This window comes from Oryctolagus cuniculus, chromosome 2, assembly GCF_964237555.1.
Source record: "Oryctolagus cuniculus chromosome 2, mOryCun1.1, whole genome shotgun sequence".
Lineage (NCBI taxonomy): Eukaryota > Metazoa > Chordata > Mammalia > Lagomorpha > Leporidae > Oryctolagus > Oryctolagus cuniculus.
Window position 1 is genome coordinate 70,288,019 of NC_091433.1, and position 144,179 is coordinate 70,432,197.

At 38.9% G+C, this 144,179-nt stretch overlaps 1 long non-coding RNA gene across 2 annotated transcripts; it reads right to left on the reverse strand.

The window, feature by feature from the left end:
* Positions 1-4,425: 4,425 nt before the first annotated feature.
* On the reverse strand, positions 4,426-82,445 carry LOC127487606 (uncharacterized). Of its 2 annotated transcripts, XR_011386869.1 has the most exons (6): positions 82,269-82,445; positions 70,938-70,988; positions 70,406-70,533; positions 42,079-42,181; positions 22,319-22,487; positions 4,426-5,195 (listed from the first exon to the last, which is right to left on the reverse strand). It is a non-coding gene; the product is annotated as an uncharacterized lncRNA (long non-coding RNA). The 2 variants fall into 2 exon arrangements; XR_011386868.1 differs by lacking the exon at positions 4,426-5,195 and having other exon boundaries at positions 21,788-22,487.
* Between the last annotated feature and the right edge of the window lie 61,734 nt (positions 82,446-144,179).

Here is a 144,179-nt window from a genome sequence, read left to right on the forward strand (position 1 = left end):
AATGAGGGAAACCTCAGCTTGGTAATAGTCTGGGCTATGTCCATAGGAGAAGTAGGCAGACCTTCAGTAATCATCTAGCTAAGTCAACCACAAAAGTGAAACAAATCAGATAACTTAAACTCAAAATGAATTGCTCTGGAGTAATTTGCCTGCAAGCTAGTGCCTTAACAGAACAGATATACCTATTATGCAATGCAGATTTCTTCACTCAATTGCAGGGTATTTCTGTGAGCATCCAGTGCAACCTTTATGCTGAAGCTGACATTGAACACTTCCAGGACTTGATCACTCACTAATTTACTTCCATTTTTGAGTGTGATTTGCCCAGAGAAGACACAATACTAAGTGGAAAGCCTTATTTAAAGCTAAACTTTAATTTTATATATCTGAGCTGGTCCATTTTCTCTGACAGTGCACTTGCACACTTCAGTATTGTACTGTGCTGAAAACTGCCTTGGGATGTGTTTGCGTCAAAGGTGCTATAGAAGTTTATTTGTATTGTACTCAAAGTAAATGCATTCTCTCCAGATTGCAAGCACAATCAATAAGATGAATGAGTTTCTTGAACTCATTTAGTGCCATGTCTATAATAGTCCCATTACCAGGTCCCCATGTAACTTGGCAACTTTTTATCGGGGGTGGCCTCAGGACTGACTAGCAAGGAGAAAATACTACTGCTTGCCGTGGTACTTTGTGTGGTACCTGATGTTCCTGGCAGGCTGTGATTGAAATGGGTCTCACTGCACAGTCCTCTGAAACACCTTTTTCTAAGATCTTTGTCCTTTTGAAAAGTGCTTCTGCCTTATTGCTGAAAGACTTTTGTATAAGAAAACGGCAAAGCCTGACTTGAAAATCTAGTTCGATTCCACGCTTTAGGATTGCCTCTGTATTTCCAAACCAGTTAACATTTCATTTCCTACCTGGATATTTCGATGGAAAATAGTTTTGGCTGCTTTCCTGTTCTATGTGTGTACTGCCCAAGGGATAGTGTGTTGATGTAGGCTAGGGGGACAAATACTGAAAGAGTAAACCGTAAGCTGAGGTTCCATGTTTGAGTTGCCAAAAGAATGGATTCATTCAATTTGGTTCACTACAATGATTTCCTCATAATTGAAGACACTTTGTGTATAAAAAGTCAAGCCCAAAGCTTTCTGACCTAAAGAAAAACTAATGGATTTTAATATGATCCAGGAAGGAGAGCTGTACATACTGGTCAAATGTTGGGGCCAGTTTTATGCTCCAGTGGGTTAGGCTGCAGCTTGCAATGCCATCTGCTCATGTATTGGAAGCACCAGTTCAAGCCCTGGCTGCTCTAATCAAGCCCCTGCTAATGTCTCTGAGAAAGCAATGGAGGATGGCCCAAGTACTTAAGTCCCTGTTACCCATATGAGAGATCTGGATGGTGTTCCTGGTTCCTGGCTTTGATCTTGGCCCAATTCTAGCTATTATGCTTTTTGTTAAGTGGTGGAGTAAACTCTACTGGGTTGTGCTCCTTGGTCCACACATCCACTCACTAGCTGAGATAGCCTTAGTCTGCTAAGTTATATATAAATCACTTAAAACTACATGCACATTTTTGGATCTGTGTACAAGTGTGGATTTTCCTGGGAATTAAGTGCTTGGTTTTCATCAAATTCCTAGAGTTCAATTGGCCTTACACAGCCAACTATTTTCTAATTTTCTAAGAAAATAAAAAAAGAGATAGAAACGCATTCCTTTTTTTTTTTTTTTTTTGCAACCTTGATGGGATTGTATTGGAATCCCCTGGCGCGTTTCTAACTCCACCATTTGGGGCAAGTCTGATTGAGCATGTCCCAAATTGTACATCTCCTCCCTCTCATATTCCCACTCTTATATTTAACAGGGATCACTTTTCAGTTAAAATTTAAACACCTAAGAATAATTGTGTGTTAATTACAGAGTTCAACCAATAGTATTAGAACAAAAAAAATACTAAAAGGGATAAAGTATTACATTGTATTTCAACAGTCAACAAAATGGAAGTCTCTCCTCTCTTTAGAGAAAAGTACATCTTTCTTTGATGGCCACTTCTTTCCACTGGGGTCTCACAGAGATCCTTCACATAGAACATTTTTTGCCACAATGTATTGGCTTTCCATGCCTGAAATGTTCTCATGGGATTTTTAGCCAGATCAGGATGACTTAAGGACTGATTCTAAGGTCAGAGTGTTACTTAAAGCAATTGTCATTCTATGAGTCTGCTATGTGGGCTGCTTAAAATGTTGGAACATTCTTTCCTTTTTAATACTATCTCCTGTTGTAATATTTCTTTTTAACCTAATTTGCATTTTTGGACTACTATTGGATTTATTTATTTTTTAAATGTTTATTTATTTATTTGAAAGTCAGAGTTACACAGAGAGAGGAGAGGCAGAGAGAGAAAGAGAGAGAGGTCTTCCAGCCAATGGTTCACTTCCCATTTGGCGCAATGGCCAGGGCTGCATCGATTCGAAGCCAGGAGCCAAGAGCTTCTTCTGGGTCTCCCATGTGAGTGCAGGGGCCCAAGGACTTGGGCCATCTTCTATTGCTTTCCCAGGCCATAGAAAAGAGCTGGATCTGAAGTGGAGCAGCTGGATTTTGAACTGGTGCCCATATGGGATGCCAGTGCTTCAGGCCAGGGTGTTAACCCACTGTGCTACAGCGCCCGCCCCTACTAGTGGACTTAAATACCTTGTAAAATACTGACCATATGCAATTACTTTCCTAGGACTTTCCTATTCATATTCTTTTCCCATTTTCCTACTGATTTCCTTGTCATCTTCTTATTGCTTTTATAAGTCTTTATATGTTTTAGCTTATTAACCATTTAGTTTTTGTCTGCAGATAAAAATGTCAAAATTATTTTCCAAATATCTGATTTTATATTTTATTTTCATTATTTGTAAGGAAGGGAGACAAATGAGGATGTGAGATATATATATATATATATATATATATATAGAGAGAGAGAGAGAGAGAGAGAGAAACATAGAAATCTCTCATTCACTATTTACTCCCCAAATACCCACAACAGCCAGGGCTTAGTCAGGCTGAAGCTGAGGTGGGGAATCCAATCCTGGTCTTCCATGTGGAATAAATACTTGAGCCATACTGAAGAGCTGCTTCCCCGGGTGCACAACAGCAGGAATCTGGAATTGAAGGTGGAGCCTGTACTCAAACTCACACCTTCTGTTTTGAGACATGAGAAATTTTACTGGCATCTTAACTGCTCTGCTAAATACCTGTCCCATTTTGACTTTTTATAGTAACTTTGACTACAATGTAATTTTAGAAAACAATTAAATGCATATAGCTTTTACTGAGATTTCTCAGTTCAGAATTCTACCCCAAACTGTAGAGTTTTTATAGCAAAGGTTTAACAGAAACTTTACCAGTCTTCACAGCAAAGAACTGGAGAGCCAAGTTTGGGTGAGGCTGCTTTCTAATATCTATCTTAAAACCTTAATCTGTTTTTCAAATGTGTTACTTTATTAAGGAGTAAAATGATTAGCAAAAGATATTACCCCAAGTTTACTTCATTGGTCAAAAATTTATTATTAGGGCTGGCTCTGTGGTGTAGTGGGTAAAGCTGCCTCCTGTAGTGCCGGCATCCCATATGGGTGCTGGTTCTAGTCCAGGCTGCTCCTCTTCCAATCCAGCTCCTTGCTATGGCCTGGGAAAGCAATAGAAGATGGCTCAAGTCCTTGAGGCCCTGCTCCTGTGTGGGAGACCCAGGAGAAGCACCTGGTTCCTGGCTTCCAATTGGTGCAGCTCCAGCCATTGCTGTCATGTGGGGAGTGAACCAGCAGATGGAAGACTTCTCTCTCTCTCTCTCTGTTTCTGCCTCTCTGTAACTCTGCCTTTCAAATAAATAAGTCTTTAAAAATTTATTATGAAAAGTTTATTCCCTTCTGAAAACATGGAAGGTTCACCCCAGTTCTGGTGAGTCTCTCAAGGGTATCTAGGATGTCTGTGGTATCTCCTTTAGGAACTTATGCTGCACCAGCACATTGAAAATCATCTGGGCACCATTAATATTGTCTTCCCTACTCTTTCCCTGTGGTTTTTGCCTTGCATGGATCTCAGTGTTTGCTTCTGCCAGGTTTCTGGGGATACAATTTAGAAAGTATGTGAGTATCTTTACTCGGGTATTTTCAAAGGAATGTATGTTTGTTGTGGTAGGGAAAGAAACAATTCTAGATTATTGAATACAGACTTTCACAGATTATCATGGACCCAATATATTGATCAATATTCTATTCATTCAACAGTTTTAAAACTACATTATTTATAAACAAGCTACTTTATTGTTTTCATAGTTCTTTGGGTCCATCTACAAAGTATCTGTATCTTTTGATAATAGTTGAGATTACTTTTTGCTCCCAATAAATAGAAATGTATGAAATCCATTGTGAAAATTTGTTAAAAATAATTGTTGGCAAGACTCTTCTCTAAATGTTGAACAAGAACAGAAACAATAAAAACAGTAAATCTAATTACTGTACCATCTTTCTTTCTATAAGTACAGATATTGACAGTCTCATTTTTCCCCTTATTTTTTGAGCTTAAAAATAAAGATATGAGCAAGAAGAAGTTAATGCAATGAAAACATCTTAGGAATGTAGCCACAGGAGGAATACATGGAAGTGCTTGCCACCTGCAGAATGCTAGGGAGATTGATCATGCAAGACTCACCTAACAAGGTCTCGGAAGGGTGTTAAGACATCTAAGGTCCTGTCCCTCCCAATGTTTCAGAGTAGTACAGAGATCTAAACAGAGACTGATTTGTTTCAGAGCCTAATAAAAATGGAGTTTAGGACGAGGGCTCAAGCTTGTTCCTGGAAATGCAGCTATGGTATTCAATACCCACATTACAATAATTCCAAGATCAAAGGCAGCTTGATTTTTGGACATTCCCTACCCTTGTGAAATATGCTAAGAGACATACAGTGTGAACCTGTGCATTCACAGATCAGTCTTTCTGGTGTCATCACCATAGCTAGAGTCAGAGGTCTTTCTTTTCTTTCCAAGATACCCACAGATGTCACCTACTATCCTCAGTGCTGGCTGAAGGAGTAACGTCCTTGCCACTGTCCCATTCCATAAGACTCATGCCAAAGTTTCTCCAAGGCCTCCACTTCTCCATGCTGCCAAAGCTGCTCTTCTTTGAACACAGGACTCTACCCATTTCTTTCCTGTGGAGGTGGACACAAAGACTCTGTTGAGTACTATGCTGACCCAGGGTGTTGAGTGTGGGTCCAGCAGCACTGGTGATCAGATTCCAAGTTATGCCCTCAGCTTTGGCGTAATCCCTGGCTTTGGATTTTTTTTACTGACATCAGCTGGAAGAAATAAGCTCCTCATGTGAACAATTAATAGTGTTTAGAGCACAGTGGTCTCAATTCATCCTTGACACTCATTCTCCCTACTGATAAAAACAGCCACAACACAAGCATAGATATAATATTGCCTGCTTATTTAGATGGTTTTCCCCATTCTTGTACACAGCAGTTTTTCTCCTTGGAGTCACAGATATTGGCTGCTTTTCATTTGTATAACTAAATAACTCATTCAAATAGATTCCCAGAACAAAGGAATGCTGTGTCTCAATATTTTTTTTAACCTGTAGTAAACAGAGCATTGCTCTCAGTTTTGAATTCTTTTTCCTTCTAATTCTCTATTCAAGCATCAAAGAAGCTCAAAATGCCTCAGCTTTTTCCTTTCTCCCCCTCAGAATCTCTCTACAGAGAAAAAATTCTCTGGTTTGATTTGAGATTATCCCTGTGAATATGGCCAAGGACAGTTAGCATCCATCTTTGTTTAAATAAAAAATTTTCTGGCTTTACAGAAGCATAATTTATAAAAATCACACATATTAAACGTACACAATGTGATGTTTGGATACATATACATTGTAACATAATTGCTGCAATCAAACTAAGATTCATCACCTCATAGTTACTTTTTAATGTGTGATAAGAATACTTAAGATATAACCTCTTAGCACGTTTCTAGTATAGAATACACTATTACCTCTAGGTAACATGGTGGACATTCTGTTTCCAGAACTTACTCACCAGATGACTTCAAATTTGTGTCCTTTATTAATTTATGTATTTGAAAAGGGAGAGGGAGAGAGAAAGAGAGAGAGAGAGAGAGAGATATGAAAAAGAATACTTCCATCCACTGGTTCATTCCCTGAGTGTCTACAACAGCTGGGGCTGGAACAGGCAAAAGCCAAGTCTCTACCTGAGACATCGCCTGTCTCCCAGGATGTGCATTAACAAGCAGAACCCGCAGCAGAGCTGGTGCTCAATTCCGGGCACTCCATTATAAGATGTGAGTATCCAAAGCAGTGGCTTAACTATTACGTCAGATGACTGCTCCAGATTCTATCATTTACTTAACATTTTTGCATCCCCCCCCCATAGACTCCTGGAAATCACCCTCTGGTCTGATGCAGTATTTATCTGTGTCCGACTTATTTCACATAGCATAATGTTCCCAGGTTCAGTCCTTCTTTAAATGAGTTAATATGAAAATGCTTCAAAAAATTCAAGGAAAAATGGAATTAAGAATATTTATTTTAAAGCAAAAATTTTGAAATTGATGCATTTTTTTCATAGACACGTTTTCCATGAAATGTTTGAATACCCACTATACGTGGAAAGTGCTTAGAACAGAGCATAGTACCAAACAGTGATCAGTTAATTTTAGCCCTTACTATTCTCTTTGCTCATGTAGCTCTCTTTTGGAAATCCCTGGAACATCTTACCACATCCTTGCTATTCTACTCTCTTACATGCATTATGTAAAGGAATAAGATCCAGATATAAGGCCAAGTTACGGAGACTCAAAAATTGGGCTAATTTTAGTGTTCAAAACTTACTATAGTTTTTGTCATGTTCCAGAAACTACTAGAAAGAGATATTCTATCATGAGGTAGCACACACAGTTAGGAAGTTGGCTTGCAGTTTAGATACCAGGATGGGGCTGTCTTTCCAGATCACATGTCTACAGTGCCAAGACATTGCTCTGGGCTATGGGTCAGAACTGAAGCTCTGGACAGCCAACAGGACCCTGAATGCTATGTCACAATTCCACAATACAGATAAAGGGCAGAGGCCCAGTCCTTTGCATCAGATCATCCCTGGAGCAAAACAAAATGTAGCAGAATTCCAAGTCATGCAATCTGGTTCAAATGCCATCTCTGCATCTTACTCGATGTGAACCTTATACAAGGCAGCTTGTTGTAGTTCATCTACGAAGAAAGGATGTTTATAGTAACTTCCTCAGAGGCTTGAGGTAAGCTTACATATGTGTTATGCATAAAACATGGTAGAATAGTGTATCACATATTGGAAATATGAACACTTGTTCATATGTTAACTATTATGGGGTCCAGAGATAGGACCTGGGGCTTGTGAAAGAGTTGTCCAGATCTGTGCTTTAATTATGTGCTTCGTAGCACAGATCATTAATCTACCAAATATTTCACTTATTTGGCACATTTATTTTCTGAATGTAAGCTCTACAAGGACATAATTTTTGATCGATTTTGTTCGGTTTTGGTGCTATTATCATCAGCATGTCTAATTAGTTCTGGTAAATAGTAACTGCTTTGCTCTGGCCTCAGAATCAGCCCTGAAAGCATGTGGATCTGGCTCTAGAGCCCATGAGAGTATTTTAGGCATGGAAAGCCAAGAACTCTGGCAAAAAAAAAATGACCTAAATGAAAGATCTTTGCGAGTGAGATCCCAGTGGAAAGAACGGGTCATCAAAGAAGGAGGTACCTTTCTCTGAAGGGAGGAGAGAACTTCCACTTTGACTATGACCTTGTCTAAACATGATAAGAGTCGGTGAACTCAAAAGGCTTCCATAGCTGTGGCAACTCATGACTGGAGCCTAGGGAGATTACTGATGCCATAAACAAGAGTGTCAATTTAAGAAAACAACAGGAGTCACTGTGCACTTACTCCTCATGTAGGATCTCTGTCCTTAATGTGCTGTACATTGAGATTTAATGCTATAACTAGTACTCAAACAGTATTTTTCACTTGGTGTTTCTATGTGGGTGCAAACTGTTGAAATCTTTACTTAATATATACTAAACTGGTCTTATGTATATAAGAGAAATGAAAATGAATCTCGATATTAATGGAAGGGGAGAAGGAGCGAGAAAGGGGAGGGTTGCGGGTGGGAGGGAAGTTATGGAGGGGGAAGCCATTGTAGTCCATAAGCTGTACTTTGGAAATTTATATTCATTAAATAAAAGTTAAAAAAATAGTAAGTGCTTTGGTTGAATGAATGGTTAAATGAATTAATTAGTGGATGAATTGTGACAGCACTTCTACTTATCCTATAGAGGCACAGCTGTACACCTAACTGGAAGGATCAGAGGTGGGGAGGGAAAGAGAAATGCACTCTCTTGGTAGGAGAGCCTAATGCATCTATTACAGAGATGAAATTTTGCCTTGGGTACAATATTTCCATTCAGCTGTCCTCATCCAGAGTTAGGCTAGTCATAGTCATAACCGAAGATTTTGAGTATCAACTACTTAATCACTAGTGTAATGTGTGTGGAGTATTGAACCTGAAATGTTGAATCTTCAAGTCTAAGCTTGAGAAGCAATGGTGGCTATCACAGGAAACTGCATTCTGAATGGAACAAGCTGTTGAAGAGTCTCCATTATTGCTTCATCTGTTGATGCCAACAGCATCTTCTCCAGAAAATGTGCAATTTCTGCTTTAGTCTACGTCTTATTAGGGCATGGAGGATATCTACTCCATTGTAGAAAATCTACTCCAGCACCTTCTGTAATTGCTATCATATAGGAGGTGGCCACAGTTATTTGATTGACTAAGATGTAAATTATAATGAATAATCCGATTTTGGTGTTACCTTGAAATGAGACAAATGCTTTCACATAGCAGAGTATTAGTGGTAAAAGCACTGGCTTAGAAAGAAGACTTTGGTTTCAGTTGAGCAAATTGTGAGAAGTTGACTAAATTCCTTAATCTCTTCAAAATTTTTATAAATATGTATGAGGTTTAAATAAACCATAAAACTACAGTTCTCAATTTAAGGATGGAAAGCATCACTTATTTTCATTGTTTACATGATTTCCAAGGTAAGTGACCTGAAGTATCCAAAATTACTATTTTTGTTATATAAATGGTAGTTTAAAAAATCCATTAAATACTTTACCCATTTATCTTAAAGTTGTGATTATAATTTGTGTTTTACTTATGGACTGTAAGAGTTATGTAAATTTTACAAGCTGCAAAATGCTGTCTAAATGTAGTCTATTATATTGCATTTAAACTTTATTTATTTCTCCAATTATAAATTAAATTGCAAAAGTTTTGGCTTAATCCCTTTCAAAGTTTTTATTTGTTCTGTTTTTGAAACTGTGACGTTGCTGCATTTAGGTTTTTACAAAATTATTTTTGTCTTTTTTGTACGTATCTTTTTGTAACCCATGACACTTAGGCTGTTATTTATTTATTTTTTTAAAGATTTTATTATTTATTTGAGAGGTAGACTTACAGACTGTGAGAGGGAGAGACAGAGAGAAAAGTCTTCCATCCACTGGTTCACTCCCCAAATGGCCACAATGGCTGGAGCTGGGCCAATCTGGAGCCAGGAGCCAGGACTTTTTCTGGGTCTCCCACTTGGGTGCAAGGGCCCAAGTGCTTGAGCCACCTCCACTGCTTTCCTGGTCCATAGCAGAGAGCTGGGCTGTTATTGTTAAATACATTTTATAGGATACACCTATTCCAAATAAATAACTCAATAGGATGCTCATTTCTGCCCATTTCTTGACCGTTTTGCTTATCTATGTAACAAATGCCTATTCAAAAAACTTAACAACACTGTTTAAAATCTCAGATGACACGATACAAAATTAGTTTGAACTACAGATTTTGAATATTTAATGAAACATTAATGAATAAATCCAACCAACCAAATAAAAAACATCCAATTTATTACTTAGGCAGGTCTGAAACAAACAAACAAGAACCCCCCCTCACTTCAAATTTCTAGTCTTTTCATTTGCACCATTATGGTTAAAAACTTGTCAGTGATTCCATTAGGAACCCCATAGAAAGCTTCTTTCTATTTAGCCAAAAAAAAAAAATTCTGATTTAAGAGTTTTTCTTATGTTACTCTAATAGACCACAAAATTATGTTCCTGAATACATATGACCTAAGGCAATATTGTTAGCATTCCTGTTTTTTTTTTTTTCCTTCAATGGTATGGTAGACAAGTGGCTAGAGGGATTTTTAATAATTTCTGGGGGCCTACTTAATTAGTGGTACTTTTTGCTACAATATTGCTGAACATATGTTAAGTACCATTTTAAAGATTTTAATAACCTGATAAGAATTACTTTTTTGTGTAAATCTTATTCATATAAACTCAAATTGTTATTATTTAAATGCTTACTTTTATTTATTTAAAAGGCAGAGTGACTGAGAGAGAAAGAGACAGATGGTCCAACTGTTGATCCACTCCCATGGTTGCAATTGCTAGGGCTTGGCTAGGCCACGTTGAAGCTAGGAGCCCAAGACTCCATCCAGAAATCCCACATGGGTAGCAGAGACCCCAGTACTTGAGCCATCTCCTGCCACTTCCTAGAGTGTATATTAGCAGGACACTGGAATTGGGAGTAAAGCCAGGGTTTGATCCCAAACACTCTAATATGGAATGTGGGCAACCTAAGTGGCAAGTTAACTGGCTGTGCCAAAGGTCTGCCCTAAAACTCAAATTGTTAATAATATAATGAATTCTACAATAAGGAGAACATTTCTGATTCCAATTCTTGCATAACTATGTGCATATTTCAGTAATGGTAAAGCTAACTCCTGTAGCAAAAAAAATCCTCACACAATAGCAATTTATTTGTTGCTTATGAAATATTCTTGGATGGGAAGAAGTCAGTGGGAAGGCTTTCCTGAATAGAATTGTTTAGAAATCTAGTTTGGAAGACTGTCCTCTCCAACCCATGGCTTCAGAGATGATCACAACTGCCTACATCTCTTATATCTGGAGAGGAAAAAAAAAAACATGGGGAATATGCATGAGAGTTTTGTGGATCAAGCCTGGAAGTAGAACATGTTATCTGGGTTCAGATTTCATTGACTAGAGACTATAACACCAAGGGATTCTGGGAAGTATAGCCAAATTTCCTGCATAGGAAGAAAATGAAAACATAAGTTTTGCAAAACAGTCATAATATGTGCGATTGACTCACATCCTTATAGACAAAATAGTAGGGCTTAATTTAACTCTTAATGTAAACTAAAAGTTTAGCTTATTAAACTATTTTCTGTAGATCATTATTTACCTTGGGTAAATGGATGTCTACTCCAAATTTAGATTAGATTAGATTGGATTAGAGAAAAAGCCTGTTTAAATATCCTATGTATTGGTTTGAAAATATGTTAAAAATTAAGCTTTTCTCTAGAAATGTTGATTTTAAAAGTTAAACTTACCCTGTTTTAAGCATGTCTGTGAAAAACAAGCACCTCAGAATGTGTTTTACCAGGTCTTTCAATGATAATTACTCTCTCATTAACCTCAGTTGCAGGACTCAATGTACACTAGCACATTGTCGCTTTTCATAGTGAACCTGTTATAGATCAAAGTCTTTGTTTTGTGCTGTAGCTTCTTAAATTAAGCAGGATCATGAAGGTCACATGGAATGACATGAGAATCCCTAGTTAATAAAATATGAGACCACTAAGTTAACTATCCCTTTTTGAAAATGCCACCGTTGATTATGACTTTTTCAAGTAGATCTTTTCACGAGTCATGTCTCCAATGACCTTGATAAAGCAAATCCTCATTTTTATCATATGCCATTAGGACCACAATTTGACCTTGGAAATCCTAAAAGCTGCTTCATTTGCTTCCAAGACCTGAGTGTCACCATGACCCATTAGCCTTTTCTGTAACATTAATGAGTAATTATGTGTATCAGGAATATGGAACACCCGGATAAACAGGGGTTTAAGGCCTAGCGAGAGAAAGCTTCTATGAGACCATCACCTTCTCTTACTGCAGTGATAACATAAATTCACAGCAAAGAAAAAACTATGGGCAAGTGTGTTGCCTAATGTTATCAGCCTAACACATGGCTGAAATGTGAATAGAGGTATTGGTGGTGATGACATCTAACTTGCTTGGCAACATTGTTTAAGTCCTATGTCTGTGAATATCCCAAATACCCTGTTATAATTTTGTGTCTTCCAACCCAGCCAAGTATCTACTGACTCTTTGAGAAAAAATGTATATTCATCATAGGAAAGACTTTTTAAAATCCTAAAAGAAATAGGACTTTCTTTTTTTTTAATTTTAAATATTTGAACTTTTATTTAATGAATATAAATTTCCAAAGTACAGCTTATGGATTACAATGGCTTCCCCCCCATAACGTCCCTCCCACCCACAACCCTCCCCTTTCCCACTCCATCTCCCCTTCCATTCACATCAAGATTCATTTTCGTTTCTCTTTATATACAGAAGATCAGTTTAGCATACATTAAGTAAAGATTTCAACAGTTTGCTCCCACACAGAAACATAAAGGGAAAAATACTGTTTGAGTACTAGTTATAGCATTAAATCTCAATGTACAGCACACTAAGGACAAAGATCCTACATGAGGAGTAAGTGCACAGTGACTCCTATTGTTGACTTAACAAATTGACACTCTTGTTTACGGCATCAGTAATCACCCTAGGCTCTTGTCATGAGCTGCCAAGGCTATGGAAGGCCCCTGAGTTCACCGACTCTTACCTTGTTTAGACAAGGTCATAGTCAAAGTGGAAGTTCTCTCCTCCCTTCAGAGAAAGGTACCTCCTTCTTTGATGACCCGTTCTTTCCACTGGGATCTCACTCGCGGAGATCTTTCATTTAGGTTTTTTTTTTTTTCTCAGAGTGTCTTTTTTTTTTTTTTTTTTTAAAGATTTTATTTATTTTATTTGAGAAGTAGAGTTATAACCAGTGCGAGGGAAAGACAGAGAATAAGGTCTTCCTTCTGTTGGTTTACTCCCAAAATGGCCGCAACGGCTGGAGCTGTGCCAATCTGAAGCCAGGAGCCAGGAGCCTCTTCCAAGTCTCCCACATGGATGCAGGGGCCCATGCATTTGGACCTTCTTCTATTGCTTTCCCAGACCATAGCAGAGAGCTGGATTGGAAGTGAAGCAGCCGGGACTAGAACCGGCACCCATATGGGATGCCAGTGCCACAGACGGAGGATTAACCTACTGCACCACAGTGCAGGCCTCAGAAATAGGACTTTCATCCTTTTGAAAGCTCTGAGAGGCTACTTGTGTCTCCTCCAGGCACGTGTATGAGGAGGTACAGGGAGGAGCTCTGCATAGTGTTGATTCCTACTCATCTGATCTCCAGGAACAGCCATGGAGTACAAAAGTGGCCCAATGGCAGAAATATTTGGAACCACAACTAAATTGTTATAGGTGTAGCCTTATTCTTATCTATGTTATCCTTAACACCTATGAATAACAAGATACTAGATGAAGACTTAAGAGAACCCCACACCCTTCTCTCTGTACTGGTCATGCTTCAATCTAATTCTCCAAGTCACCACCTCATATTCCTTGATTTCTTTGTCACTGGATCTCATCAAAACTTATCTTTCCTATGTTCCATAACTTGGTTCCCACGAGAGAACTAATGGTCTAACACTAACAGTCTAACATATTTGCACAATAAATGTTGCCATAGAAGACATGCAGTTTTAGTATCCCAAAGTGACTACACTAGCATAGATCTAGAGAGAATGGATCACTGGTGGTGCAAATAACTGTTAGGAGGAGATAATTTTATGGCTGTGGGATGGGCAGACATCTAACCTGGGTCCCCTTATTATTCTCACCGCTTAACAGTTATGCCTGTGAAATCCCATTGCTTTGAGAATGGACTGTGGCTAGTAACCTGATTCTAACCAAAAGAATATGGCAAAACACATCTAGAATGCTACAGATGTGGTTAGGATATAAACAGCTGTGATTTCCAACTTACCATTGACTTGTTCTGCTGCATTCTTAGTTTGCACATTTTGATAAAGAAAGCTACCATGTGGGGGTGGCTCATGTGGTAAGTAACTGAGAGCAGTCTCTGGACACAGCCCCCAGAGACTGACTGCTGCCAACAAGTCTCTGGGTGAGCTTGGAGGAGAATCATTCTCTATTGAATCTTCATATGAAACCATAGTCCCTAGGCCAGTATCTTGATTGCAGCCTTGTGAGACAGCAGGAAACGGAGGACACATCTGAGACACATCCAGTTTCTGACACACAGAAACGATGAGATAATCAATAGACATTGTTTTATGTGACAGTTTTGACACAGTTTGTTATCTAGCAAATGATAGCTAACACATGCCTTGCACTGTTATCTAGGTGGCTGCCCTACTCTTCTCACTAGAAGTGATCTCATAAAGGCAGGAACTGGATCTTTTTTATTTTCATAGAACTGCTGCTTAACAATAATATTTGTTAGCTGAATGAACAAATATTAATGTATGAGAAACCTCGTTTCCAGTCCTTTGCACTGAAACTCTGAACAAAAATGCACACTTAGAGCCTACTTTTTCTGGGAGGGACAGTGGACTAGAAGGCGCAGAAAGGTTGATAAATCTTATGTTGGTAAAGCTAAAGAGATATGACCATGGGGATTTAAGTGTCTACACCAATCCTATCAATAGTCACTGCCTGATTCCCATAGAAAGTGTTTGCATCTTCATATCACTAGTGAATTTTTGCACACATGAGTATTCTTTGTCTTTTAGTGTATGTGGATTTAACATTCTTTTACAGATCACTACGGCTTAGAAGTGCAGTGTGTAGTTACATATGTACATATATATAAATGGTTTATCTACTTAAATATGTTAACTGTTAATAATTATTCTATAGATGTATTATATGTTGTATCTTAGCAAAAGACAAATCATAATATACTCATTCACAATAAACTTGTAAGTGTAAAATAGGGGTTTATGCTCATAATACTTCATGTTTGTTATTAAGCAGTTAAATTCTAAAGCCAAGCTTGCTGATTTTGATGGAGTTCCAAAATTGGCAAGAATGAATAATAATGACAAAAATCAATTGCCAGGCTGTAGGGCTTTCCAAACAATGGGAGCTCTTGATATTTTGATAAGAGGGTATGCAAGAATGAAGCAAATTCAAACTGATATGTTTGCTCTCAGCATGAAGAATATGAATTAGAAAAATCTGGAGGTGGAGAAATGGCACTTGCTGCCTCTGTCTGAGATTAATGTTTATTTGGCAATAAACCACTTCATTGCAAACCATATGTCTGGAGGAATTTAGAGATTCTTTGATTTTCCATGCAAGGTTTTGATATATGCGCATTGTAAGATTCTGAGGGCTTCTATCATTCAGTAGCATGTCCCAGTTGTTTTGAAATATTTTATAAACAAAGAAAGCAAAATTATATGAATGCATACAAAGAGGTAGTACATAAGAGTAAAGCATCAAATAATTATCCATCAAGAAATTAAAATATTTCCTAAATTAGTTACAAGCTAGAATAGTCTATTATTTTATGTAGATTATTTTAAGTATAATCAATTCACCTAAAGCAAGTATTTGTTTTGAACACAATGGTTTATAAAGACTTTTATCCATGTGTCATAGTCAGGGTAATATTTGTGTAACTATAATTTATTACCTGTATTGATTATTAGCATATTACATGAATATAACATAGTAGGCTTATATCGCTCTTTTTATTATAGATTTAATTTTGATATAGCAAGCTTTGAAAAGAGAAAGGGTTGACAATTATTTTTCTCACTGAAATTAAACATTTTACATTTCTAGTACTTAATATGATGGAAGTTGCACAAAGGTCCCAGATCTTCATTATGCACTGGCAAAGGATATGTAGAGCAGAATAATACATTCTTTGAAAGGATAATTATTTAAATAGAATTAGAGTGGATTTTATTTCTAAACGGAGGATAGTATTAGTTCCTAACTCACGTGGTTACAGTACTAGGTTATAGTTCATCTTAAATAAAAGGATGTCTTTATAAAATTCACTGAACAGTACCAGACATGTTGTAAGGGCTTGCTGCTTTTCAGAGTTCTATTCTAAGGTAGAAAATGCTCATTTTACTCCAGCTTCAGCTAGATATACAAAATCACACTTTTATGACTCTTCTGATCTTCTTCACAGACTCCTGTATAAAGTGTCCTGGGGCTTCTGTAGCAAAGTAACACCAACAGGGTGATCTTAAATATCAGATATCTACTCTCACAGCTCTGGAAATTAGAAGTCCTGGATTAGGGCGTCAGCAGGGCAGTTCTCCCCGAGGTTCTGGGTAGAGTCCGTCCTTATCTCTTCCTTGCTTCTGGCGGTGGCTGTCAATCCTTGGCATTCCTTGGTTGCATTTGTATCACCTAATCTCAGCCTGTGCCATCATGTGATGCTATCCTTGTGTGCTTCTCTACTCTCATAAGGACACCAGTCAAATTGCATTAAGCATGTACCACAGTCTACAATGATCTCATTTTAACTAATCACATCTGCAGATTCCTACTTCCAAAGGAAAAAATACCTCACTGTTTGAGCTATCGGAATGCAAAATTTTATTATATTTTTTGGGGAAACAATTTAATTCATAACAGCCCCATTTGCTGAAAAAAGTTAAAAGTATATATGAAAAATATAGAGTATTGGTCATAATTTAGTAAATGGAGGTCTTGCAATGGGGAAAATCATTCCTGTAGGAAAAAATTGTAGTCCTCAGATATCTTCTTTCTCTTATTCTTTCAAATGAAGTGTTGACTATATGATCACATATGCTCATGAGGGAGGGTGTTCTGTGGGGTGTCTTGGAATCCTCATTCATCTTTGCTGCCTGGAACATACCTTGGACTCAAGTTAGTAAGACAAATGGCTCTCAGGCAATTTGGGGTGTTTTGTGATATATATATATATATATATATATATATACACACACACACACGCATCTATATGTATAGTTGTGCTAATATATATATAATATAATATTCCAATTTCAAATATTTTAAAGTGAACACTTCAGGAGTGGACACTGTGATGCAGTGAGATAAGCTGTTGCTTGGGACCCTGACCTGCATCCCTTATCGACTCGGCTGCCTGGTTCAGTGTCCCCCTGACAATGTACATCCTGGGAGGCAGCAGGTGATGGCTCAAGTACTCAAATCCCTGTCATCCTCATGGTAGACTTGGATGCCATTCTGGCTTGCTGGCCCAGGCTGGCCCAGCCTGGCCCAGCCCTAAAAGTTGTGGACATTTAGAGGGGAACCAAGAGATGGAAGATTTCTGTCTGTCTCTGTTTCTCTGTCACTCTGCCTTTCAAACAAAAATACATGCATAAACATTTTAAAAATTTGGGCACTTCAAGACATTAAGAACACTTGCAGTGTTGTGCAATCTTCACCTTTAAGTGGTTCAGAACTTTTTCACTACTTCAGATGAAAAGCCTACACCCACTAAACCTCACTTCTGTTTCTATTTGTCCCAGTCCCCGGAAGTTACCAATTTGTTTCCTGTCCCAAAGGATTATTCTGAAAATCTCATTTAAACAGAATCATAGAGTATATTACCTTTGGGTTTGTCTTTTTGCATTTAACAGCATTCTTTAAGTTATCCATATATTGGTACTTTACTCCTTTTTATGGCTAGATAATATTCCACTGTGTGGCAATATTCTATTTTATTCATTCATTCATCTGTTGATTTGAGTTGTTTCCATCTTCTGGCTATTATGAATAACTCTATAAATATTCATGCAGAAGTGTCAGTATACACATATGTTTTCATTTCACTTGAGTATCTCTATCAAAGGAATTGATAGATCTAATGGTAATTTTCTGTTTAACTCATTGAAGAATTGCAAAGCTGTTTTCTACAAATTCACTCTCACAGTTTCCACAAAGCAGACATACCATCTAATATTCACATCAGTGATATATGAGGACTCCATTTAATCCACATACTCTCCAATATTTATTTTCCTATAATTATTTTTACTATTTGAGATGGTAGAGAGACAAGGACAGGCAGGGAGGAAGAGAGAGAGAGAGAGAGAGAGAGAGAGAGAGAGAGATCATTCATATATTGATTTACTCCCAACATGCCTGCAACAGGCTGGACTGAAGCCAGGAGCTGAAAACTCAATCCAGTTCTCCCTGTGGGTGGCAGGAACCCAATCTTTGAGCCACCATTGACTGCTTCCTGGTGTCTGCATTAACACGAAGTTGGAATTCATATCTGAGTTAGGTGACTCTGGTCATTACTCTGCACTCTAAAATCCAAACAAACTGCCATCTCTTCCAGTGTAGATTCCTGTGACTCCTCCAATCATCAGTGCTTGTAGTCCATTTCCATCATTACATCTGCTAGTCATGCACTTACAGCTTTTGAAGCCATCTCTGTCCTTTTGAAGACAGTACTGAGCTAAAAGACCAGAGTTCTACTCTTATCTGCAGAATCCTTCTAGTTCCCTCCTGGGGAAGTGTCTGTATCTTCTCACTTATCTGGATGCTTCTTTATTATTTTTTTAAAGATTTATTTATTTATTTGAAAGACAGAGTTACAGAGAGGCAGAGGCAGAGAGAGAAAGAAAAGTCCTCCACCCATTGGTTCACTCCCTGAATGGTAGCAACAGCTGGAGCTGCGCCGATCTGAAGCCAGGAGCCTCTTCCTAGTCTCCTACAGGGGCAAAGGGGACCAAGGACTTGCACTATCTTCTACTGTTTTCCAAGGCCATAGCGGAGAGCTGGATTGGAAGTGGAGTAGCCAGGACTTGAACTGGTGCCCATATAGGATACTGGCACTGCAGGTGGCAGCTTTACCTGCTATGCTACAGCACAAGCCCCCTATCTGGATGTTTCTAAAGCTTTGTTTTATGTTGGAACATTATCATTTCCTTCTACATTGTTCTTCCTACTCTATCACTTGAGATGCAGAATGGAATATGTGAAGAGTTTTTTTTTTTTTTAAATGTTTATAAAATGGAATGGTTTATTGACAGAAATAAATCTGCAAAGAGAAGGAATTCTAGGACATATTTATGACTGTTAGAGTCTTTTGGGAAACTGCACATATATGGTGTTGAAGTTTTAATTTTTTGAAAGTTTTCTGTTAAACATAATTTAGAAATTATGACCTTTTAAATTCTAACAAATTATCTATGCTATATAAACAATAAATATGTAAGGTTTAGTAATTGACAAACTCACTTGTCAATATTCTTTTATGTTGTATGTATATGTTCATTTGTCCCCACTAAAACCCAATGTTATGGGCCAGGATTTGTGGTGTAGCAGGTAAAGCTGTCACCTGTGACATCAGCTTCCCATATGGATGCCCATTCAAGTCTCCACTGCTCCACTTCTAATCCAGCTTCCTGCTAACGCACATGGGAAAACAGCAGAAGATGGTTCAAGTACTTGGGGCCTTGCAACCCATGTGGGAAACCTGGATGAAGCTCATGGCTCCTGGCTTCAGCCTGGCCAAATCTTGGCTGTTGTGGCCATTTCAGGATGGAAGTTCTCTCACTCTGTTTCTCCCCCTCTCTCTGTAACTTTGCCTTTCAAATAAGTAAATAAATTTAAAAAATGTTGCCTTTATTGAAGAAAGAGTCATTGAACTCTGAAGAAATTCTAAATGACTGATCCAATATATAACATGAACTGTGGTGGATAAAAAGCATATATGTATTACAGAAAGGGCCTTATAATAAATAAATAAAGTTAATTATTCATCAGGATTGATAAGTAACATTGAGCTCTTCCTCTGACACTTTCTTATTAGGACTTATCCTTAATAAGGAATAACCCCTTATTCAGCCATATTTTATGATTTTCTTATTTGAATCCTAAGAATACTTGTATAATTAGATATATAATTGTTAAGATTTCTAAGTTCTTATGAGTACCAGAACTTCCTGTCACAAATTATTGTATTTGGAGTTACTAAATTAATGACATAAAAGCTATCAGGTTTTCATTTATTTATGATACTTATTACCCCATGATTTTCATTCTGGGTTCAAGGCATAAGCACTATGATACCTTAACATATATATATGTGTGTGTGTGTGTGTGTGTGTGTGTGTATGTATGTATATATATGTATATATATGTGTGTGTATGTATGTATATATGTATATGTATATATATGTGTATGTATATATATGTATATATGTATATGTATACATATATATGTATATATATATGTATATAAAATGAATGGTAGGGGAATATTCTCATGGAAAAAAAGGGAAGAGTGAGTAGCCTCTGCAAATGACTGTTGCCTTAATTTGGTGATTCTTCTGTACAGAGATTTTCTTTTTTTGTAACTGCTTGACATTTTGTACAACTATTTAACATCTGTCCATAAGGACTGAAAACCCTTGGTTTATCATTAAAGATCAAATATATACATGACCTACATTTCTACTTTGGGAAAGCTGGAAAGCATCCCAGGATTATTACTGGAAAGCTATGCTTAATAGATAAGAAATGCAGGCAGCAAGTAGGCTGCAACAGTGTCTAGTCCAAGAGAGTAATGATTATCATCAATATTAACTTCAGTAGCTATAGCTCCAAATTTTTCTACTTAATTGGGAAATCTAATCCATTTGGTTGTTACCTCCTCATTAAATCTACATCTAAGGGTGATCTTAAACTGGAAGCATCACTGAAGAACATTGCAATTTAAAATATTATTTTATTTATTTAATTTTTTGAGAAAAAGAGAGAGATAATCTATCTACCAGTCTACTAATCAGATTTCCACAACAGCCTGCTCAGCCAGGAGCTTGGAACTCAATCCAATTCTTCCACATGGGTGTCAGGGACCCAACTCTTGACTCAACACCTGCTTCGTACCAGGGTGTCCATTAGCAGGAAGTGGAATTAGGAACAGAGCAAAGACTTGAATCCTAGAACTCTCATATGGGATGAGGGCATCCCCAGCAATATCTTACTGCTGCACCATCTGGAGAGAACACTGCGTTTTTGATGGAAAGGAAGTTTTGTTTCTTTCTATCGATTTCTAAGCACATACTTTGTGGTTAGCCCATGTTTGTGGATTAAGTGAATGACCAAATAATATGTAACTTCAAAGTGAAGAGGTGAGTTTAAATAATTACATAGATATCTCAATAAAACATCATATGAATGCCTCAATTATTACCCAGAAATTATCCCGTTTCCAAATCACTTACCTCTGTTACATCTTCACTTGATATTCTTCTATCTGTGAAGACAGGAAGAAGTATTTTTTTCCCCTAATTCAACCTCAGGATGTAACTTCTTTGTTTACATTCACCTTGTCTCACAACCATGTACTATTAAATTCTGGTGAGCTGCTATATGAGTTCTAACCTAAGTGAAATACAGTGTGGAAACTACTGTACCTCTCTCATTTCTATGACTACAAGCTTCCAATTATTCATATTTTTCTCAGAAAATATTCATTGTATTCATATATAGCTATTTTAAAAGACTGGCAAGACTCTCTTGAGATTTTCAATCAATATTTTTTAGTTATGAAGTTTCCAAGAATGAAATCCTTCACTTAACACAAAATATTTTCAGGATATTACACCAAGTTTCGTGAACATAAATTTCATTGTTGAATCCTAAAGGAACAAAGAGACCTCAGACAGCATCTAACTCAAATTCCTTATGTTTCAGAGAAAGAAATTAAACCACAGTATAATATAAAGAGTACTTCCTTAGGTCACATTGCCAGCTAAAACGCTAACACATTTAAAATGAAAATCCAGGATAATACTTTTTGTATTATCTGTTTTAAGTCAATTTTTCTGGCTTATTTTTGCTTTTTCTATACCAGCATTTTATAACAAGAACACAAACAATAAACCATTAAATCAAAAATAAATAGAAACAAAATTAACAAATAAAAGAGGAAATCAGAAATCAGAAAAAGAAGACAAAATGCAAACTACTGAAGCTTGCATCAGCCACCGTTTGGGTCTAATGTTTAAATTTACTACAATTTCAAAATCTCAGACCTCATTCACTAGCTTGTGATAAAAAGATAGATGTATATTTGCTTTCAATACCCAACTTCAATAGTAAGAGGCCCCATCCATATAATTTTTGGTAATGACCTCTTCTCAGTATGATCCTTGTTTATTTCCATGAAGTCTCCGAAGTACTGCTTCTTGTTTGCCTGGAAAAAGCTTCCCCAAGTTTTCTGTTGTTTTCACTGTCCCCCTGGACTACTGGCTTACCTTCCAGTGAAATCTGTGCCATAGCTGCTTCAGGGCACGTAGTCCTCTGCTGGGCGTCACTTCTGTTCTGCCCCTTTGCTCTCTGCTGGTCCATCTGGAGGGTGGAACATGCCTTTCCACAATTATCCACAGCAAGAAGGAGACTAGATTAAAGTCTTAGATAAAAATTCTGGGGTTTTTGGACACGAAAAGAACACACAAAGAATAGAACATTACTAGAAAGGCTCAGAGCAATCCCAGAATGTCTTCTTGGCCAGTTCTTGGCTTAATCCTGTCCTGCCTTATTTACAGTGATCAGAGCAGTACCTATTCACCACTGAAGTGTTGCAAGGATTTTCATGCCTTAGATTCTTTTTTTTAATTTAATAAATGTGAATTTACAAAGTGCAACTTTTGCATTGTTGTGGCTTCCCCCCCAACCTCCCTCCCTCCCGCAGCCCGCCCCTCTCACACTCCCTCTCCCATCTCGCCCTTCATCGAGTTTCATTTTCAATCACCTTCATATAAAGAAGATCAACTTAGTCTATACTAAGCAAGGATTTCAACAGGCTGCACTTACACAACCGCACAAGGTATAGGGCATTGTTCGACTAGTAGTGTTGTTCTTAAGTTTCATAGTAAAACACATTAAGGACAGAGATCCTATGTGGGGAGCCTGTACTCAGTGACTCCCGTTGTTGATTTAACAATTGGCACTCTTATTCATGACGTCAGCAATCACCTGAGACTCTTGCCAAGAGCTGTCTAGGCTATGGAAGCCCCTTGAGTTCACCAACTCTGAACTTGTTTAGTCAAGGCTGTATCACAGTGGAGGTTCCTTTCTCCCTTCAGAGAAAGGCGCCTCCCTCCTTGATGGCCTGTTCCTTCTGCTGGGGTCTTGTTCACCAGGATCTTTCATTTAGGTTGTTTTTGCCACTGTGTCATGGCTTTCCATGCCTGTGAGACTCCCATGGGCCTTTTAGTCAGATCTGAATGCCCCAAGGGTTGATTCTGAGGCAGGAGTGCTGTTTTGGGCATTTGCCATTCTATGAGTCTGCTGTGTGTCCTGCTTCCCCCGCAGGGTCATTCTCTCCCTTTTAATTCTATCCTTCATTATTTGCTTACACTGGTCTTATTTGTGAAATCTCTTCAACACTTACCCTATCTTTTTGATCGGTTATGTACTTATACTTATCACTTTACCAAGTGCGCTGGCATTGGTACCTGCCTCCTTGGTAAGACTGAGTTGAAATCCCCTGGCACATTTCTAGTTCCACCGTTGGAGGTAAGTCGAGTGAGCATGTGCCGTCCTATATATCTCCTCCCTCTCTTACTCCCACTCCTATGTTTAACAGAGATCACTTTTCTGTTAATTTTAAACGCCTAAGAATGATAGTGCATTGATTACAGAGTTCAACCAGTGGTATTAAGTAGAACAAACAGAGCAACAACAGCAACAGCAACAACAACAAAAATACTAAAAGGAATAAAATAGTAAGTTGTTCCTCAACAGTCTAGACAAGGGCTGATCATGTCATTGTCTCTCATAGTGTCCATGTCACTTCAATGGGTATCATTTTAGATGCTCGTTTAGTTGCCATCGATCAGGGAGAACATATGATATTTGTCCCTTTTGGACTGGCTTATTTCACTCAGCATGATATTTTCCAGATTCCTCCATTTTGTTGTAAATGCCCAGATTTCATTGTTTTTTTACTGCTGTATAGTATTCTATAGAGTACATGTCCCATAATTTCTTTATCCAGTCATCCGTTGATGGACATTTAGGTTGATTCCATGTCTTAGCTATTGTGAATTGAGCTGCAACAAATATTGAGGTGCAAATGGCTCTTTTTTTCTCCCCTTTAATTCCATTTGGGTATATTCCAAGGAGTGGGATGGCTGGGTCCTGTGGTAGTGCTATACTCAGGTTTCTGAGGATTCTCCAAACTGTCTTCCATAGTGGCTTTACCAGTTTGCACTCCCACCAACAGTGGATTAGTGTCCCTTTTTCCCCACATCCTCGCCAGCATCTGTTGTTGGTTGATTTCTGTATGTAAGCCAATCTAACCGGAGTGAGGTAAAACCTCACTGTGGTTTTGATCTGCATTTCCCTGATGGCTAGGGATTCTGAGCATTTTTTCATGTGTCTGTTGGCCATTTGGATTTCCTCTTTTGAAAAATGTCTGTTAAGGTCCTTGGCCCATCTTTTTATTGGGTTGTTTGTTTTGATTCTGTGGTGTTTCTTGATCATTTTATAGATTCTAGTTGTTAATCCTTTTTCTGTTGTGTAGTTTGTGAATAACGTCTCCCATTCTGTCGGTTGCCTCTTCACTTTCCTGATTGTTTCCTTTACTGTAAAGAAACTTTTCAGTTTGAGGTAATCCCATTTGTTTATTTTATCTTTGATTACCTGTGCCTCTGGGGTCTCCTCCAGGAATTCTTCGCCTGTTCCAATATTGTTTCCCTCTCCTAGGATTAACTTTCTTTTTAAAATATTCATTTCAAAGATGGAAAGAGAGCGAGCAAGTCAGCAAAGAGAGATCTTCCAACTGCTGATTCACTCTTCAGAATGCCTACAACAGCCAAGACTGGGCCAGGTCGAAGCCAGGAGCCTTGAATTCAATCTGGCTTCCCATTTGGCTGGTAGGGATCCAATAACTTGAGCTATCACCTGCTCCCTTCCAGGAAGCTGGAACTGGAAGTGGATCCAAGACATGAACCCAGGCAGCAGGAATCCCAAGTGGCATCTGTACTGCTGCATTACATCCCCCCTTTGACATATGCTTAGTATTGAGGATGAGTTGCATCCTGGCCCTTAAGATGCCATCTTTCCTAATGGCATCAACAAGATCATTGTGTAATATAGTTTACCTTAAAATGGAAGATAGAAATAAAAATAAGCTTATTTTGCCAAAAAAACATGAAATCTATAATGGTGGATAGGGCAGTACCAAGCTTAATGTAATATTGTTTTAGCATGCCTATGTTACGGATTCAAAAAATTTACAATTTAATCACTCTCAGAGTACCATTCTAAGATTCCTTGCAGCCAAAGCAAAATTATAGTTAAATAATTTATGTTAGCAGAGGAAAAGAAATATATTAGTTCTTTCACAGAAATGATTATAACTATGTCATTAGGTACATGTGTACTATTCTTGGATTTAAGGATATGAGAGCAAAAACTCCGTACAAAACCAACTACAAAGAAAAGTAAGAGTAGTAATTGGTATCAGAAGTTTTATTAAGTGAAATCTACTGCCAATGAAGGAAAGAGTACTTTCTGTCTGGAAGTTTCAGATGTTTTCTTAATTTCCTGGATTACTATTGTTGTAAGTGCACATACTGACAGGTGAGACACAGAAACCTTTAGTTACAGTTCCTGGGTCAAATTTAGCCTATATAAGGAAGGCTGAATGGTCATGTATTGAGGATTCCTAGTTTTAGAAACTGGATTAAAAGTGCTCTAAGATATTATCTGACACTGACACTGTAAAATTTGGAGAATTAATGAATCTATTCAATAAAAATAATAGATAAGGGAGCTTTCACTTGAGACTGGACTATTTACCTAAAACATGTGGACCAAAGTATCTGACTAGGATGACATGACATTCAACAGTAGCCATGTTTTCCTTTTCATGTTAATAGTCCTGCACAAAAACTTCTCCAAACAGTTGCTTTTTTGGCAACTACAAGTTCACTAAGCTATCAGTGGGCTAATACTACTTGGTATTTGTAATCAAACACTGTTTTTGACTGGATTTTATTTGTTTAGTTTTTTAAAAATTATGATCATAGCAAACTATATATGTGGATTGATTTGCTTTACTGTTGACAGTCATAAATAAAATAGAAGTGACAAGTGAGAAAGTTCTGGATTTATAATAACAGGATCAGTTTTTTCTTGTGATCTTTTCCTATTGCTCACAGAAATAGAAACAGAGAATTATGCTTTAATTGAGAGCTTGCATTTTTAAATAAACCTATATTCTTGCCAAACATTTGTTTTATATTGCATCAGTCCATAAGCTTAATCAACTAGAAAAATAGAATTTTTATATTAAATTGTGTACCTAATATTTTTAGGATTTATTTTATACCTAAAATTTTTTTAACTTTTATTTAGTGAATATAAATTTCCAAAGTACAGCTTATGGATTACAATGGCTTCCCCCTCCATAACTTCCCTCCCACCCACAACCCTCCCCTTTCCCGCTCCCTCTCCCCTTCCATTCACATCAACATTCATTTTCTTTTCTTTTCTTTTTTTTTTTTTTTGACAGGCAGAGTGGACAGTGAGAGAGAGAGACAGAGAGAAAGGTCTTCCTTTGCCGTTGGTTCACCCTCCAGTGGCCACCGTGGCCAGCACGCTGCGGCCAGCGCACTGTGCTGATCCGATGGCAGGAGCCAGGTACTTCTCCTGGTCTCCCATGGGGTGTAGGGACCAAGCACTTGGGCCATCCTCCACTGCACTCCCTGGCCACAGCAGAGAGCTGGCCTGGAAGAGGGGCAACCGGGACAGAATCCGGCGCCCAGACCAGGACTAGAACCTGGTGTGCTGCCGCCGCAAGGCGGAGGATTAGCCTAGTGAGCCGCAGCGCCGGCCAAGATTCATTTCAATTCTCTTTATATACAGAAGATCAGTTTAGCATATATTAAGTAAAGATTTCAACAGTTTGCTCCCACATAGAAACACAAAGTGAAAAATACTGTTTCAGTACTAGTTATAGCATTAAATCACAATGTACAGCACATTAAGGACAGAGATCCTACATTAGGTTTAAGTGCACAGTGACTCCTGTTGTTGACTTAACAATTTGACACTCTTGTTTATGGCATCAGTAATCACCCAAGGCTCTTGTCATGAGTTACCAAGGTTATGGAAGCCTTTTGAGTTCACCAACTCTGATCATATTTAGACAAGGTCATATTCAAAGTGGAGGTTCTCTCCTCCCTTCAGAGAAAGGTACCTCCTTCTTTGATGACCCATTCTTTCCACTGGGATCTCACTTGTGGAGATCTTTCATTTAGGTCATTTTTTTTTTTTTTGGCCAGAGTGTCTTGGCTTTCCATGCCAGAAATACTCTCATGGGCTTTTCAGCCGGATCCACATGCCTTAAGGGCTGATTCTGAGGCCAGAGTGCTGTTTAGGACATCTGCCATTCTATGAGTCTGCTGTGTATCTCGCTTCCCATGTAGGATCGTTCTCTCCCTTTTTTATTCTATCAGTTAGTATTTGCAGACACTAGTCTTGTTTATATGATCCCTTTGGCTCTTAGTCCTATCCTTATGATCAATTGTGAACAGAAATTGATCACTTGGACTAGTGAGATGGCATTGGTACATGTCACCTTGATGAGATTTAATTGGAATCCCCTGATATACCTAAATTCATTAATTTCCCTCTTATGAAATCAAGACTCTGTTTATATGGGGAAACTTCGAGCAAGTTTCTAGGTGATTCAAGTTCCTGAAGAGCTTTTTCAATTGAATTATCATTTATATTTGAAAATTAATTGAATACTTACCAAAACTTTCCTTTGTGTATATATCATTCATTATTTTCTTTTATGTTATCCCAAGAATTTGATGCCATCATTAAACATATTTTTACCTTTATTTTTATTTTATCTGAAAGGGAGAGAGAGAGAGAGAGAGAGAGAGAGAGAGAGAGAGAATCTTCCATCTTCTATATGCTTATCTACTCCCCAAATGCCTGAAACAGCTAGGAGTGGGCCATGCTGAAGTCAGGAATTGAACCTCAATCCAGGCCTTCCATTTAGGTGGCAGGGACCTAAGTACCTGATTCATCATTTGCTGCTTCCCTGGGCACTCCTTAGCAGGAAGATGGTTTCAAAGCAGAGAAGTTGAAACTTGAATCAGACACTCTGACGTGGGATACAGGCATCCCAAGCAGCAATTTAATGGTTGCACCACATACCTTTCCCAACACACATATTTTTTTTTTTTTTTTTTTTTTTTTTGTGACAGGCAGAGTGGACAGTGAGATAGAGAGACAGAGAGAAAGGTCTTCCTTTGCCGTTGGTTCACCCTCCAATGGCCGCCGCGGCTGGCGCGCTGCGGCCGGCGCACCGCGCTGATCCGATGGCAGGAGCCAGGAGCCAGGTGCTTTTCCTGGTCTCCCATGGGGTGCAGGGCCCAAGCACCTGGGCCATCCTCCACTGCACTCCCTGGCCACAGCAGAGGGCTGGCCTGGAAGAGGGGCAACCGGGACAGAATCCGGCGCCCCGACCGGGACTAGAACCCGGTGTGCCGGCGCCGCAAGGCGGAGGATTAGCCTAGTGAGCCGCGGCGCCGGCACACATATTTTTTTTAATTTTAAACATTTGGGGTTGATGTAATACAGTGGGGTAAGCCACTGCTTTAATGTCAGTATTCCATATCAGAGTGCCAGTTCTACTCCTGGCTGCCTTGTTGTCAATCTTGCCTCCTGCTAATGTGCCTGGAAAGGCAGTAGAAATTGGTCAAAGTCCTTGAGTTCCTGCTCCCCGTGTGGAAGATGCAGATGGGGCTCTGGGTTCTTGGCTTCATTGTGGCCCAATCTGGGCTGTTGTGGAACCACTTGGGGAGGGAACCAGCAGACGGAATCCCAACACACATATTTTTTTTAATTTTAAACATTTGGGGTTGATGTAATACAGTGGGGTAAGCCACTGCTTTAATGTCAGTATTCCATATCAGAGTGCCAGTTCTACTCCTGGCTGCCTTGTTGTCAATCTTGCCTCCTGCTAATGTGCCTGGAAAGGCAGTAGAAATTGGTCAAAGTCCTTGAGTTCCTGCTCCCCGTGTGGAAGATGCAGATGGGGTTCTGGGTTCTTGGCTTCACTGTGGCCCAATCTGGGCTGTTGTGGAACCACTTGGTGGGGGGGAACCAGCAGATGGAAGATCTCTTCCTCTCTCTGACTCTCCCTTTCTCTCAATCATTTTGTCTTTCACAGAAATAAAATAAACCTTTAAAAATTTATTTTTAATTTATTGCCACGTTTGCAATAGCTGTGACTGGGGCAAGCCAGAGCCAGGATCCAGGAACTCAATGCAGGTCTCCCATGTGGGTGACAGAAACTCAGCTGCTGGAGCCATCACCTGCTGCCTCCCAGGGTACACACAATGGAAGCCTGTGATAAACAGAGATCAGACTCGAACCCTAGCACTCTGCTACAGTAGCTGATATCCTACGGAATGTTGTCTAAACCACTGTTCCGAAGTTCACCTCCATTAAACATAAGTCTAATGAATCTTCCACTGAATTGTAAAACAAGCCACAAAAAGATGCGAATCACATGGTTTATGGTTTGCTAAATGATTGCGAACGATCACACAGATAACCAACAACCAAATAAAGAAATAGAATGTTAGTAGCTTTTTCAAAATCCCTCCCAGCTCCTCTTGCTGTTACCTTGTCCTCCCCAGTGGCAACCACCATTCTGTCTTCTAATACTAGAGATGGATTTTGGCTGTTTCAAATCATTCTGTCAATGGGATATTATACCTGCTTTCTTTCTAGTACAGCTGATTTTGTATAGTATTTTGTTTCTGAGGTTCATCCATTGCAGTTGTTCATTTTACTACTGACTAGTATTCTATTGTGTGAGTATACAATATTCTATTGATTGATAGTAATCTTGATGGTAGGGTTTCTTTTTTAAAAGATTTATTTATTTATTTGAAAGTCCAAGTTAGAGCGAGAGAAGGTGAGACAGACAGTGATCTTCCATCTCGTGGTTCACTTCCTGGGTGATCACAACAAAGCCAAGTTGCCAAGAGCTTCTTCTGGGTCTCCCACGTGGGTGGCAGGGGCCTAACACATGGGCCATTTTCTGCTGCTTTTGCCAGGTGCAGTAGCAGGGAGCTGGATAGCAGGCAGTGGAGCTGCTGGGACACAAACTGGCACACATGTTCCAGGGATATTGTCATCACAGGCAGCGGCTTCACCAGCTACAGCACAACACCAGTCCCTAAGACAGGGCTCCTTTTGGCTCACATTAGTTAGGACAGAGCTTAGTTGGACATTTCTCTAGGACTGGAATTGATGACAAGCAGGAAATACATATTTTAGTTGGGCAAAAGACAACAATTTTTCTTACATAAACAATTAGCTCTTCTGCAGCAGCTTATGAGATGTAATTTTACCATGTCCTGCATAAACTTAGTTTTATTTTAAAAATGTTTTTGCCTTTTAGGTAATATTTCACTGTTATAGATATATATGTAGACATTTCAGGCAGGTATAAGTAAGTTGAGAATATTTCTACAAGTTTCTTGGCAGTTTGCCTAAGAGCGTCCCAGTATAAATCAGTAGTCTTGAAAATGTTCCTCACTGGCAATTTGGATATTTTCTTTTGTGACTAGCCAGCTCATGCTTCTTATGCAATTTTATAAAAGGTTGTCTGTGCTCTTCTTATTAGTTTGTTGAGATGACTGATATATTCTGAAAATGAGTGCTTTGCTGATAGACTCTATATACATCAGTTCTCTTATTTTGTAACTTGCTCTTCACTTTCCCAGTGGTGTCTTTTGACAAACAAAAGTTCTCAATTCTTTTTTTTTTTGACAGGCAGAGTGGACAGTGAGAGAGAGAGACAGAGAGAAAGGTCTTCCTTTTGCTGTTGGTTCATCCTCCAATGGCCGCCGCCAGCGCGCTGTGGCCGGCGCACTGCGCTGATCTGATGGCAGGAGCCAGGTACTTATCCTGGTCTCCCATGGGGTGCAGGGCCCAAGGACTTGGGCCATCCTCCACTGCACTCCTTGGCCACAGCAGAGAGCTGGCCTGGAAGAGGGGCAACCGGGACAGAATCCGGTGCCCCGACCGGGACTAGAACCCTGTGTGCCGGCGCCGCAAGGCAGAAGATTAGCCTAGTGAGCCACGGCACCGGCTCTAGAAGTTCTCAATTCTAATAAAATTCTAATTTTTATGAATAGTGAATGATTTTTATGTTCCATTTTTGTCTATTCCATTGACGCCAAGATGTTCTCCTGTTTACTTCTCCTTTTATATGGAGGTCCTAGATCTTTTTGTTTATGGCTAAAGAAGTTACTATTAACATTTTTTTCACATGGATTTCCAATTTATGTCTACTTATTAAACATTGCATTTCTCCCCTAGTCTGTGACAGCATCTTTGCCATACATCAAGTTCTTAGATCTATGCAGTGAATTTGGATTCTCTATTCTGTTCTAGGGGTCCATTTGCTGCTGCTTTACCAATAATCCAGTGACTGAAGTACTTCAGCTTTAATTCAGTTCTGATTGTCAGTTGTCTAAACCTTCCAACTTTGTTATGAAAGATTTTCTTAGCTATTCTTGTCCCATTGCATTTTCAAATACATTTTAGAGTTAGCTTGCTAATGTCCACAAAGAAGGCTGAGATTTTTTATCAGAATTGCCATGAAATTTGTAAATCCACTTGGGAGCACTGACATTTTGCAATATTAAATCACCTAACCTAGGAAAATACATATCATTGCATTTATTTAAGTATGCTTTAATATCGTTCCCTCAATAATGTTTTGCAGTTTTCAGAGAAAAGATTTTTCATACCTTTCCTTCGATTCCTTTCTAGGCATTTGATATTTCTGATGCTACTGTCAATGAAATAAAAAGCTGTTTTCTGATTATCTGCTGCTGATATTTAGCAATCACTCACTTGATTTTGTGTATTGATATATCCAGCAACTTCTCTAAGTTCATTGTTATTTATAGCATATTGTTCTGTGGATTGTTTTGATTTTCTACATATCTAATCTGTCACAGTGGGAGTCAATACCAGGACCCTGAAGGACAAGAAAAGACAGGGCCCAAAGGGTATACAGTAAGCATTTTGCACATTTCAAGAAGGCCGTATTCTCTCACTCCTCAGGAAACCCACAAGATACGGTGCATGAGGTGGAACAGAGTCTCGTGGATCTACTAAAATGAGAGGGTTAATTACCATGAAGGGCATAAGGAAATATTCAGACTAACTTCTGTTATAACACACAGTTTTATACTTTCTTGGTTTGACTCATTATAAAAAAATTTTGGTAGAATTTTTGAAAATAAACACCTTCTTCTACTGTTTATATCTATTTTAAGTAAATGAAATTTGACAGGTTGTTTTATTGCTGAAGCCCAGTAACTATCAGACTAGCTAATAAGTTTCATGATCATCCCTGTAGGAAAATCCAGAGTTCATGAATAAGAAATTGTCATTTTTACAATGAGACAGAATTTTGAAACATTAAATCATAATTTTCCAGTCTTTAATCATTCATCGATTGCTTAATTAATAAATAACCCTTTAAATGGTTTGTCCTTCATTAGTTAGAATCACTTATGCAAATGAAAAATGTTAATGTCAAATTAGAGCTAGTGATAAGTAGTTATGAATAATTTTCTAGATTATAACAGCTCTTTTATAATATTTTGAATCATTCTTATTGCAGCAAGTAAACTATAATTTTCAGACTATTTGCATATTATTTTATTTAACACATAGATCGGTTTAAAATCTAATGTTTTTGTTCTTACTGTCCTTCTAAAAAAAGATGGGTCTATGTATTTATTTTAAAGGCAGAAAAACAGAGAGGGAGAGACAGAGAGAGAAATTCCATGTGGGGATTTGCCCCTCATGTTGCTACAATAGCCAGGGCTAGGCCAGGCTGAAGCCAGGAGCCAGGAGCCAGGAACCCCATCCTAGTCTCCCATATGTATGTTAGGGGACCAAATACTTGGCCAACTGCCTTCCCAGGAGAATTATCAGGAAGTTGGATTGAAAGTAGAGTAGCTAGGATTGGAATCAACACTTTGATGTTGAATGACAGCAGTTCAAGTGGCAGCTTAACCCTCTGCCACAATGCCAGTCCTTCTCTTACTGTTCTTTTATGGGAATTACTGAGTGATGTCTGATACATTTGTCTTGCTTATCATTCCATTGATTTCATCACTTGAACATATCCAACATAAACAAAATTTTTTAAAAAAACTATTTGTTACAGGAGAAGAAAATGTACTTAATATTGTCTTCCCATTTGGAACCTGTTTTCTAGGAAGGACAAGTAAGGTTGATACTAGCTATTGACTAGAACTTATAATCTTACTCAGATGATATTTAAAGGCAGTAAATGTCAAGGTGCCAATGAAAGCAATGGACTTAATAACCACACACTAGGGATGACATTAACTTTGATAATATTACAGATGAATACAGGCTGCACTGAAACTTTGTGACTTTGTTTTTTTAAATTAGAAATGGAAGAACTGCTATCATCCATAAGATGAGCATATAATATCCACTGACCCTGTATTAATTCTATTTGGTTGTTATAGCATTTAAACTACATGATGAAATGAAGTTGCTAGATATGTTACATTTTCAGAAAAAGACAAAATGGAACATGAATTCAGTTAGATATCAGTATTTATTCCTACAGTTAAAATTCTTCCACAACTATTTTAGCTTTCAAAAAAAAGTAGTGGTAAGATTTCATTTAATTACTAAATTCTTCTTTAAGAAAAATTAACTTTGCGGGTCCGGCAAGATGGCGGAATAGGAAGGGAGCACACTGATAGTCTGGGGAGAGATAGTTTAATAAAAGTGGAGATACTGCAGGTTCAAGGAAGAGTAGGGGAGGAAACAGCAGAAGAAACTCTTCCGGAACGCGTGACTCACAGCGGACCTGCGTGGAGAGCGTGGGAGCCCACAGTTCGGGACATCAGCGGCAGACTCAACACACCAGCGCTGGAACGCGAGGTGAGCCGAACCTCAATAGCCCGAGACACCGGCAGGCAAGCGGAGAGAGGAGACTAGAGGGAACGACCCCCGGCGGGGGAAGTTCACAAGGCTAACTGGAAGAGAGAGAGAGAGAGAGAAAAGGGTGACTAGTACGGACACGGGTTTCTCTCTCTCCGCTCACCTCTCAAGGGCGAGCAAGACAAAGAGCAGGCGCCATCTTGGACATACGTCATAAGCAGAGCGACCTCAGGTCTGCACCGGCCCTGAGCCTAGCAGAAAAACCTGACTCTGGGCGGGGCGAATTAACAGGAGATTAGGAGCTAGTAAATTTGTGGTGCTACTGAACTGAGACTGTGAAAAAAGAGACGGTGGGGGAGAGAACTCACGGAATTCACGTGAGCACTCTCCAGAGACGCTACAATTCCGTAACTTTGGCAACCCAGTGGGAGGCTGAAGGAGAATTTGAGCCCACTCTGAGGGCCGAACAGATTCCCTGTGGGGATCTTGGGAAAAAGCTTCCGATCTCTGGCTCCTGTGGGTATATCATTTGCCTGCTAACTACCTCCAACTTCGTTCAGCTGTGCGGAATTACTTCTCTTTTGAATCAAAAAAAAAAAAAGAGAGAGAGAGAGAGAGATTTACCACGCCTAACCTGGGAGTGTCACCTTTGGCACACCAAACAGAGCTCTCAGGCCACACCCATCTCAAGCCCTAAGGCTCCATCAAAAACAGATAGTCCACTTAATCTAGAGTCATAGTATAACAAGAAAAAGCACCACAGTGAAGAAACCAAATATCTCCAATATGCCAAATAACAAACGCAAAAACCGAGGTAATAAAAACAAGGAAGTCACTATGACGGCCTCAAATGAAAAAGACACCCCAATTCAAGATTATGAAGATGATGACATAGAAGAAATGCAAGAAGCAGATCTCAAAAAATTGATAAGAACATTAAGAAGTTCTCAAAAACAAATTCTTGAACTACAGAAATCCTTAATGGACAAGATAGAAAATCTCTCTCGTGAAAATGAAATATTAAGGAGGAATCAAAATGAAACGAAACAACTAGTACAACAGGAAACTGGGATAGTGACTGAAGTGAAGAATTCAATAGATCAAATGAAAAACACAATAGAGAGCCTTACAAACAGAATGGGTGAAGCAGAAGAGAGAATATCGGACTTAGAAGACAGAGAACAGGAAAGGATACAGTCAGACCAAAGAAAAGAAGAGGAAATTAGAAATCTGAAACATATTGTCGGGAATCTTCAGGATACTATTAAAAAACCCAACATTCGGGTTCTAGGAGTTCCTGAAGGCATGGAGAGGGAGAAAGGATTAGAAGGCCTCTTTAGTGAGATATTAGCAGAAAATTTCCCAGGTTTGGAGAAGGACAGAGAAATCCTAGTACAGGAAGCCCACAGAACCCCTAATAAACACGACCAAAAGAGATCCTCACCACGACACGTTGTAATTAAACTCTCCACAGTGAAACATAAAGAAAAGATCCTAAAATGTGCAAGAGAGAAACGTCAGATTACTCTCAGAGGATCTCCAATCAGACTCACAGCTGACTTCTCATCAGAAACTCTAAAAGCTAGGAGGGAATGGCGAGATATAGCCCAGGTACTAAGAGAGAACAACTGCCAGCCCAGAATATTATATCCTGCAAAGCTATCATTTGTGAATGAAGGTGAAATAAAGACTTTTCATTGCAAACAGAAATTGAAAGAATTTGTTGCCACTCGTCCAGCCCTGCAAAAGATGCTTAAAGATGTGTTACACACAGAAACACAGAAACACGGTCATCAATATGAAAGAAGGTAAAGGAAGGAAACCAAGGAAGGAAACCTCACAGCAAAAGATCACAGGGAATTCAAAGCATATATTAGAACTTATCTTTGGCAAATGGCAGGGCAAAGTTACCACTTATCATTAGTCACTTTGAACGTGAATGGCCTGAACTGTCCAGTTAAAAGACACCAATTGGCTGATTGGGTTAAGGAACAAAACCCATCTATTTGCTGCTTACAAGAAACACATCTTTCCAACAAAGATCCATACAGACTGAAAGTGAAAGGCTGGAAAAAGATATACCATGCCAACAGAAATGAAAAAAGAGCGGGCGTAGCCATCTTAATATCGGACAACATAAACTTTACCACAAAAACTGTTAAGAGAGACAAAGAGGGACACTATATCATGATTAAGGGATCAATTCAACAGGAAGATATAACAATTATCAATGTATATGCACCTAACTACAGGGCACCAGTTTATCTAAAAGATTTATTAACGGACTTAAAGGGAGACTTAGACCCCAATACAGTAGTACTGGGGGACTTCAATACTCCACTCTCAGAAATAGACAGATCATCCGGTCAGAAGATCAACAAGGATACAGTAGATTTAAACGACACTATAGCCCAAATGGATCTAACAGATATATACAGAACTTTCAATCCTACAGCTAAAGATTTTACATTCTTCTCAGCAGTACATGGAAGCTTCTCTAGGATTGACCACATACTAGGCCATAAAGCAAGCCTCAGCAAATTCAAAAGAATTAGAATCATACCATGCAGCTTCTCAGACCATAAAGGAATGAAGTTGGAAATTACCAACTCAGGAATCCCTAGAGCATACGCAAACACATGGAGATTGAACAACATGCTCCTGAATGAACAATGGGTCATAGAAGAAATCAAAAGAGAAATCAAAAACTTTCTGGAAGTAAATGAGGATAACAGCACAACATACCAAAACTTATGGGACACAGCAAAAGCAGTGTTAAGAGGAAAGTTTATATCAATAGGTGCCTACATCAAGAAATTGGAAAGACACCAAATAGATGAGCTTTCAATTCACCTCAAGGATCTAGAAAACCTACAGCAAACCAGACCCAAATCTAGTAGGAGAAGAGAAATAATTAAAATCAGAGAAGAAATCAACAGGATTGAATCAAGAAAAACATTACAAAAAATCAGCCAAACGAAGAGCTGGTTTTTTGAAAAAATAAACAAAATTGACACCCCATTGGCCCAACTAACTAAAAAAAGAAGAGAAAAGACCCAAATCAATAAAATCAGAGATGAAAAAGGAAATGTAACAACAGACACCACAGAAATAAAAAGAATCATCAGAAATTACTACAGGGACTTGTATGCCAGCAAACAGGGAAACCTATCAGAAATGGATAGATTCCTGGACACATGCAACCTACCTAAATTGAACCAGGAAGACATCGAAGACCTAAACAGACCCATAACTGAGACAGAAATTGAAACAGTAATAAAGGCCCTCCCAACAAAGAAAAGCCCAGGACCAGATGGATTCACTGCTGAATTCTACCAGACGTTTAAAGAAGAACTAACTCCAATTCTTCTCAAACTATTCAGAACAATCGAAGAAGAGGGAGTCCTCCCAAATTCTTTCTATGAAGCCAGCATCACCTTAATTCCTAAGCCGGAAAAAGATGCAGCACTGAAAGAGAATTACAGACCAATATCCCTGATGAACATAGATGCAAAAATCCTCAATAAAATTCTCGCCAATAGAATGCAACAACACATCAGAAAGATCATCCACCCAGACCAAGTGGGATTTATCCCTGGTATGCAGGGATGGTTTAATGTGCGCAAGACAATCAATGTGATACACCACATTAACAGACTGCAGAAGAAAAACCATATGATTCTCTCAATAGATGCCGAGAAAGCATTTGATAAAATACAACACCCGTTCATGATGAAAACTCTAAGCAAACTGGGTTTGGAAGGAACATTCCTCAATACAATCAAAGCAATCTATGAAAAACCCACAGCCAACATCCTATTGAATGGGGAAAAGTTGGAAGCATTTCCACTGAGATCTGGAACCAGACAGGGATGCCCACTCTCACCACTGCTATTCAATATAGTTCTGGAGGTTCTAGCCAGAGCTATTAGGCAAGAAAAAGAAATTAAAGGGATACAAATTGGGAAGGAAGAACTCAAACTATCCCTCTTTGCAGATGACATGATTCTGTATTTAGGGGACCCAAAGAACTCTACTAAGAGACTATTGGAACTCATAGAAGAGTTTGGCAAAGTAGCAGGGTATAAAATCAATGCACAAAAATCAACAGCCTTTGTATACACAGACAATGCCATGGCTGAGGAAGAACTTCTAAGATCAATCCCATTCACAATAGCTACAAAAACAATCAAATACCTTGGAATAAACTTAACCAAGGATGTTAAAGATCTCTACGATGAAAATTACAAAACCTTAAAGAAAGAAATAGAAGAGGATACCAAGAAATGGAAAAATCTTCCATGCTCATGGATTGGAAGAATCAATATCATCAAAATGTCCATTCTCCCAAAAGCAATTTACAGATTCAATGCAATACCAATCAAGATACCGAAGACCTTCTTCTCAGATCTGGAAAAAATGGTGCTGAAATTTATATGGAGGCACAAGAGACCTCGAATAGCTAAAGCAATCTTGTACAACAAAAACAAAGCCGGAGGCATCACAATACCAGATTTCAGGACATACTACAGGGCAGTTGTAATTAAAACAGCATGGTACTGGTACAGAAACAGATGGATAGACCAATGGAACAGAATTGAAACACCAGAAATCAACCCAAACATCTACAGCCAACTTATATTTGATCAAGGATCTAAAACTAATTCCTGGAGCAAGGACAGTCTATTCAATAAATGGTGCTGGGAAAATTGGATTTCCACGTGCAGAATCATGAAGCAAGACCCCTACCTTACACCTTACACAAAAATCCACTCAACATGGATTAAAGACCTAAATCTACGACCTGACACCATCAAGTTACTAGAGAACATTGGAGAAACCCTTCAAGATATTGGCACAGGCAAAGAATTTCTGGAAAAGACCCGGGAGGCACAGGCAGTCAAAGCCAAAATCAACTATTGGGATTGCATCAAATTGAGAAGTTTCTGTACTGCAAAAGAAACAGTCAGGAGAGTGAAAAGACAACCGACAGAATGGGAAAAAATATTTGCAAACTATGCAACAGACAAAGGGTTAATAACCAGAATCTACAAAGAGATCAAGAAACTCCACAAAAACAAAACCAACAACCCACTTAAGAGATGGGCCAAGGACCTCAATAGACATTTTTCAAAAGAGGAAATCCAAATGGCCAACAGGCACATGAAAAAATGTTCAAGGTCATTGGCAATCAGGGAAATGCAAATCAAAAGCACAATGAGGTTTCACCTCACCCCGGTTAGAATGGCTCACATGCAGAAATCTACCAACAACAGATGCTGGCGAGGATGTGGGGAAAAAGGGACACTAACCCACTGTTGGTGGGAATGCAAACTGGTCAAGCCACTATGGAAGTCAGTCTGGAGATTCCTCAGAAACCTGAAGATAACCCTACCGTTGGACCCAGCCATCCCACTCCTTGGAATTTACCCAAAGGAATTTAAATTGGCAAACAAAAAAGAGGTCTGCACCCTAATGTTTATTGCAGCTCAATTCACAATAGCTAAGACCTGGAACCAACCTAAATGCCCATCAACGATAGACTGGATAAAGAAATTATGGGATATGTACTCTTTAGAATACTATACCGCAGTAAGAAACAACGAAATCCAGTCATTTGCAACAAAATGGAGGAATCTGGAACACATCATGCTGAGTGAAATAAGCCAGTCCCAAAGGGACAAATACCATATGTTCTCCCTGATCGGTGACGACTGACTGAACACCAAGAGGGAAACCTGTTGGAGTGAGGTGGACACTATGGGAAATGGTGGCTTGATCAGCATAGCCCTGACTGTTAATGAACAACTAAATACATTATCCCTCTTAGTAGTTTTTTTATCTGTTCTACTTAATATGACTGGTTTAGATCTGTAATTGATGCACAGTTATTCTTAAGTGTTGAAAATTAACTGAAATGTGATCCCTGTTGAACATGGTGGTGGGAATGGGAGAGGGAAGAGATGTATAATTTGGGACATGCTCAGGCTGACTTGCCCCAAGTGGTGGAGTTGGAAGCATACCAGGGGATTCCAATTCAATCCCATCGAGGTGGCATGTACCAATGCCATCTCACTGTTCCAGGTGATCAGTTTCAGTTCACAGTTGGTCATGGTGAAGGGACTGGGAGTCAAAGGGAGCACATAGACAAGTCTAGTACCTGCTAACGCTAACTGATGGAGTAAATAAAGGGGAGAGTGATCCAACATGGGAAGTGAGATACCCAGCAGACTCATAGAATGGCAGATGTCCTAAATAGCACTCTGGCCTCAGAATCAGCCCTAAAGGCATTCGGAGCTGGCTGAAAAGCTCATGAGAGTATTTCAGGCATGGAAAGCCAAGACACTCTGGCAAAAGATCTCTGCGAGTGAGATCCCAGTGGAAAGAACAGGCCATCAAAGAAGGAGGTACCTTTCTCTGAAGGGAGGAGAGAACCTCCACTTTGACTATGACCTTGTCTAAACAAGATAAGAGTTGGAGAACTCAGAGGGCTTCCATAGCCTTGGAAACTCATGACTGGAGCATAGGGAGATTACTGATGCCATAGACAGGAGTGTCAATTGGTAAAGTCAACAACAGGAGTCACTGTGCACTTACTCCTCATGTAGGATCTCTGTCCTTAATGTGCTGTACATTGAGATTTAATGCTATAACGAGTACTCAAACAATATATTTCACTTTGTGTTTCTATGGGGGTGCAAACTGTTGAAATCCTTACTTAATGCATACTAAACTGATCCTCTGTAAAAAAAAAAAAAAAAAAAAAAAAGAAAGAAATTATCAATTCCCAACTTGACTCTCACTGGGATTAAACATGACAATAGGTCTGCTCTGATTTCATCATCATTTAAAAAAAATCATCTATTATTTTTCACTTTATGTTTCTGTGTGGGAGCAAACTGTTGAAATCCATACTTAATGTATACTAAGCTGATCTTCTGTATATTAAGATAATCGAAAATGAATCTTGATGTGAATGGAAGGGGAGAGGGAGTGGGAAAGGGGAGGGTTGTGGGTGGGAGGGACGGTATGGGGGGAAAGCCATTGTAATCCATAAGTCGTACTTTGGAAATTTATATGCATTAAATAAAAGTTTAAAAAAAAAAAAATTCCAAAAAAAAAAAAAAAAAAAAAAAAAAAAAAAGCAACTCCCATGCATCCAGTCATAATCTCATCTCTTCCAGAATAAAAGAGCATACTTATTTATAATTTAAAAAAAAAAAAAAAAAAAAAAGAAAAATTAACTTTGCATAAAAATGATAGCTGTTTATGGTAGCATTGAATCTTTAGATTTTAAAATTTTGTATCTTCTGTGTCTTATTATTTATAATTACTTTAAAAGAACTGTAATTGTCTTTATCAAGATTTGACTCATTATAGTGATTTTAAAAATTGCTCAATCTTTGTTGTCAGATAATTTCCTTAAAATTCTGTAATATTCATGTACAAAATATTATAATTAGAAAAATAAAATCATTCTAATGTTAGTTACTGGATACATAATAAGATGTTGTGTTGTTTCTTTAGTATTCATTGAGATTGCAGATGTTCTGTGATCTATATATAGTATATTAAGTAGCTCAAGTGTGTTAATTAAATTGTTATGTTTCAATATTTCTCTTTCTTTTTTGGCTGCTCGACATATCATTTTTCTGAGAGGAATTATTATAACCTCCAGCTGCAACTACTGACCTCATGATTTTCTCCCATAATTTGATTATTGCTTGCTATACTTTAAACTTATATGGCTGAGTACATATATGATTATGCAAGACAGTATGGAACCTATTCTATTGCTTTCTTTATCATGACAAACATGTCTAATATCGATTTCTTCACAACATATTTTTGCTTTAAATGTCTTTATCATGTATTAATGGCTCTGACTGTGTTTTATTTAATTCATATAAGCATTCTTCAAAAAGTTCAGGGAAAAGTTATTATAAAATGAGGTACGGATTTCAAAATTTGCTGCACCAAAATAAACTTATTTTTAAATTCTATTTTACACAACTTTTTGAAGTACCTTGCCTTGGTATAGTATATCTTTTTCCATCCTGCAGGGATCCAGGTTGGCAGGACTGTAGCCTTCTTGGCCCTCTGGGTGGCCCTGTCAGTCATCTTGAAGCCTGTGAAATAAACAAAATTGTTAAATTGTTAAAATAATGTGCTGTTCTAATCTGAATCCTGAAATGTCCCCTTATCAGATATCTGAAATGTCAAATTTCTTGAGACAGTACAGGTGCATTCTGATTAGCCAGGGGCTCCCTTTGTCTGTAAAACCATGGGATCGTAATGTCTTGCTGCTATCCCAGACACACTTCTGTCTGTAAATCCTGGTGTGATCTTGGATTTGTCTGACTCTTTCTTTGATTTCTTGGCACTGTCTTCCTGTAGGGGCCCATTCTCTCATTCTAGGTTTTCCTGAAGCACATCATTTTATTTTCATTTACTATGTTGCCAGTATCTATCTCTTCCTTTTCCTTAATGAGAAAGCACTTCGACACTTTCATGTCCCATTGTTCACTAGCTCTGACACCCACTCCTCATTATGTTGTATTCACACTTCAGATCTGGGTAAACTGTATACATTTTCTTTCCTGACTTTATAACAAGTATTAAGAAATTACTTCTACTTTCCATATCACTTATAACCGCTACTTGCATATCTTTCTATAATGATAAATGTTGAAATTTTTTTCCAATACTTTGAACATATCATTCAATGTTTGTCTTTTAATTTTCTTTCTTTCTTTATTTGTTTTTTTTTTTTATTTTTTAAAAGATTTATTTTTATTTTATTTATTTGAAAGGCAGAATTACAGAGAGAGGTAGAGACAGAGAGAGAGGTCTTCCATCTGCTGGTTCACTTCCCAGCCACAACGGACTGAGCTGTGCTGATCTGAAGCCAGAAACCAGAAGCTTCTTCCAGGTCTTCTGTGTGGGTGCAGGGGTCCAAGAACCTGCGCCATCTTCTACTGCTTTCCCAGGCCATAGCAGAGAGCTGGATCGGAAGAGGAGCAGCTGGGACTAGAATCGGCACCTATATGGGATGCTGGTGCTTCAGGCCAGGGCTTTAACCCACTGTGCCACAGCGCCAGCCCCTTTCTTTCTTTATGTGAAATGTAGAGAAACAGAGTGACACAGACAAAGATGTCCTATGTGCTATTTTCACTGTCCAGATGGCACAGCAGCTGTGGCAGAGCCAGCCCAAAAGTCAGGAGTCCAGACTTCAATCTGGGACTCTGTCGTGAGTGGCTGCCTCCTGTCATCTCCCAGGATATTCATCAGCAGGAAGCTAGAATAAGGAGAGCTGGGACCTGAACCCAGACAGTATCATATGAATGCAAGATTCCTAAATGGCATCTTAACCACTGTGCAAAATGCTGGTCTCCATGTACTTGTTTTTGTATTTTATAATTAATATAAAGAGAACAAATTTCATACATTCCGTAGATACAGTTCCAAGAAGACAAATAACCTTTGCTCCCCGCTCCCCAATTTTCTCCCCTTCCTCCCATCTCTTTATTGCTTTTTTTCAAAGAAATAATTTTAATTCACTCTGTATTCACAGACTTAATTCACTACTAGCCATAATATTCAACATGTAAAATGTAGTAAAACCACAGTTCGACAGGAGAATAAACAGTGGCTAAAAATGACAATCATATCATAAAATGTCCATTTCATTCCTATATAATTTTTGTATTGTATATTAACTGCCACATCTTTTAAAAAATTTGTCTGCCAGAGAAAATTTTCATTATGACCTTAAAATTAATGGACTGTTTTGTTGGATAGAAAATTGAGGGCTAAAATGATTTTCCTTCCAAAGTACAGAAGTATTTTCCCATTATTTTTCTCCATTAAATTTGTTGGTTTGCTCATTTTCGGGTGACCTTTTCTTTATGTTTGGAAGCCTCCTGGAGATTGTTGTTGTGTGTGATATTCTTATTTTTTCCTAAAACGTATCTAGATGTTCATTTTTCCCCTTTCAGTTTTTCTGTGAGATCTTTTGCTTGAGATCATCTATCTTTAGTTCTGGAAAAATTGCTTTCATTATTTTTAATATATTTTCTCAGCTTCATTTCGCCCTCGTTTTACAGACTCTTTTATTCTGGATTCTAGCACATTTATTTCCAGTCTTTTATTTTTCTTAGCTTTTTGTCATATTCCTTTATTGCTGCACTCTGTGGAGTTTCTAAATTTAAATTTTATTGTGCTAATCTATTTATTGGCTATGTCTCTCCCACTATTTATTTGGACCACTGTGTCATTCATTTCAATTATTATATTTTTTCTACTTAATATTTTTTACTTTGATTTTGTGGTATTTTGTCCTAATTTTATATTGCTATTATTTTCCCTGTATCTGTACCTACACTTATCATGTTTAGTCTCTTGGTCCATCTATCTCTATAATTATATTTTTGAGGCATATATGGTAAAAAGGCCTGGATCTTGGACTTTTTCTGCTTCTAAGTACTTTCATTCTATGGTCATTTCATGTAGTTTCATTTCTGTTAGTGTACTTTTTATTTGATCTCTTATTAGAACCTCTTATTGAGTTCTAGACTCAGGCATTCAATTGCCCACTTGAGATCTCTACTAAGCTGTATAATAGCCATCTTCAATTTAAATGTCCCAAACTGATATCCATGGGCTCTCTACACATACCAGGTCAGATGGTCTAAGACTCCATCTTTTTCTTGGATTATTGCAATAACCTCTTTGTCAGTCTTATATAGACTCTTTTCTTTTAAACACAGCAGGCATAATGATCCTGCTAACATACAAACCAGCTCATGTCAGCATTCTGCTGGAAACACTCTAATAGCTTTCTAATTCCCAGTAATAGTCAAAGCTTCACTGTGACCTGTGGAGTCCTGTGTAACAACCACTCGTTCCCCTGGTATTCCTGACTCAACTCTGAATCATCTTCTGCTTCTGTCTTGCTCATTCTTTTCAGCCCCCTTTGAACTGCTTTGTTCTTCCTTAAACATGCAAGACTTCGTTCAGGTCTTTCCTCAAAAGTCACCTCTTCCATGAGTTCCTTTTCCTTACCACCTCCATCTAAAATGTCACAAACATTGTAGGCCATTTTTATCCCCTCCCCCCGATTCAGTTTTTTTTCTCAGCAATCATCACTATCTAATGTTATATATACTCATTTAACTTATCTTTCAATTGATGTATCATTTACATTCATAAAAATCTCCCTTTTCAGTGTATGGTTTACAAGTTTTGGCAGATCTGCCGAGCATTAACAATAGTAGGAGCACCATTGCAATCAAGATAAAACGTTTCCATAAAAAAAAAAAAAAAAACTTCCTCAGTGTCTTTTTAGAGTTAACTCTTCATGAATCCCAACTTCTGGAAACCACTTGTCAGTTCTCCTTCCATATAATTTTACCTTTACCAGAATGATGTTTTTAAATGGCATCACACAGGGGCTGGCGTGGTGTAGCAGGCAAAGCTGCCACCTGTGACACCATCACTCTCTATGGGCACCAGTTAGTGTCTCAGCTATTCCACTTCCATTTCAGCTCCCTGCTAGTGGCCTGTGAGAAGCAGCAGAAGATGACCCAATTGTTTGAGCCACTGCCACACACGAGAGACCTGGATGAAGCTCCTGGCTTGAGTCTGGCCCAGTGCTGGCCATTGTGGCTATCTGGGGAAGAACATTGGATGGAAGATGTCTTTCTCTGTCTTTGTCTCTCCACTTCTCTCTGTAACTATGACTTTCAAAATAAATAGAGAGATAAATGGCCAAATATAGTATACCATTTCTCATTTTGGCTTCTTTCACATAGCAAAATACATTTAAGATCAACCCAAGCATTTTGTGTTTCTGTTCATTCTTTATTTCTGTGTATCTTCTATTTTGTGGATATATTATCACAGTTTACTTATTCACTCTTCTTTAGTTGAGGAACATTGACATCGTTTATAATTTTCAGTGATTATGAAAAAAAGTCATTGAAAACATTTTTATGTAGTTATCTATGTGAGCAGAGGTTTTAATTATTTTTGGAGAAATACCAATGTGTAGGATCACATTATTATATGGCAAGTACATATTTAACTTTAAGAAATAATCAGATTTTTCTCAAAATGGTTGCAACATATTGTATTTACATCAACAATATGTAACAGTTCCAGTTGTTCTGCATCTTCATCAACAATTGATATTATGAATGTTTCTTTATTTATTTTTGAAGTCTTTTTATTTGAAAGTCAAGATTACAGAGAGAGAGGGAGAGATGAAGATAGAGCGTGTGTTCCCAGATGGCCACAAAGGCCATGGTTGGGCCAGGCTGCAGCCAAGAGCCACTAGCTTTATCTGGGTATCCCACAGGGGTGACGGTGGGCCCAAGTACCTCTGCCCTTTTTTGCTACTTTTACTAGGCCATTAGCAGGGAGCTGGATCAGCAGTGAAGCAACTGGGACATGAACCAGTGTTCAGTACGGGATGCTGGTGTCGCAGGCAGCAGTTTTACCACTACGCCACAATGCCGGCCCCTGAAGTGTTATTTTTTAAACCACTCTAATTGCTGTTTAGTAGTATCTTATTGTTTTAAGTCTTATTTCTGTAACCAATTATGACATTGAGCATCATTTCCTGAGTTTATTTTTTGGCATTGAAAAATCTGCGCTGATATCAATGTCCAAAGAGTTTTTGCATTTTTGTAATTACAATTTTTCTTTTCCTATTAAGTTTTGAGAGATAGTCATATATTCTGAATGCAGGTTCTTTATGAAAGAAATGATTTCAAAATATTATTTCCCATTCTGTAGCTTGTGCTTTTATTTATTTATTATTTTTAAAAACATTTATTTATTTATTTGAAAGAGTTACACAGAGAGAGAAGAAGAGGCAGAGAGAGGTGTCTTCCATCTGCTGGTTCATTCCCCAATTGGCTGCAATGGCTGGAGCGGTGCCGATCTGAAGCCAGGAGCCAGGAGCTTCTTCTGAGTCTCCCACATGGGTGCAGGGGCCCAAGGACTTGGGCCATCTTCTACTGCTTTCTCAGGCCATAGCAGAAAGCTGGATCAGAAGTGGAGCAGCCAGGACTCGAACAGGCCCCCATATGGGATGCTGGCACTGCAGAGCTATGCCATAGCTCTGGCCCCTTTATTTATTCTTTTAATAGTATTTTTTTTTAAAAACAAAGGTTCTTAATTTTGATGTCTATGACAGCTTGCAGGTGGTGGTTCTATCTCCTGTACCCAAACTCTGGCCCCTGGCCATATTTCTTGATAAAATTTGTTGAATATTGCCCAATTGCTCACTAATATTTGATTGTGAATTTATAAACCCAAAGGACAGTAAAAGATTATATGTGAACATTTTAATATAATGACCTTGAATCTATTTATCATTGGAAGTGAATTTTAAATATGATTATAATTAATCATTGGTCACAGAGAACAGGTGAAGAGGTTCTTCACAGTCACATATTGAAGTACTTTTCTTAGTAACCACTATTTTTTATAATACTAATAGCACAAAACTGATGTTCTATAGCAAAAAGTAAGATAAAATCAACGTTCTTTTGGAATTTGAAGGAGGTATTCTGAAATAATAATCACCAATGAACCAGGGGAAGATGATGCAGTAGATCAGAGATGCATTGTGATTTGAATAATTACTGAAAATTATAATTCTTACTCTATAAGTGATACTCCTGGACACAAGGGAAGAGTGCAGCTAGAAACAATTGATTTGTGGTTTGCATGTGGTCACGAGCCCTAATGGTCTTTTTTTTTTTTTTTTGTATGTTTTGTTTTATAACCAGAGTTGAATGGCTACCCTGAGTCAATTTCTGAAGGTGAGATGAAAGTTTATTGGGTTTTGGTTTTGTGGCAGATGCTGATGCTAGTAGCCAACATGCAGGGTAATAAACCACCCTGACATTTGTATCACATCTATGTGTATATGGGGAAGGAGATTGTTCTACAGTCTCAGAGCCTTAGGGTGTGACATATTAGAGTGTTTTTTATAATGAGCAGTTACATATTTTTCACCAGAAAGGGCAAATAGAAATTTTCTTGGAAATATTTTTCTGGAAGCCTGCAAACTAAAATTAAAATCCCTTAGGGCAAAGTAACATAATAACTTTCCTCCCAAATGCAGACCTGGTTAAATTGCTAGTCCTGTGTATTTTTTTTTAAAGATTTATTTATTTATTTGAAAGTCAGAGTTACACAGAGAGAGGAGAGGCAGAGAGAGAGAGAGAGAGAGAGAGAGAGGTCTTCTATCCGATGGTTCACTCCCCAATTGGCCGCAACGGCCAGAGCTGCACTGATCCAAAGCCAGGAGCCAGGAGCTTCTTCCAGGTCTCTCAAGTGGGAGCAGAGGCCCAAAGACTTGGGCCATCTTCCACTGCCATCCCAGGCCATTGCAGAGAGCTGCATCGGAAGTGGAGCAGCCATGTCTCGAACCTGTGCCCATATGGGATGCTGGCACTGCAGGCCAGGGCGTTAACCTGTTGCACCACAGTGCTGGCCCCAGTCCTATGAATTTTTAAAAGTTTATTTATTTATTTTTATTCATTTGAATAGCAGAGAGAGAGAGAGAGAGAGAGAGATCTCATTCTTCTATTGGTTTACTCCTCAAATGCCCACAATGGCCAGGCCTACAGCAGGCCAAAGTCAGAAACAGGAAGTCAATCCAGTCTCTTTTGTGGGTGAAAGGAACCCAACTATAGTTATCAATGTCGCCTCCCAGGTCTGCGTTAGCAAGAAGCTGCAATCAAGGTTCAGGGCCAGGAGTCAACTCCAGGTTCCCCAGTGTGGGATGTGGGCACCCTTTCCACTAGGCCAAATGTCTGCCCCAGTCAAGTTTTAAAAAAAATAATAAAGGAAAAGATAAAATCATACTTTATTTTTTCTTGATCACCACTCTAATACTCTACTCTTAAGCTAAACTATGAAGAAAGATGTTTAGGAATTGAGATTAGTGAGATATTCAGAGGGCAGAGTGAAGATATGTACATAATTTTTTACATAATTCTTTATATTTTCAGTTTTTGCTTCATCATTTTGTGTTTGGAAACCTGAAATATAATTTGTTATGGATTTCTTTCATAATGTATGTTCTAAATTTAAGTGTTATATTTATAGGCATAAATAATAATTAGATATTTTCAATTTATTCAACAGCTTTTTTAAAACTTTTATTTAATAAATATAAATTTCCAAAGTACAGCTTTTGGATTACAGTGGCTTTTCCCCCCCATAATTTCCCTCCTACCCGCAATCCTCCCATCTCCCGCTCCCTCTCCCATTCCATTCACATCAAGATTCATTTTCAATTATCTTTATATACAGAAGATCAATTTAGTACATATTAAGTAAAGATTTCAACAGTTTGCACCCACACAGAAACACGAAGTGTAAAGTACTGTTTGAGTATTAGTTATAGCATTAAATCGCAATGTATAGCACATTAAGGACAGAGATCCTACATGGGGAGTAAGTGCACAGTGACTCCTGTTGTTGACTTAACAAATTGACACTCTTGTTTATGGCATCAGTAATCACCCTAGGCTCTTGTCATGCAACAGCTTTTTTTTGGTTATGATGTCAGACGGCCCATTAGAACATGAATCTCTTTCAAGGAACAGACAGGTAAATGGGTAGATAAGGCACAGGCATCAACTCAAATGCAATGTGAAAGGTGAGAAATGTTATAAGAGAGATCTACACACAGAGCTTTGGGCAGAAGAATTGAGGGGGGCAATTGAAAAACTCTGGGGATGACATAATATGCTTGTTCAGTTCAATTTTATTTCCCCCTACCTTAAAGGAAAGACAACAAACAAACTGCCCTATCAACTGTTATCCCAGAAGAAACCATAAATGTCTTTGGGGAAAAACTACTTCCTGGTAAAATACCACTAACTCTTTTTTATTTATAGAAATTGTGCCATTCGTTTGCAAAAAAGATGTAGAGGATATGTATAACAGAAAATAGAAAAAAGTTTGCTGGTAAGCGTAGACATTATATCTGCTAGAAAGTAGTTTGCTTAGTGAACAGTCATTGCCTTTCTCACTGCTTAAAAATTCAAATGATACAGGCCGGCGCTGCGGCTCAATGGGCTAATTCTCCACCTTGCGGAGCCGGCACACCAGGTTCTAGTCCCGGTCGGGGCGCCGGATTCTGTCCCGGTTGCCCCTCTTCCAGGCCAGCTCTCTGCCATGGCCAGGGAGTGCAGTGGAGGATGGCCCAAGTGCTTGGGCCCTGCACCCCATGGGAGACTAGGAGAAGCACCTGGCTCCTGCCTTCGGATCAGCACGGTGCGCTGGCCGCAGCGCGCCGGCCGCGGCGGCCATTGGAGGGTGAACCAACGGCAAAGGAAGACCTTTCTCTCTGTCTCTCTCTCTCACTGTCCACTCTGCCTGTCAAAAAAAAAAAAAAAAATTCAAATGATACAGAAGTATTTCAAAAGTATTTAAAAAATCTGAAATGATGACGATTAGCCAGGCAACAACAAATCTGTGTATGCTTTCCTTGTCCGTTGAAAGCATCATTAGAGTCTCTCACTAATGAAGATTGTGGCATCCATATTCAGGCTTATCACCTGCTCCTACTATGAGCAAATAAGAACACTTAGAAATGAACAGTTGGTACATGGTAATGTTCAATCAGAGTGAGATGAAGTGATGAGGTGCCGAGTTATCTAATTGGGCAACTCTGGGGTTGACTGTTTAACAAGTTTTTTTTTTTTTTTTTTTTTCCCTCTGTGGGTTAACAAATTAATTGGACAGAGAAAAGTACACATTTAGCCACCACAAATGTGTATGGGATGCAAAGCCTGCTTCCTTCTGACACCTGCCTTATCTCTCTTTCTTTTTTCTTGCAGTGGGGAACTAGGCACCATCGCATGATCAGCCTGGGTTGTCTTCCTTCTGCTACACCTTGGTCAAGTTGTTCCCTGTCCCTGGAGTACTCTCATTTACCTTCTTCATCCTTTGCATGTCAGATGTCCCCTGAACAGCCCGTATACACGTTGCTGTCTGTAGCCAGTTCTACTTCCACTCCACTCATTAATTAAACAGTTACTAAGCACCGGGCAGACTTCAGGTGGTATTCAAGGCGCTGAGCCTGCAATTGTTAGCATCAGGTTTGTTTCGCTTCTGGGGTCTCTGGGCCTACTGAGGGCCAGGACTGGGTAGGATGCCAGCCACTCAATCCCTCGCCTGTTTCCAGGCATTCCTATGAGAACTTTGACACAAGTTCATGTGTTTAATTCTCAATGCAGCCCCCTAGGTGGGTGCCATTGCCTGTGTGTAACGCACCAGGAATTGTAGCAGGAAGCAGCTCTGCTACATGCCAACAGTTTGCCAGACAAAGCCATGCTGGCTCTTTAGGAGGCCCCGGTCCTTTCAGTCTCCCAGGTACTGGGTTCACATTTGCTCAGTACTGAGTCCTTCTGATCGTTCTGTACTGCCTCTTACCAGTGCGACAAACATTCCCCCTAGGCTAACAAGGAGTCTTGTGGAACTGCTGATCTGCTGGCACACTTACCTTGGGCCAGTCAGTACTACTGAGCTCCCTCCCACTTAACCTAAGTGTCACCTTACGCTTTACTGCACTCCACGACCTGGCCCCTCTGGCTTCCTGTTTCCCTGTAGCACACTGACAACAGGCGTTGATTTTAAATGAGCTCTTCAACAAGTATTTATGGAGATCTGCTATAGGCACAGAATCATTCTAGGTGTCAGGGATAGGTAGTAGTAAAAGATAAGCAACTCTTTCTCTAGCATATAAATTGGTAGGCAAGACTTAAATCCAGACAATTTTGTGCCTCATTGCTCTGGGTAATGCTCATAATTACTGGGTCAAAGATAAAACTTGCTGGATTGCACCTATCATAGTAATAAAAACTAACATTCTGTGTACTATAAATCAGTTTCTTTGCTAAGGAGTTTCTATGTAGTAATTTAATCTGCTCTTGGTTCCCTAAGGAAGATTCTGTTGTGATTCCATTTTACAGACAAGAGAACTGAGGCTGAGAGTGGTTCAAGGGCAAGTAAGAAGGACAGGATTTGGGGTTTCTTTTCAGGCATTCTGCTCCTATCTCATTTGCCTGGTAAATGTCTTTCAGGGCAGCAAGAGAAGGGAAGGGCTGAGCTGTGGACAGAGAAATGGCCAGAATGAATTCCTCCATACTTGCAGGGGAGACAGGTTTCTGAGCACCCTGTTTTCTCAGGCTGCCGTGGTAAGTTAATGGACCTCACAAAGAAAGTGTGCCTAGGAAGGCTGGACCACAGCAGCGTGTCAGCATTGAGTGAAGCTCTCATTTGTCACATGTGGCACACAGAGAAAGAGATAGAATCATCAGAGTTCACGCATCCTTACCTTGAATCACGCAATGGTCAAGAGTGAACAGTGGGGGCCGGTGCCGTGGCTCACTTGGTTAATCCTCTACCTGTGGCGCTGGCATCCTGTATGGGTGCCGGGTTCTAGTCCTGGTTGCTCCTCTTCCAGTCCAGCTCTCTGCTGTGGCCTGGGAAGGCAGTGGAGGATGGCCCAAGTGCTTGGGCCCCTGCACCACCATGGGAGACCAGGAGGAACTACCTGGCTCCTGGCTTCGGAACGGTGCAGCGCTGACCATAGCAGCCATTTGGGGAATGAACCAACGGAAGGAAGACCTTTCTCTCTGTCTCCCTCTCTCACTGTCTATGACTCTACCTGTCAAATAAAAAAAAAATAAGAGTGAACAGTGAGGCTTCAGAATAATCGGCCTTTGCCATTTGGGAGGTCACAACTGGGTTCTAATATAATCTTCCAAAGAAGATTTTCCCTTAGCATACTTAATTTTCTATCAGTCCAATAGAGTGGAATCTCAGAATGACATTTGCTTTCATTCAAGGAAGTGAAATGGTCATGTCTTGCACATTTAAACTTATGGTTTGAGATCCGTAGCTACTACACAGTAATTGTTGATGAGTACACATTCTAGGTCATGGGCTGAGCTACATGTAGGATGCACATGGTGCATTTAATGAAGTCTACATAAGAATGAGCAAAACTTACAGTAAACAGATATATAATTTAAGAAATTATGAAAACTATTTGTAAGAGTCTAGAGTACTCTGAGAGGGAGTTTGAGAGGGGCCAGAGAAAAATCTTTCCAGATTCAATGATGTGCAAAGCTTGAATATTAGTTACAGAGGGGCATAAGATTGGGAGGAGAGGTTCTGAGCTTAGATAGCAGGACAGGTAAAGAGGAGGAAACCATCCTAGGACTGAAACGATATTTGACCAGCTGAACACAGTAAAGGAAGGAAGGTTGCTATATGGTGTGAGCTGAAGATGAGGTAGGCGCAAGAGACGGAAGAACTTCATGGGCCACACTAAGATGTACACTTTAATGTGATTTGAAATGGGTAAATTTTGAGGACTTTACAGAATGGAAAGGGCACAAATTTTCTTTTTAAAACATTCTTGGCATGGAGATTGGAAATGGTGAGGCCAGTTGAGAGGCTGTTGCTTCAATAGTGGGAGGAGATGAAGGAGGCTTACACTGGGATGGTGGTGATGGAGAGCTGGATGCATCTGGAGTTTACTTTGGAGGTATGATTGATACAACTTGGGGAAGAGCAGAGTGCAGATAGTGATGGAGAAGACATCAAAGAAATTTCCAGATATTTTTTTTAACTTTTATTTAATGAATATAAATTTCCAAAGTACAGCTTATGGATTACAATGGCTTCCCCCCCATACCGTCCCTCCCACCCGCAACCCTCCCCTTTCCCATTCCCTCTCCCCTTCCATTCACATCAAGCTTCATTTTCGATTCTCTTTATATACAGAAGATCAGTTTAGTATACATTAAGTAAAGATTTCAACAGTTTGCTCCCATGCAGAAACATAAAGTAAAAAATAATAGATGATTTTTTAAATGATGATGAAATCAGATCAGACCTATTGTCATGTTTAATTCCAGTGAGAGTAAAGTTGGGGATTGATAATTTCTTTTCTTTTTTTTTTTTTTTGTTTTTACAGAAGATCAGTTTAGTATACATTAAGTAAAGATTTCACCAGTTTGCATCCCCATAGAAACACAAAGTGAAATATACTGTTTGAGTACTCGTTATAGCATTAAATCTCAATGTACAGCACATTAAGGGCAGAGATTCTACATGAGGAATAAGTGCACAGTGACTCCTGTGGTTGACTTAACCAATTGACACTCCTGTTTATGGCATCAGTAATCTCCCTATGCTCCAGTCATGAGTTTCCAAGGCTATGGAAGCCCCTTGAGTTCTCCGACTCTTACCTTGTTTAGACAAGGTCATAGTCAAAGTGGAGGTTCTCTCCTCCCTTCAGAGAAAGGTAGCTCCTTCTTTGAAGACGTGTTCTTTCCACTGGAATCTCACTCACAGAGATCTTTCATTTAGTTTTTTTTTTTTTTTTGCCAGAGTGTCTTGGCTTTCCATGCCTGAAATACTCTCATGGGCTTTTTGGCCAGATCGGAATGCCTTTAGGGCTGATTCTGAGGCCAGAGTGCTGTTTAGGACATCTGCCATTCTATGAGTCTGCTGTGTATCTCGCTTCCCATGTTGGATCACTCTCCCCTTTATTTATTCTATCGGTTAGCATTAGCAGGTACTAGACTTGTTTATGTGCTCCCTTTGACTCTTAGTCCTATCGTTATGATCAATTGTGAACTGAAATTGATCACTTGGACTAGTGAGATGGCATTGGTACATGCCACCTTGATGGGATTGAATTGGAATCCCCTAGTATGTTTCTAACTCTACCATTTGGGGCAAGTCCGATTGAGCATGTCCCAAATTGTACATCTCTTCCCTCTCTTATTCCCACTCTTATGTTTACCAGGGATCACATTTCAGTTAAAAGAAATTTCCAGATCTTATATGAAAAACTGGGAAGGCAGAGTTGACTTTCTGGAGATGAAATTTAGATTTAGGAACAGGATCAGATGTGGACATGCTCAATTTAATAATGTGTGAATGATCCAAGAAGACAATAACTCTGAATATCTGGTACTAATTATTTGTCAAACTAAAGTCCAAACTTAATTTTGTACGTAAAATAGCTCTTTTGTGCTTGTCTAAATTAGGAGATATATGAAGGCCAACCTCATATTTTCTGATTCTAGCATGAGATATTGATGCAATCAACTGAAATGAATGCAAATAAAATTCACAAAACTTCCAGAAGTTCCACCATGGCAGATATGCCACTGCAGAATAGTATTTATATTATTCCACAGAGCTAGCCCAAGATAGATTTGAAACCTAAGCCTTCAAATAAGAATAATTTACAAGTCAACAACAGGAGTCACTGTGCACTTACTCCTCATGTAGGATCTCTGTCCTTAATGTGCTGTACATTGTGATTTAATGCTATAACGAGTACTCAAACAATATTTTTCACTTTGTGTTTCTATGTGGGTGCAAACTGTTGAACTCTTTACTTAATGTATACTAAACTGATCTTCTGTATATAAGAAAATTGAAAATGAATCTTGATAAGAATGGAAGGGGAGAGAGAGCGGGAGATGGGAGGGTTGCGGGTGGGAAGGAAGTCATTGGGTGGGGGGGAAGCCAATGTAATCCATAAGCTGTACTTTAGAAATATATATTCATTAAATAAAAGTTAAAAAAGAATAATTTACAGACTATAGAGAAAGAAAGTAAGTTATTCACTATCTGGTCATGTGACTCTATTCTGCTTCACCCTCAAACTAATAACATTTAGTAGAAAGTACACAAATTGAGGTTTTCAAATAAATATTCACAGAATGGTGAGGTCTATACAAATTGATTTGAATGGTAAAGCCACAAGCTGAGTCTTATTTATGATGTTCAGAGACTTTTGCCAGGAGACAGAGGGAGGGCAATCCCCTGGTTGATGACCAGTGATGACTTTTTCAACCCTTCCATCTCAGGCACCATGGTCATTTTTGCTGTAAGAATTCCTATTGTTCCTCTGTGTGCTACGTATTTGCTCACCTTTCTCAGTCTTCCAAATTTTGTGTTAAATGCTGCGACCAAATGAGAACGCTAGTACCTTGGCTTTCATTGTCCCACACCATTTCTGTAGCCTAATCAAAATGTGATATTTTTTCCCAAGACATCACCATATTTCTCTCTCATCATGACACCTAATTTGAAGGTGGCAGACTGGAAGATGCACTGTCCTGTGACGAATGTGTAAGCCATGAATTGATCTTTGCTCTACACACAGCAATATGCAAGCAAGTATCTTGCAACTTACCATAAATCATGTTTTACTTCTCTGCTCATAGACTTTCTGAGAGCTGAAAGGCAATGTGGAGATGGATGGGGGTCAGTTCCTCACTGTCATCCATGATGCTGGTAATTTATGGGTAATATACAACACCTGTGAGTTATGATGTCTTTTGTTTGCTTGAGTTGTCCTATGCTGAGGACTGCAATACCTACATCGTAACATTTGACTGTTTACTATCAAGTACTACAAAAATACCTAAGTCATAAAAGCCTGGCATTATACCTATGAGCTGTAAGATTTTTTTCCAGTCAAAAAGACATTTCTTCTTTGGCATGGTGCCCCAGAGCTTATACACAAGAAAGCTACAGAGTAGCAATATAAGCAAGCCTGTTGGAAGCAGGATGGAATCCTCATTTCATGGTCATCAAGAGAACTGAGACAGACATAATTACAATAACAAGGACTCACTTCCAATAAGTCTTTCAAAAATGGAGTAGTGCTAACTATGCCCCAGCTCCTCAAAAACAAATTTAAAGAAAATGCTAACAGGAGGTATTGTGCTTATATTGTTATGAAAAAATCTACTTTTTAAAAAGGAAGAAGAGATAAGTACCTTGCTGTTTGACAAATCTCATATAGGGGCCAGTGCTGTGGTATAGTGGGCTAAGTCTCTGCCTGAGGCGCTAGAATCCCATGTGGGCCCTGGTTTGTGTCTTGGCTGCCTCTCTTCCGATTCAGCTCTCTGCTATGGCTTGGGAAAGCAACAGAAGATGGCCTAAGTGCATGGGTACGTGCACTAATGTGTTCTTACTTCCTGGCTTTGGATTGGCCCAGCTGCAGCCATTGTGGTCATTTGGGGAGTGAACCAGCAAATAGAAGACATTTTTCTCTGTAGCTCCCTCTCTCTTTCTGTAACTCTACTTCTCAAATAAATAAATAAAATCTTTAAAAAAATCTCACATGAAAATTTGTTCTTCTCATGTTAATTTTTTAAAAAATGTTTACTTATTTATTGTAAAGGCAGAGTTACAGAGAAAGAGGAAGAGACTGAGAGAGAAATCTTCCATCCATTGGTTCACTCCCCAAATGGCTACAATGGCCAGGTGCTGGGCCAGGCTGAGGCCAGAAGCCAGATGCTTCTTCTGGGTCTCCTACACAGATGCAGGGGACCAAGTTTTTGGACCATCTTTCACTGCTTTTCCAGGTGCTTCAGCAGGAAGCTGTATTGGAAGTGGAGCATCTGGGACCCAAATCAGTGCCCGTATGTGATGCTGGCATTGCAGGAGGTGACTTAATCCATTACACCACAATGCCTGACCGTATCATAGTAATTTAATGTGCAGAAGAAAATGCAGTGTTAGTGCACTGCCATTATTATTATTAATTAATACTAATAAAATATAACACTCCCCCCAATTTTCAAGTTACACTTCAATGTTAAGTTTGGTACTTTCTGCAGTTTTTGTAACCATTAGTAAAAATATGGCAATGTTTAATCACTCACCTAAGAAAAGAAACACAGATCTACAACATTAGGATATAATGGATTAGGTAAGAGTAGAAGGTTAAATTATTTATCAGTGATTAACAAGAAGGAATAGTGATATGCCTTAAGAAAATGTTGGAAGTTCCTTTTCCTACCTGTCTAGTCATCTTCTCTGGCAAGCATAGCCATTTCTTCCTTTTTGCTATGAATGTACCTGGCACATGCATTTATTTTATTATATTGTGATGTAATTGTTGGCTTAGACATTTGTTTTTCTATTAATATAAGTTCTGAATGAATTAGGAAAAGTTGAGATAGATAAGTATATATATATATATGGAATGTCATCTTAGCATTCTTTAAAATTTAACTGAAGACTTTTAATATGGTAAGCATCCAATTTTTAATCAAAAAGTGAGGAGATAAATGAATGGTACAGAGAGAAAGGCAAGGGCAGGCATCTGGTGAGGTGAAGGCACTGTGGGGTGATCACCTCCATATCAGAGTCTCAGCTGCACTTCTAACTCCAGTTTTCTGCTAATACACATGCTGGGAGGCTGCAGGTGATGGCAAAAGCACTTGGCTCTTTGCCACCCATGTTGGAGAACTAGATTAAATTCTCAGCTTCTGGTTTTGGCCTGCCTAGCTGTTGTAAAATTTTGGGGGAGTGAACCAGCAGATGGGAGCTATCTATCTCTATGCCTTTCAATTAATTAATTAATTACAACAGGATTTAGTTTTTAAAAAGGTAATAGAAATATATTACTTAGAGAACAAAACTTAGGTCCATAAATATGATTATCGGTGTTTCCTAGTTTCATATAATTTAATACATTCAAAATAGAAACCACATAAGGTATTGCATGGCCTTTTATAAATACATATTACAATGTACATGTTAAAAACTATCATTGTCAAATAGGCTTCCAGAACATAATCTAACATAGAAAAATCTATTAAAATGTAAGAAGAATGTGTACACATTATTACTGCACATACCACTGGAAACCCTTTGTCTTGAAAAGTGCAAGTAATTAGAATACCCAAAAGAAACTATCACAAGGTTTCTGGGAAGAGATTTATTTTTTTAGGAAAAGACTTTCATTGTTTTTGTAGAATGAATATTCATGAGCACTGTTTATATTTGTTCTTAATTCCTCAATACTGTGTCCAGAAAGCTTGCATATAGGCTAAAAAACATGTACATAGGTAAATAAACTAACTCTGGTACTGATTTCAATAGCTTTGTTCCCGATAATTAGAGCAACAACAACAACAACAACAACAACAACAAATGAGATGTGCTGGGCAGGTTTTTGGCACAGTAGTTAAGGTGTTCTTTGGGATGCGTGCATGCTTTATCAGAGTAGCTGGCTTGATGTTCCGGCTTTGCTCTTGATTCCAACTTCCTGTTAATGTATACCCTGGGAAGTGGAAGGTGCTGGTTCAACTACTTGGATCTCTGCCACTCACATGGGAAACTTGGATTGAGCTACTGGTTCCTATTTCAGGCCGGCATATCCCTTTCTGTTGGGAGCATTTGAAGAGTGAATTGATGTATGGAAGATCTCTCTCTATTTACATATCTTCATTTTATTTGAAAGTCAGAGACATGCACTGAAAGAGAGGGATCTTCTATCCCTTGGTTTGTCTCCCAAATGACTGCAGTAGCTAGGGCTGAGTCAGGTTGAAGTCATTAGCCTGGAACTCCATCTGAATCTCTACTGTGGGTGTCAGGGACTCATGTCATCATCTGTTGCTTCCCAGGGTATGCACTGGGACTTGAACCCAGGCATTCCAGTATGGGATGTGGGCATCCCAAGTGGTGGCATTTCCTGCTGTGCTACCATGCATACCCATAAAAATTATTTGTAACATGCGTGGTTACTTTTCTGTAAAACAAAATAAGAAATTTAAAGGCTTTCATGTCAAGTTAATTTTATGCTAGTATCTATGTATACTTATTCACTGATAAAACCCACACACTTACAATTGACATATTAAAATAAATAAATAAATAAACTCAGCTCAGTAGATTTAGAAGCATTTCCTAAATTAAATGAAAGGCAAATGTAGTAAAAAAGAAATGTTACCTGAAAATGAGACTAAACCTGTTGCAGTAAATTATTTTTAATGAATATGTATATTTAATTTAAAAGATAAAAATACTATCACATTTTAAAGATAGTAAGTTCTAACAATTTAATGAATAAGTATTATTCAATAAAACTATAAAACCAATGATGTGTAAAAACCACAGTGCATAAAATTCTAATATAGGTTTTTAATTCCTTTTGTTAAAATGTAGTTAAGCAAAGAACAATCATATTAAATCAAATTGGCCTTGCCTATAGGCTTCTCTTTCTGGAGACAGATATTAAATAAAGAAGAGAATTGAAAATTTGAAAAGGAATCTGAGGACAAAAAGTTAGTCTCTCTTAGTTGAATTGACAGTTTGGTCAGGAAGTCTATCTTTTGGCAAAAAGAAATGGGGCTGCTCCAAAGCTATGTAGTTTGTGCAGCAAAAGGGAATATCTGGGTTTCCCAAGATTTCTGATGAATACAATTAGAAGTGGGCAGCCTGTTTCAAAGTCGATATTCAATGAAGTGAACACAGAAAGATTTATTTTAATTTGAAAGGCAGAGTGACCTAGAAAGAGGAAGAGACAGAAAGTGAAAGAGATCTTCCCTACATTGATTCACTCCTCAGGGCTGGTCTAGTACAAAGCCAGGAGCTGGGAACTATCCAGGTCTCCCAGGTGGGCGGGAGGAGCCCAAGCACTCAGGTCATCTTAGGCTGCTGGATCAAAAGTAGAGCAGCTGGGACTCAAATCAGCGTCTACATAGATACGGGCATTGTAGGCGGTGGCTTAACATTCTGCGCTACAACAAGAGCTCTCCATTAGATATAGTTTAAAAGAAGTTTGTGAATCTTCAGCGGCACCATTTATATGACTTAGAGAACTACACAATTTAAATGGAAACAAAATGGATAGTTGCTTAAAATCTTCAAAAAAAAAAAAAAAAAAAACCTCAAAGGCAAAATGTCCAGTGCTTGAGCCAAGCATCCTTTATTAAAAGTGAAATCTCTGTTCTTTCTATATCTCCTTAACATAATCATTATGGGAATTTGGTTCAATGCAGATGCAAAGGGATAGTTGCAACTTTTAATGGGGCTAATTACAGTGCCAATATTTTAGACAAAGAATTGTGTAGAATCAAAAACTAAGTCTTGGCTTGCTGAATGTACCTCTATTCTCATCTCATTTGTGTTTACCTACTTAGATTTCATGAATTTAAACTACATTTCTAATAAGGGCTCATAAATATTCATACATGTATTTTTTTTCCTCCAATACATACTTTGACAATTGATTATTTGTTACCTAGCTATGACAAGTTTTTGGCTCTTTATGGCCAGGCTCATTTGGATGATATCCTTCAGCTTGCTTAAGAGAATTTTAACTTGACAATCAAAAAATAAAACAAAAATCTTGTATTAGATCAGAGATAATAAAATGTCTGTGTATTAACCTATAGGTTAGTTTATCTTTCACATTGAATTCATTTTTCTGTTTCTGAAAAATTGACTAAATTTATGGAAATTGCATGAATTACCAATACCTAAAGCACAAGGGAGCACACACACATGCACATTCATGTATACATATGAAGTTTAATGAAAAACCCAAAATTTAAAATGTAGAAAGCTTAATTGAATAGGTTTCTATGATAAGAGTTTTGATTATCACAACAAAATAATTCACACAAGTCAAGTCTGCCCCATTTGGTACTAGTGCCTGAGTGGTCCTAGGTGGGTTAACTGGTATCTGAGAATTTTGGCAAGAAACCATGCTTCGCTTTTTGCTCTGAGCTGTGCCTTATAAACCTGTCTTGCACCTTTATACACAGTTACAGAGTTAGAACCACTTGTATACAAGGAGATGACTGAATGTTTATATTTTTGTTCACAGTGATTTCTTTGTTCTCCACCTAGCTTGCAACTGCAGACATAATTCCTGCAGCACATCTCTTTCCAAGTGGCTGGGACTGATGCTTTGCGAGGGAGGATTCTGGCTGCAGAGAGAAGCCCTCAGATTCTATCTCAGGCTCCTATTCAGGAGGTGCTGAAAGGTGGAGATAGGATGGCTTGCTGCAAATAGTAAGGTTTTCTAGTGATCATGGTGGAAAAGAATATTAGAGAGAAATGAAGAATACTATCTTTAGGTTGAAGAAAATGTTCACATAGCCATGAATGGCTTTTCTAAAACTTTAGACCATAGTACTTACACAATGTTGAGATGTTCAAGTAAATTATCTTTTTATCTTTTATTCTAATGAGATAGTCTTAAAAACATTGAGCAGAATCTTTCCTTATTGACTTATCCTAAGTGGAATTACTTCTAAATGTCAATGTTATTGTATCATATAAATACACAAATATGTGTATATATATGCAAATCTATTGATTATCTTGTCTAAGTTGATACCTTACTTGTGTAAGTACCTTCTGGCAGTATTTTTCTTTTTCTTGTCTTTTCTTTTCTTTTCTTTTCTTTTCTTTTCTTTTCTTTTCTTTTCTTTTCTTTTCTTTGACAGGCAGAGTGGATAGTGAGAGAGAGAGACAGAGAGAAAGGTCTTCCTTTGCCGTTGGTTCACCCTCCAATGGCCGCCACGGCTGGTGCGCTGCAGCCCACACATCGCGCTGATCCGAAGGCAGGAGCCAGGTGCTTCTCCTGGTCTCCCATGGGGTGCAGGGCCCAAGCACTTGTGCCATCCTCCACTGCCTTCCCGGGCCACAGCAGAGGGCTGGCCTGGAAGAGGGGCAACCAGGAAAGAATCCGGCGCCCCGACCGGGACTAGAACCTGGTGTGCCGGTGCCGCAAGGCGGAGGATTAGCCTAGTGAGCCGCGGCACCAGCCCTGGCAGTATTTTTCAACTCTAGTTTCCAGCTTTGCATCATGGCTCCCAGAAACTTCTCCTACCTTTATCCATTTAGTCTACTCTAGAAGTAGCATCGTCAAATCTTAATGTTTCTCTGTAGGCTTTGGGTAAGTATCCAATATTTGGCTTAACTTGGATAATGCAAATTTGTCCAGTCATTGAAAATGTAAGCACACATTTTACTATTTCTATTGCTAAATGAGGTGGATTTAGTTTGACTTCATCATGGTATACTTAAACTTCCAATATTTAACTTCACAACAAACAGTAGTCCACACATTGAAGGAACAATTTTTTGATTACTTCAGGTGATAATTTAATTTATTCTTCATGACCCATTGATCCAGGTACTATGTTTTACAGTTGAAAAACCTGAGATGCAGAACACTGAAGTATCTTACTCAGGCTAAGAAATGGCAAAGCTGAGGGCCAGTGCTGTGGTGCAGTGGGTTAACGCCCTGGCCTGAAGCATTGACATCCCATATGGGCTCCAATTGGAGACCCAGCTGCTCCACTTCCGATCCAGTGCTCTACTATGGCCTGGGAAAGCAGTGGAAGATGGCCCAAGTCCTTGGGCCCCTGCACCCTGTGGGAGACCCAGAGGGTCTCCTGGCTTCTGATGGGCACAGTTCTGGCCATTGCAGCCAACTGGGGAGTGAACCATTGGATGGAAGATCTCTCTCTCTCTCTCTCTCTCTCTCTCTCTCTCTGCCTCTCCTCTCTATGTGTAACTCTGACTTTTGAATAAATAAATAAATGTTCTTTTTTTTTTAAAGAAATGATGGAACTTGGATTTAAGTCATTATCCTTAACCTCTAAAATAATAATTGCAAATGAGTGATCATATGTTTGTATAATTTGCCATTCTGAATGTTCTTTATGCATTCATTTGTGAGTATTTCACAAACATTACCAAGAATCTACTCTATGGCAGGTACTGTTGATCAGTGCACAAAACTGCCCCAATTATTTTTCCTTGTTTAGTAAATATTACATGGGGTATGGAGGATTAAGTAATAAAGATATGCATAATGAATAAGCAAACAGTGATCCCACTGATAATAGAGAAATTAGAGCAGAGTATGAGGACCCTGAAGCATCTGCATGCCTGTGAGAGAGCAGATTGCTGTGGTAAACTGAGTTACTTAAGAAGGTGAGAGGCCGGTGCCGCAGCTCACTAGGCTAATCCTCCACTTTGAGGCGCTGGCACAACGGGTTCTAGTCCCGGTCAGGGCGCCAGATTCTGTCCCCGTTGCCCCTCTTCCAGGCCAGCTCTGCTGTGGCCAGGGAGTGCAGTGGAGGATGGCCCAAGTCCTTGGGCCCTGCACCTGCATGGGAGACCAGGAGAAGCACCTGGCTCCTGCCTTCAGATCAGCGCGGTGCGCCGGCTGCGACGGCCATTGGAGGGTGAACCAATGGAAAAGGAAGATCTTTCTCTCTGTCTCTCTCTCTCTCACTGTCCACTCTGCCTGTTAAAAAAAAAAAAAGAATGTGAGAAATGGTCAGAGGCTTGAAAGACACAGGTGCTTTGCATGATGGGTGGCCAAAGTTGAAAACAGCCCATTCTCAGGGGCTGGTGTTGTGGCACTGCAGGTACAGCTGCCCCCGTGACACTGGAGTACCATATGGGCACTGGTTCACCTCCTGGCTGCTCTGCTTCTGACCCAGATCCCTGCTAATGATTTGGGAGAGTGATGGAAGATGGCCCAAGTGTTTTGGCCCCTGCCACCCAAGTGGGACACCTAGATGGAGCTCCTGGCTCTTGGTTTCCTCCTGATCAACCCTGGCCACTATGGCCTTCAGAAGAATGAACCAATGGATGGAAGATCTCGCTCTGTCTCTCTTTCTGTCTCTGTAATTCTTCCTTTCAAATAAATAAATCTTAAAAAGAAAAAGAAAACCTAACCCGTCAGTTACTGTCATAATCCAGGGACAGGATAATAAGATGTTACACTGGTTCCTCTTAAGTAGATAGCACGTTTCCACGAGAGACCTGAGGTTGGGTGCACCAGAAGATATCCTCCAGGGACTGACTGTCTTCCATGTTCTATCCTTCCATTGTCTATATAGGTTATTTATCTGTTCTGGATTTTTTGTACCTCTGAGAGCAAAATCAGTGGCTTATTAATCTTTTTTTTTTTTGACAGGCAGAGTGGACAGTGAGAGAGAGACAGAGAGAAAGGTCTTCCTTTGCCGTTGGTTCACCCTCCAATGGCCGCCGCGGCCGGCGCACCGTGCTGATCTGAAGGCAGGAGCCAGGTACTTCTCCTGGTCTCCCATGGGGTGCAGGGTCCAAGCACTTGGGCCATCCTCCACTGCACTCCCTGGCCACAGCAGAGAGCTGGCCTGGAAGAGGGGCAACCGGGACAGAATCCGGAGCCCCAACCGCGACTAGAACCCGGTGTGCCAGTGCCGCAAGGCGGAGGATTAGCCTAGTGAGCTGCAGCGCCGGCCGGCTTATTAATCTTTATATGCTCATATAACCACTTCCACAAGCCTAAGTATCTATGCTAATATTTTGGAGAAAAAGTACTTAATAACTTATTTTTTCCTCATATAGCAAGCATTTATTTTTCATTTTTAAGGTAACAAGCTTTACAGAAGAGAATCAGACTATTTTGTGGACATTATGGACTACTACAAGACAAATCATACCACACAGAAAACATAAAACATTTTAAATTAATCAGACACTTACCAGAATGTTCTTTTTTTTGATATTGATACGAAGACCTTAATAAAAATGCAAAAGAGAGTTAAAAAAAAACCTCAGAGACTGAGATCATGAGATGAAATTTCTTTCTATCATCTTTATTGTAATCACAACTTTGTTCCTGTCATTTGCTAAATAGAACCAATTGCACATTGGGCTGCTATTTCCTATGATAAAACTTAAGAAATCTAACCATGCATTCATGTATATTGTTTTAAATTAACTTATACATATAGTTGCTTTAGACTGGTGAAATGAATTCTTATAAAAAGCAGTCTGTTCATTGAAACAGTAAAATGATGGCTGGGACCCATGCTGAGTGAATAGAAGGGAGCTGCTGCAAACAGCCCTCTTTAAATGAGGTAGGAAATTTGTTAATTGGTTTGTTGGGATTTTTTTCCCCTCCATCATTTTCCAAAAGAAGGAGAAGACATGAGTTCTGACAATTTTCTATTTTTTACCTTGCTCCCCAGATACAGCTCACTGTTAGCATGATTTTCTCAGTGTTTGTCTTTTAGGAAAGTCTACAGTAAGCAAGTACTCTGCCAGTTTACATCAGACAGCAGTGGCTAATGGGAAAAGTGTGTCACTTCCCCAGAGACCAATCTGCCCAACTTAGTTGTATGAGAGAGTCAATTGAAGAAAAGACAATGGTAATTACATGTATAAATTTATCCCTTACCGTGGTGCTGTGGGAGGCACCAAGGAATTCTAAACAATCATCTGATTAGTCATAAAAAATTTCACCTCTGTAAAGTTTCATACTAAACTTCAAATGAAACTATTAAGTTCTCTTAACAGAACATGATATAAACGTTTATCCCATTCTACGTCAGCCTTACCTTTGATCTTAAAAATGATTGCTAATGGTTAGTTATGGTGATTCTCAAGTATACATTAACAAACTACACACTAAGCAAACAATGAAGGATAGAATTAAAAGGGAGAGAATGACCCTGCGGGGGAAGCAGGACACACAGCAGACTCATAGAATGGCAAATGCCCAAAACAGCACTCCTGCCTCAGAATCAACCCTTGGGGCATTCGGATCTGGCTAAAAGGTCCATGAGAGTCTCACAGGCATGGGAAGCCATGACACAGTGGCAAAAAACAATCTAAATGAAAGATCCTGGTGAACAAGACCCCAGCAGATAGAACAGGCCATCAAGGAGAGAGGCGCCTTTCTCTGAAGGGAGGAAGGAATCTCCACTGTGATATGGCCTTGACTAAACAAGTTCAGAGTTGGTGAACTCAAGGGGCTTCCATAGCCTAGACAGCTCATAGCAAGAGCCTCGGATGATTGCTGACGTCATGAATAAGAGTGTCAATTGTTAAATCAACAACGGGAGTCACTGAGTACAGGCTCCCCACATAGGATCTCTGTCCTTAATGTGTTTTACTATGAAACGTAAAAACAACACTACTAGTCGAACAATGCCCTATACCTTGTGCGGTTGTGTGAGAGCAGCATGTTGAAATCCTTGCTTAGTGTATACTAAGTTGATCTTCTGTATATGAAGGTGATTGAAAATGAAACTTGATGAAGGGCGAGATGGGAGAGGGAGTAGGAGAGGGGAGGGCCGTAGGAGGGAGGGAGGTTGCGGGGGGGGGGGAGCCACAACAATGCAAAAGTTGCACTTTGTAAGTTCACATTTATTAAATAATAAAAAAAGAACTTATGGGGGGGAAAAGCCATTGTAATTCTTAAACTGTACTTTGGAAATTTATATTTATTAAATAAAAGTTAAAAAAAAAACTACACACTTAGCAGGTCTCTTAGTGCAGACACTACATTGTTCTTGCTTCCAGTGAGGAATCCAGATTTGTCCCTAAATCTAGAAAAATAATCAAGTGCATTATTTGATGATGGATCAGAAAGCTTATATTTACTTTTTGACAAACAATAGTGTATTTATGCCACACCTATGGAACATATGAAGTAAGTTGCAGCCAAGGAGAAAACAATCTGACATTTGGAAGCTTAAAAATGTGATTCAGTGTGATATTGTGTGGTGATATTTCTAGGAAATCATACAAGTTAAGTACAGTGATCAAAATAATGACATAGCATCCTCAAAAGTCTCAACCCTGGTGTCATAGATTTCATTTTGTTATGTAACTTTTCTTCCTAGTAGCTAGAATTAGGGAGACCTGGCAGAAGGAGAAAGAATGGGAAAATTGAAGAAAAATAAGTGATGGAGTTTTATATGGGATTATCTCTAAGTTTCAAATAAAAGTGACAAATGTGTATCTAGACCAATTTCCTTCAGAACTTTATGGAAGAGAATGAGTCAGAGATGTTTAACTAGAGGTTTTTCTCTCACCTATTACCTACTTTTCATTTCTACTGCATCAACCTTTTTTTATGCAGTTCATGCCTATGTTTATTCTATTGTGGTTTTTCTGGACTCCAGATTCTCTTTTAATTCAATTTTATATATGCAACTGCCAAATATATCTTTCTGAGGCATGCATAATCACATTTTTGCTTTCATCAGTTTGTACTTTTCTTGGCTTTATATATATATATATATATATATATGCACAACTATGCTACAAATATAAAAACAAAATGCATAATTTTAGGATAATTAAGGGAAGAATTTAAGAAAATGATTTATTTATTTATTTGAAAGGCAGAGTAATAGAGAGAGGGAGAGACAGACAGATGACATAGAGAGAGAGAGAGAGAGAGAGAGAGATCTTAGTTCATTGTTCAAACATTGTTCAGTGAGTCACACTGAATTCAGGAGCCCAGAACTCTATCCATATCTCTCATGTGGATAGCAGGAACTCAAAAGTCCCTGGGCCTTCATATTCTGCCTCTTAGGTACATTAGCAGAAAGCTGGGTTGGAAACAGAGTAGCTGATATTTGAACTGGCACACCCATATAGTATGTGGACATCCCAGGCAATAGCTTAACATGTGGCATCACCATATTTGCTTTCAAGAGAAGAATTTCTTAAGGAGCAACTATTTGCAACTATCTTGCATTTACAAATTTTAGTTTTTGTATGTATCAGATTTTCTGTACTGAACTATTATTAATTTAATATTAAGATATAAAATACATTGCATATGCTTATGGGTTTTTTTGGATTATCTCTTTTATTTTGTAAGATGAGTGCAGTGAGATATACATTAAGTTTATTTCAAGTCCTATATTTTGAAAGACCAAACAGAGGAAAGGAAGCATGGATTGTCTTGGAATGGAATAAATGAAGTTTGTAAACTTCTATATTATTCATTCTGGGTCATGACAAAAGTAACCACATAAAAAATTAGTACTGGAGAACTAACTAGAAAAGCATGTTTTTTTTTTTAAAGATTTATTTATTTATTTTTAGTTTTTTTTTTAGATTTATTTTATTTATTTGAAAGACAGAGTTACAGAGAGAGAGGTAGAGACAGAGAGGTCTTCCATCTGTTGGTTCACTCCCCAGATGGCCGCAATGGCCAGAGCTGCGTTGATCTGAAGCCAGGAGCCAGGGGCTTCTTCCAGATCTCCCACATGGGTGCAGGGGCCCAAGGATTTGAGCCATCCTTTACTGCTTTCCCAGGCAATTACAGAGAGCTGGATCGGAAGAGGAGCAGCTGGGACTCGAACCAGCACCCATATGGGATGCCGGCACCTCAGGCCAGGGTTTTAACCCACTGTGCCACAGATTTGGCCCCAATATTTATTTATTTACTTGAAAGTCACAGTTACACACATAGAGAAGGAGAAGCAGAGAGAGAGAGAGAGAGAGAGGTCTCCCATCTGCTGGTTCACTGCCCAGTTGACCACAATGGCCGGAGCTATGCTGATCTAAAGCAAGGAGCCGGGAACTTCTTCCAGGTCTCCCACGTGGGTGCAGGGGCCCAAGCACCTGGGCCATCCTCTACTGCTTTCCCAGGCCATAGTAGAGAGCTGGGTTGGAAGTGGAGTAGCTGGGTCTCCAACCGGCCCCATATGGGATGCCAGCACTGCAGTGGGATTACAATAGCTTCCCCGCCCCCCTCTCCCCATAACTTCCCTCCCACCTGCAAGCTGTAGCTTAATCCACTGTGCCACTGTGACGGCCCCCTAAGTTATAATCTTGAAAGGAGGATTGGAAGCAGAGGTCCACAATAATCAGGAATAATGCGACACAAAGAACTTTTCAGTGATGACCGAGAACTAGACGCTTAGTCTGGAGGACCAGCATAATTCAATGTAGGGGAAAATCTTAAGATAACAGAAAAATCTTAAGACTGTTGCTTGGGATAGTCTTCAGGCTTCATGACACAGCAGGACTTGTGTGATTTACGTAACATTTCTGTGCTTCAGTTTTCTCTATATGGCTGTTCTTAGGAGGTGGAATGTGTCTGAAGCACTTAGAACAGCATTTGTGGCATTTGGCCACTTAATGATTGCTGAGTCTATTTTTAAATTTTTTAAAATTATTTATTTATTTAATTTTTGACAGGCAGAGTTAGACAGTGAGAGAGAGAGACAGAGACAGAGAGAAAAGTCTTCCTTTTTTCCGTTCGTTCACCCCTCAAATGGCCGCCACGGCTGGCGTGCTGCGGCTGGCACGCTGCGCCGATCCGAAGCCAGGAGCCAGGTGCTTCCTCTTGATCTCCCATGCCGGTGCAGGGCCCAAGCACTTGGGCCATCCTTCACTGCCTTCCCGGGCCACAGCAGAGAGCTGGACTGGAAGAGGAGCAACCAGGACAGAATCCGGCGCCCCAACCCGGACTAGAATCCGGTGTGCCAGCACCGCAGGTGGAGGATTAACCAAGTTAGCCACAGCGCTGGCCATTTGCTGAGTCTAATGTATGATAGGATTAACCTACTTATTGCTAGCTTTCTAGGAGAAGGTCACATAGTCCACTGTTGGCTGGATTTCAAGTGCTAGATAAGCTCAGATTGACTTCTGCAATTGCAGCATTAGATGGAATTCACTTGGTGGGAGCCAGAAAGATACCACATCGTTAAAATTATATTTGTTACCTTAAGAGCAGCAGACCTGGAGGCATAGTGTACTTGAGTCCTTCGTAGTAGGCATCTTATCAGTAGTTCTTTTCTTTGAGGATCAGTGCATTTTCCTACTTCAAAAGATCAGTGCCAGAACAAAGAATCTTTAGAAAAGAAAAACTTTGTTTCAGTGAGTATGTATACATGAAAAAAGAAGTAGCCTACTTGTCCTTTGGACTCCCTCACCCTTAATATCTAGAAAACATGAATTTTAAGCTCCATTTTGTATCTCCTGGAAGGTTCAATGGCCTCTCCAATAATTCTGAGAATTTGTAGATGTGCATTTGTGTGTGTGCAGGGGATCATTATAATTAGAGTCATTTCTGAATCCTAATTCTTGTCTTTATTACATTCTTGGCTACTGTTCCTTTATATCTACCCTAATATTCATGCAAATGTTGAGCTCATTCCTTTCCTTGATTTTTCTTCTCAGAAAAAAAAGATTACCCTTATATATGAGAATCAAAGTTTTTGGAAGATCTGGTGACAAAGAGGAGAATTTTAATACCTGGATTAAAGCCAGTCAAAGCTCAGCATCAGGTATCCTTGTTAGCAATTTCTGGAACAGAGTTATTCAACAATTTCATTTTCACATTTCACAAACAATAATTTCAAATATTATTCCTTATATACTTTCATGGTGTCACATCTCACTCCAAATAGCTTATTAAGGTATTTTCATAAATGAGAGTAGGATTTTCCTTAGCTCTTAAGACAATCACACAAAAATTCTAGCACCTGATTTTTAAAATAGGTTTCATTCTGTTGTGAAGAAATCAATTTCATTAAGAATTTAACAAAATCTTCTGGAAATATCTTCTCGTATTACAATTTTGTTTACATTCAACATCTAATTTGAACTCATTCATCTCCCTAAGAGTGCTTAAATACATTTGTCTGTTTCTTAAGATTTGGTGTCATTCCAAAGTTCAGTTTTTTCGATCATTCCATTTTGAAGTGTCCACATAAACGTGGTTTTAATGAGAGATGACCTCCCTGAGTTATCATGCAGTCTCCTAGGATGTGACTTTAGTTCATATTGAGATGCTCACATCAGTAGGAACTACTATTCGAGTTCATCAATCTTGCTAATGAGCTGACTATGGACCTCTCTGTAGTGTGACATCCTGGCACTCTTGATCTTTATAGAAAGGAATTAGTGCTGGCATTCGGTGCAGATCTCCAAATGGGCTTAATTGGAATTTTTTCAGGGTAAGACAGAATGCTCAATTTTTAGCTTAATGATGGTGCTGGGACTATAAACACACCAGATTTCAATTCAGTTAAGATAATTATGAGGGCAAAAGTGAAAGTATGATTAGGTTGTTCCTGCTTCTGCTGAGTACAATTATTGAGAATATCAACCTGCAGAAAATAGAATAGTGCTTTAAATTTTACTATGTATCACAGGTTTATTCTTTTTATTTTCATTTAATGGTGGTAGTGGGGAGAGCTAGCCAAGATACTTGTCACACAATAATTTCAAGTATTCTTTTTTTTTTTTAATAAAAATAGTGTTAAAAGGTAGTTTTATAAGAGCAAACCAAAGCCAAATCAATAGGAGAAAAGAAATAATTAAAATTAGAGAAGAAATAAGCAAAATTGAAACCAAAAGAATGATATAAACGATCAGTGAAATGAAGAGCTGGTTGTTTAAAAAAAATCAGCAAAATTGATACACCATTGGCCCAACTAATAAAAAACAAAAACAAGAAAAATGGAAAAGACCCAAATCAATAAAATCAGAGCTAGAAAAGGAGATGTAACAATGGATATCACAGAAATAAACATAATCATTGGGAATTACTACAAACAGCTAAATGCCACCAAATTAGAAAATTTGAAGAATTTAGAAGAAATGGATAGATTTCTGGATACTTACAATCTACCAAATTGAGTCTGAAGACATAGAAAACCTAAACAGAACAACGACCAAAATGGAAATTGAAACAGTAAGAAAGATGTCCCCCCCCCCCCCCCCGCCATAAAGAAAAGCTCAGGACCAGATGGCTTTACTGCTGTGTTCTATCAAACTTTTAAAGAAGAACTATCTTCAATTCTTCCCAAACTATTCAAAACAATTGGGATGTTCATCACTAAAAGGCCACAATAATACCATATCCTTCTAGTATACATTCTTGAAGACTTAGTGGGATAATGCATATGATGTTTTTAGTGCCCTTCTGAGAAAATTTAAACTTTTGAGCAGTATTTATATTATTTTGTAAAGATTTATTTATTTGAGAGGCAGAGTTACAGACAGAGAGAGGGAGAGAAAGAGCAAGAGATCTTCCATCTGCTGGGTCACTCCCCAGATGACCACAGTGGCCAGAGCTGGGCCCATCTGAAGCCAGTAGCCAGGGCTTCTTCCAGGTATCATTGGCACCTATATGATTTTTTGGCACCACAGGTAGAGGCTTCACCTACTATGCTACAGTGCTGGCTCCAGAACTATTTATATTATTACAGGCATAAAGTTAGTGGAAATTTAGCTCAGGGAGAATATTTGATGTTTTAAATTAGCCTGTGCATCCTTACCATGAATCATATTTGGGAATGTAAGTTTTTCAAGAAAGAAGGAAAGAAGTAAGGAAAATATGGAGGGAGGAAGGAAGGATGGAAGGATGCAAGGAAGGAAGGAAGGAAGGGAGGGAGGGAGGGAGGAGGAGAGGAAGGAAGGGAGGGAAGAAGGAAGGGATAGTTCTAAAGTTTTGGAATCTTGAAGACCCATGCTGGAAACTTTTGTCAAGAACATAATTTATTAGTTTTTTCATTTATTGATCTCTTACTAAAATTTCAACATCAGTGACATAGGCGGAGCCAAGATGGCGGAATAGTGAGGGCGCGCACCGATAGTCCGGGAAAATTTAGTTTAATAAAAGGGGAGTTACGGTAGCCTCAGAAAAAAGAACCAGGAAAATATTGCAGACAAAACTCTTCTGGATCCAGTGGGCGTGAATCGGAGGACCTACTGGGAGAACAAGGTCGCCCACCGCGCGCGAAAGCCGAACCGCAGGACCGAGCCGCGGGACTGAGCCGCGGAAGCCGAGCCGCGGGACTGAGCTGCGCAAGCTGCAGGGTCTGCGCGCAAGTGCTCGAAGGGGAGTGCAACAGCGGGGAGACTTGGGAAGTCCAGGGCTCCGAGTCCACACATCGGCGCTGGAAGGGGAGCAGACCTGCGTGGAGAGCGTGGGAGCCCACAGTTCGGGACGTCAGCGGCAGACTCAACACACCAGCGCTGGAACGCGAGGTGAGCCGAACCTCAATAACCCGAGACACCGGCAGGCAAGCGGAGAGAGGAGACTAGAGGGAACGACCCCCGGGGCGGGGGGGACTTCACCAAGCTAACTGGAAGAGAGAGAGAGGGAAAAAAAAAAAGGTGACTGGTACGGACACGGGTTTCTCTCTCTCCGCTCACCTCTCAAGGGCGAGTAAGACAAAGAGCAGGCGCCATCTTGGACATACGTCATAAGCAGAGCGACCTCAGGTCTGCACCGGCCCTGAGCCTAGCAGTAAAACCTGACTCTGGGTGGGGCGAATTAACAGGAGATTAGGACTTAGTAAATTTATGGTGCTACTGAACTGAGACTGTGAAAAAAGAGACGGTGGGGGAGAGAACTCACGGAATTCACGTGAGCACTCTCCAGAGACGCTACAATTCCGTAACTTTGGCAACCCAGTGGGAGACTGAAGGAGAATTTGAGCCCACTCTAAGGGCCGAACAGATTCCCTGTGTGGTCCTTGGGAAAGAGCTTCTGATCTCTGGCTCCTGTGGGTATATCATTTGCCTGCTAACTACCTCCAACTTTGTTCAGCTGTGCAGAATAACTTCCCTGTTGAATCAAAAAAAAAAGAGAGAGAGAGAGAGAGAGAGAGAGAGGTTTACCACGCCTAACCTGGGAGTGTCACCTTTGGCACACCAAACAGAGCTCTCAGGCCACACCCATCTCAAGCCCCAAGGCTCCATAAAAAACAGATAGTCCACTTAATCTAGAGTCATAGTATAACAAGAAAAAGCACCACAGTGAAGAAACCAAATATCTCCAATATGACAAATAACAAACGCAAAAACCAAGGTAATAAAAACAAGGAAGTCACCATGAAGCCCTCAAATGAAAAAGACACCCCAATTCAAGATTATGAGGATGATGACATAGAAGAAATGCAAGAAGCAGATCTCAAAAAATTGATAAGAACATTAAGAAGTTCTCAAAAACAAATTCTTGAACTACAGAAATCCTTAATGGACAAGATAGAAAATCTCTCTCATGAAAATGAAATATTAAGGAGGAATCAAAATGAAACGAAACAACTAGTACAACAGGAAACTGGGATAGTGACTGAAGTGAAGAATTCAATAGATCAAATGAAAAACACAATAGAGAGCCTTACAAACAGAATGGGAGAAGCAGAAGAGAGAATATCGGACTTAGAAGACAGAGAACAGGAAAGGATACAGTCAGACCAAAGAAAAGAAGAGGAAATTAGGAATCTAAAACATATTGTCGGGAATCTTCAGGATACTATTAAAAAACCCAACATTCGGGTTCTAGGAGTTCCTGAAGGCATGGAGAGGGAGAAAGGATTAGAAGGCCTTTTTAGTGAGATATTAGCAGAAAATTTCCCAGGTTTGGAGAAGGACAGAGAAATCCTAGTACAGGAAGCTCACAGAACCCCTAATAAACACGACCAAAAGAGACCCTCACCACGGCACGTTGTAATTAAACTCTCCACAGTGAAACATAAAGAAAAGATCCTAAAATGTGCAAGAGAGAAACGTCAGATTACTCTCAGAGGATCTCCAATCAGACTCACAGCTGACTTCTCATCAGAAACTCTACAAGCTAGGAGGGAATGGCAAGATATAGCCCAGGTACTAAGAGAGAACAACTGCCAGCCCAGAATATTATATCCTGCAAAGCTATCATTTGTGAATGAAGGTGAAATAAAGACTTTTCATAACAAACAGAAATTGAAAGAATTTGTTGCCACTCGTCCAGCCCTGCAAAAGATGCTTAAAGATGTGTTACACACAGAAACAAAGAAACACGGTCATCAATATGAAAGAAGGTAAAGGAAGGAAACCAAGGAAGGAAAGCTCACAGCAAAAGATCACAGGGAATTCAAAGCATATATTAGAACTTATCTTTGGCAAATGGCAGGGCAAAGTTACCACTTATCATTAGTCACATTGAACGTGAATGGCCTGAACTGTCCAGTTAAAAGACACCGTTTGGCTGATTGGGTTAAAAAACAAAACCCATCTATTTGCTGCTTACAAGAAACACATCTTTCCAACAAAGATCCATACAGACTGAAAGTGAAAGGCTGGAAAAAGATATACCATGCCAACAGAAATGAAAAAAGAGCAGGCGTAGCCATCTTAATATCAGACACCATAAACTTTACCACAAAAACCATTAAGAGAGACAAAGAGGGACACTACATAATGATTAAGGGATCAATTCAACAGGAAGATATAACAATTATCAATGTATATGCACCTAACTACAGGGCACCGGTTTATCTAAAAGATTTGTTAACGGACTTAAAGGGAGACTTAGACCCCAATACAATAGTACTGGGGGACTTCAATACTCCACTCTCAGAAATAGACAGATCAATAGGACAGAAGATCAACAAGGATACAGTAGATTTAAACGACACTATAGCCCAAATGGATCTAACAGATATATACAGAACTTTCAATCCTACAGCTAAAGATTATACATTCTTCTCAGCAGTACATGGAACCTTCTCTAGGATTGACCACATATTAGGCCATAAAGCAAGTCTCAGCAAATTCAAAAGAATTAGAATCATACCATGCAGCTTCTCAGACCATAAAGGAATGAAGTTGGAAATGAACAACTCAGGAATCCCTAGAGCATACGCAAACACATGGAGATTGAACAACATGCTCCTGAATGAACAATGGGTCATAGAAGAAATCAAAAGAGAAATCAAAAACTTTCTGGAAGTAAATGAGGATAACAGCACAACATACCAAAACTTATGGGACGCAGCAAAAGCAGTGTTAAGAGGAAAGTTTATATCAATAGGTGCCTACATCAAGAAATTGGAAAGGCACCAAATAGATGAGCTTTCTATTCACCTCAAGGATCTAGAAAACCTACAGCAAACCAGACCCAAATCTAGTAGGAGAAGAGAAATAATTAAAATCAGAGAAGAAATCAACAGGACTGAATCAAGAAAAACATTACAAAAAATCAGCCAAACGAGGAGCTGGTTTTTTGAAAAAATAAACAAAATTGACACCCCATTGGCCCAACTAACTAAAAAAAGAAGAGAAAAGACCCAAATCAATAAAATCAGAGATGAAAAAGGAAATGTAACAACAGACACCACAGAAATAAAAAGAATCATCAGAAATTACTACAAGGACTTGTATGCCAGCAAACAGGGAAACCTATCAGAAATGGATAGATTCCTGGACACATGCAACCTACCTAAATTGAACCAGGAAGACATCGAAAACCTAAACAGACCCATAACTGAGACAGAAATTGAAACAGTAATAAAGGCCCTCCCAACAAAGAAAAGCCCAGGACCAGATGGATTCACTGCTGAATTCTACCAGACATTTAAAGAAGAACTAACTCCAATTCTTCTCAAACTATTCAGAACAATTGAAGAAGAGGGAATCCTCCCAAATTCTTTCTATGAAGCCAGCATCACCTTAATTCCTAAGCCGGAAAAAGATGCAGCACTGAAAGAGAATTACAGACCAATATCCCTGATGAACATAGATGCAAAAATCCTCAATAAAATTCTCGCCAATAGAATGCAACAACACATCAGAAAGATCATCCACCCAGACCAAGTGGGATTTATCCCTGGTATGCAGGGATGGTTTAATGTGCGCAAGACAATCAATGTGATACACCACATTAACAGACTGCAGAAGAAAAACCATATGATTCTCTCAATAGATGCCGAGAAAGCATTTGATAAAATACAACACCCGTTCATGATGAAAACTCTAAGCAAACTGGGTTTGGAAGGAACATTCCTCAATACAATCAAAGCAATCTATGAAAAACCCACAGCCAACATCCTATTGAATGGGGAAAAGTTGGAAGCATTTCCACTGAGATCTGGTACCAGACAGGGATGCCCACTCTCACCACTGCTATTCAATATAGTTCTGGAAGTTTTAGCCAGAGCTATTAGGCAAGAAAAAGAAATTAAAGGGATACAAATTGGGAAGGAAGAACTCAAACTATCCCTCTTTGCAGATGACATGATTCTTTATTTAGGGGACCCAAAGAACTCTACCAAGAGACTATTGGAACTCATAGAAGAGTTTGGCAAAGTAGCAGGGTATAAAATCAATGCACAAAAATCAACAGCCTTTGTATACACAGACAATGCCATGGCTGAGGAAGAACTTCTAAGATCAATCCCATTCACAATAGCTACAAAAACAATCAAATACCTTGGAATAAACTTAACCAAGGACGTTAAAGATCTCTACGATGAAAATTACAAAACCTTAAAGAAAGAAATAGAAGAGGATACCAAGAAATGGAAAAATCTTCCATGCTCATGGATTGGAAGAATCAATATCATCAAAATGTCCATTCTCCCAAAAGCAATTTATAGATTCAATGCAATACCAATCAAGATACCGAAGACCTTCTTCTCAGATCTGGAAAAATTGGTGCTGAAATTTATATGGAGGCACAAGAGACCCCGAATAGCTAAAGCAATCTTGTACAACAAAAACAAAGCCGGAGGCATCACAATACCAGATTTCAGGACATACTACAGGGCAGTTGTAATCAAAACAGCATGGTACTGGTACAGAAACAGAAGGATAGACCAATGGAACAGAATTGAAATACCAGAAATCAACCCAAACATCTACAGCCAACTTATATTTGATCAAGGATCTAAAACTAATTCCTTGAGCAAGGACAGTCTATTCAATAAATGGTGCTGGGAAAATTGGATTTCCACGTGCAGAATCATGAAGCAAGACCCCTACCTTACACCTTACACAAAAATCCACTCAACATGGATTAAAGACCTAAATCTACGACCTGACACCATCAAGTTACTAGAGAACATTGGAGAAACCCTTCAAGATATTGGCACAGGCAAAGAGTTTCTGGAAAAGACCCGGGAGGCACAGGCAGTCAAAGCCAAAATTAACTATTGGGATTGCATCAAATTGAGAAGTTTCTGTACTGCAAAAGAAACAGTCAGGAGAGTGAAGAGACAACCGTCAGAATGGGAAAAAATATGTGCAAACTATGCAACAGATAAAGGGTTAATAACCAGAATCTACAAAGAGATCAAGAAACTCCACAAAAACAAAAACAACAACCCAATTAAGAGATGGGCCAAGGACCTCAATAGACATTTTTCAAAAGAGGAAATCCAAATGGCCAACAGGCACATGAAAACATGTTCAACGTCATTAGCAATCAGAGAAATGCAAATCAAAACCACAATGAGGTTCCACCTCACCCCGGTTAGAATGGCTCACATTCAGAAATCTACCAACAACAGATGCTGGCGAGGATGTGGGGAAAAAGGGACACTAACCCACTGTTGGTGGGAATGCAAACTGGTCAAGCCACTATGGAAATCAGTCTGGAGATTCCTCAGAAACCTGAAGATAACCCTACCGTTCGACCCAGCCATCCCACTCCTTGGAATTTACCCAAAGGAATTTAAATTGGCAAACAAAAAAGCGGTCTGCAGCCTAATGTTTATTGCAGCACAATTCACAATAGCTAAGACCTGGAACCAACCTAAATGCCCATCAACGGTAGACTGGATAAAGAAATTATGGGATATGTACTCTTTAGAATACTATACTGCAGTAAGAAACAACGAAATCCAGTCATTTGCAACAGAATGGAGGAATCTGGAACACATCATGCTGAGTGAAATAAGCCAGTCCCAAAGGGACAAATACCATATGTTCTCCCTGATCGGTGACAACTGACTGAACACAAAAAAGGAAACCTGTTGAAGTGAAATGGACACTATGGGAAACGGTGACTTGATCAGCATAGCCCTGACTGTTAATGAACAACTTAATACATTATCCCTCTTAGTAGTTTTTTTGTCTGTTCTACTTAATATGACTGGTTTAATTCTGTAATTAATACACAGTTATTCTTAAGTGTTGAAATTTAACTGAAATGTGATCCCTGTTAAACATAAGAGTAGGAATAAGAGAGGGAAGAGATATATAATTTGGGACATGCTCAAGCTGACTTGCCCCAAATGGTAGAGTTAGAAACATACCAGGGGACTCCAATTTAATCCCATCAAGGTGGCATGTACCAATGCCATCTCACTATTCCAAGTGATCAATTTCAGTTCGCAATTGATCATAATGAAAGGACTAAGAGTCAAAGGGAGCACATAAGCAAGTCTAGTACCTGCTAACACTAACCGATAGAATAAATAAAGGGGAGAGTGATCCAACATGGGAAGTGAGATACTCAGCAGACTCATAGAATGGCAGATGCCCTAAATAGCACTCTGGCCTCAGAATCAGCCCTAAAGACATTCAGATCTGGCTGAAAAGCCCATGAGAGTATTTCAGGCATGGAAAGCCAAGACACTCTGTCAAAAGATCTCTGTGAGTGAGATCTCAGTGGAAAGAACAGGTCATCAAAGAAGGAGGTACCTTTCTCTGAAGGGAGGAGAGAACCTCCACTTTGACTATGACCTTGTCTGAACAAGATAAGAGTCGGAGAACTCAAGGGGCTTCCATAGCCTTGGAAACTCATGACTGGAGCATAGGGAGATTACTGATGCCATAGACAGGAGTGTCAATTGGTAAAGTCAACAACAGGAGTCACTGTGCACTTACTCCTCATGTAGGATCTCTGTCCTTAATGTGCTGTGCATTGAGATTTAATGCTATAACGAGTACTCAAATAATATATTTCACTTTGTGTTTCTATGGGGGTGCAAACTGTTGAAATCTTTACTTAATGCATACTAAACTGATCCTCTGTAAAAAAAAAAAAAAAAAAAAAAAAAAAAAAAAAAAAAAAAAAAAAGAAAGAAAAGAAAAGAAACTATCAACTCCCAACTTGACTCTCACTGGGATTAAACATGACAATAGGTCTGATCTGATTTCATCATCATTAAAAAAATTCATCTATTATTTTTCACTTTATGTTTCTGTGTGGGAGCAAACTGTTGAAATCCTTACTTAATGTATACTAAGCTGATCTTCTGTATATTAAGATAATCGAAAATGAATCTTGATGTGAATGGAAGGGGAGAGGGAGTGGGAAAGGGGAGGGTTGTGGGGGGGAAGCCATAGTAATCCATTATTCGTACTTTGGAAACGTATATTCATTAAATAAAAGTTAAAAAAAAAATTTCAACATCAGTACTGGTCAACACAGGTAAGGTAATGATGGAGTAAGAGTAGCTAATGCCTAATCAGGTGATACTTGAAATGGAACTTTCAGCACTTCAGTTTATGGAGTTAACCTATGTTGTGGATAAATTCTGAAGACAAAACCTATGAGATGTTTCAGATTGTATAATATATTAAAAATTAAAAGCAATGGTATGAATATTAGTTCCCTAGAGTTACTATAACAAAATCCCACCAAATGAGTGGCTTAGTAATAGAAACATTTTGTCACTCAGTTCTGAAGACTGAAAGTTCAAGATCAATGTGGTTTAGGATTGGTTCCCATGGAGGCTGTGACAAAGAATTTGTCCCATGCCTCTCTTCTAGGTTTTGGTTGTGTGCTGACAATCTTTGACATTACTTTCCTCGTGTAAACATCACTCTCACTGCCACAACCACACATATAAACCCAATCCTCCACCCCACCTACCTGCCAATCTCTGCCTTCATCTTTACATGGAGTCTACCTGTGTGATGTGTGATGTCTGTTCTTGTTTTTATTCCTTTTCATTAGACATACTAGTCATATCAGATTAGAGTCCCAGCCTACTTCAGTGTAGACTTCGTTTTAACTAATTGTATCTGTAATGAGCCTAATGCCAAATAGTTACATACCAAGGCGCTGCAGGCCAAGACTTTAGCAGATGAATTTGAGATGGATAAAATTCATCCCATAACAGCAATAATCACAAGTGGATATGCTGAGTAGAGACAACTCAGGAAAAAGGGGAATAATCGTAGTTTTGTACATAAGCCAAAAAATTTAATTCGAGGAGTGAAACATAAACTGAATGGCAGGAATGTCTATAAAGGAACTGAGGGGTTTAATTAACCAAGCTTAAGAAAAGCAGACAAATTGATGAGATTAAAATATTAAAGTAAACAGAGCCTGCATTAAAAGAATTATAGTCTAGATGAAGAGGAAATGGTAATTACCACTAAAACATATTCCAGACAAGATGAAAGTTATTGGTAAACTTAAAGGATATTCTAAAGAGCTTTTCTGTTTGATAGCAAATCAAGTACAGAATTGCTGTTCAGTGGAAGGCATTTAAGCAGAGATGGCTAGCCATCTGTTGCAGGTAGAATTTGGAGAAGTTTCTTAAGAAAGCTAGCACATCTGCCCCTTCGTTAATTGGGATCAAATGGCACCTGTAGATCCTAACTTTCCCAGGGCTCCCTTGATTTTATCACATATCTATAAACCTTCTCTGGCCCTCCCTTCTTTCTCCACCAAGTACAGTGAGAAATACAGATCCTGAGCAAAACAATCATATCCTTGGATCAGATATTCTAAATGTGCTTGAATATGGACTATTTTTGAACTTTGGACTTATTTAGGCTTTTGAGAACTGCCATATCTTGTTGCTTGCATAATACCTGCTTGTGACTGATTCTGTGTTTGACCTTCCAATTTACCTGATTCTTCCAGGTGTGTTTTTTCATTTGATTTAGTCAATTAAGCATCTGACCCATGGTGACTCCAAGATCCAATGTTCTTGGCTGAACTTTAGTCTTGATCCTTTCAGGCTAGAAGATAGCTTCTGCTCAAAGAAGGTTAATAATTCAGCTGCCACTGAACTGAGGGAAGCATTTTAGCCTAGAAATCAGAAATGTGAGTGTTAGAGTTAGTAAGCCCAATATGTGTGTATATACATGTATATATATGGGTGTGTGTGTGTTCCTATTTAATTATATATAAATGTGTGTGCATATATGTAATTCTTTTTTTTAAAGATCAATTCATTTATTTGAAAGTCAGAATTACACAGAGAGGGAAAAAGAGGCAGAGGCAGAGAGAGAGGTCTTCCACTCAGTGGTTCATTCCCCAGATGGCTGCAATGACCAGAGCTGTGCCAATCCAAAGCCAGGAGCCAGGAGCTTCCTCACAGTCCCCTGTGTGCATGCAGGGGTCCAAGGACTTGGGCAATCTTCTACTGCTTTCCCAGGTCATAGTAGATAGCCAGATCGGAAGTGGAGCAGCCAAGTCTAGAACCAGCGCCCACATGGGATGCCAGCACTGCAGGCAGTGGCCTTATCCGCTATGGAATAGCGCCAGCCTCATATATAATTCTTTTTAAGTGAACAACTTATTTTAAAAAAATTTATTGATATAATAGTTATACATATCTTTGGGGGTAACATGTAATATTTTGATACATATATACAAATATAACTTTGAGCACCTGTTCTATATCTTATTAGACAGATCATTGCATATTGTAAGCCTTAGCTTATTATCTATTTAAAATTTGAATAAAAATGGCAGGTACAACATGGCCACTCTGAGAATTAAATGTGATCATTCATATGAACCACTTGGTACAGTGTCCAGCAAATAGAAAGCACTAGTAACATAGCTATGTAGAAAAGCCCATGAGAGTATTTCAGGCATGGAAAGCCAAGACACTCTGGGGGAAAAAAAAACCTAAATGAAAGATCTTTGCGAGTGAGATCCCAGTGGAAAGAACAGGTCTTCAAAGAAGGAGGTACCTTTCTCTGAAGGGAGGAGAGAACCTCCACTTTGACCATAGCCTTGTCTAAATATGATAAGAGTCGGTGAACTCAGGGGGCTTCCATAGCCTTGGAAACTCATGACAAGAGCCTAGGGTGATTACTGGTGCCATAAACAAGAGTGTCAATTTGTTAAGTCAACAACAGGAGTCACTGTGCACTTACTCCTCATGTAGGATCTCTGTCCTTAGTGTGCTGCACATTGAGATTTAATGCTATAACTAGTACTCAAACAGTATTTTTCACTTTATGTTTCGGTGTGGCAGCAAACTGTTGAAATCTTTACTAAATGTATGCTAAACTGATCTTCTGTATATGAAGAGAATCGAAAATGAATCTTGATGTGAATGGAAGGGGAGAGGGAGTGGGAAAGGGGAGGGTTGCGTGTGGGAGGGACGTTATGGGGGGGAAGCCATTGTAATCCATAAGCTGTACTTTGGAGATTTATATTCATTAAATAAAAGTTAAAAAAAAAGAACAAGGGGATTAATGGGGACAGTGGAGAAGCAGGGGCAAAGCAGGAGAAGGGCCTATTAGTGGGTGAGATACTAATCAGGATGTCAGAGCTATGATTTTAACCCAACACAGAGAATCTCTATATGGAAGCAAATAGGACTAGATAATTTTAGAATAGGTCATGTTGGTAGGGTTTGATATATGCCCAAGTTCAGCTAAGGCAATAGGAGGCTTTCCGGCTACATATATTTATCAGTGTACTTTCATAATCAGAGTGAAATATGACCAGCCACTTAAAAAGAGGTTTATTTAGCTCAAAATATAAATGACACGGTGCAGGGTCTGACAGAGAACTGTGTTTGAACAGGACAAGGGTCACATGGCAAGCAAAGAAAGTGGTTGGGCTCAAACTCAGGCTTCTAAAAATTTTTTTAAAGAATAATTTTATTATCTGAAAGAATAATTTTATTATTTGAAGAGAGAGAGAGAGAGAGAGAGAGAGAGAGAGAGAGAGATGAAACCTTTCATCCACTGGTTAACTTCCCAAATGGCGATAACAGCTGGTGCTGAACCAGGGTAAAGCCAGGAGCCAGGAACTTCATCTAGATCTCCCACATGGGTTCAGGGGCCCAAGCACTCGAACCATCCTCCACTGCTTTCCCAGGCACATTAGCAAGGAGCTGGATTGGAAGTGGAGCAGCTGGGACTCGAACCAGCGCCCATATGGAATGCCCATGTTGCAGGTGGCAACTTTACCTGCTACGTCATAGTGCCAGTGCCAAACTCAGGCTTTTATAGCAACCCTCTCAGGAGAACTACCCTCCATGTTCCCAATGACCTAAGGACCTCCCAACAGGCCCCACTTCCAAAAGGTTCTGTGGCCTCCTCATAATGGCCTTTGGGGACATTACCATTCCAACCATACCAGCAGAGGATGAATCCAGAAGCTATATTGATAACATATAAGTGGGAATCTAGGCACATAGTCCAGATTAGGGAGCTCCTGTATGGAATGAAGATGGACATAGCAGAGTGGCAAATAGGCCATAGGTAAAATTCATGCAGATTGGCAAATGGCAAGGGATCAGAGGTCAGTAGAGACACTTCATTTTGAGGTTGTAGACTAAAGACGCCAGTCTTTGAGCAGAGTGATGAAAACAAGGGCTCAGGCTGTTAAGAATTCGGGTGCCACAAAGATTTTTCAAGTGGACACTTGGACAAGGACCTAGTTATTGTAGATAGGGGGGTTGGCTAAGGAAAGAAGCTAGCTTCATGGTACAGAGTTTCATCATAAGATTAGGGTAAAAAATGTGCCAGTTGAGGAGCTCAATAGAAGTTTCCTAACTTGTATTACTCAAACGGTTTTAATTTCTCTGCCTTCAAGGTAATATTGCCTGGGAGTCTGAGGTGAGGCTGAGCTCATGACAGGGGCCTAAGCTGTTATCTATCATGGAGGAGAGGACTCTAAGGCAATGGGGCGGAAGCCAGGGTCCTTAAAAAACCATTTGAAAATTTGAAAACTTCACTTCCCTATGTTATCCTACAGGCTGACTTAAGAACTTACTGGAAACAAAAGTTAAGGAAAAAGTTGTTCAAACACATTTGAGCAAGGAAGAGTTAACTCTACATGTAACCCCGAGAATGGAGTCTCATTTTGTGGTGAGGTACAGAGTGGATAATTACCTAGCCAGAATAAAGCCAAGTGATCTGCTGAGTGGGATATCCTGATGTCAATGAGAACTTTAGTGAATGAGAATATCTATGTGTCTTCTGGTCCCATCAGTAGCCTACATTTTCAGAACCAAGTGACTGTGAAAAACTAATGTGTACAGGCTGGCTCAATAGGCTAATCCTCCACCTGCGGCGCCGGCACCCCAGGTTCTAGTCCCAGTCAGGGTGCTGGATTCTGTCCCCGTTGCCCCTCTTCCAGGCCAGCTCTCTGCTGTGGCCCAGGAGTGCAGTGGAGGATGGCCCAAGTCCTTGAGCCTGCACCCCATGGGAGACCAGGAGAAGCACCTGGCTCCTGGCTTCGGATCAGCGTGATGCGCCGGCTGCAGCGCGCTGGCCGTGGCAGCCATTGGAGGGTGAACCAACGGCAAAGGAAGACCTTTACTCTGTCTCTCTCTCTCTCTCACTGTCCACTCTGCCTGTCAAAAAAAAAAATTAATGTGTACACTCAGTTTACTTTGTGTTTTAGGAGAAATGTCAGGAACTGGAGTTGGCTATGAGGTGTTTTGAGAGGCATAAAAATTGAAATCTCTGAGGAGCACAGAAAGGTTTAGAAACAAAAATTCTGCAGAATATATCACAGTTGCTTCACTACTTCATGTGACCCAAAGAGTGGGCATAGAACTTATCCTGAACAAATCTGAAGAGCACTTTCTATCCACTTATCTTCTCTTTTTTCATGTTTCTACTGTGCAATTAAATGATAAGCAAACATGTGAGTCTGAATTAATTCCTTGAAACTTCAGGTTTATTTCTGTTATGTTTCTCTATCACTGCACCATTTTATGTATTTTTTTAACTTGAAAACAAACAAACAAAAAACCCCACGAAAGGGGCCAGCACTGTGGCACAGCAGGTAAAAGCCCTGGCCTGAAGCGCCAGCATCCCATATGAATGCTGGTTCTAGTCCTAGCTGCTCCGATCTGGCTCTTTGCTATGGCCTGGGAAAGCAGTAGAGGATGGCCCAAATCTTTGGGCCCTTGGACCCACATGGGAGACTCAGAAGAAGCGACTGGCTCCTGACTTCTGGCTCCTGGCTTTGGGTCTGTGCAGCTCCGGCAGTTGCGGCCATCTGGGGAGTGAACCATTGGATGGAAGACCTCTCTCTCTCTGTCTCTACCACTCTCTGTAACTCTGTCTTTCAAATAAATAAAATAAATCTTAAAAAAAACCCATGAAAAACAGATAAATATTTTCTTGTTTGCTTATAGAAACAAGACCTTTCTACTTGTAGCTCTCTGGTTGTCCTCAGTGTCATATCTAGGTAACTATTTTATTTATGCATCATTTGCTGCATATTTTCTAAAGTTTCAAGGAGTGAAAACTTTTTATTTTTAAACTACTTTTGTTAAGATATTGTATTTATTTAGTAGGCCAGTAGAACTTATTTGTTGCCCTACTAATCTACGAGGATAACATGGACACATATACTTGGTTATATGGTTATTTGAAATCCTATAGGAAAAAAAATCTACAAATACTTCTATCTGAAGTTAAACACTAGGCTTGAAGAAGTAACTTTTAAAGTTTGCTTATTTGTACCTCTTTAGAACTCCCACAGGTAATATTTTATTTATAATGCTGTCAGAGTTTTATTTTCAGACATATTTGTGAACAAAAGAAGTAACAATTCAGTTTTGAGGCACACAAAAATTCATATGGAGAACTGAAGAAGAATCTTTCTATTTTATGATATAGCATGTAATTTAAGGAAGGTAATAAATTTTGAATTCAGTCAGGAACAAAACAGAGAGAAGCATATTATATAGCTCAATTCTAATTTTTAAAAGGTTAATTCCATGTTATTTTTTCTCTGATTTTTTATTCTCTTTAAAATACTTTGTGTTAAGGCAATTAATTCATAATTCAACACAAAAGTACTTTAAAAGCTTCCTGGAAATGGAATTAAATGGTGAATTTACTTTGGTGCAAAAAAATATTGAAAATCATGCAGTTAAAGGTGCTTCAACAATCTCAAATCAATAAATGTCATAAATCCCATAGACAGAATGAAGAAAAAACACCTTTTATGAGATGGTCATCTCAATAGGTGCAGAAAAAGCATTTGATAAGATTCAACACCCTTCAAGATAAAAACACTCCACAAATTAGGTATAGAAGGAAAATTCCTCAAAATTATAAAGATAGAATGAAGAAAAGCTGAGAGCATTTCCCCTTAGATCTGGAACACTACTCTTATTCAATATAGTACTGGAAATTTTAGCAAGAGCAATTATGGAGGAGAAGAAAATCAAGAGCATCAAAATTAGAAAAGAGGAAATGAAATCATCTAAGCTTGCAGATGACACGATGTTGTACATGGAAAAACCTAAACAATACACCAAATGTTAGAATTGATAAACCAGTTCAGTAAAGTTGCTGGTTACAAAATAAACATACTAAAAAAAAACAATAGATTTTTTTATACACTAATGATGAATTCACTGAAAGAGAAATCAAGAAATTCCATTCACAATAACCACACGCACACACAAAAATCAGATATTCATGAATAATTTTTCTATTTAGTAAATATAAATTTCCAAAGTACAGTTTATGGAATACAATGGCTTCCTCCCCCCTCCCACATAATTTCCCTCCCATTTGCACCCCTCCCATCTCCCGCTCCCTCTCCCATGAATAAATTTTTTTTTCAGTGTTTCTTTTTTTTTTTCAACTTGTTATGATTTTTTTTAACTTTTATTTAATGAATATAAATTTCCAAAGTACAGCTTATGCATTACAATGACTTCCCTCCCATAACGTCCCTCCCATCCGCAACCCTCCCCTTTCCCACTCCCTCTCCCCTTCCATTCACATCAAGATTCATTTTCAATTATCTTAATATACAGAAGATCAGTTTAGCATACATTAAGTAAAGATTTCAACAGTTTGCTCCCACACAGAAACATAAAGTGAAAAATAATGGATGATTTTTTAAATGATGATGAAATCAGATCAGACCTATTGTCATGTTTAATCCCAGTGAGAGTCAAGTTGGGAATTGATAATTTCTTCTTCTTCTTTTTTTTTTTTTTTTTTACAGAAGATCAGTTTAGTATGCATTAAGTAAAGATTTCAACAGTTTGCACCCCCATAGAAACACAAAGTGAAAAATACTGTTTGAGTACTCGTTATAGCATTAAATCTCAATGTACAGCACACTAAGGACAGAGATCCTACATGAGGAGTAAGTGCACAGTGACTCCTGTTGTTGACTTTACCAATTGACACTCCTGTCTATGGCATCAGTAATCTCCCTATGCTCCAGTCATGAGTTTCCAAGGCTATGGAAGCCCTCTGAGCTCTCCGACTCTTATCTTGTTTAGACAAGGTCATAGTCAAAGTGGAGGTTCTCTCCTCCCTTCAGAGAAAGGTACCTCCTTCTTTGAAGACTTGTTCTTTCCACTGGGATCTCACTCACAGAGATCTTTTTGCCAGAGTGTCTTGGCTTTCCATGCCTGAAATACTCTCATGGGCTTTTCAGCCAGATCCGAATGCCTTTAGGGCTGATTCTGAGGCCAGAGTGCTATTTAGGACATCTGCCATTCTATGAGTCTGCTGAGTATCTCGCTTCCCATGTTGGATCACTCTCCCCTTTATTTATTATATCAGTTAGTGTTAGCAGGTACTAGACTTGTTTATGTGCTCCCTTTGACTCTTAGTCCTTTCATTATGATCAATTGTGAACTGAAATTGATCACTTGGACTAGTGAGATGGCATTGGTACATGCCACCTTGATGGGATTGAATTGGAATCCCCTGGTATGTTTCTAACTCTACCATTTGGAGCAAGTCAGCTTGAGCATGTCCCAAATTATACATCTCTTCCCTCTCTTATTCCCACTCTTATGTTTAACAGGGATCACATTTCAGTTAATTTTCAACACTTAAGAATAACTGTGTGATAATTACAGAATTAAAGAAGTGAATGATCTCTACAATGAAAATTATCAAACATTGATGAGAGAAATCATTAAGGGCACAAAAAATGGAAAAAGATTCCTTGCTCATGGATTGGAAGAATCAATATCATTAAAATGTCTACACTACCTAAAGCAACATACAGATTCAATGTAATCCCTATCAAAATACCAATGACAGTCTTTACAGAATTAGTAAAATGATCCTAAAATTCATATGAAAATAATTCAGACACAGAAAGACAAATACTCTATTTATGGGAGCTAAACTTTTTAAAAAAGAAAAAGAAAGAAAAAACAAAAACAAAAACAAAAACAAAGAAATGCCTTTGTGTGTCAGTATTGCTGCAAATATAGTTGTGTTAACTTTGCTTTGTACTGTTTTTATTCCAATGGTTAAGAATATTATACTACTGTAGTTTTAATGATTTGTGATTATTTATATGAGTGAAATGGTCATTTTTCCATTAAAATATTGTTTATAGCTATTACCTATATTCCCACCAAACTAAGGTCTTTTTTCTTTTTACTTGTTAAACTACTTATTTGGTGATGAATTAAGGTTTTTTACTGTAATATAAATTTAAAATATATTTTGTCAAAAACTAAAAAAAGAAAGAAAAGGAAAGAGAAGGAGGATAAATAAAAGAAGGAAAAGAAAAACATTATATTCTTAGAAATGCAGCCATGAGCTATATTGTATCTGTTCAAAACTAATTAAAATAAAAAAGAAAACCATGCAGTTCTCCCATACTATGCATTCTCCACAAACTTTTTGAAGACCCTTCATATGTATGAATTTCAAATTTTTTTTGTACCAGAATAAACATCATTTTAATTCTATTTTCCACAAGATTTCTGTGCAGTATATATGCCTATTTATTATACAGCACATTTTATATTGCCAATTTTATTTTCGCTTTTAGTGGATATGTAGTGCACACCACTATGCCAAGATTGTGAAGCAGTAAACAAGTCTGACAGGTTTGTTTGTTCTCCTGCAGCCTTCATTCTACCAAGTGAGGCACTGAGTAGGTGACTGTGATACTGTAAGCTAGGAAGATGGCCCAGGTGGCTCTAAGGGAATGACATTCATAATGAACAAAGTAATGATGACGGGGAAATAGCAAAGCAAAGAGGGTGCAGAGTAGAGTTAGGAAAGAGCATCCCAAACAGACTAAACAGCATTGAGAAGGGTCTAGATTCTTACTGGACATGCTAGTGTTTCAAGCTTTTAACTTTGGAAAAACCTAAGACATTGAAAGTTTCCATAGTAAGAGCGATTTGCAGTGCTGCTGCTTCTTGTACGTGTGAGAGTACACCTGAACCAAAAACATGTATCTCATTTGTGTGAGCTAAGCACAATGTATCTTTCTTATATTTATGTATTTGTTAAGGTGATTTCCTGGTAGATGGTAATAAAATATATTGTTCTGACAAAATAAGTATCTTCTGACAATTTTTTGACAGATGGAACTAAATGGTCTAGAGGAAAGAGCCCTTTAAAAATTCATACATGACAGTGCATTTTGGCTAGCAACAGGCTCTGGTTGTAATAGTTTGCATTTTTAAAACAGCCCTCTCTAGTGAACATTTGGAGAATGAATTGGAGGTAGGCAGAGCTGGATGTGAGGATACCATTTAGGAGACTCTTGCTATGTCCAAGTGAGAATTATGGTGGTTTGGATTATTATGGTAACATAACGGCTAATGAAGAGATGTGAGAGCTAATTAGTCAGTGGAACCAACAGACCTTTATCCTTTGATAGATGTAGATTGGGGACTCCTAGATAACCAGTCCTTACTTTATCAATTTCACCTGTAATTTTAGTAGAAATTAATTAATATGCCCTCAGATTGTCATCTCCTCTTTCCCAATGTTTGGGAACCTTTCTAATTTCAAGTCAAAAGACTCTCTTAACAAGATTTGACTTCATTATTCGGATTAAAATACATCTCTTGGTATTCTGCTTTCATCAGCTTTGACCTTTTTTGCCTGCCAAAACAATTGAACACTGCTATACAGTTGGTGTCTGTTGTAATTCTCAGTTTGCATCTGACCATCCTATTTTCACATTTCTCCAGCAGCTGAATAGCTGTGCTTTGTTGATTGTATCCTCTCCCTCCCTTCTGCTCCTGTAGAAGTGGGAGCTCTTGCTTTTTCATGGAGCCTCATTCAGTTATTTCCTATCAATTACTATAAACTCTTCAATTTCTTTTGAATTTTTCTTCTGTTCTCTTACTGGTATTGCATTACCTTCTAAATTGGTAATGGCTAAAAATATTGCAAACCTGCTGCTGTCTTCTGTCTTTATCATTAGTAACAACAATAAATATTCTGTAACATGACACCTACCTTAAGAGGCTGGGCTGTTCACACATACCTGCATAGACACACCTGCATACACACACACACACACACACACACACTCAACAGTCTATACAACTGGAGACAGTACTTATTACTCTTTAAGTCTCAGTAAAAATATTTATTATGAATGTTGATTGCAAGTATCAGACAAATAGGTTTTATAAACAACTCATGTATCTTTAAAGGTTAAGTATGGATTCATTCCTAACTATATAATTGGACAAAAAGTTTCTTTATCTAACATGGTTAAAGCCCAGTTGTTTTACTATATTTTTTCAATAACTTAAAATATCAATATCTCTATGTAATAATTTTTAATGAATCAGAAATTATAAAGTTAGACTTATCATTGGATTTCTTGGTTTATTTACTTCAGAATTCTACCTTCATAGAAAATATGAGAAAACAACATCACAAAAATTCTAGTTGGGGATTTATTAACCACCAGAAGTCATCTACAAATTCTGTTGAGGTGTTTGATGATGGCTATATTTGCCACATGACATGAAAACCCATGTCACACAGTGGTGACTCCCCATCAGCCATTTTAGATTTAATGAGTTCTTTGTTCCATAGATAGTATAATAAATATAGGGACCACTGGGGGAGGTGGTGTCATGGAATAGCTGTTTAATCACTGCCTGTAATGCCAGCATCCAATATGGGCACTAGTTTTAAGATGTGGTTGCTTCAGTTCCAATCCAGCTTCCTGGTAATGCTCCTGGAAAGCAGCAGAAGATGGACCAAGTGCTTTGGTCTCTGCAGCCATGTAGGACACCTGGAAGAAGCAATGGCCATTTGTGGAGTGAACCAGTGTATAGAAGATCTCTTTCTCTCTGTGTCTCTCCCGCTCCCTTTGTAATTTTGCCTTTCAAATAAATAAAAATATAAGCCTTAAAAAACAACATAGGGGCTATGGGAAAGGTATTTTATTAAGAAAAAATAGAAAATAACAGAAGATTGTTCAGAAAGGAAGCAAAAATTAACAGCAAAACTGAAGTATGTCATATAATTGAGCTATTTATTTTATTTGAAAGGCAGAGTTACAGAGAGGCAGAGGCACAGAGAGAGAGAGAGAGAGAGAGAGATCTTCCATCCACTGGTTCACTCCCCAAATGGCCACAATGGCTGGAACTGTGGCGATCTGAAGCCAGGAGCCAGGAGCCAGTAGCTTCTTCCAGGTCTCCCACATGGGTGCATGAGACCAAAGACTTGGGCCATCTTCTACTGCTTTCTCAGGTCATAGCAGAGAGCTGGATCATAAGTGGAGCAGCCGGGATGAAAACCAGTGCCCATAAAGAATGCAGACACTGTAGGTGGTGGCTTTACCAGCTACATCACAGTGCTGGCCCCATAATTGAGCTTTTAATTACATGTAATTCTCCATTGGGAACTCCCTGTCAATAGGTGATTATGCTTTTTAAATGTTCTTTCTTTTTTTCCTTGAGGTCTACCTTTTAGTCATGAAGTCATTAAAGTATGCCTAATGGTCAGTTAGGAAAATTAGATGAAAATGATATATAAATTCATCACATTTACTGTATGGCAACCTCTAAAAAGATATATAGGCAGTGAAAGAATAATTGTCTTATTTGATTTAGGGATATATTTAAATTTATATTGTAAATTGCTGCCTAAATTCTATTTACATAAATCACTGAATAAAATATATATTTTAACTACCCAATTATACTTCCTAAAAAATTACTTAGCTCTTTCTCTCCTTTCAGCTAAGATATTGGATATTTATATAATTGAGACCTTGCAATATTGGTTGGTAAAGGAAAGCCCCCCAGGCTGGAACATGGATAACACATCAATAATTCTAGGTCAATAGTCTCTAGAAAGCAGTAACACGCTGGTTGTAGAGAAGCTTCAGGACTAAACTGAAATCTAGCATCATGATTTGCAAGAAATACATTAGGAAAAGTGTGGTTAAGAACCCAGCTGAGCAGCCAACGGATAGGAGTGATAAAGGAAAGTATCTGGTAGAAGGACATGGTTGAAGCAGTAAGAAACTATCCAATGAGTGGGCAGTTGGCAGAGTGGTTAAGACATTTCTTAGGGCCAGCGCTCTGATATAGAGGGCTAAGCCTCCATCTGTGGTACCAGAATCTCATATGGAAGCCGGTTCTATTCCCAGCTGCTCCTCTTCCAATCCAGCTATGTATTTGTGTAAATTGAAATCTTAACTTAGTATAGAGTTGGTCCTCTGTGTATAAAGTTAATTGAAAATGAATCTTAATGGAAAATGAAAAAAAATTTAAATGGTACCCTTAGAAGTAAGTTCATAGGAATGTGTGTGGAACTATACAGCTTTATAGTTACAAACTTCCTCCTCCCTCTCTTATTCCCACTCTTGTTTTTTTTTTTTTACTGAGATCTATTTTCAATTGACTTTATATATATATGATTAACTCTATGTTAAATAAAGAATTCAACAAGTAGTATTAAGAAGAAAAACAAAACTGTTCTCGACAGTCAAGACAAGGGATGTTCAAGTCATTGCTTCTCAAAGTGTCAATTTCATTTCTACAGATTTCCTTTTAGGTGCTCTATTAGTTATCACAAATCAGGTAGATCATAAGGTATTTGTCCCTTTGGGACTGGCTTATTTCACTGAGTATGATGTTTTTCAGACTCATCCATTTTTTTGCAAATGACTTGATTTCATTTTTTAATGCTGTGTAGTATTCCATAGTGTATATATCCCATAATTTCTTTATCCAGTCTTCATTTGGCTGAAATTTGATTCCATGTCTGTTGTTACATTTCTTTTTTCATCTCTAATTTTATTGATTTCGGTCTTCTCTCTCCTTTTTTTTTTGGTTAGTTGGACCAGTTGTGTGTCAATTTTGTTTATTTTCTCAAAAAAAAGCACTTCATTTTGCTGATCTTTTGTAGTTTTTTCTTTTCAATTTTGTTGATTTCCTTTCTAATTTTATATTAGTTTTCTCCTATTAGTTTTGGGTTTGGTTTGCTGTTGTTTTTCTAGACCCTTGAAGTGCAGTGATAATTCATTCAATTTCTTGATGTAGGCAACAATTTCCATAAACTTTCCTCTTAACGCTGTTTTTTCTGTATTCCATAAGTTTTTTTTTTACAAAGATTTATTTATTTATTTGAAAGTCAGAGTGTGGGGAGCAACTCGGACTAGACTAAGTTACTGGAATTAAGACTTATTCTATGCATCTGCTCTCCCACAGTATGGCACTGAGAAGGGAGTAAACAACTTCTATGCAGCTGCCTCTCACCAACTTGAGTGATGACCTGCAGGAGCTGATCCTGCTCCTGATTGGAGGAGAGCAGCGTACTCAGCGTGTGGGTAGCAGAGTTGGGATTGGTGGAAGAGGACTATAAAGGAGGAGAGAGACAACATGCACCAGGAACATCTATCTGAAGGAACACCTGAGCAGGCCCCGAGAGAGCCAGCCGGAGGTGTGCCGCTCCCCCGCGGAAGTGGGGAAAGTGGCAGGGGGAACCGCCCTTCCACGGAGGTGGAAGGATCCGTAGCCAACCCGGGAAGGAACAGCATCAAACCCGGGAAGGGCCGAGCAGACGAAAGAACAGCGCAGGGTCCTGTGTCGTTCCTCCGCAAATGGGGGAGCGACACAGAGTTACACAGAGACGAGGAGAGGCAGAGAAAAAGAGAGAGAGGTCTTTCATCTGCTGGTTCACACCCAGATTGCCTGCAATGGCTGGAGCTGCACCCATCTGAAGCCAAGATCCAGGAGAATTTTCTGGGTCTCCCACACTGGTGCAGGGGCCCAAGGACTTGGGCCATCTTCTGTTTTCCTAGGCCATATCAGAGAGCTGGGTTTGATGTAAGCAGCTGGGACTTGAACTGTTGCCTGCATGGGATGCTGGCACTGCAGGTGGTGGCTTTATTAGCTATGCCACAGAGCTGGCAGCATCCCAGAAGTTTTGATTTGCTATGTTGTCATCTTCATTTGTTTCCGGAAATTTTTTGATTTCTCTTTTGATTTCTTCTATGACCTAGTATTCATTCAGGAGCATATTGTTCAGTCTCAATGTGTTTGCATACATTCTAGAGATTTCTGAGTTGTTGATTTCCAGCTTTATTGCACTGTGGTCTGAGAAGATACATGGTATGATTTTGATTTTTTTTGAATTTGCTGAGACTTGCTTTAAAGCCTAGCATGTGGTCAATCCTAGAAAAAGTTCCGTTTACTGGGGAGAAAAATGTGTATTTTGTGACTATAATGCAGAGGGCTCTGTAGCTATTCTTAGGTACATTTTGTCTATAGTGTCAATTAACTCTATTGTTTCCTTGCTGATTTTCTGTCTGGTTGATCTGTCCTTTGCTGAAAGTGGAGTATTGAAGTCCCCCCATTACTAATGGGTTGAGTCTGTATCTCCCTTTAAATCCATTAACATCTCCTTTAGATAGCCAGGTACCCTGTAATTAGATATATAAATGTTTATAATATTCACATCTTCCTGTTGAATTGATCCTTTAATCATTACATAATGTCCTTCTTTGTCTCTTTGAATAGTTTTTGTATTAAAGTCTAGTTTGTCTGGTATTAGGATGACTACACCAGCTCTTTTTTGGCTTCTGTTAGCATGGAATATCTTTTTCCATCTTTTCACTTTCAGTCTCCATGCATCTTTGTTCGTGAGTTGTGTTTATTGTAGGCAGCAAATAGATGGGTTTTATATTTTAATCCATGCAGCCTGTCTGTCTTTTAACTGGGGAGTTGAGGCCATTTTCATTCAAGGTGACTGTTGATAAGTAGCTGCCATATTTCTATTAATAGTCCTAATTTTTTACTTTGGGTTTACTTTGTATTTTTACTGTGTCATTTTCTGCATTCATCTTCTTTCATAGTGACATTCCTATTTCTGTGTTTCTGTGTGTAGCACATCCTTGAACATCTTTTTGTAGGCCTGGGCGAGTAATTACAAATTCTTACAATTCTTGTTTGTTGTGGAAGATTTTTATTTCTCCTTCATTCATAAATGAGAGCTTTGCAGGGTACAATGTTCTGGGTTGACAATTTTTGTTTTTCACTTAGAACTTGGAATATATGTTGCCATTCTCTCCTTGCCTGTAGGGTTTCTGATGAGATGTCTACAGTGAATAATTGGAGTTTCTCTGAATTTGATTTGGCATTTCTCTTGTGCACATTTTAAGATATTTTCTTTATATTTTACTGTGGAGAGTTTTACTACAACGAGTCACTGTGAGGGTCTTTTCTGGTCATACCTATTAGGAATTCTGTATACTTTCTGTACTTGGATGTCTCTTTCTTTCTCCATATTGAGGCCATTTTCTGTTGTTATTTCATTAAGATGGCCTTCTAATTCTTTCTCTCTTTCCATGCCTTCCAGAGCTATAGTATGTTGGGTCATTTGATAGTATCTTGTAGATCTCCAATAGTGTTTTTCAGTTTTCTAATTTCTTCTTCTTCTGTTCTGACTGTAATATTTCCGGAAATTTGTTTTCTAGTTCTGATATGCTTTCTTCTGTCTCACCTAATCGGTTCTTAAGGCTTTCCATTGCATTTTTTATTTGATCTATTGAATTCTTCATTTCTAGTATTTCATTCTGATTTCTCTTTAATATCTCAATTTCTTGGGAGAACTTTTCATTTAGATCATGAATTTGCTTCTAATTGCTTCTAAGTAATCTGATGATTAATTTTCTGTATTCCATTTCTGGCATATCATCAATCTCTTCATCTTTACCTTCTATTATTGAAGTGTTGTAATAGTCCTTTGGGGGGCTCCTAGTGTCTTCTTTATTTATGTCTATCTCCCCTGGTCCACTGGGGGCTGGCACTGACCTCCCCAGTCTGATCCTCTGCCACTTCCCTTTCTTATTTTCTCATTTAGGGTTTTTACTTTGTTTTTCAGCATTTGTGTTTCTTTTTTTTTTTTTGTCTGGTTGCTTTGTGATTTAGTGGGATGTCTATACTTTCAGTGAGTTCCAAGATGTCTGGGTTGCATGTGGCTTGGGTGCTCTGTTCAGTATTCCAGGAGGAGCGGGTATCTAATGTAAGGCTCCTGTGGGGCTTTGTAGTTTTTCTCTGGTTTATTTGGCTAGAGGAGGTTATCCACTTCTGTTAGTGTGACCCGCTTTTCTCCTCACAGTTGCTGGATGCCCCAGTGTTAGTCTCTGGTGTGTTCAGTGTTATATCACCCTGCTTAATGAACTGCACCTCTAATTTCTGGAGATTTTCTTTTCGTGTGGTTTCCCCTTGTTATGAGCTGCTATGGGTCTGTGGTTTGCAAGTGGAAGCGTGGAACCCCGCCTACTGGAGCCTGACTCACTTCTCAATGGTGGATGGAGTGGGCTGTAGATTTCAATATTCAGGACTTCTCCTTGTTGTACAGCTTGCATAGTGGGGAAGAAATTCTTCTGAAATGTTGGGATCCTCACTGGATGGGGTAGTCCCCACAATAGATGGGTGTGTGCATGGGAGGCAAAGGTGGCAATCCCTTGTTTATATTCAAAATATAAACAAACAAAATGGCTTCTCCCAGCCTGCTGCAGGGGTGAGGAGGGGGGTGAGAGAGGTGGGCAGAGGAGTGCCTGACCTCTCTATTTGTTCCTCTATACCTTCTCTTTTTTTCTCATGCGGAACTTCAAAAGCAATTTGCCAAGCTTTCCCTCCCACTGCTATTTGAAGCTCCGTGGACCCACAATTTCCCATCTCCCCTGGTCCACTGGGGGCTGGCACTGACCTCCCCAGTCTGATCCTCTGCCACTTTCCTTTCTTATTTGCTCTTTCAGCATGGAACGGCCCAGTCTCTGTTGCTCTCCTGGGCTTCTTTTTGTGATTTTCCCATGGTTTTATCTTCAGAGTGTATCTTCTCCCATTTTTAACTATTTTGCTTTGTGTGACTTGGATTGTCTTGTTGCTGTACTGCCTTCTTGGGATTCCCTCAATGAATTTCAAAAGATTTTGTGAAGCTCCTGAACAGTATGTAAAATGGTGTGCATGTGCATAGACACACATAGACAAATACACAGAAAACAAACTCACACATACACACATTTTTCCAGAGAATAAGTTCAATAGTTGTCATTAGATTTTCCAAGTAGATCCCAACATTCCAGAAAACTGAAACCACATGCTTTTAAGGATGTCCTGGAAGCTAAGAATATGTATGAGTGATCATTAAGCTATGATATCAGAGAGACAAATATGTGAAACAAAGGGTGATTTTACAATCTCATGCTGTTGAAGGAACATGCCTGCCTGGAGTACACTGTGGCACGGTAGGTTTATCCTCTCTCTGGGGCGCTGGCATCCCATATGGGTGCCGGTTCTAGTCCCAGCTGCTCCACTTCCGGTCCAGCTCTCTGCTATGGCCTGGGAAAGCAGTAGAAGATGGCCCAAGTCCTTGGGCCCCTGCACCCACATGGGAGACCAGGAAGAAGCACCTGGCTCCTGGCTTCAGATCGGCACAGCTCTGGTCGTTTTGGCCGTTTGTGGAGTGAACCAACAGAAGGAAAACATTTCTCTCCGTCTCTCCCTCTCATTGTCTATAACTCTACCTCTCAAATAAAATAAATAATAAAATCTTAAAAAAAAAGGAAAATGCCTGCCTGAACTGAGGGAAATTTAACTGTGAAACAAATGTTTGACACTGATTTTTCTATATATGGTGAAAATGTATATTCTGCTCAAACTCATTTTCTTTTCTCTTTTTCTTTTTTTAAAAGATTTATTTATTTACTTTGAAAGTCAGAGTTACACAGAGAGAGAAGGAGAGGCAAATAGAAAGAGAAAGAGGTCTTCCATCCCCTGGTTCACTTTTCAATTGGCTGCACTGATCCAAACCAAGAAGCCAGGAACCAGGAGCTTCCTCCGGGTCCTCCCACACGGGTCCAGGGGTCCAGGGGTTTGGGCCATCTTCTACTGCTTTCCCTGGCCACAGCAGAGAGCTGGATTGGAAGAGGAGCAACCAGGTCTCAAACTGGCACCCATATGGGATGCTGGCACTGCAAGCGGCGGCTTTACCCACTACACCACAGCACTGGCCCCCAAAGTCATTTTCTATTTCTGAACACTTCTAGATTCTATAGGAAAGCATTAAATTAGGTCAAATTATCTGATTGTTGGAAGAGAGATTTGGAACCATAAAAATTTGTGTTTACTAAAAAATATGCTTCTATGAGAAAGTAGAAGGTTGAATTTCAGTCAGCTTAAGTAAAAATAAAGATACAGACAAATCACCAATGATACCTGTTGTTATTAGTTGATTAAATATAATATCTTATACTGGAAAAACTGAAATGCATAAATTCCCATTAAGGGAGACTATTAATCTCCCTTTTTAATAGGTTTATTTCATATAATGGTACCAAAAATACCCATTTCTATTAAAACTTCAGCTAAACTTTCCCCCAAATTAATGTGTTCATACCCAAGTTTCAGCAATATTGACATATTTCACATATAAATTAATTCTCAAACCTAATTATGTTAGTAGGTTGTATTTTACTGGGAAATTGGCCCAACATGTATTCAGGTTATTGCCAAGACTCATTACATACATTTTTATTCATTGAATGTTGCTATAAGTTATTGAAATAGTCACCAACATTGGAAACAAATTTGATAGATTATATTAAATAAGTGTTTATTAAAAAAATAAGAAAACATTGAGAAGACATTTAATTGCACCTGTCCTATCATTAGTTTTTTCATAATATCTTAGATTTGTACTTGCCAAGAAGTATAGTAGACATGTATTATTATGGCAGTATGCTAACAGTTTAAAAAAAAGAAATATTATTTCAGAAAGATTTATCTCAGAACTATTATGTAACTAGCCCGAACTGGAATCACAGTAAGAAGATGGTAAAGCATAAAGCAACTGGGACTAATTTCTCAATTATTGCAAAGGCCCATCTGGATAGATAAAATAAATATTTTCATTAAGAACAAAGTGATGATTTAAATTTGTTTACTTTCTATTTTTTCCGTTGTCTGTCATTGAGCATTATACCTTTTCCACTATTTAGAAGTAAATGAAAATAAAACTAAATAGATTTTATTTAAGAACCAGTAAATTCTCTTATTATTATTCTGTTTTGAGGTTTCATTGCATCAAGGTTTAAATAAAGGAAAAATTGAAAAAGAGATAAAGATAATTGATATACACAGCTTAGAAGAGTAGAAAACACAAAGACGGCTTTAGGCTACTAATTAAAAGTGACAAGATAATTTGCAACGGGTGTGGATTCAAGAATAAAGTGTAAAGAATACAATAAATTATTACTGATGGAAATTAAGACTGCTTTTAGAAGTACTTTTTATATTAGAATGTAAGTATGAGTCTAATTAAAATAATATCCACACTTGTCAAGCAAAAATATGCCTGTGAAATTAGCATATTAACAAGACTCATATTTTTTCCAAAATGTGCTTGTACCATTATTCTTGAAACAGTCTAACACATTTAATAGTATTTGGATACTAATAGAAATGGTATAACTATTTCATTTGAAAGGCTATTTGAAGCCTACTCCAAGAGGGTATAATTTTCATAGGATTAGATAAAAAAAATCTTATTCTTACCCTAACTCTTGTTACCTCAGTTCCAAGCACATGTAATACACCAGCCCAGGCGGTGTTTTTAGCTCATCCGATTTAAACCACGCGGTTGCATGGCAGATAGCTCAGTTGAAGAGTATGAAAGTTTATGTTATCAGATGTCTGAAAGATATTCCTTTATTTATTTATTTATTTATTATTTATTATTTATTTATTTTGAGAGGCAGAGAGACACACAGACAGAGAGCCAGAGCTCCCATCCACTGGTACATTCCCAAATGCCTACAAAGGCTGGGGCTGGTCTGGAACTGAAGCTGGGAGCCGGGTATGCAATCCAGGTTCTCTATGTGGATGGCAGGAATCCCAATCTAGCAGCTCTCAGTATTATCTATGTTGTTTCCTCTAACACCTGCTAAAAACTTTGTGTTGTTGTTATAATTTTACATACAAGGAAATCAAGGCCTAGAAAGGTTATGTAACATCTCTAACTGACATAATTACTATCTGGTAGTAAAAGAATTTGAAGAGAAAGTTTGGCAAACGACCAAGAAACAATCAGAAGACTGCTCCCAGCTACTTAAATAATTGATCTTGAGGAAAATATTAGATAGCTAAACAGTGAAACTCACTACCCACCTAAAGATACTGTTGCAACTAATTTGAAAATAATTTGATATATGAGAAAATTTCATTTTCTTTATTTGTAGCATAAAGATGATTAAAGCAAGTTTGAAAAAAGAAAGGAGAAAACACAATATTCATTTAATCCAAAGAAAACATTTTTGTGCCATTTTTTCAGTGTTTTCTGTCTTCCCATTCTCTTATTCTTTATGTTCTATTGTTTTCTTAGTTTACATATTTTGTTTATAATGTGTAGTTAATTTTCTTCTTATTTACTTAGCTATATATTTAATCCTGCTTGCAAGTTATTTAAAGCCCAGTGTAAGCAAATGTTTAATTGATTATAATAATTTAGTAACTAAATATACCATAATTTATTTAACCTTTGTATATACATTTCATATTTAATGGTTTCCAAGTTATAAATGCCACCAAGCTAAATATCTTGTGCATAAAACTTTCCAGTATTGTATTTTTTATACAAATTTTTCAGAAATTAAATCACTGGATTGAATTATATATGCACTTAGGACTTTTGATAGGTTTAGTCAATTTTTTTGAAAGGCTTAGTCTATGCCAAATAGATGTGTTAAAGTGTTTATATTACCTTAGTCTGGGAGCAGTCGTTAGTATTAATATTTCATTTGGGTGTCTTTGATCACAAAGGACATCAACTATTTGCTTTACAAGTTTGCTAGTCTGTTTCATCTTCTGAATTGTCCTTATTTGCTTTTATTTATGTTCCATAGACACAATTTGGATAGTTGGCCAGCTGGTTAGATGCTTGGGACTCAACTTGCCAGTGTTTGAATTCACCAAGTCCTTAGCTCTGGCTACTTCTCTAGAAGCACTTAGTTTTCTTCTCAACACAGTTAGATTTTCAATGTGTCCTGTTGTGAGTCTGGTGCCACGTGAACTGTGAAGGTTTAAAGATGAGTAAGTGTGAGTCTCCGCTGAGGAATCTCAAAGCCACACAAGGAAGCCAGTCCTCAAACAACTGCCATTGTGTAATGCTAACTCCTATAAGGCAATCAGGAAGCCCTTTCTGAAATCCCTTGTATTTTCTCGTTTTTCTGCCATTAAGGAGAGAATAGTGAAGCGAAATAGGAAGTATCAGAGTTCAGAATTCTCAGACAATGGTAAGATTTTTATGTGTCATTTAGTACAGGCAAACTAACATTCTTCCTGGTTAGCAAAAGGAATTTACAGATATGCAGACAAAAATATTATCTGGAGGTTCTTCAACATGATAATAAAAAATATAATTAAAAAGGAAGTTTATTCTGGTGCAAACATTTTTGAAATCCATGACAGTTTTTCATAATATCCATTTTACATGGGCATTTTGAAGTATGCATGCATTTAAACATTCTTTTCCGCCAAAGTAACAATTTTTAAAAAAAATGTTTTATTATTTATTTCTGTTCTATTTGAAAGGCACACAGCAAGACAGAGAGACAGAGAGAGATTGTTTATCTACTGGTTCATTACTCAAATAACTGCAATAGCCAAGGCAGACCAGGCCAGTATCAGGAGTCTGGAGCTCTATCCATGCCTCCGACATAGGTGGCAGGGACCCAAGTGTTTGAGCCATCATCTGCTGCCCCAGAGGATGCACATTAGCAGAGAGCTGGATCACTAGCAGCGAAAAGATGTGACTCACATGCTGTGATATAGGATGTACACATCCCAAATGGTGACCTAACAGCTATACCAACACCTGCCCCAGTAAACTCATGTTTTAATTTTGCTTTCCACAAACTTTGGAAGTACCCTTATACTATATTTTTTTTGCACTTGTTCAAACTTGGGCAGTTACCAATGAAGACAGAAATAATCAAGAGTATTTATCTTATAAATAAAATAATAATTCTTTCTTCTAAATCTGAACTTGGCTAACTGCAGAAAGAGAGAATGAAGAGTCTTTGCCTTATAATTCCTCTAACAGGAAGCTAATGATTTTTACTTCAACACAGTCATTAGAGTGACCATCCATCAAACAGGATGCAAATTAAGATCAAAGGTAACATAGGCTAACTAGAGTGATGGTGGCAGATGAAGATATAGAATACAATCCTGAAAGACAAATATTTTAAATAGCTTATTCTTGCTAAGGAACCCATGGTGGTTAACAGAACAGAAGAAGGTTTTACATAATCACTGCTTGGGACACGCACATCCAATTTCAGAGTGCCTGGTTTGAGTCTTGTTTACTCTGCTTCCAATCCAGCTTCGTGCTAATGTGTATCCTGGGAGGCAGCAGATCATGGCTCAAGTGCTTGGGGCTCTGCCATCCAGTAGGAGACTCAGATCAAGTTGTAGGGTCTGGCTTTGCCCTGACCCAACCCTGGCTGTTGTAGGCATTTGAAGACTGAACCAGCAGATGGAAGATTCTCTCTCTCTCTCTCTCTCTCTCTCTCTCTCTCTGTGTGTGTGTGTGTGTGTGTGTTTGTGTTTGTCTCTACCTTTCAGATAAAAAAATGGCGAGTGTTGTGGTGCAGTAGGTTAAGCCACTGTTCGGGATGCCTTCATCACATGTCAGAATGCCTGCCTGCCTTGAGTCCCTGCTACTCTGCTTCCTGTCCAGTTTCCTGACAATGTACCTTGGAGGCAGCAGATGATGGCACAAGTACTTGAATCCCCAGCACCTATGTAGGAGACGTGGATGGAGTTTCAGGCTCCTGGCATCACCTTGGCCCAGCCCTGGCTTTCTCAGCCATTTGAGAAGTGATCCAGAAGATATCATCTCTCCCTCTCCCTCTCCCTCTCCCTCTCCCTCTCCCTCTCCCTCTCCCTCTCCCTCTCCCTCTCCCTCTCCCTCTTCTGCTCCCTCTCTCTTTCCCTCTCCCCTTCCCTTCCCTTCCTTCCTCCTTCCTGTCACCTACCTTTCAAATAAATAAAAATGAAAATAAGTAAATTAAAAAGTTAAAGTCATAGAATTGTGCATGAATAAAGTCCATTTTTTCTTTTAAAAATTGTGATTTAAATATATATAACATAAAACTTACCATTTTATCCATTTATAGATGTACAATTTAGGCATTACCTATTTTTTTCTTGAGGATGCCAGTTGAACATTACATTTTTAAAAAGACACACATAAATTGCTCTACAAATAGAGATGAGAGCCATCATCTTTGCTTAGAGAGATAAAGGGAAGCTACTGGATGATACGATATCTGAATTGGGCCCTACAGAATAAGTAGAAATTTTCTATACCGACAGTGGAAGAGGAAATGGTATTTCATATAGATGGAAGCAACTGTGCATTTTTAGGGGCGGTGAGTGATTGGACTAGAGCTTAAACTGTTCTTGAATGGATAGGAAACAAGGTTTCATTTTTAATTTTAACTTTTGAGGCTCTAGCCCACAAGACGAGAGGTAGGATTCATTTATTAACCCTTTTAACCTCTGTTAAACTCAGCATCACATATTTTATGAGAGAATTTGGAAGAAATCAGTGGTTTTCAAACATTTTTTGTAGAGAAAGAGTTAGTAAATATTTCCAGCTTTGCAGACCATGTGGCCATTGTCTTTGCTACAGTGTGGCAGGAGCTACAACCTGTCAATGAGAGGAGAAGGCTGGATTTCATCCTCCTGCTGCATTTTGTCAGCTTGCAACTAGCTAATCTCTAAGGCTTCCACCTGTGTTAATATTTTATAGTTCTTTTAAAAAATATTTCTATATTTTGAAAAATTTATTTATTTATTTAAAAATTTATTTATTTGAAAGAGTTACATAGAGAAAGAGAGGCAGAGAGAAAGAGAGGTCTTCCATCTGATGGTTCACTCCTCAATTGGCTGCAACGGCCAGAGCTACGCCGATCCGAAGCCAGGAGCCAGGAGCTTCTTCCAGGTCTCCCATGTGGGTGCAAGGGCCCAAGGACTTGGGCCATCTTCTACTGCTTTCCCAAGCCATAGCAGAGAGCTGGATCAGAAGTGGAGTGCCGGCGCTGTGGCTCACTAGGCTAATCCTCTGCCTGCGGCGCCGGCACACAGGGTTCTAGTCCTGGTCTGGGCACTGGATTTTGTCCCGGTCGCTCCTCTTCCTGTCCACCTCTCTTCTGTGGCCCAGGAGTGCAGTGGAGGATGGCCCAAGTGCTTGGGCCCTGCACCCACATGGGAGACCAGGAGAAGCACCTGGCTCCTGGCTTCGGATCAGCGCCTCGGCCGCAGTGGCCATTGGGGGGTGAGCCAATGGCAAAGGAAACCTTTCTCTCTGTCTCTGTCTCTCACTGTCCACTCTGCCTGTCAAAAAAAAAATAAAAAACAATAAAAAATTAGAAATGGAGCAGTCAGGTCTCGAGCTGGCACCCATATGGGATGCTGGTGTTTCAGGCCGGGGCATTAACTGGCTGCACCACAGTGCCAGCCCCAATATTTTATAGTTCTATCACTTTATTTTTTATTTTTTTAAAAGATTTATTTATTTGCAAGTCAGAGTTACACAGAGAGAGGAGAGGCCGGGGGTAGGGGGTGGGTGTGTCTTCCATCTGATGGTTCACTCCCCAATTGGCTGCAATGACCAATCTGAAGCCAGGAGCCAGGAACTTCTTCCCAGTCTCCCATGCAGGTGCAGGGGCCCGAAGACTTGGGCCATCTTCTACTGCTTTCCCAGGCCATAGCAGAGAGCTGGATTGGAAACGGAGCAGCCCGGTCTTGAACCGGCGCCCATATGGGATACCAGCGCTTCAGGCCAGGGCATTAACCCACTGCACCACAGCACTGGCCCCTATCACTTTATTTTTATTTTCCAAGTTTTTTGGTTCGGATAAATTTAACCACAAACAAGCGTATTTTGGAATCAGAGCACTTAAAATACTTCACAGTTTAGACGCACTTTCCATCACAATGGGGTTGCTGAACATCATTGCTTAGTTGTGTCATGCAATTAATGTGGATGCTCACTTTTTTTTTAACTTTTATTTAATGAATATAAATTTCCAAAGTACAGAATATTGATTACAATGGCTTCCCCCTCCCATAACGTCCCTCCCACCCGCAACCCTCCCCTTTCCAACTCCCTCTCCCTTTCCATTCACATCAAGATTCATTTTCAATTATCTTTATATACAGAAGATCAGTTTAGCATATATTAAGTACAGATTTCAACAGTTTGCACCTACATAGAAACACAAAGTGAAAAATACTGTTTGAGTACTCATTATAGCATTAAATCACAATGTACAGCACATTAAGGACAGAGATCATACATGAGGAGTAAGTGCACAGTGACTCCTGTTGTTGACTTTTCCAATTGACACGCCTGTCTATGGCATCAGTAATCTCCCTAGGCTCTTGTCATGAGTTGCCAAGGCTATAGAAGCCTTTTGAGTTCAGCAACTCTGATCATATTTAGACAAGGTCATAGTCTAAGTGGAAGTTCTCTCCTCCCTTCAGAGAAAGGTACCTCCTTCTTTGAAGACCTGTTCTTTCCACTGGGATCTCACTCACAGAGAAGATCTTTCATTTAGGTTGTGTTTTTTTTTTTTTTTTTTTTTTTTTTTGCCAGAGTGTCTTGGTTTTCCATGCCTGAAATACTCTCATGGGCTTTTCAGCTGAATCTGCATGCCTTAAGGGCTGATTCTGAGGCCAGAGTGCTGTTTAGGACATCTGACATTCTATGGGTCTGCTGTGTATCTCGCTTCCCATGTTGAATCGTTCTCTCCCTTTTTTATTCTATCAGTTAGTATTTGCAGACACTAGTCTTGTTTATGTGATCCCTTTGGCTCTTAGTCTTATTATGATCAATTGTGTACAGAAATTGATCACTGGGACTAGTGAGATGGCATTGGTACATGCCACCTTGATGGGATTGAATTGGAATCCCCTGGTATGTTTCTAACTCTACCGTTTGGGGCAAGTCAGCTTGGATGCTCACGTTTTTACACAGAGGGAGATGTATACTAGATTCTTATGTAAGGAATCAGAGTCATAAAATAGCCAGGGCTACTTCTCTTGCAGAGGAGTAAGACTAATATTTCTCTGGGCAATTCTGGGTCATATGAAATATACGTTAATTATAATTTACCCTTGATTATAGCTACAGGGTTCATTTTAGTGGTAGATGTGTTCTCATTTATTTTTGTTTTATATGGATCAATAGCAAGGGAATGTAACTCTCTGATGTACTATTCCATTTAGTGTCTATATTTAAGCCAAACTTTAACAGTGTCTGAATAATGCATAACTAATGAGAATTATCAAGAAAACATAAGATTATTAATATTTCCAGCCCAGTAAAACCTAAAGCCAGCCTAGAGGTAGCATACAGACCATTTGTATCACAGTTCTTATAATACATAATGCTGTGGAGGCATAAACTCCTTAAATAGTTTTGCTTTAATAATCTGTGTGTCTTCAGTGTGAACATCCATCCTCAATAGTAGCATGGAAGCAATTAGGGGAGAGAGGAATCTCCCTGACTAATAAAAACTTTGAGCTTTCTCTTAACAGTATCAAAAGAGAACTTTTAAGTTATCTTTAAATTTTTATTTATTTTCAGGATGGAGAAGGTAATGAGGAGAGGGAGACAGAGAGAGATGGGGAAGTTTTCTATGTGCTGGTTCACTCTCCAAATGCCTGCAATGGGCCACGTGCAAGATTAGGTAGCTGGGAACTCAGTGCAGGTCTCCAATTCAGGGACTCAGCGACTTGAGCCAGCATTGCTGCTTGCCAGCATCTGCGTTATTAGGAAACTGGAGTCAGGGCTAGGAGTCAGCCTTCCAATCCTAGCTACCAGGTAAAACGCCTGCCCCAAAGAAACCATTTGAAAATGTAACTCTTGGAAGTAGTTTCATAAGCATGTGGATGTGGATGATAAGATATATTGATCCTAGTTCATCTTCCAAGAACTCTTGAAGAGTTATTGGTTTCTCACAAAATGTTGATAATGTATTTGTTGTTACCCATTGTCACAGACTGAATTGTTGTCCTCCATACTATATATTGAATCCCAAATCCCAGGTGAGATGTACTTCAAGACAGGGCATCTAAGGAGGTCGTGTAGTGTAAGTGAAATCATAAGGAGGGAGCCTTGATTTGAAAGGACTAGAATTATAGTAAGGTGAGGAAAAGGCACCAAAGACCCACTCTCTGTACTCACAGAGGAAAACCCCTGTGAAGACACAGCTGGAAGAGCCATTAGGTTCCAGAAAGAAGGTACTCATCAAGAGCCAAATCCACTGACATCCAGATCATGGGACCACCCAGTCCCCCGTACTCTGAGAAAACAGATTTCTGTTGTTTAAGTCACCAGACTGTGGTATTTTGTTTTGGTAACCTGAACATGCTAATGCACTCCACACATGATGGTGATAATGGCTTGCTAGTAAGTCATATTTTTCTGTATTTTTATCTATATCCTTAAACACATTAAACAAATAGTCAATAGTTTTTCTACCCATCCTTTAACGAAATGAAAAGAAAATTTATTCAGATCACATACATCATTTCATTTCAAGATTTATTTAATATGGAAGGCAGAGTGACAGAGAAAGAGGGAGAGAGAGAGAGAGAAAGAGATCTTCCATGTGCTGATTCACTCCCCAAATGCCTGCAACAGATGGGTCTGGGCAAGGATAAATTCAAGAGTTAAGAACTACATTTGGGTCTCGCACATGGATGACAGGGATTTGAGCACTTGGACTATGCTCCAATGCTTTCTCAGGCATATTAGCAAGAAGCTGCATTACAAGTGGAGCTGCTGGGACTTGAACCAGCACTCCAACTTGAGATGCTGGTGTCACAGGTAGGGACATAAACCAGCTATGCTATAATGCCAACCCCAACACAAGTGTCATTGATCAGCATACTTTTTTTTATTTTTATTTATCTTTATACCATTTTATTTCAAATTCAAGTAAACTATTAGTGTATAATTTTTTTATAGAAAGTTTTTATTTAATAAATATAAATTTCATAAGTACAACTTTTGGATTATGGCAGTTCTTCCAGTTCTTCCCCCCATATTCACCCTCCCACCTGCAAACCATCCCACCTCTTACACCCTCTCCCATCCCATTCTTCATTGATTCATTTTTAATTATCTTTATACACAGAAGATCAAGACTCTACACTAAGTAAAGATTTCAACAGTTTGCACCCACACAGACACACACAGTATAAACTAATGTTGAAGACTAGTTTTACCGTTAATTCTCATAGAACAACACACTAAGGACAGAGGTCCCACATGGGAAGCAAGTGCACAGTGACTCCTGTTGTTAATTTAGCAGTTGACACTCTTATTTATGACATCAGTGACCACCCAATCAGCATTCATTTTAAAAATTAATTTTGAAAATGTACAGAGAAAAAACACCAGTTTTAAAAACCAGGATTGCAAAGAAATATGTTTTCTGAATTCCTTGAACTTCAAGAGCTACATTTTGTAACTTTAAGGAAATCAAGTTCTTGTCATATGTCAGAGACTATGGAAGGACACGAGACACGGTGTAAGCACTGATTTCCTCAACAAAACAAAGAAAATGAGGGTGGAGCCAAGATGGCGGAATAGTGAGGGCGCCCACCGATAGTCCGGGAAAATTTAGTTTAATAAAAGTGGAGTTACGGTAGCCTCAGAAAAAGGATCAGGAAAAAATTGTAGAGGAAAATCTTCCGGATCCAGTGGTTGTGACTTGGAGGACCTACGGGGAGAACAAGGTCGCTCACCACGCGGAAGCTGAGCTGCGGGAGCTGCAGGGTCTGCGCGCCAGTGCTGGAAGGGGAGTGGATATGACACAGATGACCAGCAGGGAGAGCAGGGACACTCACGGCTCCGAGTCCACACATCGGCGCTGGAAGGGGAGGTGAGCTCAGTAACCTGAGACATTGGCGGGGAAACGGCGGACAGAATCTAGAGGGAAGCGGGCTTGAGGTGGGAAAGTTCACCAGACTGACTACAGGAGAGAAGGAAAAAAAAAGGTAGGGGGTACTGGTACAGGTGAGTTTCTCTCTCCGCCAACCTTGCAAAGGTGAGCAAGAGACAAAGAGCAGGCCCCACTCTGGGTATACATAACAAAAGGGTAGAGCTAAGGAACTGAGGCGCTACAACTCCCAGTGGGAGTCCGCAGGAGAAACTGAGCCCGCACAGACTCTGGGTAGAAGCCAAATATCGGAAGCTAAATACCATCAATTCTGCTCAGCCATGCGGTATTACTTACCTCCTGAATAAAAAAATAAAATAAAAAAATAAATAAATAAAAAGAGAGAGATTTACCATGCATAACCTGAGGGTGTCACCTTTGCACACCCGTAACCCTGAAGAACCAAGTAGAGCTCTCAGGCCACACCTATCTCAAGCCTCCAAGGCTCCTCCAACAGCAGACGTCCACTTAACACAGACATAGTATAAAAAAAAACTCTCAGTGAGGGAAGAAGAATTAACAATGCCAAGCAACAAACACAAAAATCAAGGGAACAAGATCAACGATGTCACTATGATGCTTCCAAATAAACAAAACAACCCAAGCCAAGATTATGAAGATGATGAGATAGAAGAAATGCAAGATACGGATTTCAAAAAATTTATGATAAGAACATTTAGAAGTTTTCAAAAGCAAATCCTTGAACTACAGAAATCCTTATTGGACAGGATTGAAAATCTCCCTCGTGAAAATGGAATTTTAAGGAAGAATCAAAATGAAATGCAGAAACTAGTAGAACAGGAAAGTGTGATAGTGAAGACAAATCAAAATGAAATGAAGAGCTCAATAGATCAAATGACAAACACATTAGAGAGCCTTAAAAACAGAGTCAGTGAAACAGAAGAGAGAATATCGGACTTAGAAGACAGAGAACAGGAAAGTATACAGTCAAACCAAAGAAAAGAAGAGGAAATTAGAAATCTAAAACATATTGTTGGGAATCTACAGGATACTATTAAAAAAACCAACATTCGAGTTCTAGGAGTTCCTGAAGGCATGGAGAGAGAGAAAGGATTAGAAGGCCTTTTTAGTGAGATACTAGCAGAGAACTTTCCAGGTTTGGAGAAGGACAGAGACATCCTAGTACAGGAAGCTCATAGAACCCCTAGTAAACATGACCAAAAGAGATCCTCACCATGACACGTTGTAATTAAACTCACCACAGTGAAACATAAAGAAAAGATCCTAAAATGTGCAAGAGAGAAACGTCAGATTACTCTCAGAGGATCTCCAATTAGACTCGCAACAGACTTCTCATCAGAAACACTACAGGCTAGGAGGGAATGGTGAAACATAGCCCAGGTGCTAAGAAAGAAATTGCCAGCCCAGAATATTATATCCTACTAAGCTCTCATTTGTGAATGAAGGTGAAATAAAGACCTTTCATAGCAAACAGAAATTGTAAGAGTTTGCCGCCACTCGTCCGGCCCTGCAAACGATGCTTAAAGATGTGCTACACTCAGAAACACAGAAACACGGCCATCAATATGAAAGAAGGTAAAGGAAGAAAACCTACCTGTAAAAGCATAGGAAGCTAAAATCAGATACTAGAAAATATCTTTGGGAAAATGGCAGGGCAAAGTCAGTACGTATCAATAGTCACATTAAACGTTAATGGACTTAACTCTTCAGTTAAAAGGTACAGACTGGCTGAATGGATTAAGGAACAAAATCCAACTATTTGTTGCCTACAAGAAACACATCTCTTTAACAAAGATGCATGCAGACTGAAAGTGAAAGGTTGGAAAAAGATATTCCATGCCAACAGAAACAAACAAACAAAAAAGGTGTAGCCATATTAATATCAGACAAAATAAACTTTAACACAAAAACTGTTAAGAGAGACAAAGAGAGGCACTATATAATGATTAAGAGATCAATTCAACAGGAAGATACGACGATTATCAATGTATATGCACCTAATTACAGGGAACCGGTCTATTTAAAAGATATGTTAAGGGACTTAAAGGGAGACTTAGATTCCAACACAATAGTACTGGGGGACTTCAATACTCCACTCTCAGAAATAGACAGATCAACAGGACGGTAGATCAACAAGGAAACAGCAGATTTAATCGACAGTATTGCCTAAATGGATCTAACACATATCTTCAGAACTTTGAATCCTACATCTAAAGACTTTACATTATTCTTAGCAGTGCATGGAACCTTCTCTAGGATTGATCACATACTAGGCCATAAAGCAAGCCTCAGCAAATTTAAAAGAATTAGAATCATACCATGCAGCTTCTCAGACCACAAAGGAATGAAGCTGGAAATTAGCAACTCAGGAAACCCTAGAAAGTATGCAAACACATGGAGACTGAACAACATGCTCCTGAATGAACACTGGGTCATTCAAGAAATCAAAAGAGAAATCAAAAACTTTCTGGAAGTAAATGAGGATAACAACACAACATATCAAAACTTATGGGATACGGCAAAAACAGTATTGAAAGGCAAGTTTATAGCAATAGGGGCCTATATCAAGAAATTGGAAAGGTACCAAATAAATGAGCTTTCAGCGCATCTCCAGGACCTAGAAAAACTGCAGGAAACCAGACCTAAATCTAGTAAGAGAAGAGAAATAATTAAAATGAGAGAAGAAATCAACAGGATTGAATCCAAAAAAACATGACAAAAAATCAGCCAAACGAGGAGCTGGTTTTTTGAAAAAATAAACAAAATTGACACCCCATTGGCCCAACTAACTAAAAAAAGAAGAGAAAAGACCCAAATCAGTAAAATCAGAGATGAAAAAGGAAACGTAACAACAGACACCACAGAAATAAAAAGAATCATCAGAAATTACTACAAGGACTTGTATGCCAGCAAACAGGGAAACCTATCAGAAATGGATAGATTCCTGGACACATGCAATCTACCTAAATTGAACTATGAAGACACAGAAAACCTAAACAGACCCATAACTGAGACAGAAATTGAAACCGTAATAAAGGCCCTCCCAACAAAGAAAAGCCCAGGACCAGATGGATTCACTGCTGAATTCTACCAGACATTTAAAGAAGAACTAACTCCAATTCTTCTCAAACTATTCAGAACAATCGAAGAAGAGGGAATCCTCCTAAAAGCTTTCTATGAAGCCAGCATCACCTTAATTCCTTAGCCAGAAAAAGATGCAGCACTGAAAGAGAATTACAGACCAATATCCCTGATGAACATAGATGCAAAAATCCTCAATAAAATTCTCACCAATAGAATACAACAACACATCAGAAAGATCATCCACCCAGATCAAGTGGGATTTATCCCTGGTATGCAGGATGGTTCAACATTCGCAGATCAATCAATGTGATTCACCACATTAACACACTGCAGAAGAAAAACCATATGATTATCTCATTAGATGCAGAGGAAGCATTCGATAAAATTCAACACCCTTTCATGATGAAAACCCTAAGCAAATTGGGCATAGAAGGAACATTCCTCAATACAATCAAAGCAATTTATGAAAAACCCATGGCCAGCATACTACTGAATGGGGAAAAGTTGGAAGCATTTCCACTGAGATCTGGTACCAGACAGGGATGCCCACTCTCACCACTGCTATTCAATTTAGTTCTGGAAGTGTTAGCCAGAGCTATTAGGCAAGAAAAAGAAATTAAAGGGATACAAATTGGGAAGGAAGAACTCAAACTATCCCTCTTTGCAGACGACATGATTCTTTACTTATAGGATCCAAAACTCTACTAAGAGACTATTGGAACTCATAGAAGAGTTTGGCAAAGTAGCAGGGTATAAAATCAATGCACAAAAATCAACAGCCTTTGTATACACAAGCAATGCCATGGCTGAGAAAGAACTGCTAAGTCAATCCCATTCACAATAGCTACAAAAACAATCAAATACCTTGGAATAAACTTAACCAAGGACGTTAAAGATCTCTACAATGAGAATTATGAAACCTTAAAGAAGGAAATAGAAGAGGATACCAAAAAATGGAAAAATCTTCCATGCTCATGGATTGGAAGAATCAACATCATCAAAATGTCCATTCTCCCAAAAGCCGTTTATAGATTCAATGTGATACCAATCAAGATACCGAAGACATTCTTCTCAGATGTGGAACAAATGATGCTGAAATTCATATGGAGACACAGGAGACCTCGAATAGCTAAAGCAATTTTGTACAACAAAAACAAAGCCTGAGCCATCACAATACCAGATTTCAGGACATACTTCAGGGCAGTTGTTATAAAAACAGCATGGTACTGGTATAGAAACAGATGGATAGACCAATGGAACAGAATAGAAACACCAGAAATCAACCCAAACATCTACAGCCAACTTATATTTGATCAAGGATCTAAAACCATTTCCTGGAGAAGAACAGTCTATTCAACAAATGGTGCTGGGAAAACTGGATTTCCATGTGCAGAAGCATGAACCAAGACCCTTACCTTACACCTTACACAAAAATCCACTCAACATGGATTAAAGACCTAAATCTACAACCTGACACCATCAAGTTATTAGAGAACATTGGAGTAACCCTTCAAGATATTGGCACAGGCAAAGAATTTCTGGAAAAGACCCGGGAGAAGCAGGCAGTCAAAGCCAAAATTAACTATTGGGATTACATCAAATTGAGAAGTTTCTGTACTGCAAAAGAAACAGTCAGGAGAGTGAAGAGACAACCGACAGAATGGGAAAAAATATTTGCAAACTATGCAACAGATAAAGGGTTAATCACCAGAATCTACAAAGAAATCAAGAAACTCCACAACATCAAAACAAACAACCCACTTAAGAGATGGGCCAAGGACCTCAATAGACATTTTTCAAAAGAGGAAATCCAAATGGCCAACAGACACATGAAAAAATGTTCAAGATCACTAGCAATCAGGGAAATGCAAAATAAAACCACATGAGGTTTCACCTCACCCCGGTTAGAATGGCTCACATTCAGATATCTACCAACAACAGATGCTGGAGAGGATGTGGGGGAAAAAGGACACTAACCCACTGTTGGTGGGAATGCAAACTTGTTAAGCCACTATGGATGGCAGTCTGGAGATTCCTCAGAAACCTGAATATAACCCTACCGTCCAACCCAGCCATCCCACTCCTTGGAATTTACCCAAAGGAATTTAAATTGGCAAACAAAAAAGTGGTCTGAACCCTAATGTTTATTGCAGCTCAATTCACAATAGCTAAGACCAGGAACCAACCTAAATGCCCATCAATGGTAGACTGGATAAAGAAATTATGGGATATGTTCTCTTTAGAATACTATACAGCAGTAAAAAACAATGAAATCTGGTCATTTGCAACAAAATGGAGGAATCTGGAACACATCATGCTGAGTGAAATAAGCCAGTCCCAAAGGGACAAATACCATATGTTCTCCCTGATCGGTGAGAACTGACTGAACACCAAAAAGGAAACCTGTTGAAGTGAAATGGACACAATGAGAAATGGTGACTTGATCAGCATAGTCCTGACTGTTAATGAACGACTTAATACGTTATCTCTCTTAGTATTTTTTTGTCTGTTCTACTTAATACTACTGGTTTAATTCTGTAATTAATACACAGTTATTCTTAAGTGTTGAAATTTAACTGAAATGTGATCCCTGTTAAATATAAGAGTGGGAATAAGAGGGGGAAGAGATGTACAATTTGGGACATGCTCAAGCTGACTTGCCCCAAATGGTAGAGTTAGAAACATACCAGGGGATTCCAATTCAATCCCATCAAGGTGGCATGTGCCAATGCCATCTCACTATTCCAAGTGATCAATTTCTGTTCACAATTGATCATAATTATAAGACTAAGAGTCAAAGGGATCACATAAACATGTCTAGTGCCTGCTAATACTAACCAATAGAATAAATAAAGGGGAGAGCAATCCAACATGGGAAGCGAGATACATAGGAGACTCATAGAATGGCGGATGTCCTAAGTAGCACTCTGGCCTCAGAATCAGCTCTAAAGGCATTCAGATCCAGCTGAAAAGCCCATGAGAGTATTTTTTTTAACTTTTATTTAATGAATATAAATTTCCAAAGTACGACTTATGGATTACAATGGCTTCCCCCCCATACCGTCCCTCCCACCCGCAACCCTCCCCTTTCCCACTCCCTCTCCCCTTCCATTCACATCAAGATTCATTTTCGATTATCTTAATATACAGAAGATCAGCTTAGTATACATTAAGTAAAGAGCAAAGCCCATGAGAGTATTTCAGGCATGGAAAACCAAGACACTCTGGCAAAAAAACAAAACAAAACAAAACAAAAGAAAACACCTAAATGAAAGATCTCTGTGAGTGAGATCGCAGTGGAAAGAACAGGTCTTCAAAGAAGGAGGTACCTTTCTCTGAAGGGAGGAGAGAACTTCCACTTGAACTATGACCTTGTCTTAATAAGATAAGAGTCGGTGAACTCAAAAGGCTTCCATAGTCTTGGAAACTCATGACTGGAGCATAGGGAGATTACTGATGCCATAAACAGGAGTGTCAATTTGTAAAGTCAACAACAGGAGTCACTGTGCACTTACTCCTCATGTATGATCTCTGTCCTTAGCGTGCTGTACATTGAGATTTAATGCTATAATGAGTACTGAAACAGTATTTTTCACTTTGTGTGTCTATGTGGGTGCAAACTGCTGAAATCTTTACTTAATGTTTACTAAACTGATCTTCTGTATATAAAGAAAATTGAAAATGGATCTTGATAAGAATGGAAGGGGAGAGAGAGCTGGAAAGGGGAGGTTTGCAGGTGGGAGGGAAGTCATTGTGGGGGGGGAGCCAATGTATTCCATAAGCTGTACTTTGGAAATCTATATTCATTAAATAAAAGTTAAAAAAAAATGAGAGATTTTCCCAGGATGGGTGAAATAGCTTTTGAAGATGGTTCTAGACTGTGGAGTTGCCTGGATTCCTACAGTATGAGAGTGCTTTCACTCCTTTGCCTAGGTTGGGAGGTGAGAGGTGGAGGTGAGGAGAGAACGTGGAGGTGATAATGACAAGGCTATGCCCTCTGAGGACCCTGCACCAACATGGCAGTCTTCTTCCTCAGGAAGGAACGAACGCCTGTGTGGTGATCTCAGGCAAAGACTCCCAAGTTTCCTCTGACACTTGTGGAGCACAAACTTATTCTTCAGGCACTTAGAGAAGGTTTCAGAATTGAGATGCAATATATATGCCATAGGTGCAGCCATTTGGGGGTATATGGCCACGCCCCCTCTGGTAGTCATGGTACTATGAAGATGCTGAGAGAAGTTGTGACTCCTGACATCAGCAGCAGATTCACTGGTGTTAAAGGGGGAAGTTTAAAAACTTAGTAAGAGTAAACATGTCTGGGAAAGCAAGCAAAAGCTAAAATCTGGGTACCCTTTCCCCAACATGTGTGTTCCCTTGTAATCCTTTTACACTCAAGTAAACTCTAGAAAAGAGGAGGAAAGAAGTGACGTAAAGAGTGGGAATCAGTACAGATACTAAATCAAAACTTTCCATTGTGAATGACTGTAATATTAAATTTGTTTAAATATTTACTTCCCAGAGTATAATTTTAGTTCAGAAATGACTAAATTATCTAAAAGTCATAAAATCTAAATCTTTTCAACAGTAGCAGAAGTGATGTCATGTGAAATCAGAGTATGTTGAGTTCAGTTATGGAGAAATTAAAATTTTATGTCTGTGAAACTGAATTATGACTGTAACTTTGACTCTTCAGTTATTGGCTAATATCTATAATAAAATAAAACAAAAAGATTGCTCTAGATACTTATCTAAAGTACTTCATGAAACAGTCCTAATAAACTTGTCAACAACCACTATTCACAACAGTAACTTAGATATGCTCCTACAAGTTTCTGAAATTCTTTCTGGATCATAAAAGTCATTATGCTCAGGGAGTTTTCTATGTTAAGAAGATATTTCCATACTATGATAATTTATAAATTAGTAATCTACATATCTTGTCAAGCAGGATATTTCATGAGATACAACATTATATTTTCCTACAATTCCAATAATGGATTTATTTTGATGAAACATTATTATCATTTTTAATCCTATAGTGAGTCTATTCTCATGGTAGTACTAAACCTAATAGACTGACAAATTTTGGTCATGCTATATTTTTCTATGCTAACATCTCATTGGCTATCACTGCCCATCAATTTTATGAATCTTTAGCCTATACATTCTTGAGTCTCCACAACACAGCTCAAATGGCCTTTTAATATTAAAAATGAGCAACTTGGTCTTTCCTAATAATCCTGTAATTCTGATTTGTCGTTTTGTTCCTATTTTCTCCCTAGAATACCTTCTCCAATCCTTTTCTGTTTCAGCCTTTCTCTCTGTCTCTCTCTCCTTTGCCATTCATTCCATCTGCCTCAAGTGTTTCTTCTTTCTAAAGAGTGTCCTGATAACACTTTATTGAATATGCTCCTTATTGCTGACAGCCCTATTTCGGACTCTCCTCAATGTTTATCCTCATCTGCTTCACTATATTTATAGCACATTTTCTTCCTGCACCCTACATGGTAAGCTCCCTGTAGTAATGAGTAGCATATCTTGCTCTTTTTAATCTCTGTCTTCTTGCATGACTCTATTAAGATGCAGTCTACACTCAATTAATACCTTTTCTTTTTAAAATAATGGACCCAAGAAGATTTAGCTGCTATAGTGACTTCAATATAAAAATCTGTGTTTGCTTCATAAGCGAGTGCTTGGAAAAAAGAAAAGACATGCATGAATTTGCATGTGATTAATCACATGTCACTCTTTGCTTTCAAATTTCCACCTAAGTCAGGGAAAAAGAGATGAAGTGTCAAAGTTTGAGGACTCTGTAGTGCTGCCCAAGGACACAGAAAATGAGAGAGTCAGAAAAGAGGAAGTTTCCTTGTATGGAATGGGCCCAGGGCCCCAAGGAAGGAGGGGTTACTGCTAATGGCTAAAACAGTAAGAACAGCTCAGGGAATTGGGGGAAGGGCTTGTGGTAGGAGAAATGGATGAGGACAATGTCTCAAGGCCACAACCCAAGTGAAAAATGGAGGGAGAAAAGAAAATAACACATATATTAAAGATACACTGTGGAAACATAGTATGTGAAGTTAAAGAAATTGCATGACAAGAAAGGGGGATGTAATTAACTTCCCTGATAAAGGGGGTTGCAATTAAACACTGAGATATGCTGGACGTATGACATAAATAATATCAATTTTTAAATATATGTTACAAAAGCAGGCATTTGGTACAGTAGTTAAGTTGCTGTTTGGGAAACTTGACATTCCATTTCAGAGTGCCTGGGTTTGACTTCCAAGTCCACTTTCCTTTCCAGCTTCCTGCTAATGTACACCCTGGAAGGCCAAAGGTTGTGGTTCAAAAATAGGAGTCCATCTCTTCTATTTTGGAGGCCAGAATTGAGTTTCAAGCTCTTGGCTTTGGCCTGGCCAATCCTGGGCTATTGTGGGCATCTAGGGTTTAAGCCAGCAGATGGGATCATTCTTTTTTTTCATCTGTGTCTCTCTTCCTGTCAATTAAATATAGGCTACATTCATGTTAGTGTTGGAAGTAAAGCAGATTGTGCTAAATTCCATTCCTTTAGAATAGTTGTCATATTTTATACTTGCCTACAATGTTTTTATATTTTCTCACCTGTGGGAGAGCTAATCAATGAGAAAAATGGTACCTGCTGTTGGGAACAGTCCAGTTTACTATTATCCCTGGGTTCTCCTCCCTCTTTAGTATTCTATTGTTAAGATTCAGTCACTAGTTTCAACACTGCAACTCTCGAGAACACAGACTAGACTCTCTTCTAAGTGTCTGGAGTGAATCCATGAGTTCTATAGCTCAGCACTCAAACCTGGAGTAAGATTTAAGTCTGTTCTAACGCATACAACCCCAGTCTCCATTAGGGGCATGTATTTGACTTGAATTTGTGAGGAGCAGGAGAGACTATTGAAGAAACTGTAGCACTTTTATCTTGTGAATTCCTTTATAAATCTTCCTTCAGAACTATTTCCCAATCCTGTCTTTCATGAGTGGTAGATAGGTGATTAGGATTGGCAGAGACTTTTGGGATACATCATACTGAGTCTTGCTTAGAGGCTATGGTCTTTATCTTCCACATAGTCATCAACTGTGAGGACCTCAGTCCAAACTTTGAGACAACAAGAAGTCCCAGGCCGGCGCTGCGGCTCACTTGGCTAATCCTCCGCCTGCGGTGCCGGCACCCCGGGGTTTAGTCCTGGTTGGGGTGCTGGTTCTGTCCCGGTTGTTCCTCTTCCAATACAGCTCTCTGCTGTGGCCCAGGAGCGCAGTGGAGGATGGCCCAAGTGCTTGGGCCCTGCACCCGCACGGGAGACCAGGAGAATCACCTGGCTCCTGGCTTCAGATTGGCGCTGTGCGCTGGCTGCAGCATGCCAGCTGGAGTGGCCACTTGGGGGTGAACCAACGGAAAAGGAAGACCTTTCTCTCTGTCTCTCTCTGTCACTGTCTAACTCTGCCTGTCAAAAAAAAAAAAAAAAAAAAAAAAAGAAAAAGAAAAAAAGAAGTCCCACTTGACATTGCTTTGCATATGCTTCCATGGTATTCTGATTTTATTGTTCATTGTTTTAATCAAAGTTCTAGTTTCACATTTATTTTGGCAGTCTGTTTCCTAGTAACTGGCTTCACTGTATTGAAACTACTAGGCTAGAGGCTGATCTATTTTGTTCATTATTATGTCCTTGAGGTCCTGCACATTGTCTAGCAGCAGAATATTTGAATTAACAAAAGAGGGAACTAACACTAATTGGAGATCTATATTTTTTAAAAGATTTATTTATTTATTTGAAAGACAGAGCTACAGAGAGGCAAAAGCAGAGGCAGAGAGAGAGAGAGAAAGAGAAAGAGAGAGGTCCTCCATCTGGTGGTTCACTCCCCAAATAGACGCAACAGACAGAGCTGGGCCGATCTGAAGCCAGGAGCCAGGAGATTCTTCTGGGTCTCCCACATGGATTCAGGAGCCAAAGGACACAGGCCATCTTCCACTGCTTTTCCCAGACCACAGCAGAGACCTGGATCAGAAGTAGAGCAGCCAGGATGCGAACCAGCGCCGATATGGAACACCAGTACAGCAGGCGGCTGCTTTACCTGCTATGCCACAGCGCCGGCCCCAGAGATCTGTTTTTGTCTGACTCCTTTTTTTTCATTGAAAAAATTCTTCTAAATCACATATAAGTAAAGATTGTCTGATATGAAGTACAGTGCAAACATCTTATTCATTTAAAAAATTTTATGCTTATTTATTTATTTTTATTTACTTGAAGGGCAGAGACAGAGAATGAGAGTGAGAGTGAGAGAGAGAGAGAGAGAGAGAGAAACTTTCATTCATTCCCTAAATGCCTGCAAGAGCTCAAGGCTTGGCTAGGAGGCAAAAACGGGAGCTGAGAACTCAGTCTAGATCCGCCACCCGGGGGGTAGGAGCTCAGTCACTTGAGCCACCATCATCACCACCGCCTCCCAGGATCTGCATTAGCAGAAATCTAGAGTCAGAAGGCAGAGCTGGGCATACAATGTAGGCACTTCCGTATGGGACATGGGTATCTTAATTGGCATTTAACTATCAGGCCACACATCTGTCCCTACATATGCAATTTGTTTATTTTGTTTCAGAGGCAGAGACAGACAGCTCCCATTGACTGGTTCACTCCCAAATACCTATAATGGCTGGGACTGGGCTGGGGTCGGAGCCAGAGCCCAGGAACTCAGTGCAGGTTTCCACTGTGGGTGGCAGGAACACAGTTATCTGAGCCATTGCTACTGGCTCCCTGTGTCCACGTTTGAGCCAGAAATTGAACACAAACACTCTGATGTGGGACGCAGTCATCCTAAACACTAGTCTACATGCCAGCCGCCACATACAATTTCTTATTTTTGCAATTGTTCTCAGAGTTATGCTTTATTATTTTTTTTCAATGTGAAAACATGCTCAATAGATTTTTTTCAATAGATTTAAACTATTTGAAAAATTACTACGTTGTTTAGATTAAGTCACTCTGATTTCAAAGCAAGCACTTTTGTTTATGACAAGTTACTAAAATCACAGCTTTAACTCTAGGTGAAGAAACCCCCAAACTGATTAAGGTATATTATGAAAAAAGTAACATTAATATTAATAACTATCTATTGACTACCTCTGCTGAGCATTATTTTAGGTTTTTTGTTTTACAAGCATAACCTCATGTTACCCTAGAAATAACTTCAAGATATTGGAATTATCATTATCTATTTCATGTGCTGAACATTGAGACTCATCAGGTTTGAGTTGCAAGAATTCATTTAGATAGTAAGAGGTGCAGGCACAGCTAGGATTTGAAATCAGTTATGAAGATTATATATCTATGCTCTTAACATTTTAAAGAAATCATCCTTTGGAGAATTTTTATTTAGATATTTACATGAGCCAGACGAATATAACTGGTTTGCTGATAGGTAGACAATAGCCTTTGGGAATTTCAAACCATACTGCATTTCAACACTGAAGCGGAAAGCCTTTTTTTGGGTCTGACTCCATATGGACTCCTGAGCTTTCAATGTCCCTAAAGATATGTTTTATGTCTTAGACTTTGTCAATGTAATTCAAACAACATTTTCCACTGATCAAGTGGTGTGGAAAAATCTAAGTGCTCCCTGTAGGAAACTATGGAACACTGGTTAGTATGAATATTATCAGCAAGGACCTCAAAGGCCTCTCATGTTCCCATTTCTTCAACCAAAATTCATTCATCCATGGACCAATCTGCTTCTAAATTTGTAAACAGCTGTCCAGTAATAAACTCACTAAAATGAGTAATAATTTCAAGCACTTGCATGCAGTTTCACAAATGCTCTTATTGTCCTCCTTTCCATCTCAGTGCTATTTATGAGCTGTTAAGGCAATAAAGGGGGAGAATAACATTCTTTTAATAAATGTAAACATGGCGAATTACATTTCAAGGTTCTAATACCTTCTGAGCTCTTAAAACATCTATTTGTCTTTCTAATTTAGGCTGTGTGTCTCTTGAGCCCTGGGTACATATTCTTTATGCCTGATACAGTGCCAGACCCATCAGGGTTAAACAAATAATTAGTCTTTATTATGACAGCTTGTTGCAGAGTTAGACCAACTATTACTGAAGGGCACCTTGACATCCCAGGGAAGTCTGTTCTGGTAAAATATGAGTGTGTGGTAGGTAACTATACATTAAAGCAAATCATTTCATAGTTCAGGTCCTCAGCTTCTGATCTAAAAGGAAAACACGTTGCCCTAAATGGTGAGATATGGGATCAGAAATTCAGGAAGCTAATTACCAAAGGACATGAGGAAACTTTCTAGGGCATGGGATGTTCATGATCTTGATTGTAGAGATGGTTTCATGATTATCAGATTGTACCTTTTAAACATGTGTGTTTTTCTGTATGCCAATTTTACCCAATAAAGTGCTTTTTAAAGAAGCAACAGCAACAACAAAACAATAACAGAAATTCAGGAAGCTAATCCCATACATAAACCTTTATAATTTAATTTTTTTAATTTTGGAAATCTATTTTTCTGGGTTCCATTCACCTCCACTTTCAGGTGTCTACTGTACTTTGGGAACCTAATAGAACACAAATATATAGTATTTGATGAACATAGCCAGGGGTTTAGTATTCAAGTCAGCCATCACCACTCACAATATATCTAGTGTGTACATGTTTACTAAGCTCATTAAAATGTGTAGTGTATGTATAAATGTCCCGTGCAACAAACCTGAGAGGGAAACTATTTAATCTCTGCAAACTGAATCCTTTCTCCTACTAATGGGGCACGTATTGTGGCACTGTTTTGCGTTCTGGCTGCTCCACTTCCAATCCAATGGGCCGGTGAAGGCAATGGAGGGTTATTCAAGTGCTTGGGTCTCTGTATCCATGTGGAAGACCCAAATGAAACTCTTGGCTCCTGGCTTTGATCTGGCCCAACCCCAGCCATTGTGACCATTTGGTGAGTGAACCAGAGGGTGGAAGATTCTCTTTCTCTTCCACTCTCTCTCTGTAACTCTGCCTTCCAAATAAATAAAAAACATCTTTAAAAATAGAATACTAATAATGACTTCAAGGATTTTATGAGAATTAATGTGTATAAATTACCTGACAGAGTAAGTGCTGAATAAAATTATTTTCCACTTTCCTCGTTCTCTTTATCTTTCTACTCTTTCAGAATGGTGGCCTCGTTTAGTCTGTATCTATTTCCACATTCTTTAAAACAAACTTCTACTGAGTAATGTTGATCAGGAGCTCTGTTGTCACAAATCTAGAAGTCATGGGATAAAATCATGTATACTTGCAGAAAACCCCATTCTCTACCCTGCAATCAACCTAACACTCTGCCTGAAGTTGCCTTCAGGTGAAAATGTTAAATATCTCTGTTGAAATGCAGTGGTGACAGCAGAAATGTGTGTGTTGAGGGGAGATCATTCCAAAGTGCTGGGGATAGTTTTACTGCTGGGAGAAATATTCTGTTTAGGAAAAATGTTTTCAAACTTCATACTTGCTTCCAGATTTTATGATGCAATTTTGATGAGAAATACTGTCATAGTGTGTCACTATTACTGAAAATGTGCCTTATTGATCAATCATGTTAGAAAGTGGGGATAAAAGGAAGACCTGCTATAGTGAGCCATAATTAAAATAACTTATTTTTTTCATGATTTCCTTACAATATAGCACTATGCTCCAAAGCGATGGGTTAATTAATTTCCATTCAACTCATACCTAAGTGTGTCACTGTGTAGGAGGCCCTGAAATCTGCCCTCCCTATCCAGGGCTAATTCAGTCTAACAGTAACAATGGGGCAGAATTAAGAGAAGAATTTTCTGGGGTCCAGGGTATAAAGCATAGGAATAATCTCGCAGAGGTTAACCTACTTGGCCAGGGCCTACCTACATACACACGCTCTAGGAAATAAATAGAATCTGATGGCCCAAGTACTTTTGCCCCTGCAGCCACCTAGAAATCCTGGAAGAAGCTCCTGACTCCTGGTTCCAGGCTTTGACTTGGCATAGCCCTGGCCATGTTGATTGGCAATGAAGAGTTCCTTGGTGTTTTTGGTCTAATAATTGTATTCTTTTCCTATGAGTGGTCCAGATCTTTGAATATGTTTTCCCTGAATGGAACTGAAGTGATGGTTTCCAATTCACAGTAGAGTTTCTATTGGCAAGGTTAGCACAAGGCAAAATTATGAAATATTTAGTGGGTATTTTAGGTAACTGATCTTTTATGCTTCAATATTTTTCAAACTACAAAGCATCTCAGGCCCTTCATGTTCGCTCTTTATCACCTCATTTTTTCTTTAAATAAAAAATGTTGGAATAATTTTATTTCTTTAAAATCAGAAGATGTTAAGATCATTCATTCAGCTTGAAAAAAACATGATTCATAAATGTTGAATTATTTCCCTGCCATGGGTATTCTATTTTTTATTACTTAGTAAATATAAATTTCCAAAGTACAGTTTGGATTACAATGGCTTTCCCCCCCATAATTTCCTCCCATTTGCACCCCTCCCATCTCCCACTCCCTCTCCCATTCCATTCACATCAAGATTCATTTTCAATTCTCTTTATATACAGAAGATCAATTTAGTATATATTAAGTAAAGATTTCAGCAGTTTGCACACACACAGAAACACAAAGTGTAAAATACTGTTTAAGTGCTCATTATAGCATTAAATCTCAATGTACAGCACATTAAGGACAGAGATCCTACATGAGGAGTAAGTGCACAGTGACTCCTGTTGTTGACTTAACAATTTGACACTCTTGTTTATGGCGTCAGTAATCTCCCTAGGCTCTAGTCATGAGTTGCCAAGGCTATGGAGGAAGCCTTTTGAGTTCGCCGACTTCGATCTTATTCCGACAGGGTCATAGTCAAAGTGTAAGTTATCTCCTCCCTTCAGAGAAAGGTACCTCCTTCTTTGATGGCCCCGTTCTTTCCACTGGGATCTTACTCACAGACATCTTTCATTTAGGTCTTTTTTTTTCCAGGGTGTCTTGGCTTTCCATGCCTAAAATACTCTCATGGGCTCTTCAGCCAGATCCAAATGCCTTAAGGGCTGATTCTGAGGCCAGAGTGCTGTTTAGGACATCTGCCATTCTATGAGTCTGCTGTGTATCCCACTTCCCATGTTGGATCGTAACTCCCTTTTTGATTCTACCAGTATTAGCAGACACTAGTCTTGTTTGTGTGATCCCTTTGACTCTTAGACCTATCAGTGTGATCAATTGTGAACTGAAATTGATCACTTGGACTACTGAGATGGCATTGGTACATGCCAGCTTGATGGGATTGTATTGGAATCCCCTGGCACGTTTCTAACTCTACCATTTGGGGCAAGTCAGCTTGAGCATGTCCCAAATTGTACATCTCTTCCCTCTCTTATTCCCACTCTTATATTTAACAAGGATCACTTTTCAGTTAAAATTTAAACACCTAAGAATAATTGTGTGTTAATTACTGCGTTCAACCAATAGTACTAGAACAAAAAAATACTAAAAGGGATAAAGTATTACATTGTACATCAACAGTCAGGACAAGAGCTAATCAAGTCACTGTTTCTCATAGTGTCCATTTCACTTCAACAGGTTTCCCCTTTGGTGCTCAGTTAGTTGTTGCCAATCAGGGAGAATATATGATATTTGTCCCTTTGGGACTGGCTTAATTCACTCAGCATGATGTTTTCCAGATTCCTCCATCTTGTTGCAAATGACCGGATTTCATTGTTTTCTACTGCTGTATAGTATTCTTCTTTTTTTTTTAACTTTCATTTAATGAATATAAATTTCCAAAGTACAGCTTATGGATTACTATGGCTTCCCCCCATAACGTTCCTCCCACCCGCAACCCTCCCCTTTCCCACTCCCTCTCCCCTTCCATTCACATCAAGATTCATTTTCATTTCTCTTTATATACAGAAGATCAGTTTAGCATACATTAAGTAAAGATTTCAACAGTTTGCTCCCACACAGAAACATAAAGTGAAAAATACTGTTTGAGTACTAGTTATAGCATTACATCTCAATGTACAGCACACTAAGGACAAAGATCCTACATGAGGAGTAAGTGCACAGTGACTCCTGTTGTTGACTTAACAAATTGACACTCTTGTTTATGGCACCAGTAATCACCCTAGGCTCTTGTCATGAGTTGCCAAGGCTATGGAAGCCCCCTGAGTTCACTGACTCTGATCATATTTAGACAAGGCCATGGTCAAAGTGGAAGTTCTCTCCTCCCTTCAGAGAAAGGTACCTCCTTCTTTGAAGACCTGTTCTTTCCACTGGGATCTCACTCGAGATCTTTCATTTAGGTTTTTTTTTCCCCAGAATGTCTTGGCTTTCCATGCCTGAAATACTCTCATGGGCTTTTCAGTCGGATCCACATGCCTTAAGGGCTGATTCTGAGGCCAGAGTGCTGTTTAGGACATCTGCCATTCTATGGGTCTGCTGTGTATTTTGCTTCACATGTTGGATAGTTCTTTCCCTTTTTTATTCTATCAGCTAGTATTTTCAGACATTAGTCTTGTTTATGTGATCCCTTTGGTTGTTATTCCTATCATTATGATCAATTGTGAGCAGAAATTGATCACTGGGACTAGTGAGATGGCATTGGTACATGCCACCTCGATGGGATTGAATTCGAATCCCCTGGTATGTTTCTAACTCTACTGTTTGAGGTAAGTCAGCTTGAGCATGTCCCAAATTGCACATCTCTTCCCTCTCTTGTTGCCACTCCTATATTTAACAGTGATCAGTTTTCAGTTAAGTTTCAGTACTTAGGAATAATTGTTTATTTATTATAGTATTCAACCAAAAGTATTGAGTAGAACAAACAAAAAAAATACTAAGAGGGATAACATATTAAGTTACTCATCAACAGTCAGGGTGAGGGCTGATCAAGTCACCATTTCTCATAGTGCTCATTTCACTTTAACAGGTTTCCTTTTTGGTGCTCAGTTAGTTGTCAGCTATCAGGGAGAAGAAGTGGTATTTGTCCCTTTGGGAATGGCTTATTTCACTCAGCATAATGTTTTCCAAATTCCTAACAGGGATCACTTTTCAGTTAAAATTTAAACACCTAAGAATAATTGTGTGTTAATTACTGCGTTCAACCAATAGTACTAGAACAAAAAAAATACTAAAATGGATAAAGTATTACATTGTACATCAACCGTCAGGACAAGAGCTGATCAAGTCACTGTTTCTCATAGTGTCCATTTCACTTCAACAAGTTTCCCCTTTGGTGCTCAGTTAATTGTCGCCAATCAGGGAGAACATATGATATTTGTCCCTTTGGGACTGGCTTAATTCACTCAGCATGATGTTTTCCAGATTCCTCCATCTTGTTGCAAATGACTGGGTTTCGTTGTTTTTGACTGCTGTATAGTATTCTATAGAGTACATGTCCCATAATTTCTTTATACAGTCTACTGTTGATGGGCATTTGGGTTGGCTCCAGGTCTTAGCTATTGTGAATTGAGCTGCAATAAACATTAGGGTGCAGACAGCTTGTTTGTTTGCCAATTTAATTTCCTTTGGGTAAATTCCAAGGAGTGGGATGGCTGGGTCGAATGGTAGGGTTATCTTCAGGTTTCTGAGGAATCTCCATACTGACTTCCATAGTGGCTTAACCAATTTGCATTCCCACCAACAGTGGGTTAGTGTCCCTTTTTCCCCACATCCTCGCCAGCATCTATTGTTGGTAGATTTCTGAATGTGAGCCATTCTAACTGGGGTGAGGTGAAACCTCATTGTGGTTTTGATTTGCATTTCCCTGATTGCTAGTGATCTTGAACATTTTTTTATGTGTCTGATGGCCATTTGGATTTCCTCTTTTGAAAAATGTCTACTGGGGTCCTTGGCCCATCTTTTATATGGGTTGTTTGTTTTGATGTTGTGGTGTTTCTTGATTTCTTTGTAGATTCTGGCTATCAACCCTTTATCAGTTGCATAGTTTGCAAATATTTTTTCCCATTCTGTTGGTTGCCTCTCCACTTTCCTGATTGTTTCTTTTGCAGTACAGAAACTTCTCAATTTGATGCAATCCCAAATGTTAATTTCGGCTTTGACTGCCTGTGCTTCCGGGGTGTTTTCCAAGAAGTCATTGGCGGTACCTATATCTTCCAGTGTTTTTCCAATGCTCTCTAATAATTTAATGGTGTCAGGTCATAGATTTAAGTCTTCAATCCATGTTGAGTGAATTTTTGTGTAAGGTGAAAGGTAGGGGTCTTGCTTCATGATTCTGCTCGTGGAAATCCAATTTTCCCAGCACCATTTATTGAATAGACTGTCCTAACTCCAGGGATTGGATTTGGATCCTTGATCAAATATGAGTTGGCTGTAGATGTTTGGATTGATTTCTGGTGTTTCAATTCTGTTCCATTGGTCTATCCATCTGTTTCTGTACCAGTACCATGCTGTTTTGATAACAACTGCCCTGTAGTGCCCAAGTACTTGGGCCATCATCTGCTACCTCCCACACACATTAGCAAGGAGCTAGATCAGAAGTGAAACAGCCAGGACTCAAACTTGCGCTCTCTTATGGGTCACTGTTGTCACAGCAGCAGCTTAACTTGCTGAACTACAACACCGACTCCTAGAAATTATGTTTAAAACATGTTTTTAGTATCCATGAAGATACTAGATGACTTATAATAAGAAAAACAATAAATAGAGGAATGAGCTGCAGTAATATATAATAGTATGTAAAGTTTTTTTTTTAACTTTTATTTAATGAACATAAATTTCCAAAGTACAGATTATGGATTACAATGGTTTCCCCCCAATAACGTCCCTCCAACCCGCAACCCTCCCCTTTCCCACTCCCTCTCCCCTTCCATTCACATCAAGATTCATTTTCGATTCTCTTTATATACAGAAGATCAGTTTAGCATACATTAAGTAAAGATTTCAACAGTTTGCTCCCACACAGAAACATAAAGTGAAAGATACTGTTTGAGTACTAGTTATAGCATTAAATCTCAATGTACAGCACACTAAGGACAAAGATCCTACATGAGGAGTAAGTGCACAGTGACTCCTGTTGTTGACTTAACCAATTGACACTCTTGTTTATGGCATCAGTAATCACCCTAGGCTCTTGTCATGAGTTGCCAAGGCTATGGAAGCCCCCTGAGTTCACTGACTCTGATCATTTTTAGACAAGGCCATGGTCAAAGTGGAAGTTCTCTCCTCCCTTCAGAAAAAGGTACCTCCTTCTTTGATGACCCATTCTTTCCACTGGGATCTCACTCGTGGAGATCTTTCATTTAGGTTTTTTTTTTTCCCCCAGAGTGTCTTGGCTTTCCAGGCCTGAAATACTCTCATGGCATGCCTTAAGGGCTGATTCTGAGGCCAGAGTGCTGTTTAGGACATCTGCCATTCTATGGGTCTGCTGTGTGTCTCACTTCCCATGTTGGATCATTCTCTCCCTTTTTGATTCTATCAGCTAGTATTTGCAGACACTATTCTTGTTTCTGTGATCCCTTTGGTTCTTAGTCCTATCATTATGATCAATTGTGAACAGAAAGTGATCACTAGGACTAGTGAGATGGCATTGGTACATGCCACCTCGATGGGATTGAATTCGAATCCCCTGGTATGTTTCTAAGTCTACTGTTTGAGGTAAGTCAGCTTGAGCATGTCCCGAATTGCACATCTCTTCCCTCTCTTATTCCCACTCTTACATTTAACAGTGATCACTTTTCAGTTAAGTTTCAGCACTTAAGAAGAATTGTGTATTGATTACAGTATTCAACCAAAAGTGTTAAGTAGAACAAACAAACAAAAATACTAAGAGGGATAACATATTAAGCTGCTCATCAACAGTCAGGGTGAGGGCTGATCAAGTCACCGTTTCTCATAGTGTTCATTTCACTTTAACAGGTTTCCTTTTTGGTGCTCAGTTAGTTGTCACCTATCAAGGAGAACAAGTGGTATTTGTCCCTTTGAGATTGGCTTATTTCACTCAGCATAATGTTTTCCAAATTCCTAACAGGGATCACTTTTCAGTTAAAATTTAAACACCTAAGAATAATTGTGTGTTAATTACAGAGTTCAACCAATGGTACTAGAACAAAAAAAATACTAAAATGGATAAAGTATTACATTGTACATCAACCATCAGGACAAGAGCTGATCAAGTCACTGTTTCTCATAGTGTCCATTTCACTTCAACAAGTTTCCCCTTTGGTGCTCAGTTAATTGTCGCCAATCAGGGAGAACATATGATATTTGTCCCTTTGGGACTGGCTTAATTCACTCAGCATGATGTTTTCCAGATTCCTCCATCTTGTTGCAAATGACTGGGTTTCGTTGTTTTTGACTGCTGTATAGTATTCTATAGAGTACATGTCCCATAATTTCTTTATACAGTCTACTGTTGATGGGCATTTGGGTTGGCTCCAGGTCTTAGCTATTGTGAATTGAGCTGCAATAAACATTAGGGTGCAGACAGCTTGTTTGTTTGCCAATTTAATTTCCTTTGGGTAAATTCCAAGGAGTGGGATGGCTGGGTCGAATGGTAGGGTTATCTTCAGGTTTCTGAGGAATCTCCATACTGACTTCCATAGTGGCTTAACCAATTTGCATTCCCACCAACAGTGGGTTAGTGTCCCTTTTTCCCCACATCCTCGCCAGCATCTATTGTTGGTAGATTTCTGAATGTGAGCCATTCTAACTGGGGTGAGGTGAAACCTCATTGTGGTTTTGATTTGCATTTCCCTGATTGCTAGTGATCTTGAACATTTTTTTATGTGTCTGATGGCCATTTGGATTTCCTCTTTTGAAAAATGTCTACTGGGGTCCTTGGCCCATCTTTTATATGGGTTGTTTGTTTTGATGTTGTGGTGTTTCTTGATTTCTTTGTAGATTCTGGCTATCAACCCTTTATCAGTTGCATAGTTTGCAAATATTTTTTCCCATTCTGTTGGTTGCCTCTCCACTTTCCTGATTGTTTCTTTTGCAGTACAGAAACTTCTCAATTTGATGCAATCCCAAATGTTAATTTCGGCTTTGACTGCCTGTGCTTCCGGGGTGTTTTCCAAGAAGTCATTGGCGGTACCTATATCTTCCAGTGTTTTTCCAATGCTCTCTAATAATTTAATGGTGTCAGGTCATAGATTTAAGTCTTCAATCCATGTTGAGTGAATTTTTGTGTAAGGTGAAAGGTAGGGGTCTTGCTTCATGATTCTGCTCGTGGAAATCCAATTTTCCCAGCACCATTTATTGAATAGACTGTCCTAACTCCAGGGATTGGATTTGGATCCTTGATCAAATATGAGTTGGCTGTAGATGTTTGGATTGATTTCTGGTGTTTCAATTCTGTTCCATTGGTCTATCCATCTGTTTCTGTACCAGTACCATGCTGTTTTGATAACAACTGCCCTGTAGTGCCCAAGTACTTGGGCCATCATCTGCTACCTCCCACACACATTAGCAAGGAGCTAGATCAGAAGTGAAACAGCCAGGACTCAAACTTGCGCTCTCTTATGGGTCACTGTTGTCACAGCAGCAGCTTAACTTGCTGAACTACAACACCGACTCCTAGAAATTATGTTTAAAACATGTTTTTAGTATCCATGAAGATACTAGATGACTTATAATAAGAAAAACAATAAATAGAGGAATGAGCTGCAGTAATATATAATAGTATGTAAAGTTTTTTTTTTAACTTTTATTTAATGAACATAAATTTCCAAAGTACAGATTATGGATTACAATGGTTTCCCCCCAATAACGTCCCTCCAACCCGCAACCCTCCCCTTTCCCACTCCCTCTCCCCTTCCATTCACATCAAGATTCATTTTCGATTCTCTTTATATACAGAAGATCAGTTTAGCATACATTAAGTAAAGATTTCAACAGTTTGCTCCCACACAGAAACATAAAGTGAAAGATACTGTTTGAGTACTAGTTATAGCATTAAATCTCAATGTACAGCACACTAAGGACAAAGATCCTACATGAGGAGTAAGTGCACAGTGACTCCTGTTGTTGACTTAACCAATTGACACTCTTGTTTATGGCATCAGTAATCACCCTAGGCTCTTGTCATGAGTTGCCAAGGCTATGGAAGCCCCCTGAGTTCACTGACTCTGATCATTTTTAGACAAGGCCATGGTCAAAGTGGAAGTTCTCTCCTCCCTTCAGAAAAAGGTACCTCCTTCTTTGATGACCCATTCTTTCCACTGGGATCTCACTCGTGGAGATCTTTCATTTAGGTTTTTTTTTTTCCCCCAGAGTGTCTTGGCTTTCCAGGCCTGAAATACTCTCATGGCATGCCTTAAGGGCTGATTCTGAGGCCAGAGTGCTGTTTAGGACATCTGCCATTCTATGGGTCTGCTGTGTGTCTCACTTCCCATGTTGGATCATTCTCTCCCTTTTTGATTCTATCAGCTAGTATTTGCAGACACTATTCTTGTTTCTGTGATCCCTTTGGTTCTTAGTCCTATCATTATGATCAATTGTGAACAGAAAGTGATCACTAGGACTAGTGAGATGGCATTGGTACATGCCACCTCGATGGGATTGAATTCGAATCCCCTGGTATGTTTCTAAGTCTACTGTTTGAGGTAAGTCAGCTTGAGCATGTCCCGAATTGCACATCTCTTCCCTCTCTTATTCCCACTCTTACATTTAACAGTGATCACTTTTCAGTTAAGTTTCAGCACTTAAGAAGAATTGTGTATTGATTACAGTATTCAACCAAAAGTGTTAAGTAGAACAAACAAACAAAAATACTAAGAGGGATAACATATTAAGCTGCTCATCAACAGTCAGGGTGAGGGCTGATCAAGTCACCGTTTCTCATAGTGTTCATTTCACTTTAACAGGTTTCCTTTTTGGTGCTCAGTTAGTTGTCACCTATCAAGGAGAACAAGTGGTATTTGTCCCTTTGAGATTGGCTTATTTCACTCAGCATAATGTTTTCCAAATTCCTAACAGGGATCACTTTTCAGTTAAAATTTAAACACCTAAGAATAATTGTGTGTTAATTACAGAGTTCAACCAATGGTACTAGAACAAAAAAAATACTAAAATGGATAAAGTATTACATTGTACATCAACCATCAGGACAAGAGCTGATCAAGTCACTGTTTCTCATAGTGTCCATTTCACTTCAACAAGTTTCCCCTTTGGTGCTCAGTTAATTGTCGCCAATCAGGGAGAACATATGATATTTGTCCCTTTGGGACTGGCTTAATTCACTCAGCATGATGTTTTCCAGATTCCTCCATCTTGTTGCAAATGACTGGGTTTCGTTGTTTTTGACTGCTGTATAGTATTCTATAGAGTACATGTCCCATAATTTCTTTATACAGTCTACTGTTGATGGGCATTTGGGTTGGCTCCAGGTCTTAGCTATTGTGAATTGAGCTGCAATAAACATTAGGGTGCAGACAGCTTGTTTGTTTGCCAATTTAATTTCCTTTGGGTAAATTCCAAGGAGTGGGATGGCTGGGTCGAATGGTAGGGTTATCTTCAGGTTTCTGAGGAATCTCCATACTGACTTCCATAGTGGCTTAACCAATTTGCATTCCCACCAACAGTGGGTTAGTGTCCCTTTTTCCCCACATCCTCGCCAGCATCTATTGTTGGTAGATTTCTGAATGTGAGCCATTCTAACTGGGGTGAGGTGAAACCTCATTGTGGTTTTGATTTGCATTTCCCTGATTGCTAGTGATCTTGAACATTTTTTTATGTGTCTGATGGCCATTTGGATTTCCTCTTTTGAAAAATGTCTACTGGGGTCCTTGGCCCATCTTTTATATGGGTTGTTTGTTTTGATGTTGTGGTGTTTCTTGATTTCTTTGTAGATTCTGGCTATCAACCCTTTATCAGTTGCATAGTTTGCAAATATTTTTTCCCATTCTGTTGGTTGCCTCTCCACTTTCCTGATTGTTTCTTTTGCAGTACAGAAACTTCTCAATTTGATGCAATCCCAAATGTTAATTTCGGCTTTGACTGCCTGTGCTTCCGGGGTGTTTTCCAAGAAGTCATTGGCGGTACCTATATCTTCCAGTGTTTTTCCAATGCTCTCTAATAATTTAATGGTGTCAGGTCATAGATTTAAGTCTTCAATCCATGTTGAGTGAATTTTTGTGTAAGGTGAAAGGTAGGGGTCTTGCTTCATGATTCTGCTCGTGGAAATCCAATTTTCCCAGCACCATTTATTGAATAGACTGTCCTAACTCCAGGGATTGGATTTGGATCCTTGATCAAATATGAGTTGGCTGTAGATGTTTGGATTGATTTCTGGTGTTTCAATTCTGTTCCATTGGTCTATCCATCTGTTTCTGTACCAGTACCATGCTGTTTTGATAACAACTGCCCTGTAGTGCCCAAGTACTTGGGCCATCATCTGCTACCTCCCACACACATTAGCAAGGAGCTAGATCAGAAGTGAAACAGCCAGGACTCAAACTTGCGCTCTCTTATGGGTCACTGTTGTCACAGCAGCAGCTTAACTTGCTGAACTACAACACCGACTCCTAGAAATTATGTTTAAAACATGTTTTTAGTATCCATGAAGATACTAGATGACTTATAATAAGAAAAACAATAAATAGAGGAATGAGCTGCAGTAATATATAATAGTATGTAAAGTTTTTTTTTTAACTTTTATTTAATGAACATAAATTTCCAAAGTACAGATTATGGATTACAATGGTTTCCCCCCAATAACGTCCCTCCAACCCGCAACCCTCCCCTTTCCCACTCCCTCTCCCCTTCCATTCACATCAAGATTCATTTTCGATTCTCTTTATATACAGAAGATCAGTTTAGCATACATTAAGTAAAGATTTCAACAGTTTGCTCCCACACAGAAACATAAAGTGAAAAATACTGTTTGAGTACTAGTTATAGCATTAAATCTCAATGTACAGCACACTAAGGACAAAGATCCTACATGAGGAGTAAGTGCACAGTGACTCCTGTTGTTGACTTAACCAATTGACACTCTTGTTTATGGCATCAGTAATCACCCTAGACTCTTGTCATGAGTTGCCAAGGCTATGGAAGCCCCCTGAGTTCACTGACTCTGATCATTTTTAGACAAGGCCATGGTCAAAGTGGAAGTTCTCTCCTCCCTTCAGAAAAAGGTACCTCCTTCTTTGATGACCCATTCTTTCCACTGGGATCTCACTCGTGGAGATCTTTCATTTAGGTTTTTTTTTTTTCCCCCAGAGTGTCTTGGCTTTCCAGGCCTGAAATACTCTCATGGCATGCCTTAAGGGCTGATTCTGAGGCCAGAGTGCTGTTTAGGACATCTGCCATTCTATGGGTCTGCTGTGTGTCTCACTTCCCATGTTGGATCATTCTCTCCCTTTTTGATTCTATCAGCTAGTATTTGCAGACACTATTCTTGTTTCTGTGATCCCTTTGGTTCTTAGTCCTATCATTATGATCAATTGTGAACAGAAAGTGATCACTAGGACTAGTGAGATGGCATTGGTACATGCCACCTCGATGGGATTGAATTCGAATCCCCTGGTATGTTTCTAAGTCTACTGTTTGAGGTAAGTCAGCTTGAGCATGTCCCGAATTGCACATCTCTTCCCTCTCTTATTCCCACTCTTACATTTAACAGTGATCACTTTTCAGTTAAGTTTCAGCACTTAAGAAGAATTGTGTATTGATTACAGTATTCAACCAAAAGTGTTAAGTAGAACAAACAAACAAAAATACTAAGAGGGATAACATATTAAGCTGCTCATCAACAGTCAGGGTGAGGGCTGATCAAGTCACCGTTTCTCATAGTGTTCATTTCACTTTAACAGGTTTCCTTTTTGGTGCTCAGTTAGTTGTCACCTATCAAGGAGAACAAGTGGTATTTGTCCCTTTGAGATTGGCTTATTTCACTCAGCATAATGTTTTCCAAATTCCTAACAGGGATCACTTTTCAGTTAAAATTTAAACACCTAAGAATAATTGTGTGTTAATTACAGAGTTCAACCAATGGTACTAGAACAAAAAAAATACTAAAATGGATAAAGTATTACATTGTACATCAACCATCAGGACAAGAGCTGATCAAGTCACTGTTTCTCATAGTGTCCATTTCACTTCAACAAGTTTCCCCTTTGGTGCTCAGTTAATTGTCGCCAATCAGGGAGAACATATGATATTTGTCCCTTTGGGACTGGCTTAATTCACTCAGCATGATGTTTTCCAGATTCCTCCATCTTGTTGCAAATGACTGGGTTTCGTTGTTTTTGACTGCTGTATAGTATTCTATAGAGTACATGTCCCATAATTTCTTTATACAGTCTACTGTTGATGGGCATTTGGGTTGGCTCCAGGTCTTAGCTATTGTGAATTGAGCTGCAATAAACATTAGGGTGCAGACAGCTTGTTTGTTTGCCAATTTAATTTCCTTTGGGTAAATTCCAAGGAGTGGGATGGCTGGGTCGAATGGTAGGGTTATCTTCAGGTTTCTGAGGAATCTCCATACTGACTTCCATAGTGGCTTAACCAATTTGCATTCCCACCAACAGTGGGTTAGTGTCCCTTTTTCCCCACATCCTCGCCAGCATCTATTGTTGGTAGATTTCTGAATGTGAGCCATTCTAACTGGGGTGAGGTGAAACCTCATTGTGGTTTTGATTTGCATTTCCCTGATTGCTAGTGATCTTGAACATTTTTTTATGTGTCTGATGGCCATTTGGATTTCCTCTTTTGAAAAATGTCTACTGGGGTCCTTGGCCCATCTTTTATATGGGTTGTTTGTTTTGATGTTGTGGTGTTTCTTGATTTCTTTGTAGATTCTGGCTATCAACCCTTTATCAGTTGCATAGTTTGCAAATATTTTTTCCCATTCTGTTGGTTGCCTCTCCACTTTCCTGATTGTTTCTTTTGCAGTACAGAAACTTCTCAATTTGATGCAATCCCAAATGTTAATTTCGGCTTTGACTGCCTGTGCTTCCGGGGTGTTTTCCAAGAAGTCATTGGCGGTACCTATATCTTCCAGTGTTTTTCCAATGCTCTCTAATAATTTAATGGTGTCAGGTCATAGATTTAAGTCTTCAATCCATGTTGAGTGAATTTTTGTGTAAGGTGAAAGGTAGGGGTCTTGCTTCATGATTCTGCTCGTGGAAATCCAATTTTCCCAGCACCATTTATTGAATAGACTGTCCTAACTCCAGGGATTGGATTTGGATCCTTGATCAAATATGAGTTGGCTGTAGATGTTTGGATTGATTTCTGGTGTTTCAATTCTGTTCCATTGGTCTATCCATCTGTTTCTGTACCAGTACCATGCTGTTTTGATAACAACTGCCCTGTAGTATGTCCTGAAATCTGGTATTGTGATGCCTCCAGCTTTGTTTTTTTTGTACAAGATTGCTTTAGCTATTCGAGGTCTCCTGTGTCTCCATATGAATTTCAGCATCATTTTTCCAGATCTGAGAAGAAGGTCTTTGGTATCTTGATTGGTATTGCATTGAATGTATAAATTGCTTTTGGGAGAATGGACATTTTGATGATATTGATTCTTCCAATCCATGAGCATGGAAGATTTTTCCATTTCTTGGTATCCTCTTCTATTTCCTTCTTTAAGGTTTTGTAATTTTCATCGTAAAGATCTTTAACATCCTTGGTTAAGTTTATTCCAAGGTATTTGATTGTTTTTGTAGCTATTGTGAATGGGATTGATCTTAGAAGTTCTTCCTCAGCCATGGGATTGTCTGTGTATACAAAGGCTGTTGATTTTTGTGCATTGATTTTATACCCTGCTACTTTGCCAAAATCTTCTATGAGTTCCAGTAGTCTCTTAGTAGAGTTCTTTGGGTCCCCTAAATAAAGAATATCATGTGCAAAGAGGGATAGTTTGAGTTCTTCCTTCCCAATTTGTATCCCTTTAATTTCTTTTTCTTGCCTAATAGCTCTGGCTAAAACTTCCAGAACTATATTGAATAGCAGTGGTGAGAGTGGGCATCCCTGTCTGGTACCAGATCTCAGTGGAAATGCTTCCAACTTTTCCCCATTCAATAGGATGTTGGCTGTGGGTTTTTCATAGATTGCTTTGATTGTATTGAGGAATGTTCCTTCCAAACCCAGTTTGCTTAGAGTTTTCATCATGAAAATGTGTTCTATTTTATCAAATGCTTTCTCTGGATCTATTGAGATAATCATATGATTTTTTTTCTGCAGTCTGTTAATGTGGTGTATCACATTGATTGTTTTGCGCACATTAAACCATCCCTGCATACCAGGGATAAATCCCACTTGGTCTGGGTGGATGATCTTTCTGATGTGTTGTTGTATTCTATTGGTGAGAATTTTATTGAGGATTTTTGCATCTATGTTCATCAGGGATATTGGTCTGTAATTCTCTTTCAATGCTGCATCTTTTTCCGGCTTAGGAATTAAGGTGATGCTGGCTTCATAGAAAGAATTTGGGGGGATTTCATCTTTTTTTGATTATTCTGAATAGTTTGAGAAGAAATGGAATTAGTTCTTCTTAAATGTCTGGTAGAATTCAGCAGTGAATCCATCTGGTCCTGGGCTTTTCTTTGTTGGGAGGGCCTTATTACTGTTTCAATTTCTGTCTCAGTTATGGGTCTGTTTAGGTTTTCTGTGTCTTCATAGTTCAATTTAGGTATATTGCATGTGTCCAGGAATCTATCCATTTTTGTTAGGTTTCCCTGTTTGCTGGCATACAAGTCCTTGTAGTAATTTCTGATGATTCTTTTTATTTCTGTGGTGTCTGTTGTTACGTTTCCTTTTTCATCTCTGATTTTATTGATTTGGGTCTTTTCTTTTTGTAGTTAGTTGGGCCAATGGGGTGTCAATTTTGTTTATTTTTTCAAAAAACCAGCTCTTCGTTTGACTGATTTTTTGTAATGTTTTTTTGGATTCAATCCTGTTAATGTCTTCTCTGATTTTAATTATTTCTTTTCTCCTACTAGATTTGGGTCTGGTTTGCTGTAGATTTTCTAGGTCCTTGAGGTGAATTGAAAGCTCAATTTTCAATTTCTTGATGTAGGCACCTATTGCTATAAACTTGCCTCTCAATACTGCTTTTGCCGTATCCCATAAGTTTTTTTTTTTATCTTTTATTTAATGAATATAAATTTCCAAAGTACGACTCATGGGTTACAATGGCTTTCCCCCCCATACCGTCCCTCCCACCCACAACCCTCCCCTTTCCCACTCCCTCTCCCCTTCCATTCACATCAAGATTCATTTTCGATTATCTTAATATACAGAAGATCAGCTTAGTATACCTTAAGTAAGGATTTCAACAGTTTGTTCCCACACAGAAACATAAAGTGAAAAATAATAGATGATTTGTTTTTAAATGATGATGAAATCAGATCAGACCTATTGTCATGTTTAATCCCAGTGAGAGTCAAGTTGGGAATTGATAATTTCTTTTTTTTTTTTTTTTTTTTTACAGAAGATCAGTTTAGTGTACATTAAGTAAAGATTTCAATCGTTTGCACCCCCATAGAAACACAAAGTGAAATATATTGTTTGAGTACTCGTTATAGCATTAAGCCTCAGTGTACAGCACATTAAGGACAGAGATCCTACATGAGGAGTAAGTGCACAGTGAATCCTGTTGTTGACTTTACAAATTGACACTCCTGTTTATGGCATCAGTAATCTCCCTATGCACCAGTCATGAGTTTCCAAGGCTATGGAAGCCCCTTGAGTTCTCCGACTCTTATCTTGTTTAGACAAGGTCATAGTCAAAGTGGAGGTTCTCTCCTCCCTTCAGAGAAAGGCACCTCCCTCTTTGAAGACCTGTTCTTTCCACTGGGATCTCACTCACAGAGATCTTTTGCCAGAGTGTCTTGGCTTTCCATGCCTGAAATACTCTCATGGGCTTTTCAGCCAGATCCGAGTGCCTTTAGGGCTGATTCTGAGGCCAGAGTGCTATTTAGGACATCCGCCATTCTATGAATCTGCTGAGTATCTCACTTCCCATATGAATTTCAGCATCATTTTTTCTAGATCTGCGAAGAATGTCTTTGGTATCTTGATTGGGATTGCATTGAATCTATAAATTGCTTTTGGGAGAATGGACATTTTGATGATGTTGATTCTTCCAATCCATGAGCATGGAAAATTTTTCCATTTCTTGGTATCCTCTTCTATTTCTTTCTTTAAGGTTTTGTAATTTTCATCGTAGAGATCTTTAATGTCCTTGGTTAATTTTATTCCAAGGTATTTGATTGTTTTTGTAGCTATTGTGAATGGGATTGATCTTAGCAGTTCTTTCTCAGTCATGGCATTACTTGTGTATACAAAGGCTGTTGATTTTTGTGCATTGATTTTATATCGTGCCACTTTGCCAAACTCCTCTATGAGTTCCAATAGTCTCTTAGTAGAGTTCTTTGGATCCTCTAAGTACAGAATCATATCGTCTGCAAAGAGGGATAGTTTGACTTCTTCCTTCTTGATTTGTATTCCTTTGATTTCTTTTTCTTGTCTGATGGCTCTGGCTAAAACTTCCAGAATTATGTTAAATAGCAGTGGTGAGAGTGGGTATCCCTGTCTGGTACCAGATCTCAGTGGAAATGCTTCCAACTTTTCCCCATTCAATAGGATGTTGGCTGTGGGTTTTTCATAGATTGCTTTGATTGTATTGAGGAATGTTCCTTCTATACCCAATTTGCTTAGAGTTTTCATCATCAAAGGGTGTTGAATTTTATCAAATGCTTTCTCTGAATCAATTGAGATAACCATATGGTTTTTCTTCTGCAGTCTGTTAATGTTGTGTATCACATTGATTGATTTGCGAATGTTGAACCATCCCTGCATACCAGGGATGAATCCCACTTGGTCTGGGTGGATGATTTTCCTGATGTGTTGTTGTATTCTATTGGCCAGAATTTTATTGAGGATTTTTGCATCTATGTTCATCAGGGATATTGGTCTGTAATTCTCTTTCAATGCTGCATCTTTCTCTGGCTTAGGGATTAAGGTGATGCTGGCTTCATAGAAAGAATTTGGGAGGATTCCCTCTTTTTAGATTGTTCTGAATAGTTTGAGAAGAATTGGGATTAGTTCTTCTTTAAATGTCTGGTAGAATTCAGCAGTGAATCCATCTGGTCCTGGGCTTTTCTTTGTTGGGAGGGCCTTTATTACTGTTTCAATTTCTGTTTCAGTTATGGGTCTATTTAGGTTTTCGATGTCTTCATGGTTCAATTTTGGTAGATTGCATGTGTCCAGGAATCTATCCATTTCTGATAGGTTTCCCTGTTTGCTGGCATACAAGTCCTTGTAGTAATTTCTGATGATTCTTTTTATTTCTGTGGTGTCTGTTGTTACGTTTCCTTTTTCATCTCTGATTTTATTGATTTGGGTCTTTTCTCTTCTTTTTGTAGTTAGTTGGGCCAATGGGGTGTCAATTTTGTTTATTTTTTCAAAAAACCAGCTCTTCGTTTGACTGATTTTTTGTAATGTTTTTTTGGATTCAATTCTGTTGATTTGTTCTCTGATTTTAATTATTTCTCTTCTCCTACTAGATTTTGGTCTGGTTTGCTGTAGATTTTCTAGGTCCTTGAGGTGAATTGAAAGCTCAATTTTCAATTTCTTGATGTAGGCACCTATTGCTATAAACTTGCCTCTCAATACTGCTTTTGCCGTATCCCATAAGTTTTGATATGTTGTGTTGTTATCCTCATTTACTTCCAGAAAGTTTTTGATTTCTCTTTTGATTTCTTGAATGACCCAGTGTTCATTCAGGAGCATGTTGTTCACCTCCATGTGTCTGCGTACTTTCTGGGGTTTCCTGAGTTGCTAATTTCCAGCTTCATTCCACTGTGGTCTGAGAAGCTGCATGGTATGATTCTAATTCTTTTAAATTTGCTGAGGCTTGCTTTATGGCCTAGTATGTGGTCAATCCTAGAGAAGGTTCCATGCACTGCTGAGAAGAATGCAAAGTCTTTAGATGTAGGATTGAAAGATCTGTATATATCTGTTAGATCCATTTGGGCTATAGTGTCGTTTAAATCTATTGTCTCCTTGTTGATCTTCTGTCCAGATGATCTGTCTATTTCTGAGAGTGGAGTATTGAAGTCCCCAAGTACTATTGTATTGGAGTCTAAGTTTCCCTTTAAGTCTTTTGACAAATCTTTTAAATAAACTGGTGCCCCGTAATTAGGTGCATGTACATTGATAATAGTTATATCTTCTTGTTGAATTGATCCCTTAATCATTATATAGTGTCCCTCTTTGTCTTTCTTAACAGTTTTTGTGGTAAAGTTTATGTTGTC